This window comes from Phodopus roborovskii, unplaced genomic scaffold (assembly GCF_943737965.1).
Source record: "Phodopus roborovskii unplaced genomic scaffold, PHOROB, whole genome shotgun sequence".
Lineage (NCBI taxonomy): Eukaryota > Metazoa > Chordata > Mammalia > Rodentia > Cricetidae > Phodopus > Phodopus roborovskii.
Genome location: NW_026126433.1, coordinates 2,162,323 through 2,284,211, shown reverse-complemented (window position 1 = coordinate 2,284,211; position 121,889 = coordinate 2,162,323). Strand labels below are relative to the sequence as shown.

Here is a 121,889-nt window from a genome sequence, read left to right as displayed (position 1 = left end):
AGGCGGTGCCCTTCTCAAATTAGCTGGTGTGGGAGGGATGAGCCAGTGAGGCCTGCAGATGAGGCAATACGACAGAGGCATCCTAGCCGAGGATGTTCTAGAAGCAAACGTCAAGATCAGGTCTTGAGAAAGAAGATCACGTGTAGAAGGAATGTGGTTGTGCGGGACTTGTCATTTGCTATGCACCACATGCTTAGTATGGCCCTGACAAGGTCCAGTAGACTGATGGTTTTCTGGCAAAGGAGACAAAACTACCAAGGAGGGGGAGCCTGACACCTTTCCCATAGCCATACTCCTGTCCTGTTGCCTGCCTCCTCGTGTGCCCGGTGGAACCCCTTCTCCAGGGACCTAGCTGCTCCGAATAGCCGAGGACATTTCAGCACCTCTCCCAGGGAAAGATTTTTGTTTTGTTTTGTTTTGTTCTTTTTCTGGACTCAAGGGACCCTCCCACATGGCTCTTCAGGGACTTCAATGATTTCAACATCCCCATTTCCCTGCCCCCCCCCACCCCTGGCCCCAGAGCATTATTCTTTTAAGCCACACATCTCTCAGTCACTCATACTTGTCTTTCTAACCACAAATAATAACATCTTATATCTGACCTAGGCATTGTTTTCCCACCCACACCTACTCAACTGTGTTTTCCTCCTTTCTCTTTCTACCCTGGAGTTCGGACCAGAGGAGCCTGTTTAAGAATGTTGACATAGAAAACTGTGCCTTGTGGTGAATCAGTGGGTGGTGAAGAGTGCTCTGCCCTGCAGTCAGTGGAAAAGCATGAATTATTAAAGACAGGTTCTTGATCTTCCCCAGCAAATGTTTCTTTTACTTTCAGTTACAACTAGTTTATTCATCTGGACCCCAGACATTTCTAAGCCCTCATTCTGGAAGAGCAGGCCAATTTTCCGTATCTAGTATGTTCAATGTGATGAGTCCTATATAGAAAATAAGGCCGAGTTCGTAGATGAGAGGGGGGGGGCACTATTTCCCAAAGGAGATTTGGAAGATGCTTCCAACTAAAGGAAAAGCTGGAATTAATGTGACTGAGTGTGCTGAGCACCTGGGGAAACATGCGTAAGATAACCCACCTTAAAATTCTAAATACTGCACATACACAAACAGAGAAGATAGCATACTGTAAAAGAATGAACAAGATGATGGAATGCAGTTGTATTTCTCAGCTATCTGGAAGTCAGAAAAGTCCAGATCAAGGCTCTGCAGATTCGTGGTCTGGTGAACCTCTGCTTCCTCAGAAAACATCCTCTCACTGACGCTCCACATGGCACAAGATGCTCACTGGCTCCTGGGGCCTCAGATAAAAGGGCATTAATCTTGATCATGAAGTAAAATCCTCATAATCTAATTGCTTCTTAAAGACAATCCCATGACCTTGAAAGCTGAGGTTTTCAACCTATCAGCATGGGAGTAAGACATTGGATCACAGAAAGGAAAGTCAGCCACAAGATATAGAGTTCAAACAGTGGTGATACACACCTTTAATCCCAGCAGCCAGAAGCTAGGAGGTGGTGGTACAAGCCTGTAATCCTAAAACTCAGGATTAAGAGGTAGACAGATCTCTATGAGCCCAAGGCCACCCAGATCCACACAAGATTGATCCAGTCCTAAGGAGAAAGTTGAGGCACCTGGGATCACACACCTTTAATTCCAGGATTGAGGGGTATAAAAGATAGGAGCAGGGTCTTCAGTAGTCAGTATCAGGCATTCATTCTCCAGCCACATTGAGGATGGGAAGACATTGAAGTCTCAGGATTCTCCAACCATGCTGAGGAGAGGCAGCAGTCTGAGGTTTGATAGAGCCAGAATAGCCTTTCAGCCTGAGGTAGCAGTAAAAGCTAATGACCAGGTGCTTTGCTTTTCTGATCTTCAGATTGAAATTTGAACCCCAATGTCTGACTCTGGGTCTTTGTGTGTGTGTGTGTGTGTGTGTGTGTGTGTGTGTGTGTGTGTGTGTGTGTCACAAAGGATATCACAAGAAAACCCACAAAATCAATTACTCTGGGCTCTTGGGATTCACTGAGTTTGAACTGACAAGAACAAGGGAGCTGCATGGAACTGACCTAGGCACACTGCATATATGGAACAGTTATGTAGCATGGTCTTCCTGTGAGATTCCTGACAATGGGAGCAAGGGCTGTGTCTGACTCTTTTACTGGCTTCTGGGACCCTAATTCTCCTAACTAGGTTGCCATGCCCAGCCTTAATACAGGGGATGTGCTTAGTCTTACTGCAACTTGATACGGCATGCTTTGTTGATATCCATGGGAGGCATGTCCTTTTCTGAACAGAAATGGAGGAGTGGATAGGAGGTGGCAAGGGGGTGGGAGAGGACCTGGGAAGAAAAGAGGGAGGGGAAACTGCCGTTGAGATATAAAATTAAATTTTTAATTAATTAAAACAACAATAACAAAAAGTAAACCAGCTTCCCAAAGAGGAAACTAGAATATGGTGGACCTTGGATAAATGATTACAATATTTCATAGAAATCTTTCAGAAAGAATGTGTTGGTCTTTAAAAGACTAGCCAGGCCTAGGGGTACAGGCCTAGGTTATAGCTACTTAGGCAGCTGAGGCAGGAAAACCAAAAGTTCAAAGTCAGTCCATTCTACAGAGTGAGTTCAAAGTCAGCCTGAGAAATTTAGTGAGACTCTGTCTTAAAATCAATAGTAGAATGAGGAATGGAAATGTGTATGTCAGTGACAAGAGAGAAGCCCTAGATTCAGTCCATAGCCTGCAAATAGATAAGTAAATAAAACACATAAAATAAGCAATAAAAGTATGTAAAATAATCTACAAAAAATATTTAGGAAAGGACAAGCATCTTGTCTGAATCTTGAGGATCTAGCACAGCGCCAGCACTCAGGGACATTACATTGGTGGAGCTGTGACTAAGTAACTGACAGAAATGACTTAGCAGAGGAAGGCCTTCTTTTGGTTCATATTTTTTCAGGGTCTTGTCCTTGCTTGCTTGGCTGACACTCCAGACAGAATGTCATATCGGAGGAAGAGCGTGGTGAAGGAACTTCTTCACCTCATGACAGACAGGGTAAAGAGCTGGGAAGCAGACAAGACACCATTTTCAAGGCAGCATCCAGTGAGGCCCTACCTTCTAAGTTTCTGTAATGTCCCAAAAATGGTATCACCAGCTGAGACCCATTACACCCAGAAACCTGTGGGAGACATTCCATGTTTAAACTATACTAGTAAATTGACACAAGAATGCAGTGTTACTGTTTTTCAGCAAAGACTGCTGCTTAACATAAATTGTTAGTATTCAGAATTATTGAGTTATCAAAATGAGTTCAAAAGAAACTTTGAATTTTCCTAGACAGATAGATGTGTTCTCAGAAAAAGTCTGCATTCTTGGGATCTCATTCCTGATTCAATTAAAATTTTGTCTTAATGATCTTATCAGTATACAACCTTATGACAGTGATTTGATTTTTTGTTGTTGTTTTGTTTGTTTATTTGTTTGTTTCTGATTTTTTTTGAGACAGGGTTTCAGCTGTGGCTATCCTGAATTCACTGTGTAGACCAGGCTGGCCTTGAATTCAGTGATCTGCCTACCTCCGCCTCCCAAGTGCTGGAATTAAAGTCATGTGTCACCACTGCCTAGACATGATTTTTTCTTTATTTGGGGTGCTGGCTAAGATTACATGAACTGCCTTGTTTAGATCCTAAAATAACAGGATGAGTGATTTCAATTTCTCATGCCTTTTTCTCCTTCCAAAAACTGTTTTCACCAAACCCAACCCTCATTTTTCATGTTGATGATTCAATCCCCACCCATCCCACTCAAAAATGAAAATATATCTCTCTAAATCCATTCACAGCTCTACAGCTGTGAGCCTAGCTATCAGCTACCACGCACCCAAGGCACCCACACAGGCTCATTTCAGCTTCTGGGACCTGCTTGATAGCTTCTTACCATTAGTATCATTCACTCAAAGTTCATTCATTCATAAATTTATTGTGTGCCTTGCCACTGACACTGAGAAGTCAGGGCTGGAAGGAAAGTTACACAGAATCTGTCTAACTAGCATTGGGCCTGACAGGTTGAGATGACAGCAATGTTACTTTAACTAAGCTGCTGGGGAGTGAGGGAAGTCCTCAAGGGAAAGTTCCCATGGTGATAACAAGGGATTGTGTGTCAATCTAACTGGAATCCAGGGTACCTAGAGTAACAAACCACATTTGTTATGGGCCTGACTACAAAAAAGAGCCAGGAGGACCTGGTTCATGCCTGCGTGACAGCTGGGGTGGTCTCCTGACCACTGTGCTTCAGGTTTAGCCTTGAATTCAAATCTGCCCACCCTCTCTTTTGCACTCTCCCAGCAGCCTCCCTTGGTCTCCTGCAGATGTTACAACCCTTAGCCTCCCAAGTCACATGAACAATTTCTTATCAGTCTCATTGTGTATGTGTCATATGCTTTTCAGTAGTCCTACTTTTCAAACTGATACAAAGGGGAAAACCAACTTCTGTCACTAATATGTGGGATTTTCAATTCACAATGAGCACTTCTCAAACTCTTCAGACGCTGACTATATAAGCTTCGATTTAATTTTGACTCTACCTGGGGTAAAGGTCTACCTGTTAGAGGATGGGCTTAATCTCACAAGACCATCCACACTTCAGACACCCATTGTGAGTCCTGAGTTGTCTACACTTTTAAAAATAATTAAGTTTACTTCATGGCTATGAGTGCATTGCTTGCATGTATGTTTGTATACCGTGAACATGCCTCGTGCCAAAGTAGGTCAGAATAGGGTGTCACATTCCCTGGGACTAAAGCTGGAGTTACAGATGGTCATGAGTTACACTATGGGTACTGAGAACTAAACTCTGCAAAAGAAGCATGTCTTTTAACTGCTGAGCCAAATTCCCATCTGCATTTCTGAACAATGGCTGTAGATCAGGTTTCCCACAGTCTCCTCTTCAGGCCTCATACATAATAGACCATAATGGCTCACAAGATTCAGTAAGGCATTTACATATGCTTAGCAATTCATTATAAATGCTATCACAAAAGATTCAAATGAAGAGGGACATGGGACAGGCCTGGCCCCACCCTGCTGTGTGCTGGCCACTTGCTGAGGAGTGAGACTACAGGAGTAATCATTCCGATGGTTTTCATTCTAAAAGCATAGGGTACACTTATGAGCAAGATGTGTGCTGGGCCATCCCCTGAGAAAGGATGCTTTAGAGCCAGCATTTTGGATGGGAAAAGAAGGCTTAACCTTGCTCTGCAGCTGCTGTTCAGGTTCCTCAAGCAGACACATGGTTCACAGCACTACTCCCCCTAAGGAGCCACCCTGCTTAGTTCTTTGACTGCAGGTCATGGAAAGCCCTAAATCACACAACCCAGTAAGCCTGCTCTGGATTCCTGACCTACAGACATGGTGAAATCCTCTAGCCTTAAGGGTAACCTGTAACAAAACCATTACTAACATTCATGTTAGTAACCATTACTAACATACTCTGTCATGTCAGAGGTCAGCATGACAGAAATTCCAGGGCCAGTTTCCAAGGTCATGAGACTCATTCACATGGATTTTGAATGATACCCATGACCCATCTTTGATTTTTCTCACTTTGAAATATGGTTTAAAATTTTATGCTGAAGAGTAGTTTGAGTGGGTTATCTGGGGATAGCCTGAGTGGGCCATCTGGGAATAGCCTGAGTGGGTCATCTGGGGATAGCCTGAGTGGGTTTTCTGGGGATAGCCTGAGTGGGCTGTCTGGGGATAGCCTGAGTGGGTTGTCTGGGCATAGCCTGAGTGGGTTATCTGGGGATAGCCTGAGTGGGTTATCTGGGGATAGCCTGAGTGGGCTGTCTGGGGATAGCCTGAGTGGGCTGTCTGGGGATAGCCTGAGTGGGTTGTCTGGGCATAGCCTGAGTAGGTTGTCTGGGCATAGCCTGAGTGGGTTATCTGGGCATAGCCTGAGTGGGCTGTCTGGGGATAGCCTGAGTGGGTTGTCTGGGCATAGCCTGAGTGGGTCATCTGGGGATAGCCTGAGTGGGCTCTCTGATTGATGTTCATAGAGTGATATATAAGAATAGTTCCAATTTTCTATCACCACTTAGACAGCTTTAAGGATGGCAAGGAAACTGAGATAGTCTCTTCACTCAAGCTCTTATCTTTCTAAACTACATCCATTTGCATCCTGTCAGAGTCTCTGGGAAACAAATCAAGACATCTAAATCTCATGTTCATAATCTACCCTGGTTTTGATCGGCACTGGAAGGCAGAGTGAGTGGGTGAAAAATATGTAGTTGATTCTCATTTAGTAACTAAAAAAGAGAAAATAATAATAACAACAACATGAAATAATCTCAAAAAACAATTGAACTGAAGGAATGAGCCATGGGAAGGAAGAATCTGTTCTATTTCCATCTGCATGAAGTTTAGGAACAGGAAACCTACATTCTGGTGACAAATCAGGAGGCCTCTAGGTTTATTTAGGAGAGGACCTTTCAGTTTACTAAAAGCAAGAGATGAAGTGATGGGAAGGTTTATGGATCTTAATGTAGTCACACAAGAGAATATGTTTTCAGAATTTACTAGTTAATAAACCTATGTTCGCTTCAATAGATGTGTATAAATAGAAATGTAAAACAGTGTACAATTCCAAAAGCAAAACACGTTTTTAAAATAGAGCCTTCAGAACACTCGAGTAAATTTACATGAGTAAAGCATTTCCAAGTACTTTCAGCAACTGCCCTTGAGAAGGGCGAGCCGCTGGCACCGGAGGGGCATGCATTCTTCTCACCCCACTCTTCTCGTGGCCAAGCAAACAGGCTGCACAGGAAGGGGCCCTGGAGGTTAGCAAAGTCCCAGCAGAGCACAGCAGAGGACAATAACCACAGTGGCCTGCAGCAACCAGACCATTCCAGAGTGAGTCATCGTCCAGGAATCCCAGGAGGCCATGAGGACTTTGGCACAGAGGAAAAGCATGTGAACAAAGCCCTCCCAGTTTTAGTCTGAGGCATCTCACGGGACACATGTGCTCTGGCTGTAACAGAGGGACCGCCATGTTAGCCAGGGAGGAGGCCTGGGGAGCGAGTGAAAGCCAATGCCATGTCCTAGAACAACTGCTCTGAGGACAGAAAAGGCCTAAGTGGTAGCTCAAGGAGGCTGCAAGCCCACTGGGTTACAGGTCATGAGCTGGCCTTACAGCATTTCTAACCAAGTTAAGGACCTTTCTGTGGCCCCCTAGGTCTAAGAGCCATACTCCATGGAAGCCTTACGGCTGGCTAAATTAGATAAAGGTAACACGGAATGGGGTCCAGTGAGTAAGCTGAGTCTACTTGCTCTCTGTTTTCTGTCCTTCTCACTACTCTTATTGGTATCTGCAGCTTTCTTATCTCTAAACTCGCCCCTCTAAGAATCCCTTTTCAAACCTTCTAACTCCCCGGGAAATCGGTGCAGGCACCTTTCCCTGGGGACATCTTGTACCTGTCTAGTTGAGTGCTTCTCTACCTGCTACCTCCTCCCAGCTGAGATTTCCATGGCTGAGACCACATCCAGCAGCCCCTGATCTTTCTTCCTTCACCTCCTAAATGTTAGGGTTACAGCCATTATTGTCATGCTCATTTTATTAATCAATAGAAAAAATAAACTAAATAAGAAATCATCTGTCACGAATGCATGTCAGAAATTCCTTCGGCTGAGATGAAGCTAGGGTTAGAGACTGCTGAGGCTTCTGGGAAGGCTGGCTGAAGGCCACACAGATCGGGGTGGGTCTGAAAGCCTGGAAGGATTGCTGAGGCGACTGAAGTTGGGCAAGATGATCCTGGAAAAAGAGACAACTTGGAGAGGAAAGTTGATGTTTTGGAACTGGCTTTTCCTTTGGACAATTGCTCACTCTGAGCACTGGGTGAGAAGTCAGAAAGCCAGACAATGAATGAGGATTGGCACTTAGGATGAGATGGCAAAACCGTGGCTTCTGGGCCAGAGAAGCCTCCTGAGCAAAGGTCCTAATAAGGTGTACAGGTCGGTCTGATGCTCCATTAAAAACTTAAGCAGAAAGCCTCTGAAAATGACAGTGGGGCTTTTTATTTATTTTTTTGTTGTTGTTGTTTTTGTTTTGTCTCAGAAGACACAGCAGAAAAAAAGACCACAGTGAGCACTGAGCCCTGGAAGACCTCGGGTAGAACCCATCTCCAGAATCAGACTGAGAGACAGAAAAGAGCCTTCCAGGGCTCACAGAGCAGTGTCCTCTCCAGGGCGTTCTGGCAAAGGTAAGGCTATAGACATTGTAAACACTGGAAGTTTCCAAGGCCCAGAAGCCACAGGGTGGTCCAAGTGGGCAAGAGGAGTGTTAGGTGGGGAAGCTGCTCTGCTCATTTGCCAGAGCACACAGTATACACACCGGCAAGAGTGAGGCCAGGGTGGTGAGCTTTGGACCTTGGATGATAGTGGGTGATGGTGATACAAAGGCAGGCTCATCAGTTGGCAAAAGTACTTCTCTCATGGGCAATGTTGATAGCTGGGGCTGTGTGTGGAAGAAGACAGGAATCGTTACAATTCTTCTCAATTTTGCTATGAATGTAAGACTGTTCTTTGAAATGAAAATTATAGAAAAGAAGAGAAAATAAAAGAAAGGAAATGAGAAAAAGGAGGAAGGAAAAGAGGGAGAGAGGGAGGGAGGGAAAGAGGGAGGGAGGGAGGGAGGGTAGGAAGGCAGGCCAACCTTCATTGCACCCTGAGCTGAGTCAGTCTCTCTCTCTGGCTGTCTTCAACCCCTAATAGAGAAAAGAGCCATAGGAAAAAAAAACCAGAACAGACATCTAATCCAGAGACTTTAGCTACCACAGGCAGTGTGACTGTTGATTTGTCACCTTGACAAGATGTAGCATCGCCCATGAGGAGCCTCCGGGCACACCCATGAGGTACTTCCTTTACTAAGTTATTTGAAATGGGAAGCCCCATCCTAAATTTGATCTTACCTTACATCTCCTTTCTGAGTTCACCTACCTGTGCTGCTGCCGCCACAGCCACCACTTTCACTAACACCACCATCACCATCACCGCCACCACCATCACCGCCACCGCCACCACCACCATCATCACCACCACCACAGCCGCTGCCATCCTTCACTGAATCACAACCCAGCTCTCTGCCTTTCAACACAAAGTGAAACCAGTTGCCCTCCAGGAACACCCTAGGCCTTAAGCACCAGAATAGAACCTCCCAGTCACCTAGGTTTGTGGGACTGAGACAGACATCCATGGACTACCCGGGCTATATCATGTAAACCAATTAACCTAACAAATCCCTTTTAATATCTCTATTCTGATGTCTGACAGTTTTGCTCATCTGGAGAACCCTGACTAGTACAAACAGTAACTATGGTGTGTATGTGTGTGTGGTGTGTGTGTGTGTAATACAAGGTATGTAATTGCTTAAAGGCAAATATATATTTGGAGAACAATATATACCAAGAGGGTGTAACAGCTTATCACATTTTGAATGTTCATTGTATAGCAAGCATTGTCCTAAGTGCATCTGATGTCTTACAGCACTCCTGTGAAATAAATACTATTATTGTCCCCTCTTTATGAATGAAGAAACTGAAGTACTAGATGGTTAAATAAATGGTTGTGGTCAAAGGCTAGTGAATGGAATAGCAGTGACTAAGGCATTTCATGGGGGCTTGCTTTATAGTCTTAGAGGGCTCATCCATGGCCATTATTTTGAGAAGCAGATGAGCATCGTGCTGGAGCAGTAGCTGAGAAATTTATATCCTGATCTGTAGAACCGGGAGTGGGGGAGGGAGAGAGGAAGGGAAGGAGCAGGGGCGGAGGGAAAGAGAGGGAGAGGGAGGAAGGGAGAGGGAGGGGGAGAAAGGGAGAAGGAGAGAGAGATTATCCTGGTGTGGGTTTTTGAACCCTGGAAGCCCACTCCCAGTGACTCACTTCCCTCCACAATGCCACACCTCCCAATCCTTGCCAAACAGTTCTACTAACTGGGGACCAAGCTTTCAAGCATGAGCCTATGACACCCCCCCCCCAGTCAGTGGCTCTTCGTAGCAGGAGAGGTGGCTTTTCCTCCCTTTCACCACTTGTTTTTTTATGCATGAAGTCCTTTCTTACCCTTCTTTCCCCATCTTGTCCTCCCACTGCACTAAAAGTTTCAGGTCCCCAGCCTGCAATTGCTGTCAGTGCAAATACCAAATGTGTCTGTCTGCTATGGTGCTGATCCAGACGAGGAACAGTTGGTGGAATGCTGAAAACCTGTCTGCACAGCAGACCTCTGGGAAGTGTCACCTCTGTGTTTTCCTCCCCTCATAGTCTTCAAACCCCCCAAAAACATCCCTCATACTTTCTCCAATATATTATCACATGTCTACATACTCTCTCCTCCATGAAGAAGCCAGTTCCAACAAGCTTGGAATTCACTGTACCAGCTTTTAATGATGCTGCTAACTCTGCCTATACATCCTAACATTGGTCCCAAGGAGATCTGTGCATGAAGCCTCCATTAAGTCCATACCTTTGAGTCTGGGGGCACACGATGCAATGGTGAAATGTTAGCTTCTAGAGACTGCACCAAAGGCACTGAATGGAAACTCTGATTTCCCATCCCTTAAGTAATTCCCTGATTGAAAGCCACAGAGCATTACAGATGGGCGTTTTCAGATCCACGGCATTACTCCAAGACCATCAGTGGAGACAAGCAGGGCAGCCTGCCCAAGGAGGATCCCCACCACTCACATTTTCCCTAACAACGCAGAAAGCAAGTATTCAACACAGAAAGGGGATCCTCAGAGGAAGGGCACAGCACCAAACTCTCTAATTACTTCCAGATCAGAATGAAACTCGAGACAGCCATCTTAAAGTCTGATGCTGAAAGCAGCTTCTCATCACAGAACAGAAATGTCAGACAAGCACATTGTCTTTTACAGGACAGGGCAGAGTCTGCCAGTGGCTTGTCGCTTTCGCCAGCTTTACCGATAAGGACAAATACAAGCAACTACTTTGCCTCAAGTCTAACAGCATTTTATTATCTTTCTTTTCCAAAAGGTAATCCTGGTAATAAAATAATGGTCTGAGTGACTAATGACAACATAAATAATATCTCAGTAGACATCACTATCACCTTAGCAGTAGAGACTTCATTCAATCTATGTTCTATACTCTGGAGCAGCCTTGGACCGTTTCACTCATTCAAGGGCCCCTTTATCTCCCTAAGGAAAAAATCCCAGAAAAAGCCATCATTGCCCTATTAGTCTTTCCACTGTACCAAACAAACACTGGCCTCTTGTTCTCACAACGACTTGTGAACATTCTTTTAGGCATGTGTGGGTCACCTGTCAGCTCACAAGCCTTTTGAGGATTTGATTCATACTCATCATTCTCAGCGAGTTCAGCATGCGTTTGTTGTGAGTGGGGGCTGTATCGGTTAAGATGTCCTTGCTCCAACTATGCCATGTTACAAACAATTCATTTGTTTTCATTTCAGTCCATGAAGCTAATGATAGAGCCTCCTTCATAGGGTTGCTGTATGTTGTGATCCAGTGTGTGCTCACCCTGGCTGTCCCTGAGGATATGACCACTATTTCTAGGTAGCACTGAAACATCATTCATAATGCTGGAAAAACTTTCCACCTGAGCTCACGGTCCTTTGTAAACAGCACCCAGGGCTCTGGGGGAGGCGGGGTATAGGCTAGACCTACGCTGCAGAGAATTATATGGCAGATGCTCTGCTGTCCAGGAGTGAAGCTTGCACTGCCTGTGTTTCCATGCTTTAAGGTGTGACTTTGTTTCATCTTCATATGTGGGAAGTCATTCTTATTATTCTAATTCTTGAAGATGAGCAAAAGGAGACAGAGGTTAAATTGCTGAGGATTACGCCCTAGTACGTGAGTCATTGGCCACAGATCCCATGATTTTGCTTCAAGCTGTGACAGACAACAAACGAAGCCCAGGATCGGCATTAAATGTTTCCTGGAGTAGTGTCCAATTCACTCTCCCAAGTCACCAGTATCTCCAGGCCTCCTAGGCCTGTGTTGCTACTGAAGGACCAGGAGCAGTGTTCCCCAAACCATGTGGTTGCTGGTGTTCCCTCAATCCATCAGCAGATCTTCTGGAATCATTTCTATAAGACACAGAATACAATATCTCTTTAAAAGACTATAAGCCAATAAAAACTTTATAACTGCCCCGCCACACACACCCCGGAACTGCATCCCCACACACTGCTGCATCCCTCATTCAATGGCCAGTCCCCCTCCGCCGTCATGCCCAAAAGAAAGGCTGAAGGGGATACTGAAGGAGGCAAAGCCAAGGTGAAGGACGAGCCACAGAGAAGATCCGCAAGGTTGTCTGCTAAACCTGCTCTCCAAAGCCAGAGCCCAAGCCTAAGAAGGTTCCTGCAAAGAAGGGAGAGAAGGTACCCAAGGAAAAGAAGGAGGATGCGGATGCTGGCAAGGATGCAAATAATCCTGCAGAAAATGGAGACACTGATACAGACCAGGCACAGAAAACTGAAGGTGCTGGAGATGCCAAGTGAGATGTGTGCATTTTGGTAACTGTGTACTTCTGGTTACTGCAGTCTGAAATACTATTTTTTATCAAGTTTTTTAAAAACGCAGAATTTTGTTTTACTTTTACTTTTTTTTAAGCTATGTTGTTAGCACACAGAACACTTCATTGTTTTGGTGTGGGGGGAGAGGGGGACATGTGTCACTAGCAAAACATCTCTTAAGCTGGATTGGTGATGGTTGATGGAAAACATCTTGCCTTGACAATTTAGAAAGTCTCCTCTTGGCTCAGGAGACATGTCCTGGTGTTGACATATGTGACCACCATGGCCTTGTGTGGGAAATCTCTAAATTTATTTTTATATCCTCTTCCCCCTCTGCCATCAACATAGACTTAACTCCCTTAAAACCAGAGACCTGTTGGAACCTGACTCCCTAAAATTGGTTTTGCTGGTCTATTGGGCAATCTGGACTTTGCAGTGATGATTATCCTCAAAAGAGCATCGGTTCCTTTTATAGACAAGATTGTGGATCTTCAGACTGATAATTCTACCGTTTTCATTTCGTTTCCCAAAAATCAGGGTCAGCTTGTGGAAAGTTGTTAAACAACCTCCTTAATGTGAAATGTCAACCCTCACTCTAAGCTTTTCCCCTTTTCAAAGCATTGAATGAAGACTTCACCGGGTTTTATAGTGGCTTTCTGATTTTGATAGTCTATACAAGTAGGGAGTTTGGAAGTTCTTGTATGATTGTCTGCCCATGTCCTGACTGAAATACCATGATTGTTTATGGAAAGTATCTTTAATAAATCTGGATAAGGTTTAGCTTTAAAAAAAAAAAAAGACTATAAGCCAAGCCATTATTCAATATTACCCAGTCATAATAAAATAATAATGCATGAGATTTCCCCTGGCAGTCTGTAAAAACTGTACTGCATCGAGCCACTAAACATAAATGAGGGGGTCTCAATGTATTAGAGCCACCATTAGTCACAGACCACTTATCAAATAGACATGAAAATAACCAAGTGTTTTTAAATTTCATCAGAGTGAGGTGAGGGAAAGTTGCTTCTGGCCTCTGGTGAGCAGGGACAGTGGAAGGTGCCATCAGCCCAAAGCGTGCAGGATAGCCTCTGGCAACAAGGAATTATCCAGAACCAGTGCAGGTCATGCCCACGCTGAGAAGGTGGGACGCTGCATTTTCCACTAGACAGCAAGCAAAGTCCTGAGAAGTTTTCTCTGCTCATCTTAGACCCAAACCAAAGTAGCAGACATTTCCACATGAGAAGCCTTAGCCCTGTGTTGGTGACCTCCATTTTGCTTCATAATATGCTGTCAAAGAGGTACTGTCGGGCTGGAGGGAAAGTAGGCAGGGTCAGGGTGCTGAGAAGTAATGGTATCACTTTAAAAATAATCCTGTGCTAATGGCTGATTTAATAACCAGAGCAGCCAGGCGGTTTGTAAGGTCTGCCCCTCCTTCCCGTAGGTGCACGGAGCCAACAGCTAATGCGTTCATTAGCTGTGTTTACTTAGTAGTGGTAACAGCCCTGGTCATGGCTGAGCATTTGCTAACTGCCTGATGTGAGTCACCTCAGCAATGCACTGTTAATCCCGGGGCTGTGCCCCTCCCTTTCCCGGGCCTGTGTCTTCTCTGGCTGGAGATACATCTCTATTAAGATAGGAAACACCGCCACCTGGTGGATAAAGTATGTAGAAGAGTGAGTTTACAGAATGGTGTGCAGACAGGAGGCGGTCTGTAGGCCCTGTGCTGCTCCTGCCTGTTAGTCCCAGGGAACGCAGGACAGTGGCTAACGGTGTTGCCTTTTTAACTCACAAAAGTAGACACTGGCCTCCAGGCTCTCTCAGCATCCCAAGTGCCTGTTACAGGCAGAGTCCAGGCCTCTCAGCACTTCTCACCACCCCCTGTCCCCACCCCCTCCACCCCGACCCCCTAACCTCACCCCCCACTCCCACCCTAAACCTCTCCAGCCTCTGAGCTTCGCCTCCCTTCCCCCAGCTTCTGCTTCCTGTGTAACCCAGCCATTTTGGCCACGCATTCTCTTGGCTCCTCTTGTTCTCTTGGTCCTTTCACCTCTTCTGGTCCCCTGTCTTGTGCCTCTCTCTTCTCCTCCGCTCTTGCCCTCCATACCCCCACCCCCTCTTCTCACCGCCTGGCCTATTCTGCGGGCCATGTTCAGTCTGGTCCCCTCCAGATGCCTCTGGATGCTCTCTCCCTCACATCTACAATAAAAATCTTCTCAACCACACCTTGGGACGGAAGTGGTCATGTCCTCATTTTCATCCAGGAAAACTGTGAAGAAAAAATAAAATTATATTGTTCGTTTTCACAAATGCTCACTTTTAAGACCCCCGTCTCGGGTAAAATCAGATGCTCTATTTTTCTCAGGCAATCAAGACCAGAAAAAAGGGAGTCCTGCCTTGCTTGGCAGCTTTGGTGCCAGTGAAGGAGGCCAGAGCCTAGAAGAGTTCGGTGACTTGCTTGTCCCTAGCCTTCAGGTAGCCGATGGCCCTGCAGAGAGACAAATTTTTGGCTGAGTCCCGATGCCAGAATGTTTGTCGTCTGTAAACGGTTCCCAAGACGCTTCTCGGATGTGGCACACTGGAACCTTCTGCTGGCTTGGCAGAAGCCTCCTTTTTGGCCACCTTGTTTGTCAGATGATCCCTGTGACCTGGGCGAGCATCGATGGCGACCCTCGGTCTGGGAATTGATAGCGTAGCCCTCAGGCCAGGTTTGAAGACACCCTGCAAAGGAGAAAGATATTTCAGACCCAGGATTCAGGGCGTACAACTTTCACCAGGAGGCAAGAGGACCAGGAGCTGAACCGGCTTCTCAAACTTTAGGAAGAGCTTTCACGACTTTGGGCCTCAGTGCCCTGTCCGCAAGAGACCACGGTGAGATGTCGCCCCCTAGCGGTTTCCTAGAGTCATGACTCGGGTTCCTTTCTTACCAACCCTACCCTACCTACTCTACCCTACAGAAGAAACCCATTGGGGCTTCCTAAAGCGCATGTGTAGGTTACAGCAGGAACCTAGCAACATCAAGCAGTTTATGATTGTTTTTTAAATCCAAACTGAAGAAATTAATAATAATTAATTTTTATAATGTCTAACCAAAATATTCTAGAAATAGAAGTTGTTTATTTATAAGAAAAAAAAGGTTTCTTTAACTTAAAACTGTTTGTGGGTGTGGGTCTCAGCATGGGGGAGGCAGAGCTTCGCCTCCCTTCCCCCAGCTTCTGCTTCCTGTGTAACCCAGCCATTTTGGCCACGCATTCTCTTGGCTCCTCTTGTTCTCTTGGTCCTTTCACCTCTTCTGGTCCCCTGTCTTGTGCCTCTCTCTTCTCCTCCGCTCTTGCCCTCCATACCCCCACCCCCTCTTCTCACCGCCTGGCCTATTCTGCGGGCCATGTTCAGTCTGGTCCCCTCCAGATGCCTCTGGATGCTCTCTCCCTCACATCTACAATAAAAATCTTCTCAACCACACCTTGGGACGGAAGTGGTCATGTCCTCATTTTCATCCAGGAAAACTGTGAAGAAAAAATAAGAAACAAGCAGAGTTCAAGGCCAGTTTAGTCTACATAGCAAGTTCCAGGCTACTTAGGATACAAATGAAAGTGTCTGTAAGGCATAGTGTCTGGGAGATACGTGGGTGAGACACTTGCCGTGCAAGCATAAGGACTAGAGTTCAGATCCGCAGAACCTATATAAACATCAGGCGGACATGATGGCCTCCACCTGTAACCCAGCGCCGACAAGCCTGAGAGGAGATTCCGGTCTAGCTAGACCGGCTGAATCAGGGGTCTCTGTGTTCAAGTACCAGACACTGCCTCACTATGTAGGGATGAGGCAGACACAGGCATCACCCTCTGCATTCACACCATACACACATTCTAAAAGGATAAAATGTGTGTTCAAGAGCACAGGATTCTCAACAGCCTTCATGTGAGGAATGCTTGGGTTGAAACTATAGTAATTTAAAAAGCAGCCCTTGACAGGAAGATGTCATGTGATAGAGCTTGGGTTGTTTTTTGTTTGTTTGTATGTTTAATGGGGGAAGTGAAGGGGAAAGGGGGAGGGGAGAAGAGAGAACACCCTCTGGGAACAGAAGAGAAGGGGGGAGGGAGAGAGAGAAATGAGGAGGGAGGAAGAAAGGGAGGGAGGAAGACAGGAAGAAAGGGAGAAGGAAAGAAACAAGCAGAGAAGCAGAGAGAAAGAGAGAGGGAGATGGGAGGTGGACAGGGCCGTTTTTAAAGGGATCATAGTGAATGTGCACAGGTGGTGCTCTTACTGGCTGCAGCTGAGGACTATCCTGTCAGAACCCCAAGGACAGGCCAGTACAGATGCCTGAATACTAACAGAAACAACAGGAAACTCTTAGACATTCCTTTGTATAGAAAGGAAATTGTTAATTACTTTAACCATCTTTGGTTACTCATTTGTGTAAATATTGCTCCTGCCTTAAACTTCGTTTAAAATAAATTATATCACACACATTTTGTTACCGATGCTCCAACTTAGGAAGACCCATTTGAGAGAAGCCTGACCATACCCACCACCTGTTTTTGTTGCATTTTAAAACGTGGTTTTCACACTTCTGCTTGAAATGACTAGCGCAAAATATTTTAACCTTTTTGTCCTCTGAAAATATTTATGTTTTTGAATTCCTGCTGCCATTTCCCTCTATTTACGTTTTTGTTTTTGTTTTAAGGAAAAGAAGCAAGTATATCCCATGGGACATAGCAGCATGCGCCTGCAATCCCAACACTGGGGAGCTGGAGGCAGGAGCATCAGAAGGGCAGAGTTGTTTTTGACTACATAGCGTCTAAAACAGCTTGGGCTACATGAGACCCAGCCTAAAACAGACAAACAAGCAAAGAATTCACCTAGCTTATTTTTACAGAAGGGTTATTTTTCAGCAGCTGTGCTTAGGCAGCCTGAGTGGCTTCAGGCGCTGAGTCAGCAGTGCGTGTTCACACATTCACTCCTCCGGTGCTGTGCCAGGCTGTGGGCTCAAACAGCTTCTGGCTTTCTTTAAAGAAAGAGAAGGAAAGAATTATAGCCCCCATAGGATGGTTCGCCAAGCCTTCTCTCTCAGGGCCCTTCCAGACACGATGAACCATAGAGGTGACCTAGGTCCTTGTTGCCAATGCTCGGGAGAGGTGTGGGCAACAAACAATGCTCTCAAATGCTCCATTGCCATCTACTTAAGGGCTCGAGCAGCCAGAGAGCCACCCCTGCTGGCAACTCCAAGGACCTCTTATTTGCCACTTCACGTCTTCTGCACATTTTTGGTGTCCTTATGGTGCTGAAGATCAAGGCCAGGGTGTAATGCAAGCTTTCTGGCAGCCCTGTGTCTCTCCTTAAATACCCTTTCTTCGTGGTTTCCTGTGACTTCAGAGTAACTCTGTGGCTGGGTTTCTCCCACACTCAGACTGTTGCTATTCCTTCTCAGTCTGGATCTTTTTCTTATGCCCCAATTCTGAGCATCATGTGTTATGATTCTTGCAGGTTGGCTGATCTCCTTATTCTCTGGTGGTCTCTGCTTTCCCACACTCACCAGCTATGGATGGTATCTACATACTTTTCAGTGCCGAATACAGAATTCTAAACCCATTGCGTTTGACACCTGCCCTCCTGTCGTTACCCACATGCCTCCATGTTCTCCCTCTTACTGAGAGCCAACCAAAGCTTCCCAGCTGCTCAGGCCATGACATAGAGCTATCCTTGGCAACTGTCTTCCTTACATCCCAATATCAGCAGATCAAAGTATATACTGTAGAATCTGCCGCATGAAACAATTCTAAGAGGATGCTTTGATGTGGGGCATATTGAGTCTACCCACCACTTAATTTACTATCTTCACCATTTAAACTGTTTGTTTCTATTTTCTGAGACAGGGTATTGTATGTCCCAGATGTCCCAGGCTGGCATCGAATCCTGGCATAGCCGAGAGTGATCTTGAACTCCTGCTCCTCCTGCCTCTACTTCCCAACTGCTGGGCCTACAGGTATAGACCATCACACGTCGATTTAATACCATCACCTTGAGCTGTGTTGTAAAATATTCTAGAAGCTGGCGCCTCTGCCCCCACGTGGCCAGCTCCTGCTTGTATTCAACTTGCTGTCACAAGGTTCTATGAAAATGTGGGCTCTACCCAATAACTTTCCTCCTCAAAACTTTCTCAGTTCATTCAAAGTAAAATTTGATATTTTACTGTGAACCCAAAACCCTGTGTGTTGTGTTCTCTGCCCTAACCCTAAGCTTAACACTTCCCTCTTCACAATCATATAGAGGACCCTCTTGCCACCTCTTAAGTGGGGCTGGCTGGGAGAGCCTGAGGGAAGTTCTAGAGCCTGTCTTCTCCCTATGGCTTTCCCTGATTCACATTCTTTTGCTAACACACATCACCATAAGAGGCTGTGAGGATGAACATCACCCTCAAGGATGCTTCTCTACATCCCTTGGCTTTATGTGATGTGATGTGATGGACCCAACAGCGAGGAGAGGAAGGTCCAGAAAGCGAGAGGTGGGAGCAGAATTGGCCCACCGCTCTCCCATTCCTGCCCTGCTCTGCGATCTGCGGCTATGATCTGCGATCTGTGGCTACACTCTGCTCTGGTGTCCCAGCACAGCTAAGAGCAATGTTTGCAAAAGCTTTGCTTTGACTTTAATAAGCATTCCAAGCCGTTAAAATCACAAATGGGAGCCAGGAAGATGTCTTGGTAGGTACGGGCACTTACTGTTAGGCAAACACCCTGAGTCCAATCCCAAGAACCCATAACATGGAAGGAGAAAGCTGATTTCTCTGACCTTCATGTAAGTATATGCTGTGATGTACACATGCTCACGCGCACACACACACGAAAAGTATTTTTAAAAAATCTTAATTATAAATGGACTAAGGCCATAGCTTAGTGGTAGCGTGTTTGCCTAGCATGGGCAAGGCCCTGGGTCCAATCCCCAGCAAGGTGAAATAAAGAACAAGAGACCAATATGACATACCCTTGCATTCTGATAAGAGCCACGGGCATATCTTCCGAAGACTCTTTGAAACTACAATACTCCCAAAGGTGCAACCACTCGTATGCTATGTAGAAAGTTCAGATGGCAACATAACAGCTCCCCATGTGAGATCTGCAGAATCCTCTAGTCATAGCAGTAACATTGGGCCCCAAGAATGTGCTGTGGGTATGGAGAAAGGGGGCATGCAGGAAGTGGTTAGGACATAGGGGCTACACCCTGTAAGAGGTGAGGTAGGTTGAGCCAGCTGCACAATCTGGGCAAGCCAGGAATACACTTAATAGGGGTCTGTTTTCCTCAAAGCTCCAAGGTGAAGCTAATATGGACCTCCCCAAACCCATCAGGGAAGGACACCCATTGTCAGAACCTCCCCAAACCCCCTAGGGAAGGACACCCATCATGGACAAATCTGAGGTGAGACAAAATCCTAAGCACAGATCACTTTCCCAGGACAGATAACCATTCTAAGAAAATAGGGAGTGTGGGTTTAAAGTGACTGACAAATACTCAGAGAAACATGCATTTCCCACAGAAGAAAAGATCTCAATAGGATAAGATACATGGCGAGGTCTCCGCTGTAATTTAGAGATACACTGCATTCCTGATTCCTCAGTTTTCATCACAGGGAATGTAGGAGAGGGTAGGTATGTAGTGACCCAAGGTACACCATCCACAAGTACTGCTTTGCCTTAAGCCAGCTACCTACTAGGCAGTCACCCCACAAACTCAACAACAGGACACCCCTCACTCCACAGAGGGCCAAGTTTGGGAATACTGGGAGCCAATCTTACAAATCTTTCCCAAGTCACTGAGATGCTCACTAAATGTACCCACATATATTTTACTCCTTTGTGGCTAAACTAACTTAAAAGGTCTGCAGGCACTGTCAAAATCCTATTCCGCCTCCTCATTTCTAACAGTTCATCTAAATATAGAAAGAATATCTAGAATTCTTCTGTGTTCATTCAGTGGTTCTGCACGGGAGGCTGGAGAAGCCAGCTACAGAACATGGTTGCATCTTTCTTTACAGAAGGAATTGCAAGGTTGAGGAGGATGCTGGCTGTGACCAATGGGCTTTCTTTATGGTGAGGGATGAAATGGGGATTCTGGGATGGTGCACTCTTGTAGGAGCTGCGTTTTTTGTTTGTTTGGTTGGTTGTTGTTGTTGTTTGTTTGTTTGTTTGTTTGTTTCATGCATGGATGCACTGGAAAGAACATATGTAACTTGAAATTTGCTGAAAAGGAAAAATGCCCAGTGCAAGCAACAGCAATGTGTTGTTACTCTTAACAGTTGCTTTCATACCACTTAGAATCAATTGACAAGGACCTGTAATTAATTGAAAAGAGAGCCTCAGTGAAAGGTTATGTGGATCAGGTTGCCCTGTGCACATGTTCTGGGGAGGAGGTGACTGTTAATTGAAGTAGGAAGATCCAGCCCATTGTAAGTGCCATCATTCCCCTGGGCAGTAAGGCCTGAATATCATGACCCAGAAGATGGCTAGCTGATAGCATGCAAGCATGGGTGAGTTCATTTCTCTCTGCTCTTGGCTGTGCGTGTGATATGACTAGCTGCTTGAGTTCTTGCTTTGACTTTGTCAAAATTACCGACTATGACCTGGAATTCCAAGCCAAATAAACCTTTCCTCCACTCAATTGGTCACAATGTTTCATCAAAGTAACACAAATGTAACTAATACAACCAGGTGCCACATGGGAAGAACAAAGGCACAGGAGCAGACCAAGAAGTCTAGGAAGAGAACCAGGATTCAGCTATCTCTATACAGCTAGTGAAGTGTAGATAATAAACCAGGTGGATCTGAAACATTGGGGAAAAGTGATTAGCACTTTGTTAGACAACAGGTGTGTCAGAGCAAGAAGGAAGAAGCAAGTACTGGATGCTAACCTGGCCGGAGGAAACACCAGGACACGTGTGTTCAATGTATTTCAAAAGGATTTCATACTGGCCAGGCTAGTACTTGGGATACTGAGACAAAAATCAAAGGTTCAAGGCTATGGGGGCTGAAAAGATAGCTCAGTGGTTAAGAGTATTTGTTGCTCTTTTAAAAGACTGGAGTTTGGTACCCAGAACCCATGTTGGGTAGCTCACCATTGCCTGTCACTCCAACTCCAGGGAATCCAACACCCTCTTTTGACCTCTCCAGGTACACATGCATGCACTCGGCACTCACACACACACTCACACACTCACACACACACACACACACACACACACACACACACTTAAATAATAAAATATTTTTATTTTAATTCAAGGTCTGCATGGGCTACAAAGTGAGGCCCTATCTCAAAGTTAAAATGTTTTATGAAAGGCACCACAGATGTTGGGGCTGGGTCTGTAACCCCACTGATAGAGTGCTTACCTGGAATCCCTGAAGCCCTAGGTTCGATTCCCAGCACCACATAAACTGGGTATGACTGTGCACACCTGTAATTTCAGCATTTCCATGGGGAGGACTAACAGTTCAAGCTCATCCTGAGCTACATAGAAATTCAAAGATAACCTGGATTACATAAAAGCCTATCTCAGAAAGTGTTTGAGAAGCAGCTCAGGGATTATATGCCTTCACAGATGTGTCTCACAGAGGTTAAACTCCACAGGAATGCATCATCTTCATCTTTCATATACAACTGAGGGGGTAGTCAGTGCTATGCTGCTTTAGTTTTAAGCACTACCTCTCTAGCTGGGGAGAAGCAGACAGTAAGTAGTAGGTAAAGGGAATTCATGAACTGGATCTGAGTCATGGTGAGATCACTTCTGTTGGGAAAAAAAAATGAGGGACAAAATTGAAATTCTTATGAAATTGGCACCCTAGCCAGACCTCAGACATGATGGTGCAGTCTAACTCATAGGATCATCTGACACAGAGACAAATGTTGTGATGGCTAGTGAGCAAACTGTTGGGAAAACTGCTATCCAATGTCCTGCCTGTGTTGAAGAATCAGAGGTTGGGAGTGGCAGCCTCTCTCTTCTCGTAGCTCAAGGAGGCAGAAGAACCCTGCAGAACGGCATGAGAACCACACACTTAGGGAAGGCAAAGAGCCTTACTTTCAAAGATCAGGCAGGGTGATCAGAAGTGAAAGAGCCTGGGTATTAGGAATGAGCGAGGTGAGCTGAGTCTCAACCCACATCAAAATCCAATGTGATGATAGCTGTGTGCAGACAGACATGAACCTGCCGAAAATCACCGAGTCAGATATGTTTTGTTGGGATAGAAGTGACAGATAGTCCTGATGGAAACCTGTGGTTCCCCTTCTTCAACTGCAGCCTTTCCTAGCTATACCGTGCTGTGCCCATTGGGATGGTGAGTACCCTGACAACCCAACAAGTCAGATGTGTTGGCAGTAGGAATCTACAATGCAGTGAGACTGCATGTTTGTCCCTTCAGCCAGCAGCATGGTCCCTGATCTCCCCACCAGGTGTTTGGCTGCCCCACATCTGCCTGCCTTTTTGACAACCACTAAACTCTATACTTTTCTGTAGCCAAAAGCTCCCACTCTGGTCAGGCTTATCTCTTAGCAGCAGTATCTCCTTTGAATGTATGAAATAACTTGCTGATTGTTCCAAGTGTTTATTCTCTGTCTTCCTGCTTCGAGCTAACCCCCACAAAGGTGTGTAGATGCTCAACTGTTTTGTTCATGCATGCACTCATTCCACAAGCCAGAGCCGTGTAGATACTTGGAGCATTTGCTGAATAAATTAAGGAAGTTGACCATCAATTAGCAATTAGCCAGACACTGGTTGGCTAGATAGATGGCCTTGTTTCATATTTTACTAATAATACCACACATCCAGCTTTTTTCTCCGGTACTGGGGATCCAAACTTAGGTCTTCAGGCTTAGTTGGAATGTACTTTATCTTGAACCATCATCTCCCTGGAACCCCCTACTTCTCATGTTTATTTGAACCTCAGCATGAAGCAAATATAGTAATCTGGTAAAGGGTGTAAAATAATTGAATGTTTTTAATGGAGTTTGAGATTCAGACAAAAGACATAAATAGATATCTTTACGCTTTTCAACGAGAGAAGTATAAAGTAATACAGAAATCCCTGTACCTCAAGTGTCCTGGGGATCCAAGTTTTCAAAGTAAAGGGGTCAGACAAGTTCTGCCCTGGACACTCAAGCCAGGTCAGGCTGGCTAGGCCTCACCCTAAAGCATGTCAAAGGTTAGGTTTGAAGCATACATACACTTCTACAGTGTGCTTTTCCTAAATTGTAATGTATTCATTTTTCAATTAGAAGATCAGTAAAACATTTTTAAAGCTTTAAAAATAACCAAGGAATCCTGTAGCTAATGGTTATTCTTCTTTGTTTATGACCAAATTGCATATGTGTTTTATATAATTATATTCATGGTAAACACAAATTTTTATGGCAGGACTTTTTTAGCATAATATATATCAGAATAATATTTTGTTGGTACACAGATTTTATATGTTCCATTTTTATTTTATTGTCTTATTATTTTAATTCACAACTTTGGAGGTTTTTTCTTTTTTAAAAGTTAATTTGTGCGTATGGGTTTTTGCCTGTGTGTATTTCTTTGCACTATGTGTGTATATGGTGCCCCCAGGAGACCAGAAGAGAGCATCAGATTCCCTGGAACTGGAGTTACAAATGGTTGTGAACCACCATGTGGGTGCTGTGGATTGATATGGGTCCTCCGGAAGAGCAGGCAGGGCTCTTAACTGCTAAGCCATCTCCTCAGCCTGTTGTGTTCCATCTTAAAGTAACTAACTACATGCCTTCAACCACCAGACTGAGTTTGTTGTCAAATACTTACTGAAAATTTTTATAGTGACTTTGTTTTTACAGGAACACAGATATGTCAAAAACAATATTTAGCAATGGACTAAATATTTTCAACATTTTAAAACTCTGGCCAGGCTAATAGTCTCATGTTTTTGTTTTTTTGAGCAGATAGATGAAGGATGCAATGTCACACGGAAATTGCAAAATCTTGGTACAAATCTGACATCAAAATCTTACAGCAAATGAACATCCTATGGTGCCTTTTAAACTCCCTATCATTAGCAACTAAGGACAACCGGACCAGATCACCTGACCACCCTCCACGCACTGAACCAAAGGATGTGAGCCAGCTGTGTCTGTTTGGCCTGCATGATATTTATGATTTCTGAAGGACATATGAAGGTAGAGAAGATGCCATCAAACTAGTCAGAGCCCTCCTCTCTTTCCATGAACATGTGTGTGCACATATTTGTTCACATACACCTGCACACACACAATTTACAAACAGAAACATATGACACACATAAAATTACATACACACACACACACACCTATACAAACAACATGAAACACAAATGCATAATATACCCAGGCAACCACATATACATTAACACATAATACGTATAAATGCACATGCGTGCACCCACACACCTTATGACTTCCTACAATCTACTTGATCTACAGAGGTGTCTGAATTTGTGTTGCCTCTGCTACTCAAGTGTTAAGAAATGGAGAACCATTAAAGTGACTCTGTGGTACATGCAAAATGAGTAAATTTGGAAGTTAATGCTATCCATAGCAACGAACAGTTAACTATAAAAAAATTATCATATAGACTCAGATATGATCATATTTTGAATGTGCAAAAATCATTTTTATTTATTCTGTTTCAAAAATTATGCCCTTTTTTGAGATTGCCTAAAACTAAGAAAAAGAATCTTGCAGAATAATGCATGACATCAGACTTAGGAGGACAATTTCAACCTTTTAAGTGTTGACATCTGTGCTATATGGCTCCACAATAAAAATAAGAGCAATTCAAATAATGTAGAAAGACAACCAAAGCTGAGATAATATATTCATAAGTTTGTAGTGAAACATCAAAGAAAGAAACATTTTAAAAGAGAATCTGATCACATTGCCTAGTTGACTCATCTGCAGCCCCCTTCCTGGCACTGTCTAGCCCTGTAGAATTCCACCTTTGTTTCCTGGGATGATGCAAAGGGAGTCTTCACCCTTGACTTAATGCGTCTTTCAGAGCACTAAGCTTTTGGGGGCACTAAGCTGCCTTTAGGCTGCCCCATCCTCATGATGTTGCTTGTAACATCTGCAACTCAAGAACTAATAGGGCTATGAGACAGTTTTAGGACATAACAATGTGAACCTACACATCTCTTAGAAGCATGTTGTGGTTTTATAGACAGTTCTGAAGTGTCTGTTAAAAAACCTACATTTACTATGTAAAAGTTAACACTGTGACAATATTTACATAAGTTTACATCTAATTAGCTTCCATACTGATTATAGGTTCATCTTTTTTCAAATATTAAATTAGTAATCATTCAGAAACTTCAATACATAATACATAATAATTTACAGAGGAATCAACATATTGAATAATTCCGGCATTTGTTACCTGATAAACAACAGGTGAGCAGGCTTTGTCGCTAGTATTCAGGCATCTGTTCTGGCCTACCTTTGGGTCCTGACAGGCTATGTCCTCAGCTGCAGCCACTAAGAGCAACCCCTGTGCACATTCCCACATTCCCTATTTAAAGGTGGTCCTTGCCCACCTCCTGTCTCTTTCTCTCTCTCCCTCTCTTTCTCTACTACTACTCTTGTCCCCAAGGACCGGTCTCTGCCCCCACCCCCACACCCTCTCTCTGCCCCTTCTCTCTCCCCTTCTAATAGACCTCCTATTTGAGCCCAGTTGCACGGTGTGACTTCTCTTGGCAGTGTTTTTTAAATCACAATATTTGTACATACTACTTTATTTTACCAGAGGAAGCTCAGTGGTAGAGCTCCTACCTTAATGACAGACAAATGTCCCAAAGGGAGTGCTGGCACCAAAGTCACCACAGCTGAGGCCATACTGTCATTCAGGCAGCGGGAAGAAAGAGAGCAGAATGGACAATTGGGCATGTCCAGCTTGCTTCTTTGTAAGAGAGGAGGCTCCCGAAAGTGCTTCTGAGTAATCCCAGACATGTTAATGAAAGGAATCTTCTGCCTCCCAATATCCAGTATGCCTTCTCTCAACAACATCCCAGGTGTTCTCTGGGCTTCAAGCCCTCCACATCCTCAGTCCAAGTGATCTACATGCAGCCCTATCGCTATTATAATACTGCGTGAGGACCATAACAGATGCCATGGCGGGCGAGGGACAAGCATGCCAGGCAGACAGAGCTTAAGTGGGAAGTTTTATTGAGGGAAAGGGAAAGGAGTGCAGAAAGGGAAGGGGGGAGGGGGAGAAAAGACAGAGAGGGAGGGGGAAAGAGGAGGAGGAAGAAGAAGGAGAAGAGGAAGCAGGGAGGAGGAGGGGGAGGAGGACCACCGGTACATAGCCTGTCATGTGCAGAGGGGTAGTGCGCTGTGCCAGATTCCCAAGGAGCGGGGCCAGGTTTACCCGGATTAAACAACCTCCTTCCCACATCCTCAGTCCAAGTGATCTAGATGCAGACCTACTTGCATTCCTCCTCAGCCTTCTGTCTAAGATAGAATGCCTCCCAGCATTTTAAGCAGTGTCTGGAACATATGAATGAGGGAGGGTCAAATACCTAAAGCAAAGCTGGAAGGGGATCTGCGAGAAAAACTGGATTGTCATGACATTTGAATCTCTCTATGGTTTTGCTTTGAAGTCTAGAATCAGACAACATTCATTCTGTAAAACAGAATTGTGTTCCAATGAGCTGCATAGACTGGTTCTATGAACAGAAAGAACTTGAAGGAAGCAGAAACAAAGAAACAAAACAAAACCAAAAAGAACATTGGCTGTTTCAAAATTACCCTGTCTGTAATGCAGAGACTGGATGAAGATGGGAGAACATGAAAACAACTGATTAGCTAGCATCAGGGAATTTCACATTGTTTCTTTCGTGCAAGGAGTAAGACACAAACAGCATCTTTATTGTTCTGATTTAAATTGGCCTGTTAGGGAGACATGGCTGCTGTCTTGCCAAGTCAGAGGAGTGGCTCCTTTCAGCTTAGTGGTATGCTGCCTGAGCGAGTCTCTCCGTTCTCTTTGACTAAGGCCCTGGGGCCTGTGCAGGACTTTAAATGATGCCTGTCCTCTGCCTTATGCTCCCTGGTTAGAGGGTGAGCTACTTCTAGACCTTGACCTTGGGTAAAGGATGTGGTCTCTACCCTAAGTAAACTTCCTCATCAGTGAAGCAGTAGTAGCAGTGGCATGGGTAGGGTGGGTGTGAAGTCAAGAAGCAGCTAAACTGGGATTAAAGGCAGCGCCACTAAGTCTGCCTCCCGATCTTATTTAGGACTCTGTCAAACTAAATCTATTTCTGGATCTTTCATCAGCAGGTCAATACTTAGCCCTTTGTTTACTGCACCAGTTTGAGTTCTCACGCGCAACACAGAAGTAACAAGGTAGCAGACCTCAGCCTCCATCCCTTGGCAGGATCAAGAGTCTGAGCCACAAAGAGCTTAAATATTTAATAGGTTCAAAAAATGCCCATCATTTCTGTTAAGTAAGAACTGTAAACAAAGCTGAGCATGGAGGTGAATGCCTGCAATTCCAGCCCTGGAGAATTTCACCCTGGGAGGGGTGTGTGGAGGCAGGAAGCAGGGTTACAAGGTCATTCTTGACTGCTGTGGTAAGTGTGAGGTCAGCTTGAACTACATCAAATGGGATAGACAGATGACAGACAGAACAGATGAACGGACAGTAATTTGAAGTATGAAGAGATACAGATTTACTTTTTGATGACATACTTAATTTTGAAAATTCAATGATTCTTTTTCAATAAAAGACACTGGAATAAATGAGCATCTACATTTAAAACCAGAAAAAAGGAAATATCTGGATCTATGTTTCATAATCTGTTTTGTCTTGTTTTTCAAACAGGATGTCTCTGTGCAGCTTTGAAGCTTGTCCTCGAACTCTCTCTGTAGACCATGCTGGCCTCAAACTCACAAAGATCCACCTGCTTCCACCTCCCCTGAGCTGGGATTCAATGTGTGCACTATCAGCTCATATTTCATAATTTTCATAAAATTCCACTCAAAATGGATTATAGTCCTAAACAAAAAATACAAATAAGCACCTCTAAGGTAGCTGAGGAGAACATGCAGATAACCTTGAATTTGGCAGTGATTCCAGGTTGCAACACCAAAATCACAGTCTACAAGAGGCAAAACCTGATAAACTGGATTCCATCAAAATGAGAAACTTCTTCAAAATGCACTGTAAAGTGAATGAAGAGATGGAGCTGGAGAGATGGCTCAGAAATTAAGAGCACCGGCTGCTCTTCCAGAGGTCCTGAATTCAATTCCCAGCAACCACATGGTGGCTCACAACCACCTGTAATGAGGTCTAGTGCCCTCTTCTGGCCTGCAAGGATACATGCAGATAGAATACAGTGTACATAATAAATAAATACATCTTTAAAAAATAAAAATAAAAAGACAAGTCAGGGATGGTAAAGCAGAAATGCTCACAAATCAGTTTGAGGAAGGATATAATATACAAAGTACTCAAAATTTTTATTACTAAATTTTTTACATTTGTTTTACATACCAACTACAGTTTCCTCCCCCTAACCATTTACCTCTCCCCATCCACTCCTTCTCCATTCTGAAAGGGACAGGCCTCCCATAGGAGTCAACAAAGCATGGCATATCAAGTTGAGGAAGGACCAAGCTCCTCCCCCTGCATCAAGGCTGGGTGAGGCACCCCAGCAAGAATTCTTAAATTTTACAATAAGAAAACAGCCACTCAAATTTAAAATAGGCAAAAGGTCTAAAGATAAAGCATAGCAAGGAAGATAAACAGATGTCAAATGAGCATGTGGGATGATGCTCAACATCTTACATTGCCAGGGAACTGCAGATTAAAACAAGGACACACTTCTGCACACCTAACCATCAGAAATAGAAAGTGCTGGGGGCTGGTGAGATGGTTCCCTGGTTAAAGGCACTTGCCACCAAACCAAATCTGATGGTCTGAGACCCACATGGTGGAAGGAGAGAACTGACTCCTACAAATTGTCCTTTGACTGCCACACATGCACTGTGGCACACACCCCTCCCTTTTCCCTACAAAATAAATAAATAAATAAATAAATAAATAAATAAATAAATGGGAAACTATATACAGCCATGACAGTGGATGCTGGTGAAGATATTCCAACCACAGAGCAATTGGAACCCTATTGGAAAGGTTAGACAACATTTTACAGAACTGAAGATCATCTTACCACACACTATTACAGGTTTGCTCCATGGTATTTACCCAAATAAGCCTAAAAGTTTTGTCTACACAGCAACTTGTATGGAAAAGTTTACAGAAGGTTTATCCATAGCTGCAAAATCGTGAAAGCAAGCAAGATGTCCTTCAGTGGGTGAATGAACAAACTAGCATAGAAAGGTAAAAAGAAATGTACACTTGGCCCATGGCAAGACACAGAAGAATCTTAAATGCATATTGCTGAAAAAAAAAGTCTGAAGAAAGGCTGCATCCTACAGAAATCTGGAGACAGTAAACTGAGTAGTGGTTGCCTGCAGCTTCAGGAGAGAGGAAGAGAAAAGGAGATGAAGCACTGATTTTTAGGTCAGTAAAATTTCTTTCTGATGTAGTAATGGCCCTATATGTCACATCACCCTGTTAAAACAACTAGAGTGACTCTTAACAGAAGCCACACCAACACCAGTGTATCTATTCATATATTAATCACAGATTTATTTCAAAAGGTTACATGGTGCTATGTGATGAAGTAGGAGAATTGCCATAGATATAATGTCAGTATATGTTACAGACTAAGACCATATCTAAACAAACAAACAAAATGCCATCAACAACAATAAAACAAGAATCTGGTAGCTAGAATGAAGAAATTTAATGAAAATTATGGAAAGGAGAAAGATTTAATCTTACTTTGTTCCTACTTACAAATAAAATTATTTGACAAACCGAAAGTATCATCGAAGGACCAAAGAAGATCTAAAGAATGCTGCAACAGAGACATGAGCAACTGGCAAAAAAAAAAAAAAGAGAGAGAGAGAGAGAAATTACCCATGCTCACACTAAAAATGCAATGAATGCCAGTAGCAACAAAGCATTCCTCAATACATCATGCTTCAGGAAGAAAAGATCCTTAAAAGTGAGAGTTGGAATGGGTAGAGAGATGGACACACAGGCTCTGTTCATGGAAACATAAACATATAGCTCCTTCCTGGACACCATTCAGTCCTCAACCACTTTTACAAATATATAGTAAGGTAAGATACTGCCTGTTATCTTTAACTAAACATGCCCAACTTCATCAAACGAAGATGACAAAGCAGTGTAGATGACATGGGCATGGGGAACTCTACTCATAGACTGGATAAATGCAGCTTACACAGTGCAGATGCTTTCATCCCTAAGCTCTGAGTTTAGGGCTTGGAAGCTGCTTGCCCCCAACTGCACTGACAGTAAAGAGAGAACTTCTTGTTTGCCTTGACCGACAGGACAGTGAGGCACCCTTCTTGACCAAGAAACAACCGTAGATCAGGACTCAGATTTAAATGAAGGAAGCCTAGCCTCTGCTGGAATTTTCTTGAGCCTATTTCAATTCAAAATATTCAAGCTTCCTAGTGTGTTCCCCCAGGCTTTGGCTTGTATTGATGATTCCAGTCATGATATTTATAGTGAGTGACAAGACTTACTATGGGACTAAGACATTTGCATCTGGAGAGAGGGCCCCACGAAACAGGAAAGATCCAGTAAGAGAGCCACTCTTATTCCTCATTGGATGCTGATGATGGCAACACAATGATTCAGTGGGGAAAGTAGAGTTTGTTCAATAAATGAAGGGGGAGGGGAGAAAGAGGGAGGGAAGGAAGGAAGGAGGAATGAAAAAGGGGGAAACTTTTTAGGAAAGCTGGTTTATTTATATGAAAAGGGAAAATCATTCTTTATCACATACCATGTACAAAACTCAATTCAAGATAAATAATGGACTTAGTATAAGTTAAAACTATACTTCTAAGCCAGGTGTGGTGGTGCACACCTTTGATCCCAGCACTCTGGAGGCAGAGACAAGTGGATCTCTATGAGTTCAAGATCAGCCTGACCACAAAGCAAATTCCAGGACAGACAGGACACAGAAGAACCCTGTGTCGAAAAACTAAAAACAAGTAAAACTATACTTCTAGCATAGAAGAAAGCACAGTGGTATATTTTTGGTAACCTGGGTGGGGCCAGGGCAGACAAATATCCTCTAAAAAGGACATAGAAAGGAATGAACAAAAAGTGAATAAATTAAAACTACACCTTTAAAATATTTTTAATTATATCCATAAGTTAACCACAGGTGGAAGAAAATATTTGTAAATCATGTGTCTATTAGAGGAATATGTCTGGAACACGCTAACAATTCCTACAACTCCACACAGCAGCCCAAACAGCAAACGTGGAGACATCATACTTTACTCAAACTTTGAACATAATAGAAGAATCATTTAATGATTTTGAAAGGTAATATTCATTGTCATATAAACTTGTCCATTAAAAGGGAAATCATATAAAAGTCAACATCTCTTTCCATTTATTAACCATATCCTAATTAATACAACAAAGTTTGGATAATAACAAGTTAGTAAAAACACACAAAACCAAGCTACATGTGATTATTATTTTTTATATCACAAACTTAAAAATATAAACCACCAGACATTTTGAAAAACATACACAAAATAACCATTTGGCATTTACAATATTAAAAAGTGAACTAAAATAGAATAAACTGCCCTAGACAACATGACCTCTGTCAGGATCATAAACTGGGGTCAAGGGAATGTCATGGCTCAGCACTGTCATCTTTCCATGATCATTTGTCACTAAAACCTATCTCATTTGGTACAAGAAGACATGCAACAGATAGATGATAGCATTTCAATGTAGTTCCAACGTACTACTTTTCTTTTGCCTCAACGAGACAAACTTAATTCAAGAAGAGCAGTGAAGCCCATGGGATGTGGAACACATGTCTAGCTGCCACCTCCCCTTCTGATCCTAAAACATACACAGAAGGGAGCGGTATGAACAGCACATACAAAAGCCACCATCCCCATGTGGCTGTCTCAGGTGAAATCAAATAAAGTTTAAGCCCCGCTAGCCATATTTCAGTGTTTACTAGACACATGTGACTAGTAGTTGCCGTATTGGGCTCCACAGATATAGAACAGTGCCACATCACAGAAAGTTCTTTTGCACAGCTCTGGGTGTGGGAAGTGTTTCTTCTCCCTCTGCTTGGCCAGTACGTAGGCTGTGAGTAGAAACAGCTCGAGAGGCGATCTCCCAGGATATTCCTGGACTGACGGTAGAGTTGCAGAAGGAAGAGAGGTAGCATTTCTGAGCAGAGTGCCTTCCTCCATGTATGCAAGGGATGACTTTACTGGAATCAAATACAAAAAACGTGGTTACCACCACAATTTAATTAACAGGAAAATGGTGGAGGGGACCAGAAGGGAGCAAGAGAAAACAACCTACATTGATCCCACACCAAAGCTCCACAAAGAGATCATGAAGACCAACCACACACACACACACACACACACACAGAGAGAGAGAGAGAGAGAGAGAGAGAGAGAGAGAGAGAGAGAGAGAGAGTCACAAATGTGCAGGCTTTTGGGGTACTCCATTGGAAAATCCTGGTGCTGGGAAGTCAGCTGCCCAGACAGGAGACCAGGTCTGACAAACATTTCCTAAGAACATAGGAGACATCTTCTCTTTGCTCTGTCATATCACTTGGAGATGTGTCCTCATACCCCCACAAGGTGGGAGAGAGGGAACCACAAGTTTCACCTTTCTTGAACATATGCTTCTGCACAACTAAACTGGTTGTCCACCCTAGATCCACCCGCATTATTCTTATCTAAAGACCTCAGATTTTGTTGAAGACAACAACTGTATCATTAAAGAACCCTACAGAGGACAGTAGCCAATGAGCTGCAATCTGTCCATGGAAAAGCTCTTTAGAAAGAAGTGGATTCAGACTAGCATGCTCTTGTTTTCCCTTCTGCCTCCCTCCTCCTTGTGGCGAACCATGGAGACCATAGCAGAACCGGGTAAAACTCTCACCACCTCATATAAAGTGTGAGTTACATAAGAAATCACAAGACCCCTAATTTGTTGAAGCCCCTGATTAGTAACTTCCTACTTCATTGAAATAACAATCTTTCTTGGTTCTCAACTGAGAATAAGATTTCTTTCTATAGTAAAACAATGTTGACTAAAGAGCCTGGACCTGTGTAATAAATTCAAGTAACTCGGCATTAATGCCAGCAAAGCAAAGGTTGAGTTGAGAGATCCTATCTGCTTATTCTGGATCTGTGAGACAGGCCAAGAAGGGCAGAGGTGAGTAGGGTCATTAAACAAAGAATCTTCTGTTGCAAAACACAGGAGGGATTTTTAGCTTGATCCAGGAGGTTTTTCCCTCAGCTTGTTACTTTATGATTTCTTTCCAAACATGGGCAGCCATTGTCATTTCCCAGCTTCCTAATGGGAAATCGTTTACTACTCAGACAATTAGACTAGCTTTTAATCTGAGTCCTTACTTATTTATGTAAACAGAATAACTGGATATTTGAAGAATTTGTGTCACTGATTCAAGCAAAAAACAAGCAAGTAGAAACCCAGTACATCAACCGCCCAACTTGTCTTCTATGTAATATGGATACTGACCAATTCCAGTGACCTTAGAGTTTTAATTGAAGATTTGGCTTAAATAAGCACAAATGCCACAAGCTAGCTGCAAAAGTCATTTTCAAAGTGCAGAACTCTGCAGATGCTTTCTACATTCTGCATTAGTATAACTAGAATTCTAAAAGTCTCTAAATTATGACTTAGGAGGGGAAAAAAATTCCCACTATCCTTAAATGGCTTAACCATTCACAATGCTCAAAATTCTCGTCGTTTATAACTGAATTCTAGTACACTTAGTCTGAAACTAGGCAGAATTGGGAACATAGAATGTCACATTAAAAATAGGGTGTTGCGTGCTTTTTGCATACCTTATTCCAAGTTCCCACCTCTGCAAGGAACCAAAAACAAATCCTTTCTTGCCCAGAAGCCCGTGCACAGGGTGAGCTCTGGGTAAACCCCCCACCCATGCTGCAGGACTGCACCCGATGGCACCAGGCCCACAGTCACACCTGTGCCCTGCAACTGAAGTATGGGCATGGGGAGCCCACTTTATCAGACATTTTAGGTTTTGCAAATGGGAGTGTGATAGTATTTTCATTCAACTTAAAATGATCTTCTCTAGACAGAACTGTAGACTCATTGTTACTATAAGTTTGGAAATTAGCACACAACTAAGATTGTCCTAATAAGATGTACAGTCATTTTAAACAACTAAAATTTAGACCTAAGTACTAAACAGCAACATTTGAAATAAAACACTAACAATGCAATGCACTAACAATTTCATCAGTATGTCCCATAAAGAAAGAAATTTGCCTTCTAACCTTTGTGAAATCTTTTTGTTGAAAACGAAGCAATAATTTTGTATAATAAAATTACACTTACAAAATGAGAAGTTATTTTAAATGTTTCTGACTTACCAAATGCTTTTGTGTTAATTCATATTTACCTCATCTTTCAAAATATGATTGGCCAGGCACGGTGGTACATCCTCATCAGGAGGAAGAACTAGGCAGCTGATGTGTTCTAGGGCAGCCTGGACTCTATAGTGAGATCTATTAGGACCAGGGTGTGATCAATGCATTTAGTAAACCAGGCATGCAGGAGTATGGATGTCGGCACACTGGATCTAGTTCAAATGTAGTTTTTGAGCCAAGCATAGTGGCACACTCCTGTAATACCAGAATTGGGAGGCAGAGGCAGAATGATAAATTCAAGGTCAATCTGGCCCCCAAAGCAAGTCCAAGCTAGCTCAGACTACATAGCAAGTTCAGGCTGCATAGTAAGACTCTGACTCCAGAAAACAAATGAACAAAAAGTATTTCTATTTTGGAGGATCAATTTTTGTGCTGGGTCTTGGAAAAATGGTGATTGGACAAAAGAATTAGAAAAGGCAATTCTACAGATGTTGAATTTTCAAAGAAAGAATTATTAACTAGAGGGCAAGGCAGAAGATGCCACCAACACATTATGAGGACAGATGTGAGGAATCATTTTTTTCCTCCTGCTTTTATTATTATTATTATTATTATTATTATTATTATTTACACAGTGTTTTGCCTGCATGAATGCCTTCAGGGTAAAAGAGGGCACCAGATCTCATCATAGATGGCTGTGAGCCACCAAGTGGTTGCTGGAATTGATCTCAGGGTATCTGGAAGAGCAGCCAGTGCTCTTAACCTTTGAGCCCATCTCTCCAGCCCAATGTGAGGAATCTTAATTCCTGTGTTTTAGAAATACATTCCAGGTAGAAGTCAAAAGAATAAATACCCTGGATGGGCTACATAAATGAGAACGTGGTAATTGACAAATTAGTTAGTGCAGTGGTGACAGAATGGCCCTACGGAGACGCTGCCACTCCTTTCTTAGCAACTTGTCTATAAAACTGCAGAGAGGCCAGCCCAGTACTGAGATGCCCAAGTTTTCTGTTCTCTCCAATCAGTGAAGAGTTGGGTGACTTATACTCCTGGACCCCAGGGCCAGGGACTGCCAGGAGAATGAAAAGATTACAAAATCAAGAAGTCAAGTTGGTGGCTAAAAATAATTTATATTCTGATTATTTACAAAGTATGAAATGATTATTTTCTGTCCTCATAAACAACTGTATTGTTCATTAGTCACTCCCACATTCATTGTCCGTGTTCATCTTAACTGTGCAGCCTGGTAACAAAACATCTCTGCATAGACACCAGCTAATTAGAGGACTATTGTTCAAACCACAATGCAGATTCACGGCTGCTAAGTTTGGAATTCAGACTGGAAATCAAAATCAAGCCTCACTATAGCTCTGATAAAGATGTGATAAGAAGACAAGAATTTACTCAAGCAATAATAGCCAAAATAAAACATTGTCTTCTTTTGAGACTAGCTTTATTGTGACAGAATGACATAAAATATGTAGGAAATCAACTTATTGTCTCCGGCCAATTACCCACCTAGAGAGGTCTGGTTTTGCTTTTGTTTAAATTATCAACTGTTCCCTTCTGTGAAGTTTCTGTATTATCAGCCTAGGCAAAATTTGATGTTCTGGGTTTTAACTCTGCATAGACTGAACGTGTGTGTGTGTGTGTGTGTGTGTGTGTGTGTGTGTGTGAGAGAGAGAGAGAGAGAGAGAGAGAGAGAGAGAGAGAGAGAATTTAGTGTTTCCATAGCATAGCCTGTCCCATCCCGAGAAGATTAACCCCAAACCTTCCCTAATGATGATAAATTATATTTGCACCTCTGTACTATTTTCAAGGGGGGGTTTCTATTAATTTTGAAAATGCTCCTGGCTTCTCTTTCTAGCTCCCATAAACATCAATCTCCTCTTTGACTTTTGCAAATGTTTGACATCTCCTTGGCTTCTTGGTTCCGGAGGAAGCTCTCCATTCAGAGCAGAAAACCTCAACTTCGGGTACCTGTTTCTTGCACCCCGACCCTTCTCTTTGATAAGTCCTGGATCTTGAGACAGTCAGAGGGAGAGGTCTCAACGTACCTTTCTCAAGAAGATTTCCACTGCCCACTGTCCAGCTTTGCAGCATTCCCAGTTGTGATTGGAGTTTGGCCCTGGGTGCCACCAGTCAAGGGCACTAGCCTGGGTCCAAATGACATAGATCTAGGAAAAGCAATGGATATGGTGGATGAAATGATGTCTCAAACTAACATTGTCTGGCCTTGTTTAGGGTGCATAGGTGTTTTCTTTCTGGTGGTCAGTCAGCCTTTTCCAAGAGGTCTGATATATTAACCACAAACAGGCCTCTCCCTTAATACCAACTCTTTCTGCTAGCCCTACACTGTGCCAAGTAGCCAGCCCCCTTTGCCTGCCCTCCGGGCCGTAACAAAGATCATTTTCCAACCAATCGTTCTCATATTCACCCTCTGCTGTCCCAGGCTCTAAACCCACGTTTGACACCCGTGCAGACTAGACTAGGAGTACCAATCAAAAGGAGGAGGAAATCTCCCACCCCAACAGGTCACTGAATCATTTCTCCTGGGCACCACCATTGAAACTCCTCTCAAAGCAAAGCTCACACTCTTTAGTAATCTGGATAATTTTGTTGAAATGGCTGAGATGAGTTGACTGAATGATAGAATTTCCTACCCTTAGATACAAATGCAGTTGGTCTGCAAGAAAGAGTTCTCCCCCAAACTGACATCTCTCCAGGGATCAGGCTTGCTCTAGAAAAACTCTGCTCCGGGGCCAGATTCCTGTCCCCGTGGTCCCGGGCCCTGGAGCGGTCCGGAGACCAGGGAGGAGCAGTGTGTCCCCTTGCCGCCATTCCCACTCCCGAAGGGTGTACCTGGATCCCCGCGGAGCTGAGAACAGCTCAGGGCTGGGTCACACTGCTTGCTCGTTATTGAAACCCCACGGCTCCCGGTGCAGTGACAGACGCCCGGGCTGCAGAGTCCCGGCTGTGTTGGCCACAGAGTTCTTCAGCTGCTTGATGACCACAAAGAGCAGAAGGAACAGGAGGAAGAGCAGGAAGAAGAAGAGCGCCAGGTAGAGCAGCAGATTCAGCTCCCACTCCATGCTGGGCGCCGCCTGGGCGGTGCACGCTACTTCGCCTGGAAAGGCTGTGCACGTTCGCCCCCGGGTCCCCAGCTCTACTTCGGTCCGCCTGGCCTCCGCGACTTCCCAGTAGCACCGGAACCCTTGGACCAGATCTGGAAGCGCCGCGGTTCTTCGTCTGTGTGGAGATAAGAGCAAACTTCGGCGGGTGGAGACAGGAGAAACCTCCCAGTGTCCCCGTGTGTCTGCAGCTGGCTTCCTGCAGGTGTTCTTAAGACTCCCATTGGGGACTGCCAGTGAAACCCCTGTCCCCTCTCTTCATAGTGAATGTCCTTCTTAATGTGTAAGAGTTGCACCTTTCCAAAAGAGACACAGAAAAATTAAAGGTGGCTAAACATGCCATCGGAAGGTTGGGGGATGTTCCTTGCTGTGAGGTGAACATTGGGTACATCCATAGTTCCACTTCCAGCTGCCTTGGAATTGCACAGTCCATGTATGACAGTGTGCCCACCCCCACACCCCCACCCCGGCATTATAGGTTTCTACAGAAGCACTAACAATGATTTCAAATGTTGTATTTTACATAAGCTTTCTGTTGTTGGCTTGAAATTCATTTTCTTTTGAAGAAAAGAGAACCAAAAAGTCTTCAACGTGCTTAGTGAGACCCCCACCCCCACCCCAACAGCTCCGTATTTGGAAGAACCGGTACCTCATATGGCGAAGCTTTGAGAGAAATGAAGTTCTTTGCTATTTGTATATGTCAGGTACTAATATTCCATTTTTAGGATCTCCAATGTTACAGGCTACTGTTACAATTTTACAAGTCTTTGCTGCAAGCATCTTAGTGGGCACAGTCAATCAATAGATAGATAGACAGATGACATATAATCATGACCCACTACTATCTCTGTCTCTTCATCTCATCTCTCTTCTCTATGTGTGTGTGTGTATATATATATATGTCTATATGTATATATATACCATATATATACTCAATATAATATATATTGTGTATATATATATGTCTCTTCATCTCATCTCTCTTTTCTATGTGTGTGTGTATATATATATATATACACATATATATATATACACAATATATATCATATTGATCTACTTTATAACAGGGCTATGTTGACACTGGCTCCTAGGAATTACTGTTAAATGTTTTAAGAAAATTACTAAAATGCAACTATCATTAGAAATTCCATCATATAAATTAATAATGTTAACAACAAATGAATACATACTCGAGCCTCATCCTCTCATTGATTTTTCCATACATCGCCATCATCAATGCACTTATGATGTGTCTGTGTCTGCTGTCAGATAGTAAATGAATTCTCCTGCTTGTTTCTTTCTAAGAAACATGCTTGCTCAGTGAAGGCATTGCCATAGTTAGGGTTTCTATTGCTGTGATGAAACACCTTGACCAAAACCAACTTGGTAAGAAAGAATTTATTTGGCTTACATTTCCATATCATTGTTCATCACTGGAGGATTTCAGATCAGGAACTCAAACAAGGCAGACACAGAGTTTGTCCCTAGGAAGTGGACCAATTCTTCAAACAGGACCAGGGCCAATTGTTAGTGTTAATCTAATGAACCACTGTCACAAGGCTACTAAGTAGAATTTAAGTTCTTATCCACATTTAACAGAGTTCTGACTTCCCAGAATCCCAAAGCTTTGTTGGAAACACCACATGCTCCTCCGGGTAGATTTCTCTGTTTTATGTAATCTTGGCAAGAGAACATATCCCCAAACCAGGTTTCCGTTGTTTCATCCTCTTGTGGAAACCTGGGTAGCAGATATAGTTTCTACGCTACTCTGAAAGAGTGCAGAGAGAAGGGCATTAAAAGTCTTGTCAGAAACACAACTAAATATCCTTCATGCCAGATGCAAACTTGGAAATGGACAGACTTCAGGCAATGATTGGAGAGGCTCATAGGTCCAGCTGCGGTGTTCTAAGAGGGTCAGAACTCGGTTCCTTCTGCCCATCTCCACAGCAGCCTTGACTCCTGGCCTTGCTTCCATTCTATAAGGTATTCAGGAGATCTCACTTTTGCAGTTAGGCAAGGTGATCAAAGACAGCTTGCAGAGAAGCATGTTGACTGACAAGGAAAACATTGCTTACACACTTCACACAAGATAAGCACTATAATCAACAAGGTGTTTGATAGAAAAATCATATGCCAGCTAGACTTGTGTCTTAAGAGATTTTATTGCTGTGGAGAGACACCATGATCAGTAACTCTTATAAAGAAAACATTTAATCAGGGTAGCTCTCCTACAGTTCGTTATCATCATGACAGGGAGCATGGCAGTATGCAGGCAGACTTGGTACTGGAGCTGAAAATGCTACACTTGCAGGCAACAATAAGTTGACTGAGACACAGAAAACTTCAAAGCCCACCCCCACAGTGACACAATTCCTCCAACAAGGCCATACCCACTCCAACAAAGCCACACCTCCTAAGAGTGTCACTTCCTATGAGGTTATGGGGGCCAATTACATTCACATTACCACAGTATTCAATGGTTTGAAGGATGAAAATTGAAGCATAACCTGTTTCCATAACCTGTTTATCGATTCTATGTTTCCTTGGATGTAGTTAACCTTGTTAGGTTCGAATTCACCATCTTAGACCCTTTCGTTGAACAACATTTGTAGATAGACATTCCTTAAATTGGTTTTATCACTGAATGTCTTATTTTCTCCATGTATAGTAATTGAAAGTTTTGCTGGTTATAGTAGTCTGAGCTTGTATCTGTGGTTTCTTAGTATTACATCTGTCCAGGCCCTTCTAGCCTTTAGAGTCTCCATTGACAAGTCAGGTGTTATTCTAATAGGTTGCCTTTGTATGTTAGATGTCCTTTTCCCTTGCAGATTTCAATACTTTTTTCTTTTTTTTTTTTTTTTTGTACTGTGCATTAAGTGTTTTGATTATTGTGTGCCGGGGAGGGGACTTTCTTTTCTGGTCCAATCTATTTGGTGCTATGTATGCTTCTTGAACCTTTCTTTATAGGTATCTCCTATTTTAGGGTAGGGAAATTTTCCTCTATGATTTTGTTGAAGGTATTTTCTGGGCCTTTGACCTGGGTTTCTTCTCCTTCTCTTCATATTATTCTTAGATTTGGTCTTTTCATGATGTTCTGGATTTCCTGGATGCTTTGGGCCTGGATTTTTTCAGATTCTATGTTTTTTTTCTACCTTGTCTTCAATAACTGAGATTCTCTCCTCCATGTCCTCAGAGTTGACCTCTGAGGCTTTTGTTTGACCTCTTAGTGCTTTATTTCAGTTTGAATTTTCTTTAGTTATTCTACTTCTACTTTCATGCCTTAAAATGTTTTCTTTATTCCATTCAATTGTTTGTGCTCTCATGGCCTTCACTAAAGCATTTATTCATATCCTCTTTAAGATCCCTGAACATATTCATGATTGTTATTTTGACATCCTTGTCTTTAATTTCTCAGGGCATATTGTAATGGAGTTACTGAGCTCTTAAGGAAACATATTGTCTTGGCTGTTCATGTTTATGTTTTTGTGCTGGGATCTAGGCATCTGGAGTTACAGTGTTTGAAGTAATTCTTGGTGGAAATGTCTGTTCTTATCTTTGTTGTGTGGTTGTTCCATTCTTTGATTATTGTTGCCCACTCTGAATCTCAGGTAAGCGTGATGGCTATGGGGTCCCTGGCAGAGAGTGCTTATGTTGGTCAGTGGGTGATACAATGGAATGGAGCAGGATTAGGAGGAAAGGCTGAGAGGGGCAGAGAGAAAGACCTAGAGTGAGAGGCTGGGTCCTTGGGGTGTGGAGGTAGGGTTGGAGGACCACGAATAATTCTGGAAAGGCTAGCATGGAGAACAGGGAGGACAGTGAAAATCACTCATCAGCATCCCAGCCCAGTGTGGCCACTGGGGATCACTGAGGGTCCCTGGTAGAAAGTGCTTCTTCAGATCAGCAGCTGACCCAAAGGAATGAAGATGGGCAAGAGTGGAAGGCTAAAAGGTGTTGACAGGAAAGAGCTAAGGGGACCCTGTGTCTGCACCAAAAGCTGGAGTCCCCAGGACTGGAGGTAGGGGAAGACAGATGTCCCTAGAGGTAGGTTGCAGTACAAAAAATAAGAAATCTGTCTAGACCAGGAGGAAAGTGCAGGGGCTGCTCCCTGGAAACCTTGGAGGTTGGAGTGGATGTGGTGATGCACACTTATGGTCCAGAATTTGAGAGGTTGAGATGGGGTGGGGGGGCTCAGGAATTCCAAGCGGCCTAGTTTGCATAAGACTCTGCTTTAGGAAAAAATCCTTAAAGGTCAAAACTTCAAGTGAGGCAGTACCAGGCTGAAGAATGTTCTAGAAAGAGGTGGAAGGATAAAGGTTTTATGCTGCCATGCTTAGATTCACTTCAACCTTTCTAAATATAACTACTTAGATTACCCATTATCTCAGCAGCTTAAATGAATTTATAAATATTAATAAATACTCAAATCTACTCTCAATAGAATTTGCACTTAAACTAACTCTATTGCCACAAGAATAACATTGCATTTATTCCATGCTCCCAGCATGTTTTAGCTGTCATAGCTGAGGTGCCTATTTAACATATCGAAGTGGACCCAGCTCTTAGGTTCTCCCATCATCCCTCAGTCCTTACTTGTTACTGGGTATGGACGGCATACCCTGCCCTCTACTCTAAACTTCTCCTGCTCAAGGGGTGGACTGCCCTTCCCTCAGAGGCTCTTCCCTATATAATCCAGCCATTTTGGCCAACTACCCTTTTGTACCTTGCACCTCATTGTAGCGTGGAAAAATAAAAGACCTAGTGACAGATATTGGGTTCAAGCTTCAACCTGAAGACCAGAGGAGCAAAACAGTCAAGCCAGGAGATCTTACCTCTACCCAGCTGAAATGGCAATCCTGTCTCCATGAATCCTCAGAGGCGAAAGCTCTCAGTTCCTGACTCTTCCTGCCTACTATACCTCTCTCCACCCAGCCATATTATTCCTGTCTCCACCTCCCTAGTGCTAGGATTAAAGGAGTATGATCCCAGGTGCTGAAATCATCTTTTGTGTGAGCTATTTCTTTCAGGACTGGATCAATTTCTTGTAGTCAGTGTTGTTATGAGTAGGGTCCACCCCCCACCCCCCCATCCCGCCACACCGGTCTGGACCCACTGCAGCGCCAGCCCCAATTAACACACAGAGACTCTGTATTTGATATAATTATGTTGGCCAGTTACTTGTTTTTTTTATTAGCTAGCTCTGTCTTAATTATTAACCTATTTTTATTAATCTAAGTACTTGAACTAACCCTTGAACTAACAGAGGTCTGTCTACCTCTTAATCCTGAGTCCCGGAATTAAAGGTGTTTAACACCACTGCCTAGCTTCTATAGCTAACTAGAATGGCTGCTTTGCTATTTTGACCTCTAGTGGCTTTAATAAATCATCCACACTTCATTTCCCTCTCTTCCTCTCTCTTCCCCTCCCCTCTCCCCACATGGTCCACCCCAGTCTAGTCTCATCTGCTCTGGACTCTGGTTATGCTCTCCCACACATCTACAATAATTTTCTCCTCCATCATATCTAGGAGCAACCATGCCCTTCCTTTGTTTTTCTTTTTTTTACATCATATACCATATAAGACCATCTGAATTTTGGGTTCTGTGATATAAATGGCTCAAAGGAACAAATCTTTCTCTTCATAAGTATGCATATTAATGGAAAACCTAAGTGTTTTAAAGGTAGAGGGACGCTCACTACAAATTAAAGCTGTGCACATTCCTCAGCTACAAAGAGCTCTTGCAAAGCACAGGTAGGAGTATTGGACTCCAAGACCCAGCCAGGAAGTGGACTGTGCATACCCCCCACTAACACAGCCTGCCTTGTTCCCAACTCCATCAGGGACTGCGCATTTTCAAGTATTTGTCTCCTCCCCACAGGTCTGAGAACAGCTGAATGCTGCTCCAGAGCCTGCAATCCTGGCCTATGACATCTGTGGCACATAGTTAAGAGCTTTTTGACTGCCTCCCCATCCTCACCTTGACATGGAGGATATCCTTTAACATTTATGAAAAGAGCTAAGGGCAGATGCATGAAAGCTTGTTTGTCTTCTAATTGTGCTTCAGAACTAAAGGGACACCCAGAATAGAATGTGGCCAAATTTCAGTCCCTAAGCTCAACTGTTGGAGCACCTACAGGATGGAGGCAGCTTTGTAGAGGGAAGAGCAGGGGTGAGGGTGTGGCACAAGGCTTCCATAACCTTTATAAAGCTGTCTCAGTTTGGTCTGAAATAACCCAAGAGAAGTGAAAGAAACGTTCTGCCCCATGCTATGGTCTTGACAGGTGGTTTGGCCATGATTGACAGGACTATATTCTTCCATACATTTTCCCAGGTGCTATGGGTCCTGAAAACTGAGTTAGTAGTATCTCTGATTAGCTAAGGTAGCTTTCAAAGCACTTAAATATGTTCTGGAGATAGTCCATACTCTATGACTGTCTCCCGACCCCAGGACACACTGCCCTAGCAAGTTAAGACCTAACTAGCCCCAGTGACCCTGGTGATCAATATCTCAGAAGTATTAAAGCCATACTGCCCACAACCTTCTGATAATTTCATTTCCCTTGTCTTTGTATCTTTCACCAATGCCATGTCCATTTCTAAGTGGTACAAACTAGAGTCTCTTGAAACTGTCCTTATTCACACTTGTTATATGCCAGATGAGGATTGGAAAAGCTATGAGATATTCTGTGGGAGGGCAGAAAGGAGATTCTTCTACTTGAAGATGCTGTGTAAAGTTAACTAACCAACAGCAGCATCCATACCCCACACAGTCTCCTCTTCTCCCACTCCATCCCATGGGGATAGCTGAAGTGGTTATGCAATGCTTTTACAATGAGATACTTTTTAGTACATAAGAGGTCCACGATGAGCTACTTAAGTCTTTAGTCACCATCTAGGGATGTCAATGAGTGGGGACAAAAGAGAGGGTAGGAAAGAAGCAGGGACCCTTAGGAAGATATTTGGGGAGGGGGGGATCTGTCTTAGTTAAGGTTATCATTGCTGTGATAAAAACAGCATGACCAAAATCAAGCTAAGGCGGGGAGGAGTTTATTGGGCCTATATTTCCACATCATAGTCCATTATTGAAGGAAGTTGGGATAGGAACATGGAGGCAGGAGCTGATGCAGAGGCCATGGAGGGGTGCTGCTTAATGGCTTGTTCTTCATGACTTACTCAGCCTGATTTTTTTATAGAACCAAGGACTATCAGCCCAGGGATGGCACTACCCACAATGGACTGGGCTCTCCCACATCAATCACTAATTAAGAAAATGCCCTACGGGCTTGCCTGCCTCCACCTCTATCTTATGGAGGCATTTTCCCATCTGAGGTTCCCTTCTCTCAGATGACTCAGGTTGACATAAAACTAGCCAGTCTGTAGGATGGCCCCAAATTTACCACTTGGAATACTTCTGTGAAAACCACTTTAGAATCTGTTCTTGGCTTAGAATGTCTTAAACAGATAACGTATCAAATCTATCCCATTACCGAAGAATAGCAGATTGCAATCATGGCCAAGCTACTTCTTTAGTGTCTTTCCGGTAAGTTGGTCTCAATATTGGAGTCAACACATCTGTGGCTAGCCTGAGACTTGGATCAACACTCTCATGTAGCAAAAGAAAGGACCTTAGCATTAGTGAGCGGCAGAACTTTGTTCAACCCAGTTTTAGTGTCAGTCGTGAGACAGCTGACACTAACAAGGTCTACAAACTTTATAGGAGTTGGGAGAGATACATGCACACTCGCACAAGCGCACTCGCACAAGCAAGCACAGCTAAAACAGACTGCTCCAGGCGGAAAAGGAATGGAAAGGAAAGGACACTTGGTTGGTGAATCACCAGCTTGTCAGATCTGGTGACTCTGACAGCTACAGCCTCAGCCTGAGCTCTCACATCTGGTGCGCCAAGCTGTTGTTCACACATCCACAGCAAACTAAGACATCCAGATTGGATCCCAGCCCTGGGCCCCAGTGGTCTCCCTTTTCTATGCTACACAGTGACAGCATAGGAATTTCAAGTGCTGTTACCTTGGGCATCTGTCCTGCCTGTTACCCACCAAGACCCAAAGCTCTCTTTCTTCCTTAATTGGAACTCCGACTTTATTCAGGAACCTCCCTCTTCCCCTTTGGCAAGGATAAAACTGTTTCAGAGAAGTGGGTCCTGAATGGTCTAAAAATGCACACGGAGAATAGAATGGTTTCTTATTTTTGGTATACAAGAGAGCCTGTGGCCTACATTGTCTTAATATATGAGTCAACCTTCTCCCCAAACAGGACGAAGCTTCTGCAGCCATCAAATGGTTGCAATGCTGTTTAGTGGGGAGCATGTGAAACAGTGAAGTCTGGATACCATAAAACCACAGCCTAGGGCTGGAGGCACAAAGGAGTCTGATCTCTTTGTGAGAGCCAAGGGCCACCATTACCAGCCACTTCCCAAGGCACCACCAAAAGCCAGGTGCCAGAGGTTTCCTCTCATCTTTGTGGGACAGGAAGCTTTATGGGTAACCCCACAGTAGGCAACCATGTGTTCTCCACAGGAGGAAAGAGAGAATGTCCACAGGTAGGGCAAGAAAGGCTACCAGGTGTGTGATCCTGTAATTCACACATTAAGGATGCTTGTTCTCTCTCTCTCTCTCTCCCTGTCTCTCTCCCTCTCTGTGTCTGTGTTCTCTCCTCCTCCTCTTCCTCTCCTCTCTCTCTCTCTCTCTCTCTCTCCTCTCCCCTCCCTCCATCCCCCCCCCCATATATAAGCAAATCAGAACCATCCAAGTTTCTATTGGCAGCCAGCCTGTATCCTTCAGAACCAGCCACAGGATAAGCTCATTAGATAAACTCAGGGAAAAGCAAACAAAACCTGCATCCCTGGTGGCATTGTTGGGCTAGCAATTCAACCAGTCCTGAAAGATAGTTTTTGTCCTATTTTGGACAAAATTCCATCATTTTTAAACTTGGTATGTCTGAGAGTACTTTGCTGACATATTCAAAACAATGAATTTTCTTATCTGTCAAATGAGGCTAAAATATTTTAAAGGCATCGAATATTTGAATAAAAGCATTGGAACTAAGTAGGATAATGTGTGAAACAAGCAAAAGAAACACACACACATACACACACACACCATTGGCTCACTGGCTTTTTTCCTCTGGAAATTTCAAAAAGTGCATATTTGATTGTCAGTATTTATACACACTTCAATCATAGGCGCTGTCTTCAGCTTAATTAATCTCAACACATAAACAAGACGTCCAGTATTAGAGGTGTAGAAGACTTTGAATCTTTTTTTCATTTTCCACAAGTTCAAAAGCCATGTCTATAAATTCAACAGCGTAGAGACTGTCCCATTGTTTTCTTTGTGACCCACAGAGCACATACAAAGAAAATGTTCAGGCTGCTGATAAACCTAATGGTGCTTGACTACCAATACTAGCTTGTGGGCTTCATTCCATCTGAAATCTGTTGGTTGGACTACACATAACTATCAGAACAATTACTCAACAATGAACGATAAGCTTTGCAAAACCCAAAGGGAATTCAGGGTCCTTCTCCACTGGCACCTGTCTGTGATCTTTATAATCAGTCTCTCCATGAGTCGTAGGGCTGTGCTGCTGGGCTCAGAGTGTACTATGCATCAAGAATTGCATTGTTCCATCCATCCAAACTGTACCACCATCATTCCTCACTTAGGAGAGAGAAGCTCACAATTTCACAGTTCTTCCTCTTTTCTCCTGTATTTGTTGGCTGAAAAGGTTGTTTGAAAGAGGAAATCAGCAGGATACCAGCTTTGCTGTTTTGTTGATGTCTTGGTTATTTACCTCTGCAGAATTCCCTGATTTTCAGTTGCTAGAGAAAAAGTGGATGAAAACTTAAGAAGCCAGGGTTCTTGCTGGCACAGGCCCTGAACTTCGGGCATGTTCTTTGTGTTCCTTAAATTAGGGACATACACACAACTATCCCCACATCCTTTTGTTCCTTCTGCCAAAACCAGGGGTAGTGGAAGAGGAAGTTTATCCGTATGAATTGCTCCCCAGCTGCTAAGATGACAGCAAAGCTTGGAACCCTAAGTGCCTTCTTTCTGGAGAGCAATTTGCTCTCGGAAGGCCCCGACCCACAACACAGGACTTCAACTGCCCTCCCCAGCCAGGACATTATTCCTTTCACTTTAAAGTAGAGTTATTCAGTGTAATGAGCAGGTTGACTGTTTCTAAACAGCCACTTTATCTCTGCAAACCACAAAGCAAGCCTGAGCACAACATGGCAGGTCCCCAGAGAAAATCATCAGGGCCACACCGGTGCATGCTTGTCTTTTAACTCTTTCTCCCCTGGTGAAATTATCAGACCTTCCTCCTGTGTTTCCTGTGTTAATGTAGAAAACCTGGGGACCAGACTGAGCTAACTGCTAGCTGTAGATGTTTTCAAATTCTCTTTGAAAACAAATGGCCTACAGGAAGTCTCCTACTAGCTGTTTACACCAACCTTTTCAAATTCCTTGCTCAAGCCCAAAGCATTTCCTACTTTGAGGTTGTGAGAAAGAGCCATGTTAATGAGCTACCCCAGCCACTGGCTGCTATGAGCAGTGCTGCTTGCCTGGTTTCCTTTTTGTTTGTTTGTTTTGGGGTGGACTCCGTTTTGTTTTCTATCTTTCGTTTCTCTACCCTTGTTAGTCTTTGTTTCATATATTTATATAACAAATTTTGTCAGTTTCATGCCCAGTCCCCTTTCTCATCCCCCCCACCCCATCTTTATGTCTTTCTGTCTGTGTGTGACACACTGAGTTGCTCGCACAGTGTGGTTATGAGGTTATCTACTGGAGCATGAGCAACTTAGCAATGGCTACACCAATGAAGAATGGCCTCCCCTTCCCCGGGGATTATTAACTAATAGTCTCTTCCTAGCAGCTGTAGATCTTGGACCACAAGCAGTTCCTTTACTGTTTTCATCAGATCTGCTGTCCCTGCTTTTCAAGGTGTCCATCACCATCAGGCCTGCTGACAGTTGACATTCCCTCACAGAATGGGTGTTAGGAGAGTTAGTTATTGGACAATGACCCGAGGTTTTATGCCTCCTCTCAAGCATTTGTCTGCAATTCTTCCCTAACTGTGAATGAGCTCAGGGTCTTGGTAGGTGCTAGAGCACATGCTTGAGGGGAGGTTAATGGAAGGGGCATCTGTGAGTCTGTGGGGGAAACCATCATTACAGCTGCTTTGGGGGCCCCATGCTCTGGCAGTCAGCTTCTCACCCATGATCTAGGCTCAATAAAAAAACTGGTTTCCTGGGGTAAAGTTTCGTTTGTCCTTGGGTATTTATGATGAAGGGGAAGACACTGTTTACATCTCCTTCCAGAAGGAATTTTTACCACACTCATCCATGATACAATGAATGTTAATGGGTGTGTTCTTGTCCAGAGTATGTGCAGATAAATACAGCTGCAGTGAATTAACTGCCTGTGGTTTGTAGGACACATACAAATGTATTATTTAGGCATAAGATGGGAGAATCCTGCATTTTACCACCCCAAGGAAAAGGCTTCTATTAGTCCTCAGCTAATTTTGAGCACACATTAATCTCATTTTATATATGTCTTTAGAAACACTGAATAATACTAGAAGAACATTTTGTTACCAAGTGGTTGGCAATCCTTGCTTTGTGTCTGCTTTTATAGCACAATAATCACTCCACAAAAGTATTAGAAAGCTGGTACAGTTGATAGTGGTATTTTTGAATCCTTAGTAGTGAGTTTCACTGTTGATGAAGTAAGCCAAATTGAGCCTAATTAAAAGTAAAGGACCAGGTTTAATCCTAGCAAAGCACTCCTGGGTGACCTGGAGATGGGAGGAGGGATGGCAGGTCTATGGACCAGGGTCTGTAGGTGTGGTTGGGGGAGGAGCCAGTGCTTGGTGAGCTTTCTGAGGGGCAGGGTTTAGAGGGAGCATTGTTCCAATGGAACAGATAGGTCATCTACAATCCTCCATTTGTAATGAATTTCACATTCATGCTACCAAAGGAAAGTAATATCTGTTCTTAGCTTGAACACAAACAGAATATTAATAAGAGAATGATTCTTCTGAAACACCTATTGATAATATTTGTGAAAATTAGCTAGCTCACAATGTCAGTATGCCTAAAACTATTCTTCACACTGATCTTTTTAATAATGTGAAATGAAATTGTGAGATTAGTTTTACAATAATGTTACTTATACTTTCTAGCTATGATATGTATATGTTTTTAGTGAATTATTAGTGCAGGTAATCTTTTTCTAGATGCTTTTTGATGGAAACACAAAATTTGTTTAAACTTATCATACATACAAAGTAGATACAACTTTGTCAGAACTTAATATTTGTCATCCTAGACTATCAAGCATTTTCAAAAAGCATGTAACATGAGACACTGATTCCTATTAGAATGTGGTGACTATATGTCTGAGCCCTGGAACCCTTGGCTTCATCCTAATAGGCAGGGCCCCCAACTCCCTTGACTCAGTTGCCTCATCTGCAAAACAGACAAGGCACAGAGCAATCTTTGCTCCTTTTTAGTCTCAGGTATTTACCATCGTGACAGCAACTTACAAAGAAAGTTTGATTTCAGCTCATGGCTTTTTTGTGGCCGGCTCGTGCTTGTTTGGCCCCATTGCTTTGGGGCCTGGTAAGATGTTCACAGTGGAACAAAGATCTCATATCACAGCTGGGGTGTAAAAACAGAAGGGACCAGGATCCTCAATCTGCTTCAAAAGCTTGTCCTCAAAAACCTAACCCTTTTGTGAGGTTCACCTTCCAATTGTGCACAGCTGGTGCCACGTAGCAAATTCTGTTTTTTTCCTGAACAGCTGTTGCCTAACAATGTACCAGCCCCAAATACTGTATGATGCTTCTTGTCAGTGCCAGCCTCAGTAAGCCTGTTTCTAACAAAGTTAGCCACCTCTAATGATCGTGATTGTCACCTAGTCAAATAAGAGTTCCTTCCTTTCTCAGATTTGCATAAGTAAGGTCATGAAGCCAAACATCCCTTCTGTGGTCTGAGCTTGAAAGAGTCCAGAGTGCTTGCCACCTCTTAGGTCTGAGACTTCCTCGAAGTCTTGCATATTGTTTCCTAGTTGTGCCATCTAACAATCACCATGATTGTTCATTAAGATTGTAGCTTGTGCTGTTTTAACCAAATGTAGGTTACTAGTATTCATAGCCATAAGTCAGTACAATAGATGTTGTTTTGCAGCTCTCTTCACAGGGTATGATCTAAATGATCTATGATAAAATTAGCCAGTCAGATATTTTCAATGTAAGCAGATTACATTAAAAAGAAAAATAGAAGTTTATTAAAGTTTTGAACAAATAATGATGGGCTTCATTCAAATAGTGTGAAATTTAAGTCTTCGCTGAGAAGGGATAAATCACCTTAAAAAAAAAAAAAAGCAAAACAAAACAAAAAAACTCTACTGATTACTGTGGCATATACCTATAATATCAGGACCAGGACTTGGGAGACTGAGACAGGAAGGTTGCAAATTTGATATATGGGAGACTGTCTCCACAGCCCCACTGTACTCATCACTCTCCCCATCTTCCAAATTAAAAGGGTTCTTAGCCACCATGCGGTCCTTGGTAGGATGAGGATGAATGTGTATGGTCCTGATCCTGAAGCTATTCTTCTGGCATTCCATCTGATGCTCACTGGCTGCAGACTGTGCCCTTCTACCCAAAGCCGTCAGTGATGGTGTCCCATCTCTGGCGGCATCACCTCTTTGCTTATTTCCCACTCATGTTCAAAGATGGACTAGTGGTGTTCTCCTTGCCTCTGTTCTCCCACCTACATTTGTTCTTTCTTGGCAGCTCAGGAAATCTTGGCACTCCTCATGCAGCCACCAACAGATGCTCCTTGCCAAGAGGGTTCTGACACCAGCACTGCTGCCAATGGCCCTAACCCCCTGCAGCTGTTTCCTGTTTCTTCCTGAGCAGTATGACACCCACGGAGAGTGTTGGGAGCTTGGTCCCAGCAAGCATCCCTCTGTGTGCCTCTGAGCTCTCTGGCAGCTCTCTAATAGCCAGTGTGTATCACTAAGTGTGAACACATGACTGTGCTACTAAGTATAGGGCTTACAGTGTGAGCTAATCAGCCATCACAGCTTGCTGGTGCCTTGGGACAGGATCAAGTCTTCCCAACCAAGGCTGTAAGTCTACAGTCAAAACAGGCTCCTAGAGACTGGAGAGACTTCTTAGTGAAGTGCTCTCTTATGAGCAAAAGGACTTAGCTCAATCTCCAGCCCTTACTTCAGTTAGGTGTAGTGGTGTACTTGTGATTCCAGTGCTGGGGTGCTGAAGACAGGCAGATCCCCGGAGCTCATGAGTCACCTAGCCTAGCCTAATCGGTGAATCCCAGGCCAGGAAGAGACCCTGTCTCAAGGTGGACAACACATGAGGAACATTGCCTTTGGTCTCCATACACACATCCATGCATCCTCATGTACATGTACTTTCCTTCCACACAAAGAGAAGCAACTGCAAAGTGAAGCCACCCATCTATGATGATTCCCAGGGCTGTTGAGTCTACTTAGGTATGACCCAATTGTCCTCTCCAAGTCCCAATAGGAGTTGCTAAGCAGACCTTGTGTTTCTTACTGATTTTTATCTACATTGCATACAATACCTCAGAACAAACACATCTCACTACTCTAGTGCATTCACTAATTTGAATTTTATATGTAATTCTTCTCAGTGCTTACTGCTATGCTTTTATTTAACACAATAATAACACACCAGCATATATTTCTTTCTGGATACAACAGAGTGTTTCCATTTAAATAGTGTGTTGTACAGACCTGCTTGTGAGGGTTTTGATTGTATGAAACTTCTCAGTTCTGAACAATTTCTTTGTTAGTCTTAAATCACCAGGTTGGCAATGAGGAGGGTGTGGTAAGGGAGGAACTGAGAATTTACCCATAAAAACTGTTTTCAGAGGGTGTTGTCACCAGAGATGACACAGAGAATAACAAGTTTGTGGAGAAGACATCAAAGTTCATGTGGCTAGAGTGAATTAGAAATACCCATGGGACATCGGGAAATATCCAGAGTTCAGCTAAGTGGTCAAGTGTATTTGCCTGGTGAGCACTTCATGGAGAAGAAAACCCCTCAAAAGGAAGCAGAAAACAAATGGCCAAAAAGGTAGGAAAAAGCAAGAGAAATTACAAATCCCTAGGATCAAGGGCAGGAAGTATTTTCAAAGGCAAATGACACAGAAAAGTCAAATAAGAGACTGGGTTCGCCAGGCAGAGGAGAGAGAACAGGGTGTGCAGTGCAATCACAGTTCTGTGACCAAAGCCACACCCTCTACAGTGGCTTCCAATTCTGACTGTCCACAGGAACTCATTAGTGGAAGCATTTTAAGCTAAGACATCATAATTTTAAAAACGTTGTTGCTATGAACTTCTAACTTGATCAGCTGACATCATGAAATTTAATCCTTACCTCCTAACAACTGTAATGGTAGGAGGAAAAATTGAGATGGGAGAGCTCCACATTTTAATACTAGCCTTCATGTCAGACCATACAGCCTAAACACCAGCAATAACAACAACAACACAATAAAAGGGAAACTTAATTTTCTGCTGGTTTTAAATGATCTCAAATTCCTTGTGAAGGAAGCATATGTAGTTGCAAAGTCTTCTACAAGGATGATGGGGACTTATTCCCACAGTCCAGTTCATCACCCTGAGGTGGTCAAATGTATAAGAGGTCTACAGGTCAATGGCTTAGGTATGTAACATTTTTACATAAAAATCTTTCTAAAGAGCAAGTTTAGCTAAATAGGATTTGCTTACAGGACAGAAGAATGTCACATTATGACTCATGTCCTACCTACATTTTCCTGTTGGAACTTTTCTCCTAACAGATGAGTGATCTAATTTTATGTTGGATCAACCCCACAGTTTGATGGAGTTATAGCTTCAAATGGGCATCAGTTGACTGTTGTATATTTAAATGTTCTTCAGGACTGTGCAATCATCTTGTTCCTTTCAGGAAAAAAAGTTAAAGTTATGAAGAAAATGTCTAATGACCTCATTACTAATGTATTTAAGCCATATTTTATCTGGATGCAAACAGACGTTCCCAAAGATCCAGAAATTCCAAAACTGTAAACTAAAGAGAAAAAGAATTTGCACTGTTTTCAGGCAATATCTTAAACAGGATTCCCAAACACATGGTCTGTCTGCCCTTAGAACTGGATGAAGTGACCATCATAAGCCAGCCTGGGCTCAGTCCAAACAAATATGCCAGAAAATCTAATGTCCAAGTAACATCAGATTATTTTACAGAATGAATTTACAAAGCTTATATACCACACACAGGGAACCCAAAACTGCAAAGTAACTATTATAAATAATTATTTAGTCATAACAAAACATACAGTTTTGTTATATATATATATATATATATATATATATATATATATAGATATAGATATAGATATAAATATCTATGAGCCTCACTTTGTGTCTTGTGCTGTACCATGGACTCAGTATTCCCTTTTGTGATGAATACTCACCTGTGAAATAGAAGCCCCTATTAGCAAGAGCCATAAGATAGGGCTTCAGAACACAGACATGAAGACAAACAGCTTGCATTGAAATCCTATTACTTACATAGCTGAGCTGTGTGACCTTTGCCACTTTGTTTCTGTTCATCTCTGCTCATCTGTAAAATGGAAGGAATCTGCCTAGCTAACAGCCTCTGAGAAGGGCATTCTCAGAATGCCAAAGAAAGTCATTCAAGAAGAACAAAGAATAGTAGTAAACCCTAAATACTCAAAGGTAGGAGTTTAGAGGCCACAAGCCACTGACATTGTATCTTAACATAATGCTGCTTTGCTTGCTGAAGAATGGCGGCTCACATGATCCCACATTATGACCTTGTCTATCTACTGACACTTCACTAAAAGTCAACTGGTGGTCTCCCACTTCTGCTGAAGTTGCAGCTTCCAAATCCACATCAGCTTCTCTTTGCAACTTTAGGAGCGGGTGAAATAAAGTCGGTGTTTCATCATGAATTTGTACAACCAGATGGTATAGGTTCAGCACTCCTAGAGGTTAGAAATAATGAAGTCACCAAGACTGTGTAACAATATCTTTTATAGGAGTCAATCAAGCTTTAAGACTACTCTCCCTGTTATCCTTAGAATGAAGGTTAGTGCTAATCTTCCTTGTCTGTGCACTGGGCTAAATTAAACCTTCTCATGTTTCTGCACCACTGAGCCATACTGTGTGAGTGATGGACCAAGTCAAAGCCACAAAACTTGAATGGGAGTACCTAATGATAGCAGCCAGCTCTCTTTCTAGCTGTGAGGTGGCAAAGTGATCAAATGAGGGATGTTCAGATCTTCACCGTAAAAGATAGTGTCTGTTACTGTGATGACTATTACTATTACTATAGTTACTATTACAGTGATGACACACCATGACCACAGTAACTTGGGGAGGAAAGAGTTTGTTCAACTTTTGCTTCCACATCACTGTTCATCATCAAAGGAGGTTAGGACAGGAACGCAAGCAGGGCAGAATCCTGGAGGCAGGAACTGATGCGGAGACCATGGAGAGGCACTGCTTACTGCCTTGCTTCCCCATAGCTTGCTCATCCTGCTTTTTTATAGAACCCAGGACCACCAGCCCAGGGGTGGCTCCACCCACCATAGGCTGGACCCTCCCCCATCAATCACCAACTAAGAAAATGCCATACAGGTTTGCCTACAGCTGGATCTTGTCTAGGCATTTTCTCAATTGAGGCATGCTCCTCTCTGATGATTCTAGTTTGTGTCAAGCTGAAATAAAACTAGCCAGGACAGATAGGAAGTAACCTGGTTTGATATTAAAAGTGTAGATGGGCTTGGCAGAAAATGGATCCCCATTTTTAAGATAGAGCATGAATGGAGTCTCTGGCAACAAGCTGTACGGTTATGAATCTTGGTTTTACAATTTACTAGCTTTTCAAATGGGAAAACCAAAAGTCCTCCATGTTTTGTAACACGCATACTTGTAAGACAGGTAGCAAATGCTGGCTCCTGATCAATACAGCACTGGAGAAGATGTTGGTCATGGGGAAGGGCTGTGGCAGGGAATGTACTTTCCAGTCAAGACCCAAAATCGCTCTTAACATTTAAAAAATTGTGATGTTAAGTATGCTTCAAGATTAAGTTGAAACCAACATCACAAAATGTGAATGAAGAATGGCTCAGAAACACTTCAAGGAAAGCACTTCTGTTTTTTACAATTACCACACCCACCACACAGTAGGAATTTCATCCTGCTATTCTGCTATTCTGATTCCACTTGATTCTTGGAATGGGCAAGCAGCTAAAGTGCCCAATGGGACAGGAAGAGATGCTGATATCTGCCATCATCTTGTCCAAAGTAGTCTGGGCACCGAGCTACAGGAGACTGGCTGTATCTAGTTCTGACCTTCACACCCTGTGAAGGAATCAATTGCAGGGGCTGTAACGTTCAGACTACTGAGTCCCACTCTCAGAGTTTCTGATTCAGTTTATCTGGAATGTGATCTGGGAGTTCTATCTTTACCTAGATCACCGCCTATGCAGATGCTGCCAAAGAGAAGATCACAGCAGGAAGTAGCAGGAGTTTGTTTTTAAAGATGAATTCTGTTCAGTAGGAGACATGCAATTTATAAAAAGGAAGATCTTGGGATCAGAAATCTAGTTAAAAGGAGGGAAAAAAAGGCTTTTCTAACAGGTTGTGTATATTTGAATGGATTGAAGTGATGGGGATAATATTCAGGGGGACAAATGAACTAGTGGCTTATATTTTGTTTTGTTATTATCTGAATCTGAATCTTTAGACCCATCATGTATTGTGTGTGCACCAGTCCCCATACAATCCTATTGTCCTACACATGACTAGCTTTACTTAGTCACAATGTGCCTCAGCCCCAATGCCATTGGTTTTGCAAGCTTTCTTCTAGGTATTTCAAAACCCACAATCTTTAACATTCTTAGATAATGGACATACTTTTCCCTTTTGTGCCAAGGAATGAATTGCTACTAAAACAAAGATTTCTTCTCACTGAGGATTTTTAGCTACATAATCTCCCATAGCAATTAAAAAATACCAAGTAAATGCTCTTCACAGATACTATATTTCCCACAAGAATGAAACATGATGAACATAAGAAAAGTAAAATTAATTCAGAAATTAATCCATAAGCATATTATATTAGTTCAAGGTTTAAAGAGTTAGCAAAAAATTACAAAATGTCCAGTCGCATTTGAATTTCAGATAAAGCAAATCATTTTAACCAAGTGAGGGACCCTGCAGATGGTCACGGTAGGCAGGGAAATGAACTTGGATGAGGTGAGAATGAAATCCTAGTTTAGATTGACTTTGTCAGCCTAGATCAGTACTCTGGGGAGTCTGATGCCAGGCACTTTATTCCCAACAAATGTAAACACAGTATACTTTGGAAAAAAGCTTCCTGGTGTAATATCCCTGGTGCACAGGAAGCATAATTACATGGAAACTCAACTTATGGTACATTCCATTTCCAAGAAGATGGGCTCTAGAGATAGGCTACCTGTATTAGCTTAAGGGCCTAGGGAAGGCTCTGGCCTGATCTCAGTCATACAGATAGTATAGAGGTCATCTGAGCAATTAGCCAATTCTGGTCCTGGTTATGGGAGCTTGGGGGAGCCTCTGGCTATAAAGGTCATTTAGATTACTAGCCACCTCATGGTTGTAGGAGCTTGATATGGCCTGGTCCAACAGATATCATAGATCAGCAGGTTTAATCACCTCCAATACTCAGCTTTCTGGATGGAAGAGGTTTTTTTATTTTTATTTTTTGATTTATTTATTATGTATATACAGTATTCTATCTGCATGTATCCCCACAGGCCAAAAGAGGGCAGCAGATCTCAGATGGTTGTGAGCCACCATGTGGTTGCTAGGAATTGAACTCAGGAGCCTGGAAGAGCAGTCAGTGCTCTTAACTTCTCTGATCCATCTCTCCAGACCCAGAAGAGGTTTTATGTGCATTCCTTTGAAAGGATAAGCATGCTTAACATTCCTGGTTTTTCCTGGAGACCCGTGGACACAAGGACCTTCATGCTGTGCTCCCAGCAACTAAATATATCCTGTATAATATTTGGGACAAATTGGACATATCCTAGTAACATAATATGTTTATCTGAAATTCCATTTTAATTCCATATCTATTATACTAACCACATAAGCTTTCTGCTTCTTGCTTACCATAGACAAAACATTTGTATTAGTTGTTCCCTGTCTCCACCTACCAAGTCTTGTGTGTTGAAATCCTAACCTCCCATGTGATTATTTAGAAAGATGATTGGGACAAAAGGGAAGAGGCTTCATGAATGTGATTAGCATGTACGAGACCCGAGGGTATCCATACCATAATCTTGTCTGCAAGCTGAGAAACAAGTCCCCACTAGACACAAAATTGGTTTTGCAATGATCTTGAACTTCCCAGCATTTAGAACTATGAAGAATAAATTTCTATTGTTTATAAGCCTCCCAGCCCATGGCATATTGTCATAGAAGTCTAAACTAAAACATCACTATAACAAGTTACCAGAAACTCAAGAATTTACAGAAACATAATGTTTTAGAATTCTGGTGGTCAGAAATCTAAATGGTATCCGTAAGCAAACCTTCTGTTTGGAGAGTATTTTCCATTTCCAAAGCTAGCTGAACCCAGCTTCTATCACCACCATGCCTTTCCCCTAATCTCCCATTCCTTCTCCTCCCTTCCTCCGTTAAAGACTCTTGTAGTTACAATAGGCTTACTCAGATAACACAGGATAACCCACTCATCTCAAAATTCCAATTAATTGTAGCTACAAAATATTTGCCACATTTAGTGACATATTCACCATTTCCAGAGATTAGAATGTGATCTTTGAGAAAGGCCATTAAGTTGCTTACCTTGCAACCCATTTCTTAGTCACTATTCTATTGCTGTGAAGAGACACTATAACCAAGGCAACCAAGGCAACTCTTTTTTTTTGCTTTGTTTTTTTTTTTTTTTTTTTTTTTTTTTTTTTTTTGAGACAGGGTTTTTTTCTGTGTAGCCCTGGATGTCCATGAACTTGCTTTGTAGACCAGGCTGGTCTTGAACTCACAGTCATCTGCTTGCCTCTGCCTCCTAGGTGATAGGATTAAAGACATGTGCCACCATTGCCCAGCAACCAAGGCAGCTCTTATAAAAGAATGAATTTAACTGGGGGCTTGCTTACAGTTTCAGAAGTTTAGTCCATTCTCATCATGGTAGGGGACATGGTAGCATGTAGGCAGTATTGGAGCAATAGTTGAGAGTTTAGAGCCTAGTCCATAGGCAGAGACTGGAAGGTTCTGAAACCTCGAAGTCCATCCCCAGGGACACACTTCCTTCAACAATGCCATACCTCCTAATCCTTGTAATCCTTTCAGAAAGTTCCACTCCTTGGTGATAAGCATTCAAATATATGACTCTGTGGGGGCCATTCTTATTTAAACTGCAACAGCCCACAATACCCCTATCATGCATAGATATCTAATGGTTGAAAACATTAAAGTTTAATAACAGCAACATTTAATAAAAATGCTCTTATCTGAGTGTAATGTCTCATGCTACAATCCCAGTTTATGGGAGATTGAGGCAGGAGATTATAATAAATTTGTTGTAAACCTGGACTACTTATACCCTCGATGACAGTGAACTTCAGACCAGCCTGAGCTATGGCATGAAACTGTCAAACAAATCAAAAATTTATTCTCTTCCCACTACCAAGTTGCCTTGCTGGAAAGAATAGAGTGTGTCTACAAAAGCATGTTTATTTCAGAACGGAAGGAGAAATCACAAGACCTGGGAGGAGGGCTAAATGAGTAAAGTGTTTGCTGCAGAAGTGTGAGGACTCCAGTTTGGATCTCCAGAACCCACAGAAAGATGGACTGAATGTGTCTGCAATCCTAGACCTTGTGGAGAGATGGCAGGCAGATGAGAGAATGCCTGAAAGTTCTTCTGTCATCTATCCTGGAAAACACAGAGGCGGATAACAACAGACTCTATTTCAAACAAACTGGAAGGCAGGACTGACATGGGTGGTTGTCCTCTGACTTTCATACATGCTGTGGCATGCACTTTCCACACACACACGCACATAGAGATTTAAAAAGAAATTATGGCATGCTTGCTGTAAGTTGCTGAAGATTTAAATGACTAGCTTACCCAAGCATGGTGGTTTGAAAGAAAATGGACCCCAAAGATGGTGGTACTAGGAGTTGTGGCCTTGTTGGAGGAAGTCTGTCACTGTGGGGGCAGGTTCTGTGGTCTCCTATGCTCAAGCTATACTCAGTGAGACAGATCACTTCTTGTTGCCTTCAGGATCAAGATATAGCTCCTTCTCTAACACCATGTCTACCTATATGCCACCATGTCCCACCATGATGATAGTGGACTAAACCTTTGAAACTGTAAGCCACCCAATTAGATGTTTCCTTTATAAAAGTTGTGATGGTCATAGTGTCTCTTCAGTGTAACAGAAATCCTAAGACACCAAGAATGTGCGAAACTGTTCTACAAACATGAATAAGAGCTCGAATGGCCCGTGTCCTATAATCTACTGGCTATCGTAAAAGCTAATGAGCTAAGTGTGTGGACACAACTCATGTCCTTAACTATATATGCCCATTTAACTGTGGTCTTTGCCCATGTTACTCTTTCTGTCTGAAACACCTTCTAATATCACCATTTTCTAGAATTCTACTAAATAGTCTTGTCCTCAGCACTGACCAGTGTGCAAAATTATCTATCTGCTGAGGGCTTTATTGTCGATTTCGAAGAGACTCCACATTCTCTGAAATGAGGGATTTTCTAGCACAGAATTTGTTCTCCTCCATTTTCTTTGTAGAACAGTATCTCCCAGTGTTCACTGGAATTCTATACATAGACTAGGCTGGTCTTGAATTCATGAAGATCCACTAGCCTCTCCCTTCCAAGTACTGGGATTAAAGCCTTGTGCCACCATACTCTACTGTGGTCATTCTTTAGACACAATAAAAACTCAAATATTTAGTTAGCACATTTATTCCAGAAGTTTTACAAATGGAGACTCACTCTATCAGTGATAGGAAAGAAAAGGGGGGGAGGGGAGGTGTCAATGCAGTCACAGCTTATAACTCTCTCTGTATGTGTGTGTGTGTGTGTGTGTGTGTGTGTGTGTGTGTGTGTGTGTGTTTTGGCTTTTTGAGACAGTGTTTCTCTGTAGCCCTGGAATTAGCTCTGTAAATCACACCTCAAACTCAGATATCTACCTGCCTCTTTCTCCTGAGTGCTGGAATTAAAGACCTGTGCTAGCTTGCAATTTCTAAAGCACAAGGAAACAGTAACATGTGCTGGACTATGGAAAATGCTACATTAAATCAACCTATATATTTTAAATATATAACTTCAAATTTTAAGTCAAAAGGTATGTTGCATGGGGGGTAAGGGTTGTGCTTTTGTTTTCACAGGAAATGAGAGGCTGTGGATTCATTCTGAGTTTAAAAGAAAAAAAAATCAGGTTTGATCAAGGAAGACCCCTTGAAAAAAATCTCTGATAGGAGAGGATGGCCCAGATCATCTAATGTCTCAGAGCACCTCAGCTTCAAGGTGGTTAAAAATGCTCCAATCCCTCAGACTAATCTAGCCAAGACTTAACCATTGTCCTAGATTTTCACAGGATCCCTCAAAGATAAAAGTGCCCACCAAACAACAGGAAGTAGTCTAGAGAACAATGCTCATATCCCTCCAAAATAAATTATGGGATATTTTCCACTGTTTAGGGGGCTTGGTTACAAATTGTTATTGGTCATGATTTAAAAAAAAAAAAGCAAAGAAGTTAAATTCAAAGATATCTTTCTAAAAAAAAAGAGGATACACAAATAAAAGGGTATATTATTGAATATACTTTGAAAACAAAACATCAACTACTAGTCTTAAATATTTTACATTGGTATGGAGTTTTGAATATTGACACAGATTTAACATTGTTTTTGTTAGAACCCACTGTACCTATGTTTTTACTCTTGTTTAAAATATTGTACCTATACAGCTTATTTAACAATATAATGTAAATTTCTAGTCCTTGAAAGTTATTACTACAAGCTACTTAGGACAATAAAGAAATGCAGGCTAGTAGTTAGTCACTTATTACAATCAAAGTGGTAGTCATGTTAGATGTTTTTAAGATTAAATAATGATATATTTTAAATAAACAGTTGGTCTTCAAACAATTCAACAATTTAGAGATCTACAGAATATGCTATGTAAGATATTTTGATAACATAAGGATTTTTTAACAATGAGACATGTCTGCTCCTGGCAGTACCAATCTATTTGGGAGAAGATGATGGGCATCAAGGAAACTCCATGCAGAGTTTTTTTTTTTTTTTTTTTTTTTTTTTTTTTAATGGCAAAAGCTAGCCACCGGGAAAAGAAACTGCCCTTGCTTTAATTGCTGACAGTTACTGTCCATACTGGACTAGCAGGACACAAGAAAGGCAACTGCCAAACTTGCCACGCCAAAGTAAGACAGTCTTTCAGAAGTCCCTGCTTCACAAGAAAGTCTGTCAAACATGCTAGGCCTGTAGGAACTTTGGGTAACTGTCCAGATAGCCTGATGTCCCTATTATTAGGTAACATTTCATCTTCCTGGGGTCTTTGATGGAGTTGAAGATTAAATAGTTATAATTTTCCTTAGTTATAATAGAAAGCAAATTAGAAATAAAATTTTAGATTCAACAAGAAAAAAAAATGAGTATTTTCTCTAATTTTGCTAAATACAAATGGACTGGATGTGGTAACTGTAATTCTTACCTGATAACTGTTTTTGTTACATACAGTTTTACCATGTTAAGGTTAAAAGCTTCCTTTTTATTTTTTTTATTTTTCGTTTTTTTATATTTATTTATTTATTTATTTAGTTTTTTTGAGACAGGGTTTCTCTATATTGCTTTGGAGCTTTTCTAGGAACTAGCTCTGTAGACCAGGCTGGCCTTGAACTCACGGAGAACCACCTGCCTCTGACTCCTGAGTGCTGGGACTAAAGGCGTGAGTCAACACCACTCAGCCAAAATCCTTCCTTTTTTAATTAGACAAAAAGGGTGAAATGGTGCAGAACAATCCTTTTGTACAGTATGAATATATTTTTACTTTCATTGGCAAATAAAAACTGATTGGCCAATAGACAGGCAAAAAATGTATAGGCAGGTTATCAAACTGAGGATACAGGTAGAAAGAAGGGGGAGTCAGAGGGAGTGGCCAGAAGTCACAGAGGGAGCAGGACATGCTGGAGGATAGGTAAAGCCACAAGACACATGGCAGAGCATAGATAAGAAACATGGGTTAGTTTAAAATGTAAGAGTTAGCTAGTAACAATCCTGAGCTATTGGCTGAACACTTATTTATAAGTAATACTAAGCCTCTGTGTAGTAATTTGAGAAGAGGTTGCCAGATGTTCGAGAACAGGTGGTCAAGACAGGAAAACTCTGCCTACAAACATGTAAGATTTTTCTTGGTGTTTCCTCTCCACTAGGCATTGTTCTAAGCTTTCTACACATACTGACTCGTCTTTATTCCTCATAGGATGCAGACTATTAAAAAGCATATATTCTAAGTAACTTGCCCAGAATCACAGACAATCAAAGATAGAGGTGATTTGAACCCATACAGTTTAGAGTTCCTGGGTTTAACTACTTCATATTGCAACTCCCCCAAAACCTTGCAGCACCACAAAGTTTCTGTAAGCTAGATGAGGGGGCCTGCTCCTCCCTGGGGCACTCTGAAAAATCACTATTAGTGTTCATATAGTAAGTGTTCCTTCTGATGCTAATTTCTTTGTAAATAAGCAAAGACTGAGGCTGGGCAATATGATTCCTTATTCAGCAGCAGTTGGACTCTCTACTGCCCCAACAAAAGAACTGTCAGTCAGTCAGCTGTATCTCTACAAACAGCACCAGTCTTTTTGAATAGTCCACTGCCACTTCGAGAACGCTACCCACTGATTACAGCCAGTTGCCAGTCTCTTGGAGTCAGCCACGATGGTTAGGAATAGCTGGGACCAGATTTTTCTGTATTACAAACCACAGTGAACTCTATATTAGGGCATCTTAAGCCTTTCCCACTCTTGCCCCCTTTTCACTTAAGGTTTTATGAAACTGCAAGTATATAGGTATGCAAACTAGGCATGTAAATAAAGCATATAATAAATTATAAGGAAACTTATTTAAATGATAAGCACAAAAGTAATTTTGCATACCAATAAAATGAAGGTACCTATGCATATGGGACATCGGTGTGTTTATGCATGTGTGCTGTACACAGTATCCTAAGGGCCAGAAGAGTGGTTAGGATTTCCAGGTGCTAGAGGTATAGATAGTGTGCAGTGCCCCATGTGAGTGCTGGGTTTGGTAACCCAGATCTTGTGGAAGACCAAGTGCTCTTAACTCTAAGCCATTTTCTAATCCCTAAGCCAAACACTTTAACACAGTATAATTCAAAGATATATCGATTCAGTACATTGCGGGATGATGGTAGAAAAACATTAAATTCTTTGTTTTCCATAATTAAATCCATTATGTTTATGAGGAAGAAAAACAACAAAACAGAAAACAAAACAGTAAAGGATGCAGGCTCAGGACCACTTAGCGAATTGCCTGGAAGACACAATCCTGTGCTGTCTTCTCTGGTTTTGGAGTATCTGACCCAATACAAGTTTTCTCTCAAGGGATCTTTTCTTGTCTTTGTGTCCTGTGAACTAAGGGGGCAACATGAAAAGCAGCTGAGGCAGCAGACGCAGCTGTGTGGTCTGGCGGCCAAGCTGAGACAATGGCAAGACAGCTGAACAATTCACAAGCAGTCTGGACTGAAAGCAAGGCAGCACGGTAAAGGATGGCCAGAGAGAACAGGAGAGCAAGACCAGAAACTGTAGGCCTGATAACTGGAAAGCGTCAGAGTTGTCAAATCTTTGGGGCCAAGGTCTCCTATCTGGACCAGGAGCTGTAGCACTGTTTGCTCTGAAATGCTGTGGAATCCCCGTAGCTAGCCTAGAGCTGGGGAAATCCCTACTTTCCAGGCCATGCAAGAGTTATTATGACTTGTAGGGATGGGAGGATCTGTTAGTTCCAGGTCAACCAGAGATTGAGATATATATATATATATATATATATATATATATATATATATATATATATATATATATATTTTCATAAAAATAAATAAATAAATAAATAAATAAATAAATAAATAAATAAATAGATGGGATAAAGTACTTGGGCACTAGAAGGCCACCTATTGCCTCTCATTGTTGCTCAAGCTGACAAATGCAATCTCTTGGTGTGGGTAGACCAGAACACTGGCCAGCAGATGGGGAACACGTAAGCCTGGCGACTTAGAACGGCAGACAGGCGGTAAATGAGGTTTCAGTGCACTGGGAGTGAAAGTTATACTTCACTTCTTTCCCTATCCCCAGGCCTCAAGTGAACTACTTTCAGCCTACAACAAACTTCCAGCCCACACCCTCCTTAGTCCTCACCATCCGCCCTATCTCCCCCGACCCGCCCACACCACCCTTCCGGATTTCTCTGACATAAGTTAGACTGCCTCAGCTGTGAAGTGCCGAGAAATCCCCAAACCTAGGCCAGCCTGGAAGCTGGTAGAAGGCCAGGGTCAAGAGCTGTGGAAAACTCACAACCCCCACCCTATAAAGCAAGAGTTGTTACAACTTGTAGGGATAGGTGGATCTCTGTTGGGTTCCAGGATAGCCAGAGATACGCAGTGAGATCCCGTCTTTAAAAACAAAACAAAACAAAACAAAACAAAAGGAACAGGACTGAGCTGCAGGCGCTAATCTCCACCCTATCAGAAGTCCCTGAATCCCCAGCAGCCGCCAACTTCTGTAAGAAACAGCACAGCCCCTCCCGGCAGAAGAGGTTCCCGACCTCTGGCTCCGCCCACGCCGCGCTCCGAGCATGCGCGTCGGCGCCTGGATGACGTCGATTTTCCACGCCGGGAAGAAGCTGGCGTGTGGAGTTTTCTCAGTACGACTCTTCCGCTGCGTGGTCCAGCACTATGAAGGAAACGCCGCTCTCCAACTGCGAGCGCCGCTTCTTGCTCCGCGCCATTGAGGAAAAGAAGGTGCGAGACCTCCGGGGCTGTGGGTGTAGACTCGGGTTGCCTGCGGGGGGGGGGAACTCCAGTGGCCTGTGGATTCATTGTCAGTTTGGCCTGTGGTGTGGTCGTGGTGTGGACTCGGGTCGTTCCCAGTGTGGACTGCCCATTCCCCCAGCGTCAGGTCAATTATTTTATCCTGGCAAGTTCCTTTGAGCTTCAAGCCACCAGCAATTGTCAGTGCCAGGGGTGTTGGGGCCCAGGAGCAGACAGACACAGTTGCTGCTCATAAAATGTTAAAGCAATAAATGATGTTTGCTTACAGCGGCTGGATGGCAGACAGACCTATGATTACAGGAATATCAGGATCTCATTCGGAACAGATTATGGATGCTGTATTGTAGAACTTGGGAAAACAAGGTAACACGAAACAATTAGGTAATACCACAGGAGATGTGAAAGTCATATACTGACTCAGTTGTTTAGCGGGCAGCTCAAAAACCGGAGCAGTGATTTTATCTTCTATCTGATGAGAACTGTATTAACGTAAGCCTTTATAGTTTTCCTGTCACGCTTTAACTATGAGTGCTTTCTGCTTTATGAATATCATAGTTCCTTGTGATCTTTATAAATCATGTAGGCAGCTGACATTGATCACACAGAATTTGTTACCTGCATGTCTCTCATATTCTAATGTGAGGAGTGTAGATCTTGCTATCAGTGAATCTCAGTTTCCTTTTATTCTTGAGTGATGTAAGAAATAAGAGATTTCCTTTCTGCTATCCTTTAAGGTATACCTCCTTTTTTTTTCTGCATGAAGTCTCACATCTAGACATTTTATTGTGTGTGGAGGCAGCTTTGCTGGTTCTAGTCTGCGCTACATTCTGTACATAATTTCTGCCTCTTAAGTCACATTGTGTTGTTAGAGTTGATTTTCATGTTTTACATTTCTTTAATTGAAAGAGAAGTATGTTTAATTGACTGCTTTGTACCTTTATTTTTGCAGAGTTCTTGGACAGGTTTCCTGTGAACTTGTTTCTCCAAAACTCAATAGGGCAACAGAAGGTATTCTGTTTTTTAACCTTGAACTTTCTCAAATGGCTGCTCCAGCTTTTGAGCCTGGCAGGTACCTCACTTTCTTAAGTTCCTTTAGACACAGTAAACTGTTGTTGATGCTCAGAGTTGTGGTTCATGACATTAGTTCATTCTTGTTTCCAAAGGCAGTCAGATCTCCTGGTGAAGCTGAATCGACTCTTGGAAAGGTGTCTAAGAAATTCAAAGTGTATAGACACTGAATCTCTCTGTGTTGTTGCTGGTGAAAAGGTGGGAAATAGGCCCCAAACTTTTAACAGTGAATACTGTTGATTCATACAAACATTAGGGAGACTGGAGATGGTTCAGTGGTTAAGAGCACTGGATGCTCTTTCAGAGGGTTCCAGAGAATCTAACACCTAGGGTCCTTGGGGGCACCAGGCTTGAGTGTGGCACATACATACATACATACATACATACATACATACATACATACAGCACCAGGCTTGAGTGTGGCACATACATACATACATACATACATACATACATACATACACACACACACACACCAGGCTTGAGTGTGGCACATACATACATACATGCATGCATGCATGCATACAAGCAAATGTGCACACAGGTAAAATAAAAATGAACATTTTTTTAAAAAAAAATGAGGTTTTAAATGTTGGGATGATTCCATTTATTTACATATTGTTATTTTCTCAAGTGACACACAGAAAAGTTAACTATTAGTATTTCAAGTGTTTGTTTTTCTTAAAATTAACAGCATTTTTACTGGATAAACTGGATCAACTGCATGCTTTAATTTAAAAAACTGTGTGAAGTGTTACTTTTCCAGTGGTCACTGGTTGTGCTCAGGTAGCATTTCTTTTTATCTTAAATTCACTCTCAGGTTTGGCAGATACGTGTAGACTTACATTTATTAAATCATGATGGAAATATTATTGATGCTGCCAGTATTGCGGCAATCGTGGCCTTGTGTCACTTCCGAAGACCTGATGTCTCTGTCCAAGGAGAGGAAGTAACGCTGGTAAGCTTTCAGGATTAAAACTGGATTGTTCTTATGAATGAATGGGTGTCCTGCATGTGCAGACAGGCAGTTATTAGTGGAGATGTGTGGCAGATGGTATTTATCTATCCTAGTATTTGTTCATGAGACAAAACCTTCAGATGTTCAAAATTGCCCCAGATATTTCTAGTTCCCTTACAAAAATGTCTGTCAGTAATACCATAAACCAGCTTGTTTTTCTGAACTAGAACTGTGACCCTTTCTTTGGGTTGACTATTAGAGGAAATGATTAGTTTCTGTTTAGGGTCAGCATGAGATGCTTACTCTTGAGAGGCCAACAGTACCTGAAAAGGACTGATGTTCACCAGATTTACATGTGTTCTTTAGGCTTTCTGTTCATTAAGCCAAGTATATGCCACAAGCCTAGAGGGCTTATTAACAACATACTGCTAGGCTCTGCTTATAGAGGAGGATAGAGATAGGACCTAAGAACTTATACCTCTAACTCAGAGTGCCCAGACGGTCCCAGTGCTGGTCCAGGGATCATTGTGAGAACCAGTGGTCTGTGCTGTCCTCATTTTGCCAGGTAGGTCAATTTTGATTTATATATATTATATGCTAGAATAATGAAGTGTACTGTTTGAGCCCTGAGTTGCAAAGGGAACTGACAAATGCCCAAGTTTTGATAATGCTGTTTTGAGGCACTTTGCCAGAGTAAAATCCAAAGACTCAGAATCAAAAGCAGGATCAGTGCTTCTACAGAGGAAGGAGAGTGGAGAGAGAGAGAGAGAGAGAGAGAGAGAGAGAGAGAGAGAGAGAGAGAGAGAGAGAGAGAGAGAGAGAGAGAGAGACAGAGAGAGAGAGAGAGAGAGAGAATATGAATGAGAATGTGATTAGTTTTACATGGAGGAAATCCTTATTCTGAGGAGTCCAAGGGCTCCTGTGTAGCAGTGGACATACACTACTAAAAAGGCATCTGAGATAGAAGGTCAGACATAAGATCGATGTTTTATCATCAAAATAGAAGCACAGTTGTCAAAGTAATTATAAAAGACATATTTAGTTACTTACAATTAAGAATTTCATTTCTTAGTGTTTGATCTCAAAGTACTTTCATATTTCTCTCATATGCTGACTATAAGAATTGGGCCTTTTCTTCTAAAACAGTATACCCCTGAAGAGCGTGACCCTGTGCCATTGAGCATCCACCACATGCCCATCTGTATCAGTTTTGCTTTCTTCCAGCAAGGGTAAGTGTCACTTCGTCATGGGCTGAAAATTTAAATATACCTAGCAGTTGGATTCAGTTTATTGAAACAGGGTCTCATATCTCAACACTAGTTCTATATAGCTGAGTTAACCTTGAGCTTCTGATCTTTCAGCCTCTACTTCCCATGTGCTGGGATTACAGGCATGTACTGTCATGCCTGGTTTCTATGGTGCTGGGGATTGAACTCAGGGCTTTGTGTATGCTGCGTGTAACACTGTTGCAGCTCAGGATCTTTATTGCTCTGTTCTGGTACACCTTAATGTTAGAGGATCTGTTGGTTTCTTCCTGTCTTTGTAAGGATTTTTTTTTTAGTCATTGTCGTTATTCTATGTAATTCTAGATCAGGAAAATGGACCAGCACTATCTAGTAAAGTAAAATGTATATGCCATAAAAGTAACTTTAGATTTTCCAGTGGTCACATTAAAAGGTGAGAGAAACATAGCAAGTGCAGAAGCTGAGATGGGAAGACCTCAGTGGCTTTCAGGCCAGTCTAGGCTCCATAGCAAACTCTAGGCAAAACTCAGAAACATAGTGTGGTCCTTACTGAAAACAAAATAAAAACAAGTTAAAATCTATAAGATCAAGAGAGATATAAAATATTTTATTATATTTCAGTATTTTAAAAATTATTCAAGATCTTACATTCTTCTATTTGTACTGAGTATTTTATACTGGTAGTTGGAGTCGAGCTCAGTGTCTGTGTGTCTGCCAGCAAACACTGCAGAAACAGGCAGCCCTTTTCTGTGCCATCTACAGGTTCTAGAACTTAGAGCACAGGGCCTTAGTGCCACTTGAAAATGAACCAAATTAATGTTATCTCAGTATTAATATCGTTTTATCAAAGAGATGGGTGAGTATTGGGTTATATCTTAACTTAGTATGGTTTCATTGTAATGGCTAGAAAAGCATACATCCCACGTAACTGAAATCATTGAGTAAAAGTGTAATGGCTAGAGAAGCATACATCCCACGTAACTGAAATCATTGAGTAAAAGTGACAGCTCCTTCAGTGTTGAAGTACTGACTTTGGATGCTAACTTTTAACAAACCCACTCTAGAAACAACACTCAGCTTCAGGTATGTACAGGACCATTTAACATTTTTCTTTCCAGAACATATTTATTGGTGGACCCTAATGAGCGAGAAGAACGAGTAATGGATGGCTTGCTGGTGATTGCCATGAATAAACATCGAGAAATTTGTACTATTCAGTCTAGTGGTGGGATAATGCTGCTCAAAGACCAGGTTAGTGCTTTAACTAGTTTCCCTCTAAGAGGTCTCTCTTCAGAAGATTTATTGTTACTTTATATGTTTTAAAATTATCATTTGTTTGGTTGTTTAATTTTTGAGACAGAGTTTCTCTGTGTAACAGCCCTGGCTGTTCTGGAACTTACTCTGTAGACTCTCCCTATCTCTGCCTGGCTTAAAATTATCTTTTAACTGAAAGCCACAGGGTACTTTAGTAAATCTAGTCATGTAAGAATATGGTTTCAGTTCAAACATTCTGTTCTAACAGGTGGCCGTGGTTATCCTTCCTTCTCTTCCCCCTCCCTATATTTGTCCTTCTAGATCTGACTGGAGGAATACCTAATACCTTAGTTCCTTCAGTGAATAAAGACTCATTACTACTTTTTAAAGTATTAAATGTATACATTAAGAGAAAGCTAAGTTTTAGTTTTGGAATGTGAATACAACCAGCAGCGATAATCAAACCCAGCCACATACTAGATCCACAGAGAGGCAATTAGAAAATAGAGTGCTAACTAAGTAGCATTGAAAGTGTTAATTATATGCAGGGAGCTGTTTTAGTTCTGGTTTTAACTAATCTTTATAGCCTTTGGGCAAATGACTTACCTCTGGGTCTCTGTCTTCTCCTGTACATTAGGGGATGATTCTATTGCTGGCACCCTAGAAGGGATTGAAGGGTAAATGTGTAGGCAGACTGTAAGTATCTGGGACACAGAGTGCTTGGTGAATGTTAGTTACTTTGTGTTATCACCAGCACCTTTGGTGCTTAAGATTGAACCACTATAGATTTCTGTGGATTACTGACACAGAAAGGAAGTCTGTATTCCTGAGCATTTATTTGTGATCTCTGGTAGCTTAACTGTTGCATAAGAAAGTTCTCAAGTCTGTTCCCTTAATGTGCTAGACCTTCAAAAATTAAGTGATTTTTTTATATTTTGTCTTAACTATTTACTCACATTTGGAAAAAAAAGAATATTCATGTCGTGGTTTTGGTTTCATTAGAAAAAGCCATTTAGTTTGTTGTCTTTAACAGCTCAAATTTACAAACAGGTTTTGAGATGCAGTAAAATAGCTGGTGTGAAAGTAGCAGAAATTACAGAGCTAATACAGAAAGCTTTGGAAAATGACCAGAAAGTTAGGTAAGTTTTCAGAACTATGTGCTCTTTAAATGTATGTTTCTAAGGGGTTTTACCACACAAGGGCAGCTGTCTAATTGGTCTTTACTTAGTTAATCTCAGTTGTATATACTAATACTTAGTTGAGATTTTATTCTAAAAAGTCATATGTTTTCTTTAAAAGATAACATATTCTTATAAAAAATAATAACTCAAATTACTAGAAGGAATAAATAGGCTGGTTCATTGCTGTCCTTCTTGTTACTTCAAGCAACAAGTACCCAGTACTTCAGTGTACTTTCTTGTCCTGTGGAGGCTGGTGCTGTCTGTCTGATGTAGCAGATTTGAAGTTTAGAGAATATCCTTCAGGTATCTAGCACATATGCAGCAGAGGTTCAGTAATTATGGTGACATCTGTCTTCGATAACTATAGTATTCCAGTTTGATTCCTGTGCTGTGATAAAACACTGACCAAAAGTAGCTTATGGGAGGAAATGATTTATTTGGCTTATACTTTTAGATCACAATTCACCCGTGAGGAGCAGGTAGACCTCCATGTTAGTTCATGTAGCTTTACTTCTAATCAGGGAACTCACTCAGAGCTGAGGGAGTACAGCAGAAACCAGAGGAATGCTGATTGCTGGCTTATAGGCTTATGCTTAGCTACATTTCTGATATAACACAGGACCACCTGCCCAGGGAATGGTGTCCCTCATAGGGGCCTGAGCCCTCATTCATCAATTAACAATCAAGATACTCCTCCACAGATATTCCAGTCTAGTCTGATCTCCTTTATCAAGTAACTCTAGGCTGTGTCAGGCTTACCATTAAAGCTAATGAGAACAAGTGAAATTAAGCAAGCCTATTTCTTAACTACCAAAGCCAAAATAGTAATTTTTTTTTCCTCTTTTCTTACTGTCATCTCCAAACACCATTACCAAAACCCACCTACAGGAAAGAAGGTGGAAAGTTTGGCTTTGCAGAGTCTATAGCAAATCAAAGAATCACAGCATTTAAAATGGAGAAGGCCTCTGTTGATACCTCCAACATAGAGGAGAAAGCAGAAGAAATTATTGCTGAAGCTGATCCTCCTCCAGAAGTGTATCTTTATTGGGTTGTTTTTTTTTTTTTTTACAGTAACAAGATGCATAACATTTTCTTTGTGTTTATCAAGGCTATAATGTACATATTGAAACTTGTTTTTGGGGAAATCATACTTATGAGAAAAATATGCCATATTAAATTGATAATGTAACATCTAGCTTCTCTTATTTCTAAAAAAACATACATTTTTCTATCTTAAGAACCAACTTAGAGCTGGGAATGTAGCTTATTGGTACTTCATTTTTCTAGCTATGTATAAAGCACTGGGTTCCATTCCAGTACTGTAAGAAAATACAAACAAAATTCCAGCATTCATTTTCCTTCAAGAAACTGCTTCAATACTGATAACATGGCAAAAATCCTTACATGGTATTACATAATCTTGAAATCATTCATTACCAAATTACTATCAGGTTGATTATTGGTGATATCCAATTATGTTATTCATCCATATGTAGTATAGATTTATTTTTATACCTAAGAATCTGTGGATTATATGAGGCAGTCTTAACAAGAAAATAGCTCATGAGATAGCAGTGTTTTAGATATTCAGTTTCCTTAACTTATTAAGTGTTTCTAAACCTGTGCTGTGGACTCCTGGAACTGCCCAGATTGGAGATGGAATAGAAAACTCCTGGGGTGACCTTGAAGATTCTGAGAAGGAAGAGGAGGAAGAAGATGGCATTGATGAAGCTGTTACTCTTGATGATACAAAGATGGACACTGGAGGAGTATCTGATACTGGAAATCAAGGTAAGGTGATGCTTTTGGCTTTTAATAGCTACAGATACATAAACTATATGTAAATTATAGATAAAACTGGCATATAAAGAGGTATTTGGAGATTATAGTTCATATATAGGGATATTTCCTGTCTTAGAAGGCTGTTTTGGGGATTTAGTGGTATGCTTTGGCATGTAAATGATAGTGATACACATACATACATACATTTTCCCCCCCTGAGGCAGGGTTTCTCCATGTCACTTTGGAGCCAGTCCTACAACTAGATCAGGTTGGTCTCGAACTCAGAGATCCATTTGCCTCTGCCTCTTGAGTGCTGGGATTAAAGGCATGGACCACCACTGCCTGGTGATAGTGATATTTTGAAACATTAATTACATCTGGCTAGGTATAACATACACCTTTAATCTCAACACTGGGGAGACCCAGGTAGGAGGATATTTGTTTTACATAGGGAGTTTTGGGATACCAAAAACTAGATAGAGATCTTGTTTCAGACAATCTGTCCATGGGCATTGAAGGGCTTTCTTTATGAATAACCTGGTCCCTGCAAACTACCTTGTGTAGGTTGACTCAAACAATAGAAAGCTGATGTGGGCCAGAGTTTGGATCCCAGTGCTCACACTGGATGGTTCACAACCCATAAATAAATAAAATCATTTTCTGTCTTAAGAAATGTTCTATGTGCACTGGACAAGATAGCAGCCACCGTTTATGTATTGAATGTGTGAAACGTATCTTGTCTGAGAAACTGAATTTTCAATGAGATAAAATAACTGGCTACATTGGTAGCAGTAGGATAGAAGCCCCTGGAAAGGTGTAACTTGATGTGTTCTAAAAGCTATAAAAAGAAACAGATTTAGTGTATATGTGCATGTATGTGACTGGGTGTGCATACAGATGGCAGAGAACTTGCTGTAGTTCCAGGAGGTTGTGACCACCTTATGTGGGTGCTGGGAAATGAATGTTATTTACCAGAACAGTATGCACATTCTGTCTTCATGGAAGAGAATCACTCACTTGCTTTTTTGTTTCTACAGGGGAACAATGTTGTTTTAATTGGGTAAATGGTCACCTAATTAAAGTAATTGTGTCTATTAAATGCTGTATAGAATCTATTACCATTCATTGTACCCAGTTGGCTTAACCATCAATGCTGTCGTCACCGTACTATCACTGATGATGACAGTAGAGCTTTTCTAAAGCATGTGAACAAAGAATGCTGAGACAAGAATTCACAACCAGCCAAAATAGGCAAATGGTCAATTTGCATGCTTTATTTACATATATATATATAATTAATATTCAAGGGAAAATGGGCAAACAAAACAGTTTTCTACATTTTTCATGGTTAGCCCTGGTAGTAATAAACTAGACCATACTGGCCTACATGAGTCTTCTAAAAACAAAACTACAGAAAACATGAATTTTTTACAAAAATTTTGGAAAGAGTATGTTGTCTATACTGCCTCCAGGCAGCAGAGCTTGAGCTGTGTGTGCATGGAAATGGGAGTATTAGGACTAATAATGATATGGATAAGTAGTTACTTTTACTTTTTTGGTATTTTCTTAAAGGTGCCCCTATAGTGCTGTCAGATAGCGAAGAAGAAGAAATGATCATTTTGGAACCAGACAAGGATCCAAAGAAAATAAGGTAAACAGATTTCTGGTTACTTTCAAATATACATAAAATAGGACCTATGCCTGTAAAACAGGATGCCGTTAGAGTCCAGCAATCCAGTCCAGGATTAAGTGGACATACATGGAGTTGTGATATTACTTTATTTTCACAGAGCTCAGACCACCAGTGCAAAAGAAAAGGCACCAAGTAAAAGTCAAGTGAAAAGGAGGAAAAAGAAGAGAACTGCTAATTAAAGCTAAAATGATATTTTTGTATATATATAAAACTACTAAAAGGATATTTATTCAGTGCTTTAACAGCCCTGGGTATTTTTTTATTTGAAAATCCATTATAAGAGCTGAATTGTTCATAAATTGTTTTGTCTTTTTGTCTTTAACATTATGTTTTGAATAAACTTTCTGTACAACTTTCCTGTTGCACAAAGTCTTCCTAATCCACGTATTTGTAAAAGTTGATAAATAAGTAGAGCTGAGTGAGTCTGGGGAGTCTCTGCTACACTGAAGAGTCTAGTTTTGCTTATTTTATGACCAAGTCGGCAATTTGGTTCAGTTGCCTAGAATATTCAATGTCAGAATTTGAAGGTCAGTTTTCCTGAAATATTTCAGTTTTAGGAAGCTTTTTCTATCCCCACTGAACAATAAACCAAGTTAGCCTTTCTAAGTGACATTATCAGTCTTATTTTTATCTCAAATTAACTTTGACTTGCAAAGATTTCCAAATCAATTTATTCTTATCCTGACAGTTGGCAGCACCAAATGTTAACAAACCAATTAAAATTAGCCAAATATCTAAGATAGACACATGTACAAAAGATATACAAATTAAAACCATTTAAAAAGCAATGGATACCATAATTTGTCTGTGGCTATACCATCTACATTATGAAATGATTTGTGAAATTAAAACCCAAGATAAAAACTGTACATTATGAACTCTGAGTGACTCCCATTTTAAACAAAGGTAGTCTTTCATTCTTACACATTTAGTGTCTCTGGTGGGTTGAGAAGAGAAACGCCATGATATCTGTTGAGCAGAAAAAAATTTTTTTAGTAAATATTCATTGGAGAGATCACAGAACTGTTTGTGTACCCCAGCCTGGACAAAATACTACTTCTATTTGATTAGGTTCAGAACATGTGTTCCCTTACCCATCCCCTACCAGATGCAAGGGGGAAATGCCATGTGCAACAGCTTCCTACCACATGACTTACTATCTTACTGAGGCAGCTGTGGCAGGTTACCATACCCTTTAATGAATGAGAATCTGATTCTTACTTTGAATGTTTGTACTTTTCCCTTATTGACTGTTGGGCATGCTGTGCTGCTCTGAGGTAGGTCTGGTGAAGGTCCATGAGACAAGGCTTAAGACTTTCCAGGGTATATCCAGTCTTTTGTACCAATGACTCAGGCTATAGAGAAAAGACAACCATTGAGTTTTTACTAACAGCATCTGGCATTGACCAATGCACACAGAGTTGACCTTACTGTTGGCACTAATCTTTAACATGTTCAAGCTCACGCCATCTTTTGACTGACTACTTTCCCTGCTAGTAGCAGGCAGTTGGCCCAGATTCTTGAAGTAGAGCTTTCAAATCCAAGTTCACAGCTAAGCTTTCTGCCCAAACCAAACCAGCAAGTGTAATACTTACCCAGCTTTGTCCTGTGACTGTATAGAGTGCTAAATGAAAGGCAGCTCCAGCAATAAGTGATGGCAAATACTTTAGGTATGGATCAGCATCTATCAAACTTAATTCTCCCAAAAACTGGAATGAAAAAACAAATAACTATAATCACAAGAGCTTTTAGGACTCTGACTTTGAATCCTTGCATCCTGACCGTTTTCCGTCTGTGATGCTCACTTCTTTATCAGCCCCAGGGACAATTATTCCAATGTTTTGCTCCATCCTCAGCTTACATTTCTGCCCCCTTAGAACTTAAAACATCTATCAGGATGTTCTCTTTAAACCACTAATTAGTGTTTTTCTGACATGGTCACTTCTGGGTATCCATGGGGAAATTCTCTCCTGGACCTCTCAGCCCCTTTCCAGGGACACCAGATATTTAAGTACCTGACATATAAAAGATACACCATTTTCACACACACACACTAGTGCTATACACCTAGAATATCAATAAACTACTTACAAAACCTTATAAATAAACAGTAAGTATATAGTTGCACTGTGTGTTTAGAGCTATACTTATCCAGTACATAGGCAGTTACCTTTAATACCTATTGGCTGGTATCATAAGCACAGAACTGACAGATAGAAAGGGCAATTGTATATTATCTATCTTCTGCTAGCTATAGGTTTTTCTGTGTACTGGAACATTAACTGCCTGAATATATTTAATCTCTTAAACAACGTTATACCATAAAACCAGAGCTAATTATAACCTAAAAGAAAAAAAACCCATAAAATGAACTTACCATTGCTAAGCTTTCAACTTTGCAGTTTGCAGGCTGCTGGTGCAGAAAGTACTGGTTAAGAAACTGGTTTACTGTTGGCGCAGCTAAGTCAAAAGCAAGGACTTTCAATACTAGGTGCTCCATTCTCAGAACCTGCTTCTTGGAATAGGTATCGTCTGTAATATACACAAACTCTGCTACTTCAGGGGGGTATATTTCTTCGAACTTTCTACAACAAAAGAAAATTAAAGTTGAGTCTTTTTCAAAAGCAGGCTTTGTCTTAATCTAAAATGCTTGGGCTGTACAGACTCAAGACTCACTTCCATCAACTTCATTCCCACTAGCAGTTGGCCACCATCTCTAGTTGAGATGTTTAACAGCCAATTAGTGAGAGGCTTCTGGTATGTCTCCTGTGTAATCAAAGGAAATCCTACAGTTTTGGGAAAATATTTCACTTTTAAATGTCATTTTTATGTCTTGATGAAAGGAAGATAATGGTTTATGCTCCAGTAAGACTTTATTGTGGAAGAGGGTTTTTTTTTTTGTTTGTTTGTTTGTTTGTAAACTTAAAATCTGATGATCTAGCCTGCTTTATGTTCTAGGCTAGAGAACAAGTTTCGTCCTTTATTCCTAGAAGCTCCCCCAGCCTAGTTGTCCCTAAAGCCATCAATGTAAAAATGTTAAGAGCTGGAAATCTTTATTTCCTCCATTATAAAACAGTAAGTGAGGTTGGAAAAATGGCTCCAACACTGGCTGAGACCCAGGTTTGATTCCCAGCACCAGCATGGTGGCTTATAAAACTGTCTTTAACACCGGTCTTGGGATCAGGTACACTTTTCTGGCCTCAGCAGGCACTGTACACACATGCTACACAGATATACATGCAGGGAAAACACCCAATAAAGTATAACTAAGGGTGAGGGTGGCGATGGCGGCTTTGAACTAAATTGGCTATACTTACGAAGCTAGCAGCATAGCAGCAGTTCCCACAAGTTGAAGCTTCCCTCTTAACACTGACATGGAAGAGAGGAACCGATCTATGTAGTTCACAGCCAAATGCAGGGTCTCATTCTGTAATTTATATTCTTCTCCCACTTCAACTAGCCAGTCCACAAGGATGGCCCGCATACTGTTAGTGATGTCTGGCTGCTTCTTCATATAACCCACTTTAGGTTTACATTTAACCTGAAGAAAAAAAACTCAGCAGTGTTAAAAACTACTATGAGGTTACTTTATTATTCACAAACTTAAGTTTAGCATTGGAGCAACTCACTAGTAATTATTTGTCAGCACTATCCTTTCAATTTTATTTAGTCATTTTTAATGAACATGGCCTTACCTCCATTTCCCTAAGGTATGTGTGAATATCTTCATGATAGTCGGGTACTTCATTAACACTCACTGGCTTTTCGTCTTCTAAGACAATAGACATATCCATAGCATGTGGTGATTCTGTGTATGACATTAAAACCAAAGTTGTTTATCCTTTCCAACTTTGACTCTGGCAAAGCAACATAGAGTATCCTATTCTGGTCTTAGCATTTCTGCCTGCATAGCTTTAGGATGAACTTAATTCCAAAAAAGAATTTTACACACACACACACACACACACACACACACACACACACACACACTATAGTATCAATAGGCTACTAAGACTGAAAATTACCTTAAATATCATCTTCCACAAGAGATGAATAGATGGTGATTCTGTTAGTAGTTTTGAAATAATTATTGTTTTGTCTTAAAGAGATTGCAGATCTCAGAGGCTGACATTCAAATCACAATCTGGGATTAACTAGAGAATCAGCTAAATGTTGTATTAACTAACAAAGGTTAGTAACAATACCAAGTTTTTCATGTGCATTCAAACAGACTAACTGTAATCTGTAAGGAACTTGGTGTTTGTGAAAACAGGGTCTCATTCTGTAGCTCAGGCTGGCAATCCTGCCTCAGTGTCCTCCATTTTAGTTGTAGGAATGAACATAGCCAGTTGTAGTTTTTACCATTTAAATTATCTTTTGAGGTAAAGGATTTTTTTTCAGAGCACCTTGAGATAAGAAAAAGCTACAAAATTTATATAAAAATAAATTATTTCTATACCCTTCTCCTACATCAGTAGAACTAAATAAACTAAGGAGGCTGGGAGGATGGCTCAGTCTAGTGCCTGCTACACAAGCATGAAGATGTGGGGGGTTGCATTCCCAGAACCACACAGAAGCTAGATGTAGCATATCTGTAACCCTAACACAGGGAAGAAAAGAGGGTTGAGAATAGACAGATCCCTGGAGTTTATTGGCCACCAGCCTAGCCAAACCAGTGACCTCCAATGAGACCTTTTCATCAAGAAATGAGATGGAAAAGTGGTTAAAGATATCCCAAACTCAAGTATACCTCTGGGCCCCACACGCACCAGCTTGGCAAGCATGCTCCTGCCCCTGACACACATAGCATAAGGTGGGGAGTGATGAACACCCAACATCCCGATAGATAATTACTACACCTGTCTCTTTAAAGTGAGAGCACAGCAACAACAGAGCTGTCAGCAGCTGCTGCTCTGCCTCCTTTGTGCAGGTCAGATGAACATTCAAATTGATTTTAACAGGATGGCAGATACCATAGTGCTTAAAACTGTAGCTTCAATCAGCACTCTCAGGAGTGGCATGTCAAGAAGTGAATCATAAATACAACTGTAATTTATTCTCCTAGCCAAACATTTATGAAGTCAGCATTTAAGCAGAAATAAGCACTTAAGACCTAATTAAAATTGACATAGTTTGCAGTGTCCTCTCTGTCTGTTAAGGATGAGTTCTTTTGTAGGTCAGTAAGTTTGAGTATCAGCCTTGAGATCTAAGATACCCTTCTAAGTTCTAACCCACTGTGTTATGACCAGGTAAGACAGTCTTAGTTGGGCGTGGTGGCACACACTTTTAAATATGGCACTCAGAGAGAGGCTGCCTGGTGTACAAATCTAGTTCCAGGATTAAACAGAGAAACCCTGTCTAGAAAAACAAGACAAAATGACATAGCCTTAAAACTAGAAGTATCCCAATCAAGTAACTAATTTCTTTAAAAAGTACAAGCAGGGTATGGTGTCACATGCCTGTAATCTAGAATTTGGGAGGTTGAGGCAGGATGATTTGAGTTCAAGACTAGCCAGAGCTACAGATTGAGACCCTGTCTCAAAAATAAAAAGCAAAAGCCTTACCAAAGCTACCATCCATTGGATAATCAAGAGGAACCAGTGGTTTTCTTGCTCCAGGTAAAGAGACAGCAGCATTAAAAGCAAGGGCATCTTCACACTGTATTTCTTTATGCTCAACTGGCATTTTCTGGGTCCCCTCCTCTTCATCCACATGAATAGTGAAGGCAGGCTGTTTACTGGTTGCTTTCCATGAAGGACCAACAGCGACGACATGTTCATCGTTTATAGGAAGGTCCTTAAGAGGTGCAACCTAAAAAGTAATTTTTAAAAAGAATTTTGCCTTCTTACCACGCGGGTCTCAGCTTTTATTCCCAAATACTCTATTAGGAAAAAATAAACTTCTTAAAGGCAAAGCCCAGATAAATAGTAGTTTGAGTAATGCAAGATAAAGGGTGAACCGGTTTGTCACAGCAATTCCTACAAAAGCTATAAACAAAACTGGCCGGAACTACAAACTGATCAAGAGTATACGCTTAGGGGAAAGTATTGATTCACAACTTTAGCTCCAGGGTGGAGCAAAGATACAGGTCTGGCCAAAATGGCGGATTTACCAAACAAAATATTGTTTTATATCCTTCCTTCCCTGAAGTAGAGGTAATCTGCGAAGCAGATGGTGAGGGGGAAGGGATCCCACGGCAATGCCCGTCTTTAAAAGTGGAGGGAAAGGCACACAGCTGGGCGAAGTCGACACGCGGGGGGCACCGCTCAGTAAGACCCCGGGCATTTTTAGAAAGCAGTCTCCACTAGTGCTGAAGGGCAGCATACACGGCCGGGTTGCTGGGGCTATTTGGTACCAGAAACCCCGGGACCACGCAGACTGCAGCCCGACTCCCACTAGAAAGCGCAGCGTGCTTTCAGGCCCTCTCGGCTGCTAGCCAGGTCCGCTGCCTCCCACCGACCCTCGCGCCCTGTTACCCGCCGAGTCTTGAGTCTCTGCTGCGGCGCGTTTGCCCGCGCGTTCCCGGCCTTCAGGGCCGCCCGCGCCCGCGGCTGCTGGGCTGGCGCCACCTTCTCGGGGTTGACATTCTCCTGGTCTTCCTGCTGCAGCGAGAGCAGGGATGAGCCCGCCTCGCGACCCGACTGTGCCGAGCTGCCCGGCATCGCGGCTCCGGTCGGGATCCGTCGGCAGCAGAGCGTGCACTGCGCCCGCCGCTCCCGGGCTGCGCGGGACCCTGGCGGCCGACGCGCGGAGCAAGCGCTGCAGGCGGGAGGAGCGAAGCCCAGGTGCCGCGAGCAGCGCGCCGGCCGCCGGCTGTTCGTGCAGTTCAAGTAGCCCGCGACTATTGAAATGGACCAATGAGGGTGCCTGGAGCTCGTGACGTCACCAGAGCGCCGGGGCGCCGCAAGCGAAGGCCCGACGGGAACCTAGCTGGGCGGGCGCCCGAGGACGCGCCTGCGCGAGGAAGGGCGGGGTGGGCGCCAGCCTCGAGCGACTTCCCGCAGCGTAGAGCGTCTGTAATGCGTCGGCTCCCAGGATCCCGCCCGAGCAGCCTGGCGGACCAGGGGAGCCCTCCGGGCGCGAAGTGACAGCGTTGTGGACGGCTAGCGGGAGTAACAACTTCCCTCGTCGCTGGGCGGAGCTTAGGAAGAGCGTAGGGAACTCAGCTGACCGTCCTCAGCTCACTTAGGAGCCTCCCTACCAGAACACTCCTTTTTCCTTTTCTCTTTCTCGGTGGTGCTGCCCATAGAACTCAGGGAACTCTAGTGCTTTTACTGTTTATTGTTGTATCATATCTCCAGGATATATTTTTTGTTTGCTGCTGTTTGAGACGGTTTAATAATGCAGTCCGGATTGTACTGCAACTCACAGACATCCGCCTGCCACTGCCTCACCAGTTCTGGGACTGAAGGCTTGTGTCACTATGCCCCACATTCCAGTAAGCTGTTTTCTCTCCTCTCATAAGATATGTGATCAATTTAGAATACCAATTTAAGCTATTGTTGATAACCCTTAAATAAAATGGTGAATTACAAGAAGTTAATTAATTTTGATTATCCATGGTTGTGACACCCAACAAATAGCACACCACGAAGTCCCACGGACCCAAATAGATAACTACATTTAGAAATTAAGTGCATGGTGGTACATACCTTTAATCCCAGAACTTCGGAGCTTTGAGTTCAAGGCAAGCTAGGCTTACATAGCTAGTTCCAACCCAGTTATATAGTGAGATGATGTCTCAAAAGAGAGAAGGGGGGTGTTCATATGAAAAACAGGGGCCTGGGTGTCTCAAGAAAGTTTCCAGAAAAATATAACAACAACAAAAAAATACTATGACCTTATTGAAGACCCAACATACTTGCCTTATATATTTACATTTAATATTTAAGAATTGCACATAAAATATAACAAAATGTAATTATCAGTTTCTGAAAATTTCATAACTGTTCTTTGAAAACGAGACAGATTTTCCATTATCTTTATAATATTTTTAAACTTTAAATACAATATTCCCCTGTGAATGAATAAAACTTCTGTTGCTTAAAGTTTTCTTTTACCCCAAATATATAATATATAAAAAGGAGTTTCATGGATACTAGTATAGGAAATTCTTAGAATCCATGGCTCTTCACTTGAACACGTTGAAGCTCAACTGGTCACATATAGGACGAATATGTGAGATCCCTCCAGTCTGAGTCCTGCTTACTTCTTTGGCCATAATCTACAGCACTAAGCCAGAAATTTCACAAACTGCAGCAGGATCATGTCACCAAGTAAGACAGAAATGGGGTGTGAATCCATTCCAAATCCTAGGGGGGGAAAAAACTCATTATTTCCACCTCATGATAACACAGAGGAGCAGGATACACATATAAGCTTACCCCAGCCTTATAAAACACTAGTATGGCATCTTACTCGAATCAGCTTCACTTAAGTAGTTGATGAGTTTATAGAACAGTCAGGAAGATCAAACAAGTAATATGATATATAAAGGGAAAATACGTTATGAAACATGAAGTTTGTATACTTATGTGTATTTTATAAAAATGATTCATTCATTTTCCAATTCTCAATTTAGAAATTAAAATACCATTTCCCAAAAAAGTCACTAGTAGCTCTTATAATCATTCAACTTATGTTTGTTTGGATTTTTCTTTTTCTGAAACAGGGTTTCTGTGCATAATCCTGGCTATCCTGGAACTTGCTTCCTAGACCAGGTTGGCCTCATATTTACAGAGATTCCCCTGCCTCTGCTGTCTAGGTGCTGGAATTAAAGGTGTTTGCTACTACCCCATTCTCCCCACAACCCTACCCCCAGCTAGTTTAGATTTTTGAGACAGGGTCTTTTGCTGTAGCCCAGGATGGCTTGGACCTTACGATGTTACATAGGCTGTCCTTGATCTCACAGTTAATCTCTCCTTAGCCTTCTGAGTGCCAAGAATTCAAGCATTAGCCATCAACCTCAGCTCCACTTGGGTTTTAGAAATAAAATCCTCTTCATTGTTAAACAGTTCCGAAACAGGAGCATCATTTAAGTTATTGTGTCACAAATGTTCTATGTATTGAGAGGTGGTTGTTCCTCACCACACCCTGAATACAGACAGAATGCACTGTAAGCCCCTACCTTCTTATCTTTCATGCTGCATCAAAGAAAGAAATCAGTGCGTTCTGGTCATAGCTGTCAAGAATCTCCAGTAGAACGGGTACTTTGGTTTTTACATTAGTGCCTTTGAACTTAAATTTATCTATGAAAAGATCAGTAATCATACCTATAAAGAAAAATCATATTTCCTGTCATTGATTAGTAGTTCTTTAACAATGCAATCACCCGAAATTCCATTATTCAACATATACAAGCCTTGAAAAGGTTGGTCTTAAAAATATAAATGTGTATGCAGGGAGGGTTTTAAGCAACTTTCAAGACATAAATGTTTAATAACCTTTCTAACAACTGGTTATAAGTGCTGATTCACACGATCCACTGCCAGCCATTTTGAATTGCTGTTGGTACACACTTCCTCATAGTGATGTCTGTTCCATCAAGAAGCTTCCACTGAACTAAAACACTTCACCTACAGGGTTACTGGATTCATGGGTCAAGGGCTAATTATTTCACCTGTAAGTTTACCAGCTGTAAAAGAGGGATGGCCTAAGTTGTCAATCATTTATACAAGACCCCCAAGACAAGTATATTTTAGGAATAGAAAAATGAGAAAAAGAACATATGGGTGGTATTGATCCAAAGGGACTGATTGACAACATCTGATATCAAAATAGCAATACTTTTGCAATAAAATATATAGGTGAATATACTTTTTGCACTAAGTGGAATAAAAAAAAGATTAGAAAACCTGTCAGTTTAAATCAGGTTTTTTATCATGAAATTACTTTGCTGGTAAATGATTTACAACAGCATAACTTTGGTTTTCAAAGCCACTTTCTGGATTTTGGAATCACAGATGAGAGATGATAGATCTACAACACCATTACTTATGGATATTGTAAAAGAGATCCTGTGCTTGCCATATAGTGAACATTAAAATCTTGTTATTGTTCATTTGGTAGAAAGTCTGTAGGTTAATGAATCAGTATGGACTGATGGTAACAAATGACAATGGCACAGGGCAGAAGGCATACATTTCAGGGAAAGGAGGTCCTAATGAAGGCTTTGCCACTATCCAGGAATGTGATGGTAAACTTTACTCTCATGTTTTGCTAAAGAACACTGAGAATGAAGCTAAAACCATCTACCTTGTAGAACTCTTGCAACAGTTAAAAAATCTCACGGAAGCCAGTGTAGTGTGCCGCACACAGTAGGTCTTACAGAAGGACTGCTAATAAAACTTTTTCTTAGTCTGGTCCTCCCTTCCACCCTCCTGCCACCTCTGCCTTCACTTGCCTTGATCTTCTATCGAGATAATCTTAACATACCTGACTCCTCACTACCAAAGCAAAACAAGTTTTAAATTGTACATTTAACATCACATAAACGTCTCCAAGTTTTGCTTAAATAGAATAAATGCTGCATTTTTACAACAGCAACAAAACCTGAAAATCATTTGTGAGAACTACAGTGGCTATGTCTAGGCTTTGAGGGTCGAAACACTTCTTCACAGTACTTATGTATTTCTGTTCATAGTATAATTCCACTTTCACATTTACTTACATTTTTAAAGCAAAAAAGGTTAAGCTGTAAGGTTAACTTGGCAAATACAGAAATACTCTGTACAATAAACTGGCTGACAGGCTTATGACTGCTGTGATCTCTGCCTAACTCCTTTCACAATTGTGCTAAATAAACTGCTGGAAAGAATTGCAGCAGGCTATCTACTCACCATAGAGCCTTTCAAGATGTGCAGGCTGCTTCTTGTACTCTTCTTGTAGGTGATCTGCCTCTTCTAGAATACAGCGGTATTCTGGAATCAGAAAGTTTGTATTTCCCTCGTGAACCTGCAATTCCTTATTAAATAAACAAAAACAAACAACAGAAGCACATTAATGGTAAAGTATAACATTAAAGTATAACTGGAAAACCCAGTGCTATAGCAATCATGCTCAAAATCACACTGACACACAGCCTTACCTTCAAGGCATCAATTAACTGTACTTTTTTAGCCAGAAGCAACTGATATTCCAGTTTTGGGTGGATTAGCTTTAAAGTATGCTTGACTGACACTTCGTTTATCTCTAGAAGAAGTTGGTCAGGCACAGTTAGTTAAGTCACTTTCGTGAGAAACTGCTATTAAAACAACTGTAAAAAACTGGATGAATGAATGATTTTAAAACCTTTTTTTTTTTACCATATGATATGTTGAGATTAATTTTCCTTTTGGTAGCTTCTTTAGAAAGCACATCTTTTAGGATGGATATTGTAGAAATGTTGTCAGATTTAAAAACTCCTTCTCCCTTTCTACAAAATCAACATATTTTTAAGAGAAAAGTTATAAAAGAAATTGGTCTTATAAATACATAACTTTACATAGTGTTTAGTATAAATTTCATTTGACTTTACATGGTCTGAGTATATCATTAACATAAAGCATACTTAAACATGTACTCTGCTGTCCTTTACCATACCAAGGCAGCTCCTGAACTCAGAACTAAAGATCCTAGTACACACAGTCCTCTTAAGATAAGACTTTTTAAGTACCCCATTTAAAACTTTTCTTTGTGGACATTAATATTGCCAATAGCTAACCCCATATATAAAATATGCTTATGTATTTATACACACACATGTAAGTAAATTTTCCTTTAATGTAATCATACAAAAACTGCTGTAGCTTTATCATTAACCTGAAAGACAGACACCTCTGTTGCTTTTCAGGACTAGCACCCACTGCCACTTGTTATGACCCCAGGACCCTCAGCCTTCTTTAGGAAACTCTACTTCCCATGTCAGGAAAATGGAAAACACTTGTAAAAACCAAGGACAAGGATAAGTTAATATCATCGGCACTTCACTTTCAGATATTTGGGACACAATGAAACTTTCAACCTAAGAATCATGGAAATTAAAGAATTCTTTTTCTCAGATATAGAAAACAGTCTCAACAACATCAGAGCAGAAAGTTTCCCAAAGTTAGACAAAGAAATGGCTATACAGATACAGAGGCAGTTAGAATGCCAAGAAGACAGAGCCAGAAAAGAAACTTCCCTTGTCATTATAGTTAAACCACTAAATATTCACAACAAAGAAAATACATTGAAAGTGGCAAGACAGGATCATCAAATATATATATAAATAACAGTAGAACTTTCAAGAGATACTTTAAAAAGCTGGAAAACTTAACAATTTTCAAGTTTTGAAAAAGAGTAAAAACCCAGACCACTACTGCCATCACAATTGAAGGGACAAGAAAAAAATTTCCATAATAGAAACAACTTGTATGCTAGGCGGTGGTGGTGCACACCTTTAATCCCAGCACTGGGGAGGCAGAGGCAGGTGGATCTCTGTGAGTTTGAGGCCAGCCTGGTCTACAGACTGAGTTCCAGTACAACCAGGGATGTTTATACAGAGAGACCCTGTCTCAAAAAACCAAACAAAACAACAACAACAAAAAAAAAAAATCAAAAAATCAAAACAAAACAAAAAACAATTTGTAACCATTAAGCCAGCTCACAGAAGATACATGAAGGAATTCTCTGACTGAAGAAAGATAAACACATCCATGGGGTTACAAGGGAAAAATAAACCACTCTTGAGTAATAATAGTTAATCAGGAGAGAATAGGAAAACACCAAAATACTGTAAAATCAATAAAAGGACAGGCAATAATATAAACCTTTCAGTTATAAATCTAAATATTAATGCTCTCAATTTCCCATTCACCAGTCACAGACTTGCAGAAGGGACTTAAGGGCAGGATCTAGCTATCTACCTGTTGTCTCTAAAGCCCACATCTCACCATCAAAGACAGAGTCTCCTGGAAGATAGAAGGAAGGAAACACTTATCCTAAGCAGATGAGGTAACAAACAACCAGCTGTCACTGTTCTGAAATCTGAGAAAATAAACTTTAAACCAAAACTAGTCAGAAAAGGTAAAAAATTTAACTTCATACTGATCAAAGAAACAATCTATGAAGAGGACATTAAAATTCTAAACACACATGAACTGAACATGGGTCCATTCTATCTCATGAAACAAACACTACTAGAGGTAAAGACACAGGTTAGCCCAACACAATAATAGCAGTAGACTTCAATACCCCATTCTCATTGATTGATAGATTATTAGCGCAAAAATAGAAATATTTTAAATGGCATCATAGATTTAATGTGTTTAACAGACATCTTTAGAACCTTCCATCTGAAAACTGTAGGAAATCATACCTATAATTCAAATATTACTAAAGATTTTATAGACATATTATTGGAAAATATTAATCTTTGCATGTGCATCTTTACTAGTAACATTTTACACTCAATTCTATTTGTTTAGTAGCTTCTGCTGAACATTACCAATTTTTAGTTACACTATTTTGAAATTATTCCAGTTCTAAAACAAATGAAAACTTTAATGTTTTATATGGCCATTTCTTAACAAGTAATAAATTTGATTTACCTGTATACGCACTCGAGCTGTGTATCCAGAAAGGTATTCTGAAAGTAAAATGTTGCACATTCTCCTGCTGGAGGCTTTTCCGGAACTTCAGGCAGACAGAACACCACCCAGGAGTGAACCTCAGCAAAGCTGAACTGGCCTATTAGAGTCAACGTATTCATGGGTCTGCAATTTAGCCGTAGACATGCATTTGTGTGGGGATCCATGAGAATGCCATACACATACATATGTAAGCAGAATTCCAAATACAGCTCAACACTTCATTGTATTATTTTAAATTTGTATATAGGGGCAATGTAGCCTAGAAACTCATTACATACCCCAGGCTAACCTCACATACATGTCAATCTTGCTTGACTCTCCCAAGTGCTAGAATTACAGGCATGCACTACTTTAAAAAAAAAGTTTTATGAAATCAACCTTATACACACATCAAAAAATGAAAATTTTAATTTTACAGATAAAAATCTGAATTCTTGTCTATGTCTAACTTGTTTTTGCTAGGTGCCTTACAGTTAGGTGATGTAAATAGCTTTTTTGTTCATCATAACATGCTTTAATAAACTAAATTGAGGTTATGCAGGTGGCTTTGCTTGTTTGAAAATCCATGTAGTATTTGTATTACATAGGCTATAAAGCACATGTGAATCACCTCCTGGAAATAATCAACACATTGTAAACCTGAACAACTGGGCTTGAGGTTGGCCAGGCACGGATTCCTACTCTCTTCTTTGCCAGCTATGTCCCAGTGACAAGTCAGAAAACAGTGCCCTATATCATGCATGGATTTAGTTTAACAACCTCTATAAATTAACAGAATAAAGTAAGGGAGAGATTGGAAAATAAATCAAGCTAGGAGTGGTGGCTCGCATATGGTAATCCCATCACTCAGGAGGCTGAGGCAGGAGGATTTGAACTCAAGGCCAGCCTGGACTTGTATGAACCTGTCTTAAAAACATAATTATCAATCAATCAACCAAAAAGAGTTTTAAAACAGATGGATATTTATAAAGAGCAGAGAAAGTCTAAAGCACTCCGCAAGGATCTTCAATGGGATACAGGATATAGAAATAAAAAGCTAGAAGGGACTTTTGAGATCTGTTCAAGCAATCCTCTGATTTGCAGATAAAACACCTACAACCCAGAGAAATAACAAATCCCCCAGGAACATACTAGAACCCAAGTCTCTGATTGCCAGTGTTTGCTGTTCCTTCCATGTAATGCTGTGCCCATTAGAGTTAACCTTGATTTTTAGGCAAAAAAAATGCAACCAAAAGAGAGTCTATTTCTCAGCCATACCTGGAGGCCACTTCTTTAATTCTAGCTATGTGGAAGGCTCCAACACGTGGATTGCAAGTTTAAGACCAGTCTGGGCACCTCTGAGAGATCCTGCCTCAAAAAAAAAAAAGATACTAAATGTTTCAGGGTGCAGTTCAAGAATAGATTGATTGTTTGCCATGTATGAGGCCCTAGGTTTAATATGAACAGAAAAATGGTCAAAAAAGGAATTCTTTTAATGTTTCCCAGAAATTTTCCTAAGGAAACTTTCCCATTTATCTTATTCCAATTATGCAACCTTTAACATGCAAGTTGCATTAGGAAGAACATGGGCCTTGGCTACTAACCATAGCTCTGGTTCTTGTATCTACTTCCCATTTGCCAAACAGAGATACAACCTGTCTTCCTTTAAAAATCAAGTTGTACTACTTGGGAGCATGACATGGCTGTTGTTCACTTGGACTCACTGTAGTCATGGTAACTTGCACAAGACTGGGCCATCTATATCATGTCACAGAACAAGGACACACAAAAAGTTAAAGCTTGATGAAGAAGGTGCCTATGCTCTATAAATAACCCTAATGAACTTAGCTGGCTCACACACAAAAATGTCAAACTAGAATGTGGATAGGAGGTGGGACAATTGGGGAGAGGAGGGGAGTTAGTGGGCAAGAAAGAATATGATTAAAATACATTATGAACATGTAAAATGTTTCATAATAAACCCATTATTATATAAAAGTAATATATGCTAATAAAATATTTTTAAAATAATAGAAAATGTATAAGTACTGGCCAAATACATGTCATAAAATACTAAATTACTGTTTATCTCTTTCCGTTTTCTTTTGCTTAATCCCATGTTATCTTGTCCCCAAAAAACTAGTAGCATTGCTGGGCGGTGGTGGTACACATCTTTAATTCTAGCACTTGGCAGGTGGATGCAGGTTGATCTCTGTGAGTTCGAGGCCAACCTGGTCTACAGAGTGAATTCCACAATAGCCAGGACTACACAGAGAAACCCTACCTCAAAAAACCAAAAACCAAAACCAAAACCAACCAAACTAACAAAACCTATCAGCACTAAAATGCTTACATTAGAAATGTTAGTAACTATCATAGTTGCTCTACCACTAGTACTTGAGGTGCAACAGAAGGGAATATGATGTTGAGGTTAACACAATGCAGGCTGTTCATAGGGAACCACTGTGCCATCTAATGTTAAACAAATGTGAGCAAATGCTATTTGCTCACCATAGGTGCTTAAGGAAACTGCTGCTTCAGTGATCTCAGAATGAAAATAGATGACAGGGAAGTCTAACTCAACACAGCTGCTTAAATAAGGCAAAATATCTTTATTTTATTAGAAATATTTTAGTAGAAATGTTTACTAGAAATATCAAAGCCACAGCTAATTATTGACCATTTAAGTTAAAATAATTTTTAACTTTTAAATGTTGACACAACTATCAGGCACACAATGTAATATTATTCAGCTGTTAAGAAAAATAGAATTGTGAAAGTTGCAGGTAAAGGGATGGAGCCAGAAACAATCATCCTGAGTGAGGCAACCAGACCCAGAAAGACAAACATTACTATTTTCTCTCATGTATGTGTTTTCACTTTTATGCTTAGGTATGTGTGTTTCTTTTAGAATACCCACAGAGGATAGGTAGCTAGAAGGGACCAGGAGGGAGGAAAGGATCTCAAAGGAAAGGGAAATAAAATACAGTGTCATAAAGGAATAAAGGGGGATTAGAACAGGAGAACTAAGTGGAATTGGAGAGGATGGGTGGGAAGACAGAGGGAATATGGAGAGGGATAACTAACATTAAAGGCCTTTTGAAAAAACCATATGAAACCTACTACTATAGAAGCTTCCTAACACACACACACACACACACACACACACACACACACACACACACACACACACACACACACCTTTAAATGAGGGATGCAATACCCCAATTAGACACAATATGCTATCCAGGAATGAATTTCATCTTTTTGAGTTGTTGGTTTAATGGGATCCTATAGGTTGTACCCCCACCCCAAACATAACCAGGTACTGTCAATGCTATTATCTTTCACAACTTGAAGTAAGACCAAATTACTAAAGATACCATATATTTATGTCAAAAAACAAGGAGAAATATCGCTGGAACTCAATGGGTAGCTTGGTCCCTACTGGTTAGTGTTTATAGTGCTAGACGGTATTATACATGCTCCTGGTAGAGAAAAGAAATCATCAGTCTCATCTACCTGCAAACCATGTGAGCTACAATAATGAACTGCCTGCAAGATATGCCCACTGGTGCAATAGTGGCAGAAATGTTATAGGAGTAGACAACCACGTTTTAAAAAATTGGAGTTATGGCCCATTCCATGAGATGAAATCCATGCCTGACACTATCAATGATTCATGGGTTCCAGTGGAACCAACTATTATTATTCTGCCAAAGAAACATAGGAATAAAACAACTCCTAATGACATATTTTTCCCACAGATCAGTGCATTGCTCAACCCTCTTCAAAAAAGCTTCTGGTTAAAACAAAAACCCATAGCTGGTCAGTGTGAAGAGAAGAGAAGAGAAGAGAAGAGAAGAGAAGAGAAGAGAAGAGAAGAGAAGAGAAGAGAAGAGAAGAGAGGAGGAGAGGAGAGGAGAAGAGAGGAGAGGAGAGGAGAGAAGAGGAGAGAGCACTAAATGGGATATCTGTATCACATCTCCTTAAGGCTCAGGGATCTTTGTGGAAGAAGGAGCAAAATGATAGTAAGAGCCAGAGGTGGTGAGGGATAACTTCAAGGACACAGCTTTTCTAGACACAACAGATGGATGCACATATGAACGTTCAGAAATGGTATCAGCATGCATAAGACCTACACAAGCTCAAGCCAGGCAAAATCCTAGTATAGAGAAGGGGATGTGGGAGGAAGTCCCACCCCTAGTCAAGAAACTATTCAAAATTGACAGCTGCTGAGATAGAGAAAAATCAGTTTTCTTCCATGGAGTGACACTTGGTGTGGTAGTTCAAAGGAAAATGGCTCCCAAAGTAGGAAGAAGTATGGCTTTGTTGGAGTAGGTGTGGTCTTGTTGGAGGAAGTGTGTCACTGTGGAGGCTGCCTTTGAGGTCTCATATGTGCTCAAGTCATGACTAGCAAGACAGTTCAGTCCCTTAGAATGTTCCAGGACCATGTCTGCCTGCACACCGCCATATTCCCAGCTGCCATGCAACTTGCCCTGACAATGGACTGAACCTCTGAAACTCTAAGCCACCTCAATTAACTGTTTTCCTTTATAAGAGATGCCATGGTCATGGTGTCTCTCACAGCAATAGAGCAGGCCCCATGCTATGGAGTAGTCCATCAAGACAAACTATACTCCATGTTCATTTGGCTTTTTGTTGTTTTAAGAGAGAGAAAGTACATAAAGTTGGCTGGAAAGGGAGTTTGGGGGAAGATTTGAGGGGAGCTGGAAGACAGAAAAATATGACCAAAATATATTATATGCAATTCTCAAAGAACAAATAAACATCTAAATAGAAAAAAATGAAAATATTAAATTTTGTAAAAAGTATTTTTTAAATTTTGTTTTGTTTGTTTTTTGAGACAGGGTTTCAGAATATACTCTGTAGACCAGGCTGGCCTTGAATTCCCAGAGATTCACCTGCCTCTGCCTCCCAAGTGGTGGGACTAAAAGTGTGTGCCACTACTATCCAGCTGTAAAAAGTCTTAAAAATAAAAACAAACAAATAAATAAGTAAATGCAGGCATGAGTTGGTGAGGTGGTGTAGCAGGTATAAACACTTCCTGTCAAATCTGATAACCTGAGTTCAATCCCTAAGACTCACACAGTGGAGAGAGGGTGCCAACTTCCCTAAAGCTGTTACCAGATCTCCACACTCCCACCATGGTAACTGTGTACCCACATACAATACATACATACATAAATAAAATATAATAAAAAATAAGAATAAAAGCAGGCTTATCTAAATAGTGTAATAATGTCCTACCTGTTGTGGTCAATAAAGTGAGTTCTCTGATGGAGTGACAGAGGTTTGATGTGGTACTGGCGAACCTGACAGGTTTTTGGTTGAATTCTCGGAGTCACATATGCCTGAAGTGTGCCATATTGGCCTTCAATTGATCGAATCTGAAAAAAGTAGAAGTCAACAGTGTAAATACGTTCACTTAGGTATCAAACACTTACGTCTAGTCTGTCCTGGACTATTCTGAGGGATATGAAACCTCTATCAAACTCTTCTGTAGCAAGAGTATAGGAAACTTTGAATGATTCTGGCAGTCTTTAACTAATTAATTGCCTTCCAAGTGATCACTATCACGTATGTTCAGCTCATCTGTCCCACATTCCTTACTCAGATGCCATTCCAAGATAAGGAATCATTCTCAAATTGTACCCTGTACACCCAAAAGACGAGTGCATAAATATACTTGAGTCACAAGAAAAATGTTAAAATTGGACATTTTTGCCAAATAGAGAAATCAACTTTTGAAATAACTAAAACTAAATTAGAATGCTTTCTCAGAATTAGGGATTATACAGAGGTATTAGTCACAGAAACAGGTATTTCCAGGAAGTAAGTAGAGAAGCATATTATAAATCAATTACACCTGGACTGAAGAATTCTTCCTGGATATTGTGAATATGGCTGGTTGGAGCTGGTGAGAGTTCAACCACCAAGAATGATATACAAAACTGCAGGGATTTTTCATTTTGGAGCAATACTCAAGGGGCATAGCGTCTTCTGCCTGCCCTGCACGATTTTAATAATTCTCCTACAAATAGACCATGAGTGGATAAATATATACAAATGAATCAGTACAATCTGCACATTATATTTGATATTAATAATTATTGTCAAATTGTGGTGAAAATAGAATTATATAATGTTACATTTTTCTTTAAAAAGAACACTCATTTTTTATTTTCTTTTTATCATGACAGGGTTTTTCTGTGTAGCACTGGTTGTCTTGGAACTTGCCCTGTAGACCAGCCTGGCCTCGAACTCAAGAGATGTGCCTGTCTCTGCCTCCCAAGTGCTGGGATTAAAGGTGTGAGCCACCACGTCCTGGTTTAGCACTCATCTTTTAAATATGCTGAAATGTTTACAAATTAAGCATAAATACATTGTATTTGCTTCTAAGTGATTTTAGGTCACAAGTGACATAAAACAAGGTTGATCATCATGCTTGGATCATTTGCAAAATAAAAAAATCAGCAAAGCCTGGCATATGGCTCATATTTGTAATTCCAACTAATCGCTAAAATTCAAATTCAGCCTGGGCAACAAAATAAGACCAGATCTCATCCCCACCACCCTTCTTCCCTGACAAAATGAAAGAAAACTAGAAAAAATTCCACTTGGAGGAAACTTCAAGAGCAATAATTTTAGAGACGGTTAGTGACTGAGTACTATCAACAGATACAGTGGCCAGGATAAGCTAAAATCCAATCAGTCATTTTGAAGTAACACCTTCAAAATGATTCAATGCAGAGAATGACATCACAAGTAAGACACACCAAAGCAAAAGGAAGTTCAAACATTCAGAAATAAAGTCAATGAATCTGGAGAGGTGTTGGAGTGTGTATTGCTCTTCCAAAGGTCCTGAGTTCAGTTCCCAGCCACCCACATTAGGAGACTCACAGCTGCTTCTAATTCTACTGTAATACCCTCTTCTGGCCTTCAAAAGCACTGCACTCACATGATTGCACACACACACACACACACACACACACACACACACACATACACAATTAAAACCCAAACTTGTAAAACGTGTTCTTGAGCATCAAAAAATAAAAACAACATGGAAATAAAGGCAATTTCTAATAATTTACCTTGAGCTCCAGCCTGGTGGTATTTGCCTGGCACCGGTAAGTGGCAAGAAGGAAGTTGTCATTTGACTGGAAGAATTTAAAGTTGAGAATCAACAAAGACTATCAGTAATGCTGTTCGCTATTTACTTGGATAACTAGCACTTAAAAAAAAATAAAGGTTTAATGTAAGTGGGAGTTCTTAATTGGTCTAAATAATAAAAAACTCAAAGTCAGACATAGAGGAAAATGCTGAGAGATCAGAGAGAAGAAGGAGCAAGGCACAGTCATCTTCTACCTCCTTGGCATCTCAGCAGACCAGAGAGCAAGTTCCTGCTTCTTCCCACTTATATCCTTTCTCCACCCAGCTATTTCACTTCCTCTTTCTGCCCAGCCTTCTCCTTCCTGTCTGTCTGTACAGACCTCCATGGCTAGCTAGTGGCAAGCTCCATTCTTTGATCTTCCAACAGTTTCTATCTGTACAAGCAAGATATCTCCACAAAGCCCCCTTAAAAAAGTTTATAACTAATATATGAAAAACTATATACAATAAGTATATACAATATATACAGGCAATAATTACATTAACAATGTCTAGTCCCTTAGCACTTGACAAATTCAGAGAAAACACTCCATTATCTATTCTTTCTGGGTGAGTCCAAAGTCTTGTACTTAATTTATTTTCTATTCTAATTTGCATTACCAAATTATCTTTTAATGTCTTTTAAACCTATTACATGTAACACATCTTTATATCTTTAGTAAGTTTCTTTTCTGAGTCTAGTAAATAAGGAAAACTATAACTAGACTATCTAGTCTTCAAATCCCTCGGAGACCCGAGAAGGCAATACTATTAACTGAATAAGCAGGAAGTTTGAGCAAGCGACTTCCAAAATATGAGAAATGACAAAGACAGTTATGTTAGGTTTCCTAGATATACAGAGATATATTTCAAATGGATAGGCATTCTTCAAAATCTTTCAAAGACCTACAGAATATGGCATTTAAAATGGTTTATTAGGGTTTTTCATGATAGTGAGAAACATCTCCTGGCAGCACCAATCATGTCAGAAAGGAAGATGGGCATCGAAGAAACTCATTAGGGAGTTTGCCTTCAACATGGCAGGGATAGCCATTTGGACAAGAAACTGCTCTTGCCTCGACAGCAGGCTGTCCACACTATACAAGCAGGTTACAGAGAAAAGTGACCACTGAACTTGCCAAGGGACAGGATGGCTCTTCAAGGTTCCTGCTTCATCAAAAAGTCTTCCAGATATTCTGGGCCTATATGCTGAAGAGGGATGCCCCAATATTACAGAGGGACTTTGGGTGACTGTCCAAGCAGGGAGATGTCTCTGTCAACTCTAGAGTTTAAATATTATCCTTCTGGGGTCTTTGATGGAGTTGAAGACAGATAGTTATGGTTATGGCTTTCCTTAATTATGATAAAGGAAAAGTTGCACACAAAACTTTAGACTCACAAAGATAGATGATAGAATATTTTCTTTAAAAATTTTCAAATGTTAGTGAATTAAATGTTGCTTACTATATATAGTTCTTGCTTGATAACTGTTTTGTTATATAAAACCTTCCTTTTTATTTAGCCAGAGAAGAGGACATGATAGGAGATATCCTTCTGTGTGTTGTGAATATAGTTTTTCTTATTGGTTGATGAATAGAGCTGTTTTGGCCAATGGACAGGCAGGATTTAGCCAGGTGGGAAATCCAAACTGGGATAGAGAAGGGTAATAGGCTGAGGAAGCAAGGGGCCCAGGTATCACCAGTAAACTAAGACCATGTGGAGGTACACAAATTAATAGATATGGGTTAATAATTAAGAGAGAGCTAGCCAACAAGAAGCCTGAGACATTGGCCAGTTTATAATTAACATAAGCGTCTGTGTGTTTATTTGGGACAAAATGGCTGTGGGACCAGGCAGGACAGAAACTTCCATCTTCAATTTAAGAGCAGCAAAGAAGACAGTGAGGAGGGAGCCATATGCTGAAAGTGAGAGATGTGTGGAGATGATGGTATTTGTTTTTCTACTTTTTAAAACATTTCAATTCTCCACAATGAGCATTCTTTCTTAAGAAGCCACCGTCCTAGAAACATTTTTTCTTTTCCTTTCTTTTTTCTTCCTCTTTCTTTCTCTCCTTCTCTTTCTTTCTTTTCTCCCTTCCTTCTGTCCTTTCTTTTCTTTTCTTTCCTTTTTTTTTTTCTTGAGACAGGGATTCTCTGTATAGCCCCAGCTTTCCTGGAACTCACTGTAGACAAGCCTGGTCTTGAACTTAAAGAAATCCACCTGCTTCTGCCTCCCCAGTGCTGGGATTGAAAGCGTGCACCACCACTGTTCAGCTAGAAACAAGTTTTAAATTGGCATAAAATAATCTATTCAAATAATTCTGAAGTGATCTAAATAAATCAGGTCAATTGATTTTTGTTTAAGATGGTGTCATGTATCTTAGTTTGGCAAAGCTATATAGCCAACCATAATCTAGAACTTCGACCCTCCTGTTTCCTCCAGAGTGTTAAGATCGCAGGTATAAACCACCATGCTAGGTATGAGCCCTGGGCTTTGTTCATGACCGGCAAGCACTCTATCAAACTGAGCTATAGCCCCAGGCCCCACAAAGGTTACTTTATGAGGCAAATTCAGAATAAAAAAAATTCATACCTCTTGATGTTTCACTGGGCAGGGGTGAGACAAGATGCTACATAACCAAGGATGACCTTGAACTCCTACCACCTCCAAGAGCTGGGATTACAGGTTTGAGCTACAACGTTTACTCACAAACACATGACAAATCATGTATCAATGACATGAATGGTTTAAATTTTTTCTCTTAACAAAAAGAAATGATTACTATGAGATTATATTCAAAATGAGATCATCTGCTGGATGTGGTGGTGCACACCTTTTATCCCATCACTTGGGAGGCAGAAGCAGACAGACCTGAGTTTGAGGCCAGTCTGGTCTACATAGAAGGTTTCAGCTCAGCCAGCTATTCAGTGAGATTCTGCCCCAACAGTAAAGGAATAAACAAGCAAAATTAGTCCCTCATACCTCAGATAACTATCCACTTTTTCTGAACCTGTTTTAAGTTTCTTGTCTTGTTTTTGGTGCTTCTGGGGATCATATCCAGGATCTTGGCAAGCACTCTACCACTGAGCTACAGCCCCATCCCTATTCTTCCCTTTAGAAATAGACACATAACTACCTACCAAATCCATTCACCATCTCCTCTATGGTCTGCCTTCTCTAGTGTCTTCAGGAGTCACACCTTGCTCTGAAACTGCTGCCTACCAGAACTAAACAGAAAGAACCAGTCCAGCAGGTGTGTCCCCATCTTAACACGATCTAATTACAGCTCTCACACAGAGTGAGGTCTCAACAAAAGTCCACTGAACAATGGCTTTCTGTAAGCATGCAAGCCCAGAGTGTACTAGAAAGACGAAACATACATGTACTAATGCAGGGGAATGCAAAGCTATAGTATTTTCAAGAAAAACGTTGAAGGACTTCTTTGGCAGAATGAATGTGCACGAAAGGAGAGGTAGCACACCCCCCACACACACACCCAGGGGTGAGCTGGGGAGATACGTAAGAGCTGAAACACAGGAAGACTCCTGTACACAATGAAGATCTCGACTTACATCCAGCAGAAAACAGAAACCTTTTAAGGTTGTGAGCAATGATTCCATGACATGTGTGCTTTACAAACACCTCTCTGTTGGCTGCATACGGCAGTCTTAAGGTGAGTGGCAGGACTGGAGGCAGAGAAGCTACAGGGATAAGTTGTGTAGTAGGGCGTGATGGGGGAGTAAGTTATCACAGGGGGAAGAAAGACAAGTGCATGATGAGAGCTCAGGGGAATCTAGGACAGGACCTAGGAGTGTAGGGCAGGACCTCAGGATCAGGACATAGGAGGAGAGGGAATGATGGAAATAGCAGCTTCAAACCCTGACCGCACTTACAGACTTGACCCAAAACGGTACAACAAAACCAAGACTTGAAGGTTTTTTTTTTTTTTTTTGCTTTTAACTTACCTCTGTGTCACAGCTGCTAAAGCTCACAACAGCAGAATTTTTATCCACATCAAGTAGATCTATTGGGACATCACTCTACAGCAAATATGTAAAAACAAAACAGCAACAACAAAAAAAAGGCTCAGAAGGAAACCCCAAAAGTGTACACAAGATGTTTATTCTAAGGGTTCTCCTTAGCTCTTGTTCATGTCTTCAAATTTGAGAGTGAGAATACTTTCAATTTATACCCCTCCTTCCCTGGTGTTGTTGGAGACAAGCTCTCACAATGTACCCATAGCTGGCCTAGAATTGTAAATGTAGACCAGGCTGGCCTTGAATTTACAGAGACCTGGCCCCTCTGCTTCTCCATTGTTGGGAATAAAGGTGTGCTTCATTCCTGGCTTCTCCATTTGTAAAAAGGGTCTCACCAGGGACTCTAGCCTTAAAATCTGGAACCCTCCTTAGACCTCTGAGTGTGGGATTATGGGTGTGCAACACCATGCTCAGCTAATGGCTTATATTTCTAGAAAGTGGGTTCAATAAAGAATGAATTTGTATAATCATCTATTCTTTAATATTTGGCTTATCACAAATTGGAGAACATTCTTATCTCCCTCAATAATCTTCTTGTTTTTATTAGTGAACAGAGGTTATCATGGGTTTTAATCATGGGGTTATTCTGATTGTATCAATCGTAAGTGTGTGGTGTATAAATATATGAATATGTGCATGGAGATGCACATGTTGGTGTCTTCCTTCGTCATTTTCCACCTTAGTTTTTGAGACAGAGTCTTCATTAAACCAATTAGCCAGACTAGCTGACAAGAAAGCTCCAAGGATTTTCCTGTCTCTGCTTAGTGCTGGGATTATAGACACAGAGCCACCTATAGATCCTAATACAAGTCCTAATGCATGGACAGCAGGCACTTTAGCAACTGAACCATCTCCCTAGCTGACGGTTCATTTTTATCAAACGAATTGTCTGTTACACAAGTTTATGATATCCTCAGCAGAGAAATTTCTAAGAGAAGGCTGCTGCTGCCCTGTGAGTTCCTGGAGTGGTTCAGGGTGGCAGCCTGTGAACTAACACACGGAAGAAGGCGTCCTCTAATTAAGTATCTGATTTCTTTATTGTATCTTTTAGAAAGATAAGTTGTCTTTTTCCAACTTGATACCCTCCCATTTTATGGGGTTTTCATCTAATAATTTTCCATCTATCTTTTTCTATTTCATGACTATATTCCAATTTAAATAAACCAAAAAAAGAAAAAAAAAAAACAGTTGTGAGTTACCTATTACTATCCCTAAGTTTCATCCCTTGAGATTATCTACTTTGCCTTTGTCCTACAACCTTGTGGGTTAATAAGTAAGCTACCATCTTAGTATCTGGAGATTCAGAAAGTGCCTTTACAAAGGATTAATATTGGAGCCTTTTTGTCTTTTTTTCGAGCCAAGGTCTCACTCCACAGTTCAGGTTGGCCTCAAATTGTAGTGGTCCTCCTGCCTCAGCATATATTGGAGCTTTCTAAGCCATATTATGGTTAAGATTCTCCCAGAGGGAAGCCAAAGAAGGAAATCCTATTGACCTTTCTACTTCTCCAGGAAGCTGAAGTTCACACATCTTTTGGTTATTGAGTAATCAATAAATAAAATGTAAAGACATAACTCAAATAACCTATAAGTAAATTGACTACCCATCAGAAGATCAAAAATCTATAAACATTTAAAATTACTGTCTAGAATTAAGAATGTTTGTTAATAATAATAATAAGGGCACATGACTGGTTTGCCAAAAACAAAAACCAACAAACAAAACAACCTAAATGTAGCCTAAAACTAAGAAGCTAGGTACTCTGCTTACCTGTATTAAGACGTTATCTATTGCAGTCTGCACTTCTAAGACAAGGCTGTAGCTGGCATCATCTTTATTCAATGTGAACTTGTCATTTATACTAAATGAAGGAACTGTTGACTTTGCTTTGCTTGAGTGTGAAGACTGTTGGTAGTTTTCTCTTTCCTGCAGTACCTTAAGCTGCAGATGTTCTAACTCACTCCTGAAGGAAAATACACACAATCTTATCATTCACATATATTTGAGATACCTACACTATAGCATGCACAAACACGTGAGATATTTCCTTTTGAGGCGCCAGGCTCAGAGGCTGAGCTAGAAGACTGTTTCACACCAATAGAAACATGTTTGCTTCTATGACTGGCTAAATTATTCCACATTATTTATCATTGATCCAAAAACTAAAACATCCACTCAGTCCAATAGCAGTATTACTAATAGAGCTGTATCAAGACTGCAACCAACTCCAGTACATGGCAGCAGCTGTATACAGCACTGACCAGAAGAGAAGCCAACACAGTAGACTTAATGAAAAAGAGTAAAGCATGCAGCCAATGAACATAACTTCTCTATAAGTCACTAATGTGGACACACAAAATAGGTGCAGAGTATTAACATTTTGAAAACAACAAGGATGATTATGAGCCAGGGGCATCAATGAAGTTCTATCAAATGTTGGAGTAGATTGTTTATGAGTGTTGTCAAGGGGTGTTTTGCTAATGGGGAAAGGTTACCTGCAAAGAAGTACCAGTATGGGGACAACATGAAGGTTAGCCAGTCTAAATTTAGGACAAAGGTCTGAGAAGGATATTTAATGGGACATATGTAATAAATCAAGGAAAATACTAATATATCCAAGAAATATTTACTAGTCAATATTACATATTTACCCCAGTGTTCTATGCACTGATTGAACAAAAGAATATTAGTTTGTAACACAGCTTATAGCCTATTGTGATAGAGAAGGGGAAAACTTGGTTATAGAAGAAAGGTGTTTGGGGCTGGAGAGACAGCTCAGCTGTTAAGATCACTAGCTGCTCTTTCAGAGGACACAAGTTCAATTCCCAGCACTCACATGGCAGCACACAAGTGTAACTCCAGTTCCAAGGAATCTGACACTATTTTCTAGGTATTATAATGAGTATCTAACATAGCAGTCAATCACTAACTCTACTTGTACCTTTTAATTTATTTTTTTATTTTTTTTATATGCATTGGTGTTTTGGCTGCAGGTACATCTATGTGAGAGTTTCAGTCTTGGAGTTACAGTGTTGAGTTGCATGTGGGTGCTGGGATTTGAACCTGGGTCCTCTGGAAGAGCAGTCAGTGCCCTTAACTGCTGAACCATCTCTCCAGCCCCATACTTGGTATTATTTTTTAAAGAAGTAATGTGTGTGGTATACATGTGTGTACACATGTTTACATGCATATGATGCACCATGAATGGGTGCATATACATGTGTGTGGAAGGAAGAAGTTGGTGTGGGGTCCTCCATGGTCACTCTCTACATTACTTACTGAAGCAGGGTTTCCCAATAAACCTAGATTTGTAAACTGCAGTTAGTCTAGCTAGCTTGCTAGCAAGCCCTCAGATCACCCCATCAGATACTGGGGATTTGAACTCTGGTCTTTATGGTTTCTTTGCAAGTGCTTTATCTACTGAGCCATCTCACTACTTCCTTATTGCAGGAACTAGGACACCCTGAATAAATCTGACATATTAGCTTATATAATAATGCTTTCCTAGTGTTCTTCATAAACAAGATCATGCAACTAGTACTTGTGAAATCTGTTGCCTTGAAAGCTCCTAAAGCCTTCAACTATCACCAAAAGAGGTGAGCTTTCATTTTCCTACGAAGTTAGCAAGGGCTACATGGGTACCCAGTCAGTAAAAGTTCTATCAACTTCCATTTCCTTATTGTGAAATTAGCAAGGGCTACATGGGTACCCAGTCAGTAAAAGTTCTATCAACTTCCATTTCCTTATTGTATGTAAGCATGGGGTCAACTTTTCACAGGACATAGCACATTGAGTGGACCATGAAGACAATATCAGCACTGAAGGGAGTCAGGTCCAACAAGAGAAGTTTACAGATCAGAAGGATTCACAGTAACAGTCAACATTAGAGTTAATGACAAAGATCTAGTCACTTCTCGTCATTTATCTGTAATGTGTTGGAAAACAGAAGCAAAACATTGTAACTACCTAAAGCTAAGCAAAGGAAAAAGTGCAATTCTGACCAGTAAGTCAAGAAAGACTAATAAACCCGATGGGTGTGGTATAGCACACTTGGACCCAGCATTTGAATCAGTAAGTCAAGAAAGACTAATGCACCCGATGGGTGTGGTATAGCACACCTGGCCCCAGCACTGGGGAGGCAGAAATGAAGATCAGGAGTTCAAGTTCATCTTCAGCTACAGAAAGAGTTAGAGAGCAGCCTGGCCCATGAGAGACCTTGTTCCACAAAACAAAAACAATAAGAATAATGTATAAGGAAGGTATATTTCAAACTCAAAAGATCAATCAACAATTACTGCTAATTTTCTCAGGTTTACAAACTTTTATGAGATAGATGCACCATTCTGACCTATAAAACAAATTAAGTGTACCTATAGGTAACAAGCAAAGACAAGCACAAACTTTGATGAGATGGGAACAGTAAAAATGTTACCGTAAAGAAGAAATTTTATTCTGCATTTCCTGATTAAGTTTTAGCTCTTCTCCTGGCCCACTTTCCTTATGAGTGGGCTCTGTTGTCAGCCCTGTAATCCAGCCTGTAAAGATGAGGTACAATCATACTTAGTGCTGCCAGCAAAAGCTGGTAACAAAGCCCCTAGTTACAACACCCTTTGTCTACCACCATCAACAGCCCCATGGCTTCTTAGAAAATGGAACAAAAAGGTCAGACTAAAAGTATTCACACCATACAGGAAGTACTTACAAATTTTGTGACACTACTTTTTTCCTTGACGTGCTACAATCTTTCAATTCTTAAAAACCTCACTGTTCAAATATGGTGTAAGTCAGTACTCTGTCAAGTTCAAAGGTAGCTGAAAAGTCAGAATTGGCTGGTACTAACAGTTGTCATGGAAACCGCACTCAAAAGACCACTGTGAGGATAAAGGACCTCTTTATTTAAAGTTAAGTTTTTATAAGAAGTGCATTAGGCCAAAATGTAGTCTCAAATTTAGCAAATATTTCTCTCTAAGCTGAGAAATATAATTTAATTTACTAGAGACAGGCAAAGCTCTCTTCAAAATATTATCCAACATTAGATTCAACACAGGGGCCCTACACATGCGAGGCAATAAAACCACTGAGGTATGTTCCCAGCCATTTTCCTTATTTTTCTTTAATATTACATTTATTTGGACAGGTGTGGAGGGAGGGAGGGATAAACATGCCAGGCACATGACTGAAAGAAGTCTCTCCTTCCCCCACAGGGAACTCAGTTGTCAGGCTTGGCAAGCACATACATTATATACTACCTCTCTCTCTCTCTCTCTCTCTCTCTCTCACTCACTCACTCTCTCTCTCTCTCTCACACACACACACACGTAAAAAAAATCAAATTAGTCAAAAAGTAACTTTACTTTCTCATCTCCCTTCAACGGTCCATTACCATCACATTACCTGAATACGTGGCCAGCACAATTTCATCATAACCATCTTTCCCTAAGCAACCACCCTGGATCGATGTAATGCTTTCAGACAACATCTAAAATAATGGAATATTAACCTCTTGTTAATATTTAAACATTTCAAAGACATGTTAAAATAAGCTACAAAGCCCCTCTTCTTGTCTACAGATATTTAATATATATTTAGAGTATATGTATCATGTGCAGACACTAAGATTAGGAGAGAAAAATCTGAACAAATGCTAGAAAATTCCAGCATTTTTAAATACAGCAAAAAAGAATCAAAATAACCAGCATATTTGTGAATAACACAGCATAATCATTTAAAAAACAAAACTATTTCTCTAAAGAAGGAAGATTTGGAAAATCATATAAACAAAACAGCTGGTAAATTTAGTCTAGTCAGTAAATTTCTTCCAAAATTTTTTTCTTTAATGGGAAAAAATATGTGTTTGCTGTATGTTATTAAGTTAACTTCTAGAACTGTCAACATAAACTTATGGAAGTTATATATTTTAAAATAAAACCATGACATTTAAAAATCATACCCAGTGAACCTAAATACCAGGAAAAATTTGTGTATACAATCACTGACATTGAAAGTAAGAGATAACAGTTAGAATAACTGAAAGAAACAGAAATGTTACATTGTTCCTTTTTATTCTTAAACTTTTATTTTTATTTTAAAATATACCAGGCAGTGGTGGTACACACCTTTAATCCTAGCACTGAGGGTAGCGGGGGGACAGAGATAGCCAGATCTCTGTGAGTTTGAGACCAGCCTGATCTACAGAATGAGTTCCAGGACAGGCTCCAAAGCTACACAGGGAAATTTTGTCTCAAAAAAAAAAAAAAAAAAAACCAAAAAAATTTGTATTATTCATTATAATTATATATATGTATATGTAATGTGTTTGTGTGTATGTGTATGTATGTGCGTGTATGTGTGTGTGTGTATATATATGTGCGTGTATGTGTGTATGCATGTGTGTATGTATGCATGTGTGTGTGTGTGTGTGCATGTGTGCATGTGTGTGTGTATGAGCATGCAGGCTACAGTGTGTATGTGGAGGTCAGAAGAAAATCCGGAGGAGTCATTTCTCCCTTCTCCCCTTTTTACCTCACATGACATGGAGATTGAAATCAGTTTGCCAGGCTTGTGTGGCAAACACCCTCACCCACTATCCCATCTTGCTGGCTCCTCCACTTTAAAAAAAAAAGTGTGTGTGTGTGTGTGTGTGTGCATGACATATCAACGTTTATTTTCATTCCACTTTCCACACATACTTTCATTTTAATGTAATATACTCATATGCGTTTTAATATAATTAGATGGAATTCCTTAAACATATATTTATTTATTTGTATGGATGTATGGGGGGGGGAGGTATGTGCACATGAGTACAAATACCCAGGGAAACCTGAAGCCTCAGAACATCTTGGAGCCAGAGTTATAGGCTGTTGTGAACCATTAATATGCATGCTGGGAATAAAACTTGGGTCCTCTTTGAGAGCAGTACATGCTCTTAAATACTGAGCGATCTTTCAGTCCAGTATGGAATTATATTACATTTATCTATGACCAAAAACTTACATTGAAATTACCTTCACTAATCTGGCACCATTATCGGGCCAAGAATCTATGGTTAAGTCCTAGGCCTTAGGGGAGAACCTCCTACGATTACACCTGCTGATAAATGGAACACAGCATTAAACTGGCTCCCACTGACTTATCAGTGCATCTGTCACTCATCTGAGAAGCTTCTACTTGCAGCAGATGGTGATCAACACAGCTGGCCCAAGGTGCAGAGAACAGGAGACTGTGGAGCGCTCAGGCATAAACACACCACCAAGGCTCAGAGGACATTTCAGAAGTAGCCAAGAGTGTAAGGGCCAGAAACAGTGGACTACTGAAAGAAAACATCTGGACACAGCAGGATAGCTGCATATGAGAACTGATAGTGGTTGTGATAGTACACACAAAACTTGTACAAGCCCAAGCCAGACCAAATCTCAGCATGGAGAGGGGAGCTTGGCACACATCCCCACCCACCTCCAGCCATGAAGCCATTGGCAGCTGTTAGCCACTGGGAGAGAGAGAGGCTGTTTTTTTCTGAGTGTAGTCTCTGGTGAGTCAACCAGGCTCCAGCAGAGGACCACACATCCAAGGGTGTTTTGGGTAGCATAGAATGGTCTTGGGGGATTAAAAAAAAAAAAAAAAAAAAAAAAAAAAAGACACAAAGTCTGGAGGATAGAGAAACAGGGTGGATTTGGAAGGAATTGGAATTGGAGGGGGAGAGTATGGTCAAAACATAGTGTACAAAACTCTCAAAGAAATACTTTTTAAAAAATGTCCTCTGTGATCACAAAGCTCTGGGGAGTAGAAATTTCTATACTGTGAGCACTGGAGGTTTCTATCATTATTAGTATTACCCTTCTGGTCAAAACTAATATAAAGGGGTTGGAGGGATGGTTAAATGGGTAACAGTGCATGCTGCTCTTGCCCAGGACCCAGGTTTGGCTCTCACACTCACATCAGGTGGCTTACAACGATCTCTAACTCCGACCCCGGGGGGATCGGATACCCTCATAAATGTAGGGAAACCACCGATACACATAAAATAAAAATTAATTAAAATAAAAAACTTGTGTTTGCAAACTATTTTAAGTTGCAGTCTTATTTTTTTCATTTTTATTGACACAAGTTCTTATATCAGTCCCTCTGTTATTAGAAAGATTAAAAAAAAAAAAAAACAGCCAGGGAGATAGTGGTTGTTAGTGGCAGACACAAGTGAACAGCAAAATGCCGTGCTGTTCACTAAGGTATAGAACAGAAGTAGAGAAGACTTGAGGTGTAGTACTAAAAGTTGCTCAGAGGCTGACCAGAAAAAGCACATCATCAATCGATACTGTATATACTTGCTTACTTTGAAGCTTGAACTATTTCTTTGTGTGTGTTTTTTTTGTTTTGTTGTTGTTGTTGTTGTTGTTTTGAAGACAGTGTTTGTCTGTGTAGCCTTGGCTCTCCAGGATTCACTCAGTAGACCAGGCAGCACAGAGATCCACCTGCCTCTTCCGGGATTTAAAGACATGTGCCACCGGTATATGGCTCTGAACTAGCTCTTGAATTTTACTTAGCAAGATGATTTTTTACATCAAGACGAACAAGTTTGAACTAAATCTGTAAAATACTCGACTGTGTAATGTTTGAATTTCCGCATCACCTCCTCCATAACACTCTTTGTGGACACTTTTATTTGAAAGCCTCAGTGTAGCCTCTATGAGGCAGCCCTAGAGGCAATCAGACAGCTAGGATTTGAATGCCCAGTGGAACATGTAGCTCCCCATAGGAGCTTCATTTCCAAAATTATGTGCTAATGGATTAATCCAAGTAAGGGCTGGGGAGGGGCTTTTAGGAAAGGATTTGACCGATAAAAGTCTTTAGGTAGAGTTTGAGAATTGGTTCAGGGGCTTTTGTGTGTGTGTGTGTGTGAGAGAGAGAGAGAGAGAGAGAGAGAGAGAGAGAGAGAGAGAGAGAGAGAGAGAGAGAGAGAGAGAGAGAGACAGAGAGAGAGAGAAACACAAATACCATCAGATTTCTCTGGTATTTGAGACACTCTGCGCTATGCTGGGAATCTGCCAGCAAGAGCACCATGACAGATGAAGCTGTACTCCTCCCTCAGAACCAGAAGCCAAGCCTAAGCTCTCTAAGGCAAGGCAGCCTGTCCTCGTGGATCTCATTACAACAATTACACATGGATCTCATTACAACAATTACACACTGTAGACCTAGTGCGCCACTTTCTGAAACAGAATACCATTTAGACAGGCACAGAAAGACTATAGCTCTCATTCACTGGTGGAACATCAAGTGTGGACCTCATGGAAGTTAAGGATAGAATGATGGGTACTGTAGCTTAAAGAGTAGGGAAGGGAAGACTAAGGAAAAGTTGATTAACAAGTACCAATAGTTATCTAAGTGTGAAGTTGTGATATTTGATTTGCTGTATTTTCACTTATTTGTTGAAGTGCTGATAGAGAATCATGACACAGAAGGAAAAGAATATTTGCCACTGTGTAAGCCAATTGTAGATAGCAATTATGTACCATATACTTCAAAGGGCTACAATGAATGATTTTGAGAATTTTCACTAAGAAATATGTTTAACACTATTTAAACATTATACTCAGGGACTGGCAAGATATCTCAGTAGGTAAGAATCTTGTTACCAAGCCTGACAACCTGAGTTTGATCCTTGGGACCCACATGGTAGGAAGGGAGAACCAATTTCCAAAAGTTATCCTCTGGCCTCTACATGCATGCAGTGGTATGTGCTTACATATCACACACATATAAATACCTACACACAAACGTCTCTACAAACGCTAAATATACAAATTCACAAATAAGTAAAACTTAAAAAATTTAAAGGAAATATATTTGGTATACATGAATCAAAACATCATATGATACCAGCAATATGATATCACCATTCATATTTAGTTTCACCTTTATATATCAGAAAAATGAATTAATTAAAAATGAATAGAAAACAGTAGAAAAGAGATTTATATATGCCAGAATGTTTGTCTATGTTGACTCTGTACCTTTCAGTAACATTGAAAATGTATTTATTTATTTACTTTGGTTTATTTGAGACAGAATTTCTCTGTGTAGCTCTGTAGCCCAGGCTGGCCTTGAACTCACAGAGTTCCACCCACCTGCCTCTGCCTCCTGAGTGCTGGGATTAAAGGCCTGAACCACCACCGCCAGGCTACATTTCAAATTTCTGAACTAAATTCCTTTACCTGGCACTTCTTCTTTTCTAAGAAAGCTGGTCCTTGAGTGTCTAGAAGTGAGACTATCATTACTTCTCTGTTTTAAGGTAGTTCCTATGGAATCCTAACTATGTGATATCCACATCTGTGCTCTTATTACCTTAAAACAATCTCATCATTGAAAACCAAACATTTAAATGTTTTGCCTCTACTGTGTTGTTCTGATTCATAAACACTAGAATAAAATATTTAAAACATAAGAAATTAAAATTATATTTAAGAGTGATACTGAAAGGAATTTATTATTCAGTTTAAAGGCAGTACTCTGGTACCCATACCCAAGAATAGAATAGAGATTTTGAGAATGGCAGTATCTTTACTAGTATTTCTTTACCAATGAGCAATATCCTTCTTAGTTTCTGCTTTGGGACAGTCTCACTAAAGTTGCTTACTCTTTAAGGCAGGCCTTGAATTTGTGATCTTCCTACCTCAGCCAGAGTTGCTGGTATTTAGAGGCCTCACCACCAGGTCAGGATAGAACAACAACATTTTGTTTTAAAAAGAAATACTTTGCAATGTGTGAATTTACTAAAATTCAAACTATCAATGTTCTCTACAACAATGGAAAGTGGTAAGTATATAGTCTTCATCTTGCTTCTGGCTTATAGCATTAGGGACAGAACCAGGACTTCATACACAATCGGCAAGGATTGCACTGCTAAACTATAGTCCCAGTACCCACACAAATCTTTCTAAATTAACTTACCTGATCAAATCGTAGCACAGGTTCATTTGCATTCTCAAAACTATACACTTCCACCATTCCGTCATCTCTCCCAACAAGCAAATCTTTAACCCCATCACCCATGATATCAAAGCTGTCAATGCACAAGATGCCTACAAAAAAGGGGTTGGTGAAAGTAACAAGAGTGATGGGTTAGAAAACCAAGAGATGCAGGAGAATATATACATGCATTCATATATTTTCGTACCACATAGTTATGAAAATTTTATATAATCAATTAGAATTGAGTAAAGAAAAGGAACAACTTTGCACATAATTAGGTGTTTTATTTATTTAATTATTTACTTATGTATTTATTTTTCTCTTTCCCATCTACATTCATCTATTTCCAAAGCTTTAAATGCAATTTACACAGCAATGGACCTACATTTACAACTTCCTTTAGCTCTGGCTTCTCAGTACGCCCCAGGCTCTTATGTCCAATTTGTCACCTTCCTGTACACATGGGAATCTCAAACTTTTCATGCCCTGAGCGAAATTCTTTAATATTCTGCACACTGTATCAGTACTGTTCTCTCTTCAGGGTTCCCGTATTGTCAGTACACTATGCCTTTCCTCTGGTGCATAGGCTAAAGAATTCTAGGCTCTATCTCTGATGTCATCCTCCTCACCCTCTGTGTCAAGACCCTCCACCTCCATGTACAGAGTCTCCTTTTTCTATCTCCATTGTAGTAAGGATGAACCAGGCCGCTGTGGACCATGATAAATCATGCTGACTACAACTTGAGAGTGGTCTCGATGTTTCCAGTGTGGACGTTTCTTCCCAAATCCATTCTCCACACAAACCTATTTTGCTTCTTTTCAGTGAATTTGATCCTGTCACACCTTCCACATACAATTCTCCCTGGACTTCCCACTGCACTCTAATTAAAATTCACTCCTCCGAGGCTTCAAAGGCCTGCAGTTTGGCCTTACTCCTCTAACGTCTCCTCGGGCCACATTACTGCCTCCCAATGAATCATGCTCACCTGTCTCAAGGGCTTTGCAAATATTTTTTCCTCCTCAGAATATTCTTTCCCCCACACCTTCTCAGCTCAAATTCCTCTTTTCTAAAGCACTTTCTCTGATCATCGAGTCTAAGGAGCCACTTCCATTGTCCCTCCTCCATACACTAAACCTGTGTTCTCCGCATGTGACCAGTCAGCTCTTCTTTGTTTCCCCTAGCAAGTATTTGCTAAAGGATAAATACACAAATATCCTGTACATATAAATAGCTATCTCACTACCTACCAAGTTGGGAAATTTATAAACTCTTTAGAAAACAAATAGTTTCTGACCCACTAATACATTCTTTACATCCCACCAAATGCCTCAGATCTCTAATAAGTCTCCATTCCAGTGGGGTTTAACATGGAATAATGGAGATTAACCTATACATCTATCCCAAACTACAAGTAGAACTTCTTATTTTAAAAATTACATCTATAATACAATAGATGCCATAATTAAATAGTGGATAAGTCAGAGGTGTCTCTGTTAATCACTAAGCCTGCTATATAATATAATTAAAACAGAATAAATTGCATACTCTGTTTTATTAAATAATTGTTGAAATTTCATAATCTGAACTATATTGAAATGTACCTCCCCGCTTTTTGTCATTTCGAATTTCCCATTTGTGTATTGGCTTGGATATGGTGATTTGAATAAGCCCGAGCTTTCCATCGGATGTGCCAAACAGAAGGCCTTCTCCAGAGTCACCTGGTTAAAATTAAAGTGAACACGTGAACACTAGATCTTAAAAAAAAATTTAATGTCAAAAATCTCACTTTTCAAATATTACATAAAAGCCAAGAAACTTCACTTGGGGTAATTTTTTTTAAAAATTGGTCTATATGTATCAAAACATCATATGATACCACTATTTATATAGTTTTTATTTTTATATATTGGAAATATAAATTAATAAAAAATAAATTAATAAATTAATAAAAATAAAAAAAAATTTCATGTGTGCCAGAATTCTTATCTATGTTGGCTCCATACCTTTTAATTACATTTAAAATTTCTGAACTAAATTCCTTTACCTGACATTTCTTCTTTTCTAAGAAATCCAGTCCTTGGCTATCTAGAAGCAAAACTATCATTACTCCTCTGCTTCAAGGTAGTTCCAATGGACTCCTAAATATGTGATGTCCATGCCATGCTCTTATTACCTTAAAACAATCTCAGCAATGAAAACCAAACATTTAAATGTTGTACCTCTACTGTGTTGTTCTGATTCACAGAAACTAGACTAAAATAGTCACCATGTGGTCATAAGGTAAAGCTATTACCTACATTTAACTTCCAGTTAGATGTGCAATACTTCACAACTAAGCAGAAGAGAACACAATTAACTCCGCTACACTCTGCACACACTTCCTGCTTTTACTTAGTGGTATTTACACTCATTACTGGCTATGAGTAAGTACTGAAATCTGATTACCGCCATCTCCATTATGTAGAGCTAAGACCATGGGTGGGCCAGGAACTTCAATTTCATACATCACATCAGATCCCTGAAGGAAAACAAGAGTTATAAAAGCTGAAGCTGAAAATAAAACATTCAAAAGAATACAGGAAACCATGGGAAACATCAATATCTAAATCTATTAACTTGTAAAACATTTAAAATAAAAGTACTTTAAGAAAGTAAGTTGTAACTGGGCAGTGGTGGTATACAGCACCCAGGAAGCAGAGGCAGGTAGATCTCGGTGAGTTTGAGGCCAGCCTGGTCTACAAAGCTACACAGAGAAACTCTGTGTCAAAAACAACAACAACAACAACAAAGTAGATTATAAATATGAATGTGTTTTTCAATAATTTTACATATATTAACATATTGAAAATGAAACACACACAGACCAAGGAGAAAAATATATAATATGTTCTCTACTTCGAACTGTTTTCATTTTTAAAATTTGAACCTTATTAGAAAAAAAAAACATAATTAACCAGATCCAAAGATCAAACAACTCAATGAACTTCTAAACAGAGGAGCCAATAGTTTTCATCTTTAATATGTTGTGTGTCTGAAAATCATATACTGGTAAGCACCTTCTAAAACTTTCCAGGATCAAGTGCTATTTCTTCTGTCTTCTCTTGTGTTAACTGGTGGGTTTAAGATAGAATAACTTCAAAACTGGGCACACCCAAAGTTGCTTCCAAAGGGGAACCCTGGCCTTGCCTTTTGGTAGTCCCCCAAACTCACTCTAGCTAAGAGACAGAATCATCTACTACTCAGATATGAAAACAAGCTATTGTCTTTTTTCTTGTTGTTTTGCCACTTACATAGTTCAATGACTACACCATTTACAAGATTTTAACAGATTTACAACATGGAAAAGAGCCATATGCTTATCCTTCATTAATCATTATAAAGTTTGTAGACATCTACAAGTAAAACAGAACATCTACAAGTTGTAAAAGAGGCACGTTCAGGGGACGGAGTAGTTTCAAAGGCAGGAAAGGGGAAATGAGCAAGTCTGAAAGACAGCAATTCCATTTCTCCTTTCACAGATCCTTGCTGGTTTATTTCTAACAATAAGAATGTAGGCAGGCATGGTAGCACACATTCCTAGTACTTGGGAAGCAGAGATGTGGATCTCTGTGAGTTTGAGAGTAGCCTGGTCTACAGCAAGTTCTGGTCCATACAGAGACTATATGGTAATACCATGCCATGAAAAAGTAAAATGATAAGTAAATATAAATAAGAATATAGATAGTCTTTTGTGAAACAAAGCTGAACCCTAGAAATCAGCTAGGTAATTTCCAGTGGAATGCTAGCTCATTCATTTCTGCTTTGTGTTCTTTTGAAACAGGATCTCATCTATCCTGGGCTGGTCTCAAACTCATTACACATCTAAGGGTGATCTTGAATGTCTGATTCTTCTGCCTCCACCTCCTGAGTGCTGTGATTTGGGGCTTGTAATACAACATCGGGTTTATGTAGCCCTGGAGTTCAAATCCAAGGGTTCATGCCTGGTAGACAAACACTCTACCACTTACTTATGCAATGAGAATTATTTACTGAGTACTTTATCCTACATACTGTGATTAAATGGTTGATAAATTCAAATTATTTGTCACCCACTCTTCTACCCCATTTTTCCTGTTAATTTCGAGGACTAGAAAAGTAATGAAAGAACAAAATGTTGGCAATAGTCATCTGTATTGAAGTGTCCCATTCTGATGGTCTGCATTCATGATTGGGGACAGGGAAGCAGAAGATAGCCTTTTCCCTCCCTAGATGTTTTCTAAAAACTCTCCAAAGAGCCCAACACATCTGCCTGAAGAAAGAGAGAAATTATCAAATGTAAAAATATTTTCTCACATTCAGCTTTACATAGGATACTTAAGGCAGGGATCATTAAAGAAACCTCAAGCATGAAGAAGTCATAATGATTTACTGAATAATGAAAAAAAAATCTAAAATCCAAAGGACGTCACCTGTAAAACTCGGAGCACCCTGTCTTGGCAGGCCAACACCGGCGTCATTCGAGATAACCTTTCCACAGGAAGGCAGATGACATCATTGATTTTGTCCCCAGAAAGGTAATAATGTTGGTCTTTGCAATCACAGTAATGATTATAGATGTAGCTTGCACTGAGAAAGAGGTCAGAGCCAGATATGTACCTGAGGACATTCAAATAGTAATTTAGGACATTCATATTTTAAAGCATAGGGAACTGATTTTCTTTTAGTAGTGAAAAGAGTTTACTTACATTTTATATAGATAAGTTTTGTTTCATTTCCCACCCTTTTATATCCCCCACTTAAAAACAGGATCTTGTAGGCTGTCCTGATACCTCTCTATGAGCTGAGGATAGCTGCAGAATTATGCCAGCCTGCTTCTACCTCCCAAGTGCGGAGTTCTAGGTACAAACCATGCAGCTTTAACTTCTAGTCATTTTGACATAACACTGTAAGTTAGGCTTCTCATTAAAAAGCTCAGAAAAATGAAGAACAGGAAATAGTATCAAAAGAGAAACTTTTAAAATGTGTACCATGCACCAAGCACTGTCCTAACTGATGCACCCAAATTAGCACATTAGCACTATATCATACTATGTAGAATGTTATTATCCCTTTTATAAGTGAATAGCAGAATGTTAACAGGACTGATGGCTAATACTACAGCATGGGTAATTTCAGCTCCAGTATTAGCCTCACATTAATGTGCCTAGGAAAGCACACCTCAAGTGAATTGACTTTAAAGTAAATGATGAACGATGGTTAGAATGCTATCTTGAGGATAATTCATTTATAATTGTTTTAACAAAGTTTAGCTAATAATCACAAAGTTTTAAATTCATCTACAAGGGCATTTCAAACAAATTATAATTTGTTAGAAATTATTTTCATTGTTGCTGTTAAATTCTTGTCTCACTTCACTAAAGCATTGCATAGAATGACACATAATGTCTGTCTACTATAAAAAGAGATGGAGTGAACTAGTGGCTTTCAAACCAGGTCTCTGGCTACGCATTCAGCTTGGCTGCATCATGGCAAAGGAAGAAATATAAAAAGCACTCTTTGTTACTCTGATTACCAAAGGTGAGGGATCTATCGTTAGGCTTCCCAAGAGGTCTTGGGTTAGCAGGCCTAAGAGACTAGGTTAGTAGTTGGTTGGTGGTGGTGCATGCCTTTAATCCCAACACTCAGGAGGCAGAGGCAGGAGAATCTCTGAGTTTGAGGCCAGTCTGGTCTACAAAGTGAGTTCCAGGACAGCCAAGACACCTAGACTACACAGAAAAACCCTGTCTCAAAAAACAGAGAGAGAGAGAGAGAGAGAGAGAGAGAGAGAGAGAGAGAGAGAGAGAGAGAGAGAGAGAGAGAATTTGGTTTAGATGAATTGAGGCCTCTCTAGCCCCCATGGCTCAAAAACTAAAATTTCAGGATTGACAATGGCTCAGAAGGTAAAGAGCTTGCCATGAAACCCTGATGATCTGAATTTCTCCCTAGAACTCTCCTTAGTCTCACATAGGACACTGGTTCTACAAAGCTGACCTCTGACCTCTACCTATAAACCACAGCACATGCCCACACATACATCTTTCTCTCCCTCTCTTCCCCTACCTCTTAATAGGAAAAAAAAATCTAAATTTTTAATTGTGAAATTTCTCATGCCAGGAAGTCACTTATTTTTCACCAGTGCTACCCAATTCTCTAGAAATCACAACACTTAGTGGTCATCAACTGTAATGGCCAGCGTTTTGCCTTATTTTGTCTTTTGGTTTTTAAGACCAGGCCTCACTCTGTAGTCCATACTGATCTTAAACTCATTATACAGCTCAGACTGACCCCAGATTCACAACAATCCTACTGTCAAGTGTGGGGACTACAGACCGGAGCCACCATATTCAAATACTGACAGGCTTTTAAAGTGATATTGCTACCTCAAACGAGAACCACCAAAGACACTTGAGGAACAGGAATCTGTACATCTAGAGAGGTTTTTAACTTTTTACATATACCTTGATCATGATTATAACTGAACCAATCAGGCAGTAGAAACTGAATGTAGTCAACAGCGTCACACTTCAAAAATAATTAGTAGAGAAGATTTAGGATGTTCCCAGCAATAAATTATGTCAGAGGTGACACATATGCTAATTACCCAGATCTGACACCACACATCATGTACATGCATTGACTATCACCGTGATTTATAAATGCACACAATTACTATGTATCCATTAAAAACACAAAACATATTTTTAGAAATGCCTCTCAAACAAAAAGTGAATGTGAGTGTCTACACACAAATACATACTATACAGTTAAATACATTACAAAAGTCAATCAACTTTGCATTGATTCAAGGTTTTGACTAGGGAAATACCTGTAGCCAGTTTTATTTTCCAGAAAACCTACTAGCATATACCAATTTAATAAGATGTTTTATATCAAACCAATGTGTTATATATATAGATGCATATATAAACTTGAAAGAGAATGAAGCATACATAGCTTTAATGCTTTCAGTGAGGTTTGTCTCAAAGGAGAGAAACTGTTTTCCTCTCTTTGTGAAGCCTCTGATTTCAGACCCTGCAGCAAGGAAGATTTTCTCCTGGGGTGTGTTGAGAACTCCTCCTAGTTCCAGCCTCGAAATCTTCTGTCCTGGTAAAGTCTTGAAGACTGGCTGCAAAAATAAATTGAGGAAAAAGTTGCGTACAAGTTACCTTATTGTTGTAAACATTTTCCTTGACTATAAAAGCTATGATTATATATCATGTTACAATTTATTTTTCCATTTCTATATTTTAGGAAACTTATAACTTAGGATTGTTCAGCAAGGAGAGCATCTGTCTTTTGGAAAAACCTTGCCTTAAATAGCTCCACTCACCACCGCCTCTCCTTTCTTCATGCCGAAGCACATTACGACCCCGTCCTGATCTCCAACAACTGCCTGTAACAGATTGATTGAGAGTGTGCACTTACTGTCATGCTGAAAAGTTCACAGTGCCTTCAGATGACACACTGCAGGGATAGCCAAGAAACCTCATCAATTTAAAGACAGCATCAAAAGTTAGAGTAATCTGAAAAAGCTACTTAAAATGTCTTCCTTTATTTTCAACTATGTATTCATGCAAGCTGATTTAGTGAGGCTTTTCTCTATTTATTACAACCAAAACAAAACACCATAACAGACTGAATGCAGAAAAGAAACCACCTACCTTTGCTTTTGACACACATTTCAGAATTTTCAAAAATATTTCACTGTTATTTCTAAATTCTTCTATTTTGAAAATACACTTTTAATACAAATAAGTTTTTGTGTAAACATGAGTTTGATTCTTTTGCTATTTTAAATACTTCTTAGATTTAAATTTAATAGCATAAGTACTGATATTACATAAATAAGTTCTTTCAGATCCTCAACAATTTAAATGATTAAAATTCTTGAGACGTGCTTTTATATCTAGAATCTAGTAAACAATAATCAGGAATCAGTTGATTCTCTTGAAGTTCTGTTTAAAAGGTCAGATTTTTCTCATATTTAAATACCTTAGAGAGACCACCCTTATTCAAATCAATTCAAAAAAGTAGCCAAAGGTTAAGTAATGTATTTAAGTATGTTTATCAAGAAAAAAAGAAACCTCTCTACATTCATCTTGAAAATGTTGATATGTCAAAGTAATACATTTGCTTTGCAACTATTAAAATACCCTACTATCCTACAAAAATAATTGGTTTATGTCTATAAGAAGCCAAGTTAATCCAAAGTTCAACATTAAAGACAATAACTCTAACGATAAGAGAAAATTTAAACCAGGCATGATTGCACATGCCTATAATTCCTGAACTTTTGATGATGAGGCAGAAAGATTGAGAGTTCAAGGCCAGCCTCAGCTACATGGAAACTGGTCTCAAAAATAAATAAAATCAAAACAACAGAATAGGAACTTGCAAGGAATTACATTATCAAAATTCTGTTATATTTTGCACTTCTTTTTACACACATACATCGGGTACACAAAATGAATTATTACCAGGAAAAGGAGTGTTTTGTTTTGCAGTTCTAGGGATTGACTTCAGGGTCTCTAATAGGTTACACAAGTTTCCCTCAGGAACTACAACTGAAGCTCAAGATGTACGTTTTTTATCAAGTTTTCTTACACAACTCACTAACTGAATGCAATAAATCAATGTCCAAGAACATGGCTATCTCCAAAGATTTATTCATATTTCATCTTCTACTGAAGTTAAAGACGCTCATTTTTCATGTTGACATTAGCACTTATTACACATTAAGTTACTAATAAGGATGGCAGGATGAGCCTCTCCCGGTACAGCCTGGAGAAGGTGGACAAGTCAATGCCTACTGCACCTTTTGTGTAGCTCTTTGTCTTGAGGCAGGAAGCAACTTCATAGTCTTCTGAGAGGTCACTCCCACCTAAGCAAACAGACCAGCCAACCGGTGAGAGTCTGCTGCCACACTCTACTTTGACGTTATTACATCGGAAATTTAAAAAGAACAAAAGACCGGATCATAATGAGTTTTTAATTCTTTCACTGAAATGAATATTCTTATTAGTTAACATTTACCAATGAAGTCAGAAAAAGTCAGAATACAGCAAACAGCCCCAAATGTATCATAATTAAGTAAAAAATAATTCTGTAACATCACTGATGAAGAGTGATGGAAAATGGGGGGCTTTTGCTGAAGTGACATTGACGCTGATGTTCAAACCATCCAGTGTAACTATGGTGACTATTTTACAAAAGGTGGGGGGGGGGGGTGAAAGCAGCGTGCATGGCTTGTTCATCAGAGGCAACTGTCACCAGAAGCAGGAGAGAACTTAAAAACAACCCGTCATGGAACTGCTTATAGTACAGATATGACTGTATTCTGAATTTTTAGGCATGGTGTTAAAAGTTTTAAACAATCTGTTTACCTTGACATTTTCAAGTGCTTTGAACCATGGCTCGGGGAAAGTCGAACAAGGAGGTTGTAGGCCCTACCAACCCATGGAGATGGTGACTAATTGGCCAGACCAAGCGACATTAACAGGATGTAGCAATCAGCATCCATAAGATAAAAAGTGAAGTATCTGGTCCAACCTCCTGGGAAGTAGTCATGCACTGAACGGATATTGGCTCTGGAGTCCCACACTTTGATTCAAATAGCAACCACATAATTTTTTAAGTACAGGGCAAATTACTTAACCTTTCCTGGGCCCCCGACTACCTAGTGGTAAACTTTCATGAAGATCTAGTAAGCTCAGTAGGGTTGTGATGGTTTCCTGGAATACGGCTGGTGTGGTCAGCTCCAGGCGTAGTGATAGGGCAATCGAGGCCACTGGGGACAGCTGGGACACCCCCTAGGACCCGGGCCTGGAGCGACTGCTGCTTCTCCAGGCCTGCAGACAGCAGCCCCACGTCCACCCAGGAGGGCGCCCGCCGACCGGTTTACCTGGAGATAATCAGCCCGGCTTAAAACCAGGTCCATGGCGGCCGCACAGAGAGCTCGGGATCTGCTGCTCAGTCTGGAAGCCTTCTCTCCGTGAGCCCGCCACTCGGCAGACCCCGGAGCCTGCGTCAGGCAGCAGCGCCAGGCAACGCCAGCTCCACACGTGACCAAGGGAGGCTCACGGTGAAGCCCCGCCCTCTCCCTGTGAGCAGCTCCTGAACTGCGAGCTTCGGAGAGAACAGGGCGGAGGGGGCGGTCCTTAGACCCGAGCCGGTTTCCAGGACAACCAGGGTGCGTTCTCCACCTCCCAGCTCTAGCCTGCTGGGCAATCCACCTAAATTCTTCAGCTCAGCCTGGACCTCTTGAGAAGCACAGATTTTGTGCCTTGTTCTACTCCTGGTTCTTCATTTTAGGCGTTGTTATACAAACTTTCCCTAAAGATTTGTTTTTATTTGTGTGCATATGAGTATTGCATGCATGTATTTATGTGCATCACTTGCTTGTTGCCTCCTAAGGATGTCAGGCCCTGAGATGTATTTGATGACAACCGAACCTGGGGTCCTGTGCAAGAGCAGCAAAACAAAACTGTATTCATGTATTTATTTAATAT

The 121,889-nt window shown here is 40.9% G+C and overlaps 3 protein-coding genes and 1 pseudogene across 4 annotated transcripts; 2 read left to right on the top strand and 2 right to left on the bottom strand.

The window, feature by feature from the left end:
* Nucleotides 1-12,259: 12,259 nt before the first annotated feature.
* Nucleotides 12,260-12,531, top strand: LOC127223188 (non-histone chromosomal protein HMG-17-like; annotated as a pseudogene).
* Nucleotides 12,532-66,238: 53,707 nt separating this feature from the next.
* Exosc9 (exosome component 9) lies at nt 66,239-76,463 on the top strand. Its single transcript, XM_051185799.1, has 12 exons — nt 66,239-66,384; nt 66,683-66,777; nt 67,364-67,483; nt 67,578-67,680; nt 68,303-68,440; nt 69,587-69,669; nt 70,803-70,935; nt 71,989-72,077; nt 73,008-73,154; nt 73,729-73,910; nt 75,474-75,552; nt 75,692-76,463. The coding sequence occupies exons 1-12, from the start codon at nt 66,319-66,321 to the stop codon at nt 75,771-75,773; spliced, it is 1,317 nt and encodes a 438-aa protein (XP_051041756.1). The 5' UTR covers nt 66,239-66,318; the 3' UTR covers nt 75,774-76,463.
* On the bottom strand, nt 76,232-82,591 carry Ccna2 (cyclin A2). The gene is made up of 8 exons (XM_051185800.1): nt 82,071-82,591; nt 81,159-81,405; nt 79,290-79,402; nt 78,912-79,135; nt 77,972-78,179; nt 77,190-77,303; nt 76,816-76,949; nt 76,232-76,563 (listed from the first exon to the last, which is right to left on the bottom strand). Exons 1-8 carry the CDS (start codon nt 82,254-82,256, stop codon nt 76,515-76,517), a joined length of 1,275 nt encoding a protein of 424 aa, XP_051041757.1. The 5' UTR covers nt 82,257-82,591; the 3' UTR covers nt 76,232-76,514.
* An 864-nt stretch (nt 82,592-83,455) lies between these two features.
* Bbs7 (Bardet-Biedl syndrome 7) lies at nt 83,456-121,335 on the bottom strand. Of its 2 annotated transcripts, none has more exons than XM_051185798.1 (19): nt 121,283-121,335; nt 120,197-120,262; nt 118,712-118,774; nt 118,332-118,507; nt 115,812-115,998; nt 113,809-113,881; nt 112,965-113,081; nt 111,342-111,472; nt 105,789-105,873; nt 104,827-104,929; nt 102,165-102,357; nt 100,325-100,399; nt 96,302-96,367; nt 94,455-94,594; nt 89,163-89,327; nt 86,898-87,007; nt 86,681-86,784; nt 86,433-86,556; nt 83,456-83,906 (listed from the first exon to the last, which is right to left on the bottom strand). In XM_051185798.1, the coding sequence occupies exons 1-19, from the start codon at nt 121,316-121,318 to the stop codon at nt 83,827-83,829; spliced, it is 2,094 nt and encodes a 697-aa protein (XP_051041755.1). In that variant the 5' UTR covers nt 121,319-121,335; the 3' UTR covers nt 83,456-83,826. The 2 variants fall into 2 exon arrangements, with proteins under 2 accessions (XP_051041755.1, XP_051041754.1); XM_051185797.1 differs by lacking the exon at nt 83,456-83,906 and adding an exon at nt 84,721-84,866.
* Nucleotides 121,336-121,889: the final 554 nt, after the last annotated feature.

Excerpts from the sequence above, each read along its gene's own strand:
- Exosc9 (XM_051185799.1), top strand. The coding sequence starts at position 66,319 with ATGAAGGAAACGCCGCTCTCCAACTGCGAGCGCCGCTTCTTGCTCCGC. Across the intron at positions 68,441-69,586 it reads AAGGAGAGGAAGTAACGCTG|TATACCCCTGAAGAGCGTGA; the intron begins GTAAGCTTTCAG and ends CTTCTAAAACAG. Across the intron at positions 73,911-75,473 it reads ATCTGATACTGGAAATCAAG|GTGCCCCTATAGTGCTGTCA; the intron begins GTAAGGTGATGC and ends ATTTTCTTAAAG.
- Ccna2 (XM_051185800.1), bottom strand. The coding sequence starts at position 82,256 with ATGCCGGGCAGCTCGGCACAGTCGGGTCGCGAGGCGGGCTCATCCCTG. Across the intron at positions 79,136-79,289 it reads CATACCTTAGGGAAATGGAG|GTTAAATGTAAACCTAAAGT; the intron begins GTAAGGCCATGT and ends TTTTTTCTTCAG. Across the intron at positions 76,950-77,189 it reads CAGTCACAGGACAAAGCTGG|CCTGAGTCATTGGTACAAAA; the intron begins GTAAGTATTACA and ends TTTTCTCTATAG.
- Bbs7 (XM_051185797.1), bottom strand. The coding sequence starts at position 121,318 with ATGGACCTGGTTTTAAGCCGGGCTGATTATCTCCAG. Across the intron at positions 104,930-105,788 it reads TGTGCTGGCCACGTATTCAG|GCTGGATTACAGGGCTGACA; the intron begins GTAATGTGATGG and ends TCATCTTTACAG. Across the intron at positions 87,008-89,162 it reads CAGCTCGAGTGCGTATACAG|AAAGGGAGAAGGAGTTTTTA; the intron begins GTAAATCAAATT and ends TTGATTTTGTAG.